This window comes from Pelmatolapia mariae, linkage group LG18 (assembly GCF_036321145.2).
Source record: "Pelmatolapia mariae isolate MD_Pm_ZW linkage group LG18, Pm_UMD_F_2, whole genome shotgun sequence".
NCBI classification, from domain to species: domain Eukaryota; kingdom Metazoa; phylum Chordata; class Actinopteri; order Cichliformes; family Cichlidae; genus Pelmatolapia; species Pelmatolapia mariae.
The window spans coordinates 36,760,373-36,888,603 of record NC_086243.1 but is presented as its reverse complement, the minus strand read 5'-3'; the positions used below and the strand labels follow the sequence as shown (position 1 = coordinate 36,888,603).

General features: G+C 43.6%; 4 protein-coding genes, 2 long non-coding RNA genes and 4 gene segments (V, D, J or C); 5 read left to right on the top strand and 5 right to left on the bottom strand.

Annotated features, from left to right (window-relative positions):
- Positions 1 to 5,880: 5,880 nt before the first annotated feature.
- Positions 5,881 to 14,911, bottom strand: LOC134616410 (armadillo repeat-containing protein 1-like). The gene is made up of 8 exons (XM_063461282.1): positions 12,703 to 14,911; positions 12,260 to 12,604; positions 10,858 to 11,054; positions 10,422 to 10,513; positions 9,948 to 10,137; positions 9,742 to 9,858; positions 9,484 to 9,558; positions 5,881 to 8,800 (listed from the first exon to the last, which is right to left on the bottom strand). The coding sequence occupies exons 3-8, from the start codon at positions 11,017 to 11,019 to the stop codon at positions 8,609 to 8,611; spliced, it is 828 nt and encodes a 275-aa protein (XP_063317352.1). The 5' UTR covers positions 11,020 to 11,054; positions 12,260 to 12,604; positions 12,703 to 14,911; the 3' UTR covers positions 5,881 to 8,608.
- Positions 14,912 to 15,957: 1,046 nt separating this feature from the next.
- LOC134616446 (uncharacterized) lies at positions 15,958 to 18,368 on the top strand. Its single transcript, XR_010573313.1, has 3 exons — positions 15,958 to 16,163; positions 16,316 to 16,994; positions 17,091 to 18,368. It is a non-coding gene; the product is annotated as an uncharacterized LOC134616446 (long non-coding RNA).
- Positions 18,369 to 18,761: 393 nt separating this feature from the next.
- On the bottom strand, positions 18,762 to 20,346 carry LOC135932182 (uncharacterized). The gene is made up of 3 exons (XR_010573312.1): positions 19,957 to 20,346; positions 19,528 to 19,826; positions 18,762 to 19,439 (listed from the first exon to the last, which is right to left on the bottom strand). It is a non-coding gene; the product is annotated as an uncharacterized LOC135932182 (long non-coding RNA).
- Positions 20,347 to 20,568: 222 nt separating this feature from the next.
- LOC134616422 (T cell receptor alpha variable 18-like) lies at positions 20,569 to 21,952 on the top strand. The segment is given in 2 exon segments: positions 20,569 to 21,173; positions 21,264 to 21,952. Coding segments are annotated over 2 exon segments (438 nt in total).
- On the bottom strand, positions 21,757 to 25,059 carry LOC134616404 (zinc finger protein 260-like). The gene is made up of 2 exons (XM_063461274.1): positions 24,621 to 25,059; positions 21,757 to 24,408 (listed from the first exon to the last, which is right to left on the bottom strand). The coding sequence occupies exons 1-2, from the start codon at positions 24,790 to 24,792 to the stop codon at positions 23,660 to 23,662; spliced, it is 921 nt and encodes a 306-aa protein (XP_063317344.1). The 5' UTR covers positions 24,793 to 25,059; the 3' UTR covers positions 21,757 to 23,659.
- Positions 25,060 to 27,841: 2,782 nt separating this feature from the next.
- On the top strand, positions 27,842 to 30,270 carry LOC134616421 (T cell receptor alpha variable 12-1-like). The segment is given in 2 exon segments: positions 27,842 to 29,406; positions 29,497 to 30,270. Coding segments are annotated over 2 exon segments (438 nt in total).
- Positions 30,271 to 39,160: 8,890 nt separating this feature from the next.
- Positions 39,161 to 49,353, bottom strand: LOC134616367 (zinc finger protein 260-like). 3 transcript variants are annotated; one of them, XM_063461217.1, is made up of 4 exons: positions 48,922 to 49,353; positions 47,516 to 47,812; positions 45,337 to 45,618; positions 39,161 to 41,283 (listed from the first exon to the last, which is right to left on the bottom strand). In XM_063461217.1, exons 1-4 carry the CDS (start codon positions 49,091 to 49,093, stop codon positions 40,190 to 40,192), a joined length of 1,845 nt encoding a protein of 614 aa, XP_063317287.1. In that variant the 5' UTR covers positions 49,094 to 49,353; the 3' UTR covers positions 39,161 to 40,189. The 3 variants fall into 3 exon arrangements, with proteins under 3 accessions (XP_063317287.1, XP_063317288.1, XP_063317290.1); XM_063461218.1 differs by having other exon boundaries at positions 47,516 to 47,797; XM_063461220.1 differs by lacking the exon at positions 39,161 to 41,283 and adding an exon at positions 44,798 to 44,898 and having other exon boundaries at positions 48,922 to 49,349.
- A 2,322-nt stretch (positions 49,354 to 51,675) lies between these two features.
- LOC134616425 (T cell receptor alpha variable 38-2/delta variable 8-like) lies at positions 51,676 to 52,563 on the top strand. The segment is given in 2 exon segments: positions 51,676 to 51,733; positions 51,824 to 52,563. Coding segments are annotated over 2 exon segments (435 nt in total).
- An 8,938-nt stretch (positions 52,564 to 61,501) lies between these two features.
- Positions 61,502 to 69,420, bottom strand: LOC134616382 (zinc finger and SCAN domain-containing protein 31-like). The gene is made up of 3 exons (XM_063461242.1): positions 69,170 to 69,420; positions 68,080 to 68,361; positions 61,502 to 64,149 (listed from the first exon to the last, which is right to left on the bottom strand). Exons 1-3 carry the CDS (start codon positions 69,339 to 69,341, stop codon positions 63,311 to 63,313), a joined length of 1,293 nt encoding a protein of 430 aa, XP_063317312.1. The 5' UTR covers positions 69,342 to 69,420; the 3' UTR covers positions 61,502 to 63,310.
- A 3,973-nt stretch (positions 69,421 to 73,393) lies between these two features.
- Positions 73,394 to 75,069, top strand: LOC135932174 (T cell receptor alpha variable 3-like). The segment is given in 3 exon segments: positions 73,394 to 73,448; positions 73,533 to 73,825; positions 74,995 to 75,069. Coding segments are annotated over 3 exon segments (423 nt in total).
- The last annotated feature ends 53,162 nt before the right edge of the window (positions 75,070 to 128,231 follow it).

The following is a 128,231-nucleotide window of genomic DNA, read 5'->3' as shown; positions in this document are numbered from 1 at the left end:
CACAGAGGGGAACCGCTGTCCAAAGCACAGAGGTACAAATCCCCGTACTTTCAGTGCTGACATCCAGTGGGAGGGTCATTAATACAAGCTGAGGAGACTGAGTGATGTCGGGACACACTTCATTTCACTTTTGAGCACAGAGGGGAACTGCTGTCCAAAGCACAGAGGTACAAACCCCCGTACTTTCAGTGCTGACATCCAGTGGGAGGGTCATTAATACAAGCTGAGGAGACTGAGTGATGTCGGGACACACTTCATTTCACTTTCCTTTTGACTCGATCTCTTCTTTGGTTAGAATCAGGCATTAAAGTGAATGTTCAGGACTTCCCCGAGAGATCTGAAACATCTGAAAGCTTCAGGAACTATTTCAAGTTTGTCTCCAGCCCAAAATGTGGAGCTGATTTCTGTGTGTGTGTTGGGAATGCTTTGTGCTCCTGTGATAGATTGAATATGAAGCCATCTTTCTGAAACCATTATGCTCAGAGGCGGGCTGAGGTCTCCAGTTTGAGCCTCATCAGGCGTTTGATGGTTTATTGAGATGCGTTAAACGTCGTGGGGCTGGAGCTCTGTCAGGACTCACTGAATAGATGCAGGACTTCAGCTCTCTGCTTGAGCAACAGTGTGAGAAAAATACTCAGTGAGCCTGAACATCAAATCTGATGAAATCCGAGCGTTCCCGCAGGAGGCCGGCTCTTGTTGGGAAAGCAGCCGTCTGGTTCTCATTAACGGCTCCGAGCTTCACGTAGACTTCCACAAAATTTGATTACACTGAGAAAACATCACTGATGTCTTCATGTGGTACTCAGCACAGTCATTGTTAACTATGTGAGGACGATGAATCATGACACTGTCACAGGAAGCTGCTGCTCAGGTCTCGGCTTGAATGAGTCTTTGATGAGTCAGCGTTTGCTCAGCGTCACAGACTTTCAGGCTGAAGGCTTAAAGTCAACACAGTCCTGTGAATAAAGAAGTCTGTGTGACTGTACGCGCACTCGGAGCTCAAACGCTCAGAGGAGGAAACTGGATGATTACGCCTCCATTAATCTCACATCCTCCCTCTGACCTGTCAATACTGTAGCCCCACCCTGCAGTACTGTGCAAAAGTCTCGCGCCACTCCTCATTTTTTAAAAAGGAGCCAGACACAGCTCTTCATCAGCAGTTGGCTCCTTATACCGACCATTTTCACAGCATCTTTTTTTTTAATTAAGCCATTAATTCTGACCTGAGGTTCAAGCAACGAAAGGTGGTCAGTGTGGCTGTAGCACAGGCGGCAGAGCAGGTATCTGCCAAACAGAAGGTTGGTAGTTCAATTCCTGGGATGTCTGAATCCTCGAATGTCAGAAAAGACTCAAGCACAGATGAAGAAATGCGAATGAGGCATAAAGTGATAAAAACCAGTTCATTTACCAAAACACTTTAAAGAAAAACTTTATCTTCATGGTTTCATTTAACCTAAACGTCCAGCATGTTTCAGCACACAGGCTTTCATCAGGGAGGAAACAGTCCAAGCACACACTGAAGCTTTTCTAGCACCAGCAGCAAACCTCCACCAGTAAACCTCCATCAACAGAGACCACCATCACTAACCTGGACAGACACAAAGGCCCAAAAGAGGACACATTTGCCAGACTCAGTCCAAGTCAGGTAAAGACCTGCAGCAGCAGCAGCCACGCAGAAACGCAGTTTAATCCAACTCCTCACGTAAGATGTTTAGAGGCCTGTCGTTTATAAATCCCCAAACCTTTCTTTTGGTCAGAGGAACAGGATGTCTGCAGTGTGAAAGTGCAGGTAGAGCTTAGCTGTGGGGTAATTAATGCTACCTGTGCGTAGGGCATATTTGTGTTCTGCTCACTGATCCTAAAGCCGTCTTTTTGTTCTGCCCGTTGTGCAGCTGGGACTCTCCAACCTCTAGGAAGGGAACAGGAACTGAAATAAGCACGGTTATGACCAAGATCTGCAGAAGAGCATCTCTGAGCCTTGAAGCAGACGGGCTACAGCAGCAGGAGACCACGTCAGTGTCACTGCTGTCAGTGAGAACAGGAACCCGAGGCTACAGCTCACACAGACTCACAAAACTGGACAACACAAGGTGGGAAAGCTCTTCCTGGTCTGAGGAGCCTCGGATGGCCTGTTTCAGTGTTCAGGCTGCTGCTGCTGATTCGAGCTTCTTCTGAAGCTCGAATTAAACATGACGGTGAGTTCACTGCACTCAGACGGCCTCCGCAGCCACAGATCTCAGTCCTGCAGAGCCGTTTGGGATGTGAGGGAACGGGAGAGTTGCATCAAGGATGCACCAGCTGTGTCATGATGTCGTGATGATGTCATGTCAACATGGACCAAAATCTGTGAGGAACATCTGAGCCATGAAGAATGAAAACAGCTCTGAGCTTCAACCTGATACTAGCAAGGTGTACCTAATAAACTGACCAGTGTATTACTGTAGGGTCTTTACCTTACAATATTAAGCACCTTGAGACAGCAGTTAATGCTAAATAAATCAAACTGAAGTGAGATTGGAGTGCTGCAGTACTGTCATGGCACTTAGACCCCACAGTGTACGAGACACTCGGTGTTTGTTTGACGCTGTGGGCGTCAGGCCCAAAATCTCTGCTGGAAAATAAACCAAAGAACACAGAGTGCTGAGGGTCATTTGCCAGAAATAACATAAATGACATGCACTCATGAAGTTATGGCAAATATTTGTAAATCATTTATAAATACAGCTGACAGTTTCCTGATAAACTTTCACAATAACTGCAGCAGCTGGTCCCGCAGCCAGCGTGTTAGTCTCTCCCTCACAGTGAATGCTGCCCTGCTTCCTGCTCCTTCCTCGGATTATCATTTCCAGAATGTGAGACTCAAAACTAGAGAGTGAGCCCATGAACCCATCAGGAGCTGAGTTTATTGTTTACGATGGGACCGCTGGATAACAGAGCTGCATGTTTATTTGAATGTGCAGGCGAGACTGCAGGAGATACTGTTGTCTGCTGTTCTCAGAGGACGACACGCTCACTGAAGGGAAAGCAAACGCAGTCAGTGCAGCAGCTCTTCTCAGCACGCAGAGGTTTGCACGCTGCTGTTAAAAACAGAGATTTCTAAATCAGTATTTCCACTTCCAGGAAGTGTGAATTCCCACTTCCAGGAAGTGTGAATGCTGTGACACGTTAAACACTTCAGTTGAGTGGAAATATCCCAGAAAAGTCTCTGGGGTCTCTCTGCAGGCTCGTGTCAGTGTGAGCAGTGAGATTATTTTAGGACGGTAAGAGGAGCGTGTTGTGTGCCGCAGGACATTCAGTGCTGACTGAAAAGCCTTAAAATGCATTCAGATTGCTGATGAATGCTTTGGACGAGGTTCAGAAAGAGTCGAGTTCAACGAGCCAAAGACACCAGGACGGCGACCCTCGCCGATCCTCTCGCCTGCTACTGCTGCGTCTGTGCCTCTGAGCTGCGAGCCGTCCACAGCATGAGTGGTTTTTACGATTGTGTAAGTCTGTATGAGCTCATTGTGCTCGTGTTTTTGGACGCAGCACGGCCGGGCCTCGCACCGTGACCGCGCTGTGGAGGAACGGCCTCCTCTGCGTGAACTGCAGTAACCTTTCAGCAGCACGAACAACAGCAGCTTTTCTTTTTCTGCACAGAGCTCAACAAAAGCCTCGTCTCAGCGAGGAGTCAAAGCCGCATTGCGCCGCTCCTCTCTGAGCCCGCTGCAGGCGGCGGCGACGACCTGCAGGCAGAGACGTGTCGACTCGTCTCATTTACCTCTTCTCACGTTTGGATCCTTCTTACATTTGGTGCTTAGCAAACCAACCCCACGCCCCACACCAGTACTGGGCCCACAGTGGGCTCTGCTCCCTCATTCACACTGAGCTGATTTTTCCTGACATTCCCCCCCGGTGTTCATGCCTCCTCCCACACCCTACACAGGGATCTTTGCTTCAGTGAGTCAAGTCAATCACTAATCAGCATGAAAGGAAAAAACCAAAATGCTCACATCCCACCAAACAGGTTAGTCTGATCAGAAAATGGAATCTGGCCCGAAAACATTCACTTCCTTCCTTCCTTTCCTTCTTTCACGGAGGCTTTGGATCAGTCCTTCCTCTGCCTCACATTTCTGACATTGTAATAAAACCTGTTCTGTGTTTCATCATCTCCACAGCAGACGTGCTTCCCTGTTATTGCCCGATTATAAACTATGTGCCAGCAAACATGCCCGTGCGGGCCCACAGATGGCAGGACAAGGCCACATCGATCCCACAGAGGTCCCAGGTGGGTGTGCCCACACAGCCCCACGGCAGCTTTGCTCCTCTGGGTCCTTATTCATGTTTTCTGTGGGAAAGCCCTGCAAGGGCATGTTTTCCAGGTGACTGGCCCACAGCAGGTGTGGAAACAGGAACAGTGAATAACTCAGGCAGACTTTGGTGTTTCTGAATTGCAACCACAGAAAATCACGTTGTGAAATCTGTGAATCCTGAAACGGTGGAGTGGAGAAGATCAGCCCACTCACATCTTCACAGACATATTCAAGCTGGTCGGCCGTCCTCCCAGTGCCACAGAAACCCTCAGTCAGCTCAGGCAATGACCTTCGACCTGTAGCACTTACATCCTTTATAAGGTAGAGACTGATCGAGGATCACATCACCTCAGTTCTTCAATCGGCTCCACCGAGGATGCTTTATCCACCACACTTGAACAGCTAGAGGACGTTTGTCGACTTCAGCTCAGTATTTAACACCACATCTCCCAGCAGCTGGTAAACAGATGGGACCCACTCAGGATGAACCCACCCCTTCAAAACTGGATCCTTGACTTCCTGACAAGCACACCTCAGTTTGTGCAGGACACAGGAACTCCACTTCCTGCCTTTGAGGATGTCCACAAGAAGAGATGTCTACGCCGAGCATGCATCATTCTCAGGGACTCCTCTCATCCTGCCAATAAACTCTTCCAGCTCCTCCCCTCCAGGAGGCGCTACAGGAGCCTTCAGACTAAAACCAGCAGGTTTAGGAAGATCTTCTTCCCCACAGCTGTCACCTTTCCATCCACACCCCCATATCCCTCCCAGTGACCATGATGTCATTCATTCTCAACATTCACCACACGCTCACATTGGTTACTGCTATAGTTTTAGGGCACTGACAGAGTCTCTGTTACACTGCCCACACTGTTATAGTCCAGAGAGCCACGCCCCCACTGATGTAGATTCACAGCACTCTGTAGATGTTTACCTCACACTGTGACATCTGTATATATGTAACACATCCGTATATCCTGTATAACAATATAAACATCTGTATACTTATTTGTACACATCTGTTCATAACTATTCCCACCTTCTATACGACCTTTATGTATATATAATCTGCTCCTGCTGCACTTCTGATTGGATGCCAGTTGTATTACGTTAAACTGTACTTATACATGTGTAATGACAATAGAGTTGACCCCTCCTACTGAGCACCGGGCCTCCTCAGGCAGGGCTGAGTCTGGAGCCCTTAAACGTTCAAAGTTTGGTACAAATCACATCATTAAGTACAGACGCACCACTGACAGTACTGACGGGCAGCATCTGTGTGTGTGCGCCCCGAGGAGAGCGGTGAGGTCGCCGAGAGGACTAGTGGGGCCACAGCGCCATCTGTTGAGAGCCCGACCACGGCCTGCTCTCACGGGAAGCTTCTTTTCAGCCGCCATCAGACTGCTGAACGAAGCAGCGGCCACTCTGGACATCACTACACAATCTTTCAACAAAACGTTTCAGTGCGATCATAATTTACCCGTTTGAATATTTAGCACTGTGTTTATTACATTTGAGGCTTGTGTGTGTTTTTGTGTGAGCAGTGCTGAGTGACAACACAACCAATCTGAAACATCAAACAGCGAGCTCGAGGTTCACCACAGTTTTTATTCAGCAGTCACCATACAGACCGTTTCTACGGCAACGCACATGATGATGAACACATGATGAAGAAAATGCACGAGCGTCAGCTGGTTTCAGGGAAGAAAACATAAAAACATGACGTCAACACAATGTCAAAGAAAAGCTTTTATTTCTGATACATGTGAAACTTCACACTTTGACCTGAGCAGAGGAAACAAGAGCAGAGCGCGCACGGGTGGCGAACAGCGCGCACGGCTGTGCGTTGGGTGTTGTTTTAAAGATGCTTCGGTCACATGACCTGTAATAACAGCTGTAAATAATAAGGCTGCAGAGCCCGGCTTCAACACGAGCTTTGCGTTTAGCGAGGCGGCAGAACCGTGATGTCACACATCAGTCAAGAACCTGGAGGCGGGGCGTCGCCCTCCTCGGGAGGAGGCGGGGCGTCGCCCTCCTCGGGAGGAGGCGGCTTCAGCGGTCCCGTGGTTACCTTCAGAGCGGGACATCCTCAGGAACTTTAACCGACCCGAGGGTTGGAGCTCGACGCTCTGTGGAGGCTCTACGACGGGGCCGTTTTATACGGCGTTTCCATGGAAACGCCAATGACATCATCGATGCGTTTACCCTGCTGTCTTAAATTCAGCCGACGCTGCGTTTGGATTCAACAGGCTACTCTGAATGTGATTGGACCGTGCGTTCTGTGGGTGGAGTCGTGAGCACACCTGGCAGGTACACAATTAACACAGAATGAGAGGACAGCAGAAATCTGTATATGGGGGTCAAAGGTCACTTCCACTGCCAGTCAAAACAGTTAGTTTCACTCTGAAATATCAACACTGAAGCTTCTGATTGGCCGCTCAGGAGACACCACAGCGTGAGCGAGCGTTCAGGGAAAACAGCAAATGATGTCAGACTGTCAAAAGTTCTGCAAATTTCACTCCAATCGAATGTGCTTTTATTTTTTTTAGCTTTAACAAGCTCGTTGGACCTGATGCTCGGAGCGAGCGTTTGAACTGCGGCTCGGGAAAATCGGAACACTGCGGACTCTAAGCTCTCCCAGCCGGCACGTCGTGCCGTCTTCTCACACGTCGTCACAAAACTGGATCGTGCTTCTGTTCCCCGCGTGGTCCACAGATGAACACACACACGCCGTTTATACTCAGCAGCCTCAGATTAAACCATGTTTAATAAAAAAAAGACAGGGTGGTGATTCCCGCCAACCCTTTGGTCTCAGAAGTGAAATAAAAGCAGGTAACATGTCTCCATAAACACGACAGCGGTCGGCAATCAAACCTGGGACCTTTCAGTTTCTCTGATCGGCCTGCAGCTTTTGAACTGACGCTATTAAACGTGACAGCAGCGGGCGCCGTGACAGCAGCGGGCGCCGTGACAGCAGCGGGCGGTGGACGCTTCATGTCTGAGTGCAGAAAAGCTCGTGCATCTCATTACAGCCGGAGCAAGGACCCAGGCACCGTGTCGGACCGCCTCTTTGAATAACTGTAAATGTTCCCGCCCTGATTTGGAGGTGGTCGGGTGTGTGTGTGTGGGGAGCTCTCTCACACCAGCAGTCTGGAATCATCAGGTCACCTCCTGTTCATCAGTTTGAACACATTTAGAAACAAAGTTGAATTATTTTCACATGACTGCTGCTGCTCTCCAGACATTCTTCCACTCCATGTGGACCACAGGTCAAACGTGATTGGTCAGTGGAACTTGCACAACAGTGGAAAGCAGGAACATAAAATCCTGTGGGCTCTCAGTGAAGCTGTGAGCTGTCTGCCCACAGGGACACGAGTCCGGAGTTTTATAGCTGAAGTTAGCCAAGGTATGTGACGGTTCCCGTGGAAACCCCGAGGGCTGACTGATGGAGCAGCAGTTTCATTTGGCCTTTTCATTTTTTGTTACCTGTGCAAACACCCGGAGCTCCAACCTGTGCTTCTAACCCTGCAGGTCAGTAAACGCCTCTGCAGCAGAGCGTTAACCGGCCGGGTGCTCCTCACACTGCAGCAGCCATAATCTGCTCCGTGTCCCCAACACGCGGCACAAAGTTCAAACCCGAGGGGTCTAATCTAAGCTGCTGCGAGTAAACAGCCTGAGCTGTGGGAGCAGACGAGGTTATGTCCTTCCTCACATTAACACATCTGCCACATATGAGCGAAACATGGTGACCGTTCACCTCTGACCCCGACACGCGGCTCACGTTAGGAGCCCGCACTCAGACATTACAGGAAACGCTCCGATCAGCAGAAGCTTTTACCCTCTGATATCGGCCCAGCGCGGCGTTTAACCAGCTCTTCTTCTCTCACTCGTGTTGGTCGATGTTTCTCTGCAGCCCGAAAGGAAGCAGCAGGAAGTTTGTGACCAGAGAAACTGAAAGGCACGGCTCGCCGCCGCCGCTCGTCCTTCCAACACGTCAAACGGCACGAGGGCGAATAAATAATAAACAGTTTAAAGGAGGAGGAGTCTCGTTTGTTCTGACTCGGCGTTTGTTCACTTCCTGTCTGTTAAGACATTTTGGTTTGTAACACAAGGACTGGTTCGCAGAGAGGACGTCGCCACGTGCAGGTCAGACTGAGCGTGGGACCCCGGGAGGAAACAGTTTCCACGGCAACATTTCACACTCTGCGTCGTCTCTCCAGCTGAACATCCTGATTTGGCAGCTGTGAGTTTTTGTTCTGAGACGAGGAGGGAGGTCCGACGGTGGGAGGCGGGGCCGCGCCGGCCCTTCCGCCCGGTCACCAGTAGAAGGAGCGGGACAGGAAGTTGGCGGCGGCTCCGAGCCAACTGCCTCCGTCCTGCCCCGATCCCACTCGGCTCACCGCCTTGTCGGGCTCCTGAGATGGGCTCTCCTCCTCCGGCAGATAGTCCGGCAGGTCCACGTTCTGCTCCACCTCCACAGAGCCGTCCTCCGGGAACGGGATCAGGACCTGCACACACGGACAGGAACGCACACGTTAGACGCGCTGCGATAGGCTGCACACTGTTCTTTAAGCATGACCCCGCCCCTTGGTTTTTGTGTGTCTTCCTGTCAGTGAACTCGTGCCCGTCATTGTGCCACGCTCACAAACACGAGCTACACCCACTCCCTCTGATCCCACTTTGATGGTGTTATCAGCCGGGCGTAGTAAACCCGGCTCACAGAAACTCCCAATAAGCCCCCCTGTGCTCCACCTGTGGGAGGCCCACAGTGGGGCCAAACTGGGTGTTACTGTGTGAGCTGGAAATGTAACGTGAAGTCTTTGATGCAGCAGGCCTGAGTGGGCACTGAGTGGGCACTCCACAGTGGACTCCTAACTTGATTAAAGGTAAACAAAGAACGAAGCCATGGTTTCCATCTAATATAAAACTGTAACGTGATGCATGTTTAACCACGCCCACCGTGAGCAGCCGGCGTTACAGCCGCCCACAGACGGCTGAGCGAGCACATTTCTAACTACCAGGTGTGAGTTTGTCTCTGCTGCCCCCTGCTGGTTACACAGTGTCTCAGCTCTTTAAACTCCACAGCTGACTCCTCCACCTTCTCTTCTGTGCGACGTCACACAGAGCGAACGACGAAGCCGCGAGCATGAGAGCGAGCGTGACGTGCGAACGAGCTGCGAGCCAAACTGACCTCGTCTCCGTTTTCTCCTTTCACCACCTGCAGCGCCTTCATCACCTCGGTGGCGGCGATCGCAGACGCCAGAGCCTGAACACAAAAACACCATCAGTTATTCACACACGAGCAGAACATCGAAACTCACAATTAAGCAGCTGATTCACAGAAAATGACATAAAAACTTCAAAAAAGGAACAAAAGCAGATTTCAGGAGGAAGCTGTGATCACGTGATTATACAGCGAGAACCACGAGGGGGCGTGGTCTGGTCTGACCTCGGCCTTTAGGTCCGAGCGGATGCGGACGATGCACCTCTTCACGGCCATCTGGAAGGTGAAGCTGATCACTCCTTTGATCTTCAGCAGCGCCTCCTCACACATACTCCTCCGACTCTGCAGGGTCACAAAACAAAACGCTCATGACTCCTCCCACCGCCCACGCCACGCCAAGGGAATCATTACTGAGTGAAAGGCGCGCTGACCGAGTCGTCCAGGCCGTCGATGTGGAGGACGACGGTCTTGGCTCTCTTGTTGCTCGAGCCCAGGAAGAACTGGGCTTTACGGCGGCTGCTGACGGGCTCCTCGGCCGGTTCGGAGTCGGCGCTGCCGGACGCCTGCAGGAGCTCGTAGATCTCAGACGCCAGCAGCTTCGTCTCTCCGGGCGTGGTCGACCTGGATGGAAAGAGCAGAGCTGTGGAAACTCGTTTTCCCAGCAGCAGGAGTGTCAGCGCTCTGCTCGCAGCGCTGCGAGTACGAGCGGGTGAACAGGTCGGTCTCTATGTACACGTCACTGATATCGACGAGATAAACTGCCATGATCAGCAGCGACTCACGACATTCCTTCTTCCTTTATTCTCTTTTGAACTTGTTTCTTAGAGCTCACAGCAAACAGGAAGTCAGAGTTTGAACTTTGTTACTGTGCTTGCAGAAACCTGGATCAGCTCCATCAGACTCACTTCTGCATGACGTTCTGGAGGCTCAGCATCATCCCCAGCTCCGCCCTCAGCTTCTCCCGGTTGGCTCGACATTCTGCCAGGTAACGGATCGCCTGCAAGGACACCCGGAAAGAGTCAGAAACTGAAGCAGAGAGACGGCTTCACACAGCTGCCTGCCTCATTCCCACCAAACTCTATTCAAATATCGTCTAATTTAAAATATGAGATCCTGTTGCTGTTCGAGGCGTTTCAGCGCCGACGTCACACTTTGGACTGGAAATAAACCAGCAGCCTCTAACTCGTTCTCATGTATGGGTTCAGACACCTGGAGCAGATCTTTGTACACAACAGGTGTTACATCAAGCTGAGAGCTGATCCGGGTGTCTGAAATCCTCATGTAAGCTCCGCCCTCTCTCTATTAGAGAGTCTATGTGTTTCCACTGGACTGTGAGCTCACCAGCAGGGCGGAGTAGACCACCTGAGGGTTGGGGTGGTCCAGGAACAGGATGAGTCCGGGCAGGCAGCCCTGGTCCTGGACGATGGCCCTGCGGTTCATGGGGTCGGCGGCCAGGTCCCTCAGCTGGTTGACCACGGCCAGCGCGTCCGGCTCGGCGGTCATGGCTGCTGTTGCTCACTCGCCCATAAAAGAAGCAGCTGAGGGGCGAGCAGAGCAGAGTAAGGTATTTCTACATCATTTATTTTCCTCTCACGACCTCTGACCTCTGAGAAACCCCAGACCATGAATATCACGGGAAAAAGAAAACGTGTTTCCTTCACACACATTTCACTGTATTCACATCCTGACAACAGCCGTCTAAGAGCTTTACATCAGAAGGTAAACAGCAGGACCTGGTGACCACAGGGAGATAACGAGGACCGTAGTCAGACAGTTTTTATTAGACCCTGTGTCAGTTTAAGTATTTTTAATTATTACAGAGGGTGTGTGACCGATTCAGGAAGGTCGGCGCAGGTGTTCCACTACAAACACAGAGCTGTATCGTCCGCCGAGCTGTGAGAAACTAGGAATGTTTCACCTGGTCTTCATTTTCACATCTACGTTAACTGGACGCTTTGTCACATCGCGCTCTAGTTTTCAGTTTAGTTGTAGTTAAGCGAGGTAAGCTTGGTGCTGCTGGGGTGTTGGACTCAGCACAGTCACAGCAGCAGGAGGTAAACCTTAGACCCTCGCTCTTGTTTGGAAACAACCCCTCCCGTCTCTCGTTTCCTCTCATCCTCCTCTGCAGCAGGTGATGGCTGTCCTGGTTCTGCAGCAGTGGGTGGAGAGGATGCTCTGCAGAGCAGATGAAGCTCATCTGTGGGAGGACTCGTAGGAGATGCAGCTGGATGTAGGTGTCTGTAATAACCCTTCAAAGCGTTCAGCAGATATTTATGAGAGCACATCTGAGCCTGTAGAGGCTGGAGGGCTGTTTCCTGCTGGTGTCCGGCCTCCAGCTGATAAACTCTCATGTCGGATCTAAAAGCTTCATAAACACAGACACAGGAACATCTTCCTTAGAGGAGCCTCGATGATGATGATGAAGAGAAATGCTTCCTGCTCTATAAACGCTCTGATATATTTGAACCTGACAGCTGTCAGACTGAAGCCCACCTGGATGGACCCCCCTGTCCTACCTCCGTGTATTTCATGTCAGTTGTTAATGTGCTGCCGAACCGACCGGAAACCTCCCCCGTGGCTTCCGTTTCTCCGTTATTGCGTCTTTGATTGTGTTTCTTTCTACAGAAGCCGGAAGAAGCTAAATCAGCTGATTCTCGCGCTAACTTTGGAGCCGGCCTGTGGTCGCGGCTCAGCGCGGGTCTCAGGCGCTGTGTTCGGCTGCCTGAGCCCCGGGAGCACTCACCTCTCTGACGGACACCGAGCGCCGGCTAGTGGCTAACTGGTCCCGTGGGCGGTCCGGTCGGCCTCTCCTCCGTCGGCCTCGCGCGGCGGTGACGATTCCGCACCTCTTCAGGGTTCGCGTGCGCGCGGATTTTCAGTCTCCGGTGCCGTTAACGACTCGATGAAAACACCGTGAACCGAAGCAGCAACGCTTCCTGCTGAACGCCACCCGGCCGTCCACGGCGCAACATCAAAGCCTGCGATTGGCTGAGCCGAGACCACCTGATCGCGCCGACCAATGAGCTGCTTTGTTCCTTCAGCTAATGGCGCCGCGCCCTGAAGGAACCGGAAACTGACGCAGGATCAGCTGGAGACAAAAGCGTCACATTTATCTGAGTTTAAAAAAGTGAATTTAAAACACTTCCATGAGCTCATTTCCTGTTTTCACCTGTAGCACCATCTCACCTGCACATTTCTATCACGTGTTGGAGAAACTGTGGCCACATCGTTTCCGGTGGGCTTAGTTTAGCTTCCTGCTGTGAACACTGGAGGTGCACAGAGCGGCTCCGAGCGTGACGCTCACAGGAGAAAGCCCGGTGCGGCGCAGACTGTGACTCTCGTGGGTGTAACATTCATTTGGTGGCAGTTTCTAACAGAGTAAACATGTTTGCTGGAAGATCTCCGGGACCCGTGCGGGATGAAAATGATAGAAGTGATCGGAGCACCCGGAGCTCCTGTGACTCTGAAGATTACATTTAATCTTTTCAAGTTTTTGTACAAAATAAATCAGCTGATTCTGAGGAGGTCAGCTGGGAACCTCTCAGATTTGACTCACGGACAAACACGTTTTATGAAACCAAACATCAATCACTGTTTACTTAATGACGTCAAACTTCAGGTAGCAGGTAAATGTGGAGCCAGTCCCAGATCTGCAGGTGAGGCTTTAATGTTGTTGCCGTTTTGTCTTCATTGAACCCACAAACCGTCAGACAGCCTCGATCCTTCTGTATTTCCAGAGAAGAAGAGTCATTGCGAGCTTTTACCGCGTGATTCTGGGTGATATGACGCGCACATGAACGCGGACTGCAGAGGTTTTCTCCTGAACCTTTTTTTTAAATCCCTGCATTAATATTTTCTTTGGACTTCGCTTTTTCCCGTAACACACTAAAACAAATGTGTCAGAATTGAGGAAGTGACGAAGCATGTGACTGTGCCAGAGTGCACGTGCAGCGTTCAGTGCTGTCCAGCAGAGGGCAGCAGAGGCCCACCCACGGGTGCCCAACAGCCACTTCTTTGTTTATGTGACTAGAACAAAAACACCCAAACAGGCACCAGGTGACAGCGTCCCTCACTACTGTATCTGCTTCGTCTACATTTTTATTAGGGAGGAAACATATTTTCAAAATTGAAAATACAATCGAGGGCTGTTTTTCCAGCTGCTTCAGTCCAGCGGGTGGTGACAAAGCCAAAGCCTGTAGTGCAAAGATGATGGATGTGAAGCATGAGAGAGCGTGAGGAGGAGCTGCTGTAAAACCCTGAACACAGCACCATCCCCCTGACCTGCACACACTGCTGCTGCTAACGCCCAGAATAAACTGTAAGGTTTGTGTGAGGGTGGAGGGGGCGGTGGTGCAGAAGGAGTCAGATTGAGCTGACTGACCGAGGACAGCTGTGGATGAAGAATGAAGAGCCGGGCGCTGTTCACTGAGCTGAGGGAGGAACAGCTGCCGTGCTGCGAGGCCCACAGTGACAGCAAAGCCACAGTCGCTGCACAAAAAGCTTGTCAGGAAGGAGAAGCACAAACAGCTGGTGCTGAACACGCTGCAGCACACAGCTCTTCATCTGCTCCGTGTTTGGCTCCAGCAGGTCCAAACACATCAAGTCTCCCAGTACAACTCCAGCTTTACTACAAGCACGCCTCCCTTCATGCTGCATGAAAAACACATTTTAGCCGCAGGTCGTCGAGTTTGCAGGATCCCCCGCTGCACCGTGAGGCCTAAACTGTGATTTGTTGAGGTTACAGCAGCTTCATTTACAGATTACTCAAACAAGCCGGCAGCTACGGTTATTTAATGATAATATAAAGAACTCTGCAGACGATAGGAACAACGAATGAGCTCGTGCGCACAGGCAGCCGATCCGAAGCGAAAGAGAAAACCGATGATGGTTCCAATACCGGAGAGATTGTCGAACGGAAGGGCCATAGAAGTTCCGTAGTGTGAAGGTATTTCGGTTATTTCAAGTCTGACAAAAAACAGAGTAGCGCGCACTGTAAATTGTGCCGAAAGCAAGTCTGGAAATACAATAAACTCAATCTCTGACTGAAAGGGCTAATTCATCATTCGGCTTTTGTCAGACTAAAGTAACTGTTAAAACTGTTTGAAAAGCTAAGCTATACAACAAGGAGAGATTGAGAATTTCCTTTTAGTTCTCAGTTTATTTGATATTGACAAAAGTTAGTCAATTTTGTCTGTTCTTCTGTAAAACGAACTAAGATTTATTTTTAGAATTAATATTTTGTTTCTAAGTGGAACTGACAATTTAGTCTGTTTTGTTTGTTCTATTTTGAAACTTAAACGCTTTAGCGGCTGCCTTTTGTGTAGTTTGCAATATTTGCCTTTATTTGTCTGAAACTGAAGTCTCACGTTCCTTAAGTACATCTACCCTGTTGAACTTATTATGGGAAATAAATATTTAAATCAAAACAAGCTGCAGATTATTTCACATTTTACTTGTGAGCAACGGCACATTTAAATCTTACAAATATAGTTATTTGGCTTATATCGTGATATATATCGTTATCGCCTGAAATGAAAAAAACATATCGTGATATGAAAAAATCTTATATCGCCCAGCTCTAGCCCAGGATAAAAACAACCATCTCCGTGGAAACTGTGGTACTGCTGGCCAAAGGGGGTGGGGTGGGGGGGTGGGGTGACTGTGAGATGATTAATGTTATCAGTGTGCACGCCTCACAGGTTGGAGACAAGACAAGAAAAACAGGAAGTGCGAAGTAAGTGGGACGAGGGACAGAGTGGAGATAAAAGTGGAAGGTCTTTGGTGTGTCTGTGGACAGAGGAAAGAGGAGAATGAGGAAGAACAAGGAGCAGGCAGGACTAACGACTGGACAGGTGTACAGCAAACACAGGAAAGGATGTGCAGCAGCTTTAAGGACACAGGTGGAAATGTACTCATGAATGAAGAGAGGCTGCTGAGAAGGTGAAGGAGCATTTAAGGAGCTCATGAATGTAGAAAATAAGAGAGAGGATGGATTGATGGATGGAGGACAGTCAACGAACCAGGAAGTGCAGAGGATTAGGAAGGAGGAAGCAAGGGCAGCTGAGGATGAAGAGTGGAAGTAACTACAGAGGGTTAAAACAACCATGAAGATATGGGAAAGAGCTGCTGTAGGTTAAGGGAGGTGATGGAGAAGTTCAGAGAAGGTGGATCAGAGAAAGCAGATGATTGGCTGCTGAGAGAGGAGATGTGGTCCTGCATGAGGGAGTCAGGAGGAGGACGACATGTATGAGGACAGAGACGGTGATTCTGCAAGGAGCAGAGGAAGTGAAGGTAGATGAGTTTAAATACCTCGGGTCAACCATCCACAGCAGCAGAGATGTACGGTAAGAGCTCCATCCTCCCTCCTCACAGTGATTCAAATGCTGCTAACAGTCTGTGAACCAGGAGGAAGAGGAAGTGAGAGAAGTGAATCTCCAGCTCAAAGAGGAGACAGAGGGCGACATCATCCAGTAGGCGGTGCTCTCCTTCTGCACTGTGTTCAACCATTGTGTCAATAATAAGTGCTGCTGTGAAGAGAACAATTCTCAGACTGAATGTTGAACATCAGCTAGTTTCTCCTGTTGATTTAAACCTTGTTGTACAGATGGAACATTGGCTGTGGATTATTCTTGCTGCTCTTTTCTTTGGTAAGATACAAACATCAACATGTTTCCTCTGCACACGATTCACAACAAGGACAGAAAGAGGAAATTTAATCATTTACACTGTGGAACTTTTCAATAACTTCAATCATGTTTATTGATCCATCTCTTCCTCTGCATGTTCTGTTCTTCCTCAGAGTGTAAAGGAGAAGACAAAGTGATCCAGGAACAAGGAGATGTCATTGCTGCTGAAGGAGACACATTTACACTTTACTGCAACTATGAAACAACTTCTACATTTCCATATTTGTTCTGGTACAAACAGGACGTGAACGACTATCCGAAATATGTTTTACGGCGAGATGCTTCTGGAACAGAAAACGCTCAAGAGTTCCCAAAACACAGATTTGACGCTGAACTCAACAAGACATCAGTTTCTCTGAAGATCCAGAAGCTTCAGCTGTCTGACTCTGCTGTGTACTACTGTGCTGTGAAGCCCACAGTGACAGGAAACACCAAAACTCTGTGCAAAAACCTTTGGAGCAAAGACGACAGAATACTCCACAACATCCACTAGAGGGAGCCACACACTGTTAAACCTCTGATTCTTGTGTCATTGGACTGATGACAAAGACAACAGAGAAATGAAGCAGTAAAGATCAGAGACAGAGACAGAGCTGCTGTGGAAGCACAAAACTATTTGATTGGCTCAGCCATTAAACTGGCCCCGCCCATTGAACCTGAGCTGATCCAATGACATTATTTGTTGGTCATTGTGCTGCAGTGGAAGAACATTGTTCATGTGCTGTCTGTCTGGCTTTAATAACTCCAAAGACATGTTGCTGCACCTCTTTTTGCTTCTATCTCACATTATAGGTGAGTTTAAGAACAGGGATTAAAGTTTAGTTGAAGCTGCTGCATTAAGCAGATATACAGACTGCATTTCACTACTTTTCTTCTTTCTTTTTCCAGGACTAACAGCTGGAGACTCAATCACTCCTCAACAAACTGAAGTCACTAAAACAGAAGGAGAATCTGTCACACTCACATGTAGCTATGAGACAACCTCGAGTGTTGCTTATCTTTACTGGTACAGACATCATTCTGACCTCCAAGCTCCTCAGTTTATACTCTGGAAAATTGGAAAAGGATACCCAGAGGAATATATTCCTGATAATCGATATGAATCAGAAACATCACCAACAACAACTGATCTGACCATAACAGCCCTAACCCTGGCAGACACAGCTCTCTACTACTGTGCTCTACAAACACAGTGATACAAAGTGTAGAAGAGGCTGTACAAAAACCTGAACACAGATATCTGACTACTCTTCAAAGAGGAGGGAAGTGGTATTCAAAGCACAGCTTCATATCAGATGGATTCTGCTAATTCCTGTTTTATCAGAGTCACTGTGGTTACAGCTGCTAATGAAACACTGTGGGAGGATTCACATGAGCAGCAAATCCACATCAACCACAAACCAACTGTAGAAACGTTCAGACAGAAACAAATTAGTGAATACAGTCAAACAGCAAAAGCTTCTGATAAACAAATATTTCCCATTTAGCATATTTTATAACTGACCATCAAAGTAAAACAGGAAACAGAGGGCACAGAACTACACCTAAGAACTAGAATTCAAAAACAGGGGATACCTGTAGGCAATGAATAACATCTATGTTAGATTGTACACATGTGGACACATTGGGAAAAGTTTATCTGTTAGACTGTCCAGCAGAGAGACAATGGAGTGCATGCTGTGCAGTGGAGTGAGGAGTGCTCAGACCTCTACACTGGAGAAAACAAACAGCCACTCCATAAATGCATGACACAACATAGAAGATGACAAGACTCAGGTATACATCTGCACCTAAAGGTCAAAGGTCAAATCACTCTTGAGGATGCCAGTGTTCACATTTTGGACAGAGAAGACAGATGGTTTGAAAGAGGAGTGAAAGAAGCATCTATGTCCACTGTGAACGACCCCCTTTAAATAGGGGGCGGGGCTTATGGCACCAACCGTCTGCCACCTACAGTGTAGTGTGAGATCCTTCCCAGACGCCTCACCCCCACTCACATCTTGTGTCAGGTGATCTCAATAGATCAGATGATAGGATGAGGTCTCAGAATGGTTTCACTGGAACCTCTGGTGGTAATGATTCACACCTTGGCTCGTGATGACAAACATTATTACAGTTTAATAGGTCTGGTACTATTTCCATAACCAAAGTGTGCATTTTCAAATCTCTCAGTACAAAACTCACATTTGTAACACCACTAGTCATTCTTCCAAATCTGATGTCATGATTTCATTGTATTTGCACATATTTTCATTCCACTTAATCATTGTTTCAGAACACATGATCACTGTGATATATTTTGAGAACATTTGCTTTAATCACCCAAACAAAACAGTAAGATCTTTTCTCAACGTAGTACTTTTACCAATCATTTCATTCAGGAGCCAATAATACAAGGTAAGCGTTTCAAATTGTCCTTGGTGATGAATGAGTGTAACTGAACTGTAAAACTTTACACAGCAAATATTACACTTATGTTCAGACATTTAAAAAAAAATTATACACACACACACACACACACACACACACACACACACGAGAAAAAAACAAGTCATTTACATCAGCAAAATTTATTTTTATTCTTATCACTTTCACACAATTAATCAAGCCGGTCGTTAACATTGGGCCATAAATTTTCATCAACATCACAGGGGATGTCTTCGTTGTTCAGGCACCGTGGGAAAAATCTCCTGGCATGACGAATCCAGGCTTGACATTGCTCAGCAGTTATATCACCACAAGCTTCACACATGGCTTGAAGAAGGGAGACATGCTCATGGGGATGGCGATCATACACCTTCCACCTCCACGTAGAGAAGAATTCCTCAATTGGGTTGAGGAAAGGGGAATATGGTGGAAGATAGAGGGTGATGAAGCGAGGATGTGTTTGAAACCATTCCTGAATCAGCTGTGCATGGTGGAAGCTGACATTGTCCCACACAACAACATAGATGATGTCTTCTCCCTGACAGGCCTGCTCCAGCTCATTTAAAAAAACAAAACTATCAGGTGTTCAGTGTTGTATGACCCTAGAACTGGTCTACAGCCTACCACACCATCTTCAGATATAGCTGCACACATTGAGATGTTTCCCCCACGTTGTCCAGGGACTTGGATGGTAGCCCTTTGTCCAATAAGGTTACGTCCTCTGCGTCTAGTTTTTGCCAGATTGAAACCGGCCTCATCAACAAAAATATACTTGTGATGATTCACAGCAGCGTCCAGCTCCATCACCCTCTAAAATGATAATTTAGTTAGCTTTTTTTTTTACAACTAATAGTTGTCAGTACTGTTACAGTAATTGCATGCCAGTTTAGTGTTGTACCTGAATATATTCTGAACGCAGTTGTTTCACCCGGACATTGTTTCACCCGGACATTGTTCCTCTCAAAAGGAACCAAGTAAATTTGTTTCATGGAAACCTGGTGCTTCTTCAAAAGCCGGGCAATCGTTGGAAGGCTAATTGATGGCACATTGGCAAAGGTGTCATTGCTGTTCTCAATAGCCTGTTTGATTTCAGACAGCCGTATGTCATTCCTTGCCCTGACCATTTCCACCACAGCCAACTCCTGCTGGTCAGTCAAAACACGTGGGCGACCACCACCAGGTTGTCTCCTGTTAATTCTGAGGACAATCATATACTGTCAATATTGAAGTATTACAAATTACATTACTGTAAACTGACAATTATATGTTGTTCATCTATACAATAGAGTACTATATTTTAGAAGAGAAGTTGCTATAGCAGACATACCGGTTTTCTTGGCGAAAAGTTCTGATGACAGAGCTGACAGTTGACCTTTAGGCTGTACCAACCTGGCAGCCTCAGCCATGGTAAAGCCTCTGTTAACCACATGGTCAACAATGATGGCCCGGACTTCATTAGAGATGATGGTGCGTTGTCTTCTGCCTACATTTCTCTGAAGACCACCTCTCTGTCGAGGAGCACCACCACCTCTCCGATGAAGGTTTCCTCTCCCTACGAGTCTATCCTGCTCCATATTTGAACAGTGCAAAGTCTCAAACACAGTTCTACTTATATGGTAACTAATTGTGATCATCAGGGGGAAACAATTAGCAATTAGTATTTCTAGATTGAAAGCTCTTGCAGCAATGTGTAACTTACAAATGACCAGACAACAATCAGTCAAGTTGGAAATCCATGGACATAATGAATGATTCACTGATTAAACATTAAGATCAGTTGAATGAAGTGACAGACAAATGTATTAAACTGACTAATAAGGGAAGCAAATCCAAAATTTTATAGTGATAACATTATGAAAGGCAGTAACTGTGAACGAAACATTTATTTAGATGAAACTTATTTTGTGTAGTGTCAAGGATATTTTGTCATTATGTGTGTTGTACTAACACAATTGAAAATATGCTGAAATGTTTGAAAAAGGTGCACTTTTGATGATCTGTTGTGATATAAGTACTAAGAGTTTTGGAAGTGTACCAATTGCTTGTGAAAACTGCGCCAAACCAATAGAAAAAAACTGTAATCATGGATCAATGACCTTCTTAAAGGGCAACTCCCACTGGGCTTTAAATCCCTGGGACTCTCCACCATTTGGATTTAGAACTGAAGAAGCTTCTTGGATGAGATTTGACACGTCTTCAGATAATATAATGAAGTCCAGCTGCCGTCCTTTCAAGCTCCTAAGACTACCATGACCTGGATGACTGAGAACTTACAAACCTACATCCAAGACAAGATCTCCAATGAAAGCAGAGCAGCAGAAAGACGTGCTGAGTGTAAAGCTGTCAGCAGGGGGAATAACACAGGGCTGTGAATGAGTCCTGTCACTGTGATCAGGCTCCTCCTTCTAATCCACCAACTTAGTGTTGATGAAGACTAAACAGAGAGATCACAGCTTCTTTATACTTGCTGTAGCTCACAGTTACTCTACACTGCAGATATGACGCCTCTGTTCATCTCAGTGCTGCTGGCTGCTATGTGCCTCGGTATGAACACAACTCTGTTTCTTTGATATCAATCCAACATTGACATGATTCTTTAACAGCACACTGATACTGTTTGTTGGTGTTTTACAGAATGCAGAGCACAAAAAGACAACGTGCTGCAAGCAAAAGGAGAAGAGACTGCTGCTGCAGGAGGCACAGTAACACTTGGCTGTCTCTATAACAGCAGCATCTCATCAGGTAATTATCTCTTCTGGTACAAACAGGATGGAAACAACAGCCCCAAATTCATCCTGAGTCGTGTTAGTGGGGACCAAGGAAGCACAGCAGACGAGTTCAAGGAGAGATTTTCATCCACACTGGATTCCAGCATCAGATCAGTTCCTCTGAAGATCCAGAAGCTTCAGCTGTCTGACTCTGCTGTGTACTACTGTGCTCTGCAGCCCACAGTGACAGGAAACACCAAAACTCTGTACAAAAACCTTTGGAGCAAAGACAACAGAATACTCCACAACATCCACTAGAGGGAGCCACACACTGTTAAACCTCTGATTCTTGAGTCATTGGACTGATGACAAAGACAACAGAGAAATGAAGCAGTAAAGATCAGAGACAGAGACAGAGCTGCTGTGGAAGCACAAAGGAAACTTTATTTATAAAGATCTTTCACATCGACACGTCAAACAGTTCGTACAGTTTGTTAGTGTCAGCTCTAAAGACTGAAACGTTTAAAAAGATGAGAACACAAAACAAAGCATGCTTGAAACACACACTTCAACATCTGAGTTCAATCCAAAAATCACTGAGGTAGAGGACACAAACCAAAATCTTCCATTAAACGTTCAGGTGCAAACAGACTGATGGAGGTAAAGACGAAAACCTCGAGCGTGATGCAGGCGGAAGATCAGAGCTGCATCTTTGTCATTTTTACACTGTTGCTGCTGATTCTACTGAAGCAGAGACGTCATCAAACATGTTTTCTTCCAGAGTCAAAGAAATCCTCCAAAACAGCTTTGATAGAAAACAGAGTGTTTAAAACCCGAGTATGAAACAGCTGCGAGGTTATCATCTATAATCTGTCTGAGCCTGCAGGGCCCGATCGTCATGGCGATGGTGGAGAGTGCGAACACGAGGCGGCGCTTCAGTCCCTGCTGACCGTGCTCAGTCACAGTCAGGGGGGTGCGCCCTCTCCTTATTCAAATATCATTGAAATATAGAAGGTCACCTCAGCCTGTTTCATTTTCTCATGAAAGTTGGTTTCCTTGGAGATCACCTGGGCAACGTGGAGCGCGCCGCTGCCCGAGGAGGCGGGAGCAGCTCAGCCGCCTCTCATCACTCCAATAAAACTGCAGTTATGCATTCAGTGACACATTATTTAGCTTTAACTGTGTGGTCCATTTCCTCTAAACAAGTTTTCATTTTTACTTCATTAAACTAAAATGTTTTAGCTCCGCTCGAGTTTCTGCAGTTAAGGACGTGTTAAACAGCCCTGCATGAACCCTTCAGATCACCAACTGGATCACACTACTGGAACCCAGTAACATGCATTAAAGCCACCGAGTGTTTAAACATGTCTGTGAAGGTTCTCAGTCATCCAGGTCATCCTAGTCTAAGAAAAGCGTCTGGACTTCTTTAAGTTCCTTGAAGACGTTTCATCCGAGAAGCCCTGTGGGAGTGTCCCCCCAAGAGGGACAATGACCCCCTGATGATCCTCTACCTAATCACCTGAGCCAAGGTGTGAAAGCGGGTGTGGGTCACAATCAGCCAGGGTTTCAGGTGAGCTCATTGTGAAACCTGGCCCCACCCTATCATGTGATTTCCTGAGGTCAGATGGCCCAGGGTGTGAGTGGGCGTTAAGGCATCTGGGAAGGATCTCAAAACTGGATTATAGATGGCAGACAGTTGGTGCCATAAGCCCCGCCCTCTGTTCAAAGATGGTCGCTCACAGTGGACATGGATGGCTTCTTTCACTCCTCTTTCAAACCATCTGTCCTCTCTGTCCAAAATGTGAACATTGGCATCCTCAAAGAGTGACCTTTGACCTTTAGCTGCAGGTGTACAGATGTAGGGCTTAAATCCGTGACTCTCCACCAGTTGCTCTTAGAACTGAAGAAGCTTCTCGGATTAAACGTCTTCAGGACAACTTAAAGACGTCCAAAAGCTTTCCTTTCTAAGCTCCTGAGATTAACGTTTAAACAGCTGCATGTCGAACATCAGTGAAACTTCAGCACAGCTCAGCTGCACACAGTCGCCTTACAGAAGAATAGCTTCACTTCCATCTCTTCATCATTTCATATCACAACTCACCACCTCTCATTCATACTAACAAACGAAGTGTTCCAAGACTCGACATGATATTTTCTAGAAGAAGAAAAGTAAATTAATACATGAGCACCCCTCCCCCAAGTCAAACTGATCATGTGACCAACCTCACACCGAGCGACTCCAACAAACTGCTGCTGGAGTCCAAAAACTGTGTTTGAACCTGAATGCATGCTTGATGGTTTTCCAGCTTGGAAAGTTCCGGACTACGACTTCTCCCCCGTGTGAGTCTTCATGTGGCGTAACATATGATTGCTCCGTGCGAACGTTTTCCCGCAGGTTTTACAGGAATACGGCTTCTCGCCTGTGTGGATCCTCATGTGGACGTACAGATTCCCGCTCTGACTGAAGGTCTTTCCACATGTCAGGCAGGAGTATGACTTCTCCTTAGTGTGGATTATCATGTGGCGCAGCATGGTGCTCTTTTGAGTAAAACTTCTCTGACATATTTTACAGGAATGCGGTTTCTCTCCTGTGTGGATTTTGCGATGCTCTTTGACTTGGCATTTTTTCTTGAAGGCTCTTCCACAAACATCACACTTTAAAGTCTTTTTACCTACATCAGAGTTCTTCTGACGCGCTAACATGCGAGCGTGTGCAGGATTGTTACAGTGAATTCGATATATAATTCTAGTCGGTCCCGAGTCTGCACTCCTGCCTCCTTCCTGATCTCTGCTCTCAGCTCCAGCAGAGCTGTGACAGAGGAGCTGCTCCTCGTCTTCTCCTGGTTCACTGTGGTCTCCTTCCTCAGCAGCAGTCACCATAAAGGTATCAGGCTCCTCCTTCAGTCCCAGCTGCTCTCCCTCCTGACTGCTGCACAGTTCCTCCTGTTCCTCTTTAATCTGTGGAGGTTCTGGTTCCTCCTGGTCCAGACTGGAGCTCCTCTCCTGGTTCCAGAGCTGCTGCTCAGGGAGAACCTCCTCCTCCTCCTTACAGACAGGCTGCTGTGGGACGTCTGGAGGACAGAAACATAAATATAGCTCCTTTTAATCAGTAACGAGGCTCTAACTGGACTGGTTCCTGTGTCCTCTACCCGACACGCCATCAAACAGCAGTTAGCTGGTGTGACAGCGGCTACATGCTGCTCACAGCGGAGGTTAGAACTGTGTCTAACAGGGACTCCGTGATTTAAAGGCAGGTTTTAGATGAAGGAAGACACAGACTCACCTGCTGTGTGCAGCTGTATTTGGGGTTTGCAGGTGATATCCAGCAGTCTGCGCTGACGGTCGATCTCTTCCTCGTACTGGACGATCGTTTTTTCAAACTCCAAGAATATTTGTTCAGCAGCAGCAGTTAGTCGCTCGTTGATAAACTCTCTCAGAGACTGAACTGAAGGCATTGTTACTGCCACAGCTCACACACTCGGCTCACACAACAACACACTGCACAGCTCACAAAAACGGGGCTTCCGCCTCTTCTTTGTATACTTCCGCCTGTGTCACACAGTCAAGTTCCGGCAGAAGAGCGCACTGAGCTTTGTTCCGCCTCTGCAGCTCCTTCGTTGCAAAATCTTTTTCAGACCTGCTCCTGCAGATTTTCGATGCGACGGGTTCTTCATAAGCAAAATACAGAAATACACATAAACAGAGTCATGAAACAATTCTAAAAAAACAGAATTTAAAGTAATAAACATTATTATGTAATAAAATAAATGAAAAATATGTTAACAGTTGAGCAAATCCGACACAAACATGGTTTTGATGGAGTTCATCGGTGTTACCACTATTATTAATCAAACTTAAGATCAACCATGAAATCTATAAAACCTGTTTGATCTGTTTGAGGCCCTGAAGGTCTCCAACATTCAGTGTCGACTTCAGTTTGTCACAGTTTTTCTCATTAAGTTATTGATGAAGAAATGTTTGTAAGTTGAGCCCATGAAATACTATTCTTATATGGAGACTTAGTATAAACTTTTGAATGTCACCTTATAAACAGTCCGCCAAATCTGAACCCGAGTGGTGATCTGTGCCAACCACAAACTGTTCAGTCAACTTAATCTGATTTATATAGCATCAAATCACAACAACATTTGCTTTTATTCACTTTATATTGTAAAGTAAAGACAATAATACAGAGAAAACTCAACAATCAGATGACCCACTGTGAGAAAGCACTTTGGAGACAGTGGGTTTGATGTGAGAGGAGGAAGACAGGACAAAAAAAGCGAAGAAGAAACACTCAGTGCATCATGGGAATGCCCAGGAGAAATATATTATATTAATACATTATCTGGTCTGAGTTTGTGTGAGAGTGATCCCAGTGATGAGGGCTACTCAGACCGTGGCCCAGACTGGTGGTTGGTTCCAGATTTGGAACGTCCAAGCCTCGCTTAAAAGATAATCACACTTATAGATAAGGCAGTCTGATATGGATGAGAACTTATCAACTGAGGGAAATGTACTAAACCAGGGGTCGGCAACCTTCCTGATGATGAGTGCATCGAAAATTTCCTCAGAAGTCAGTGTGCCATATGATTGCATTAGCAATAAATTTAATAACACTCTATATGAACAGTTACACACTATATAGAACAACTTCATAGAATTATATTTGTTTGCAGATGTTGGCAGCTATCAGCGAATAGTTATCAGCTATTTTGGAACAAAAAAAGACTTTTTATCCATAACAGCAAATGAACTGTACAACAGAAAATGCAAATGCTGTTTATGGTCTCCTCACAACAATGATAAGAAGAATAAACTGGGCCAATATGGCATGTTTGTTATTACAGAGTCTCTTGTCTCTGGTCTCCCACTCAGAGACACAGGTCTCCCAGTGTTCAGCATTCAGAGGCTACCTGAGGACACTCATGTGAGAGGAAATCTGCTCACACAGATATGTAGAGCCAAATACTGTCAATAAGGCCTCTGCAATGTTCTGAAGACAGTTAAACTTGTTAGGCAGTGATGTCCAGCAGGTGAAAATGCAGCTCCATGAACACGCACAGCTGTGGATTCCAGCTGCTTCGATGTCGCATTAACTCAGCCAGTTAATGCGAGACAAATCCAGCTGCTCATTAAATCTTTCTGTTTGATCAGAAAAGAAAACATTGGTCCATACACCTGAAAGTCCCAAAAACACATTGTGAATACTGTCTCGAGTCTACGGATGTATCCGTGTATTTCCGTGGTGCTGATGCTGCGCTGAGCGGACAGCTGCTGAAGCTTTTGAAGTGTCTGAATGTGGAAATTTCACCATCGCTTGAAAAAACTGCCAGCTAACAACGTCCCTCTCAGTGGTAGGCTAAGTTATTTTTAGCCAATTACAAGTTGAATCTGGTAGTTGGGGTTGTTAGCTAAGATACCGTCATTAAGAAGCTGCACAACTAATGTGTCTATGCGAGCAAATTTGCGATGTGCACCGCTGGCCCGGCCATTTATCTTTTTAATGCACCTTCTCTGATTAATTCACTGCGTGTCGTGCCCAGGGCTGGACTGGGACAAAACATCGGCATTTTGACTAAAGACCGGCCCCCCAGGTATTAAAGCCATAAAGCCTTTGAATGAAAACAAACGCTGCTGTGACAGTGATGTACAGTCTTGTTACTCAGGGCCTTCAAGTTACACACTATGAAAGGCAGCAACAAGTTTAATATTCAGAAACCTAAAGTATGTATCAGCAGCAGAATGGAGCTAAAAATAAATGTTTGTTTCAGTTCTATGAAGCTTTGAGTATTTTGGATTAGTAGCACTGCTGTGTTTGTTGCATCATATTGCTGTAATTGTTTATATGCTTTATATATTCTGAGGTAAGTTGATCTATAGTGTTACATCATATTCTATAAGGATGTTATGTGTTTGTTTACTTTCTGCCCAGTTTGACCCATTTAGCAGAAGTCAGCCTGTTTAAGGCTCTGATATCTATTCTGTATGACTTAAAGCAGTTATGACATGGTCTGATTTTCTCACCCAATAAAGGAATATTTCATATATCAGTCTACTCTTCATTCTATCAGAAACAGTTTTCACAGCTCGTACATTTTCTTTTTACACATATATGTAAGCATTGAGCCAAATTTAGTAATGCCAACATATTAAAAGAACAATATTTGTCTCTTATATATAATACATCTATATATACACTGTCAAAGATACTTGTCTTTGAGTGAAGATTTAAGGTGAGGAAATATAAATAACTGCAACTTGAATCTTTGACACAGAGTTCAAGCTCACTGCTGTAATATATATATATATATATATATATATATATATATATATATATATATATATATATATATATATATATTACAGCAGTGAGCTTGAACTCTGTGTCAAAGATTCTATGTATTGTCAGATATATATATATATATATATATATATATATATATATATATCTGACAATACATATAATATTGGCCATATTATATTTACATTACCACCGTGAGATGATTTTAGTCTCATGAACAACATTAGCTGATTGTTATTTACTAACTAATCTTAAAACGACTGTTCAGTACAGAAATGAAGGCCAACTATCATGTTTTACAGTCCTGTGGTCTCAGCCTCAGATACTCAACTAATCACAGAGAGCTCATCTAAAAGCAAACAAACAAATGAACAAAACATTTTTCATTTCTGTCACACACAGCTGTATGAAACGTTTCCCGCGGTTAGTATCATGGTTGCTAGGCAACCTGAGCAGCGCGACGAAGGCCAGACTGTCCCATTTCACAAGCCTCTCACTTCCGCACGCGAAGTGCGCGGACTAGGAAGTATGCGGTCGCTGGATTGGGACACAGCCATGACGGGGAAACGAGACACAAGGACTCATACAAGCACACAAACACAGACACACAGAGGGAATCTAATAATCAAAATCTAAACAGAACAACCCAGCACTATAGTATAAACTCAAGACTAACAAAGGCCAGGACTCTGCAGTCTATTTACACCTACAGGCCAGTGGACACTCTTTCAATGATGAGGATGTACACATCCTGGACAGGGAGGAACGCTGGTTTGAGGGCGGAGTCAAGGAGGCCATTTACGTGAAAAGGGAAAGACCATCTCTGAATCGAGGAGGGGGCCTAAGGGTACATCTGTCACCATCTTACAATGCTGTGATTGCAGCCATTCCCCAACTCTCTGTGAATGGTACTCATGGTTATTGATCAGTGGTTGTTGATCAATGGTCATCACAATCTGCATATTAATGATCAAGAAACAGACCTCACAGCCCATTGTGTCAGGGGGCGGGTCTGTGACCCGGCGTTTTTAGTTTATGTGGTATTTTTGATTTCTTATGTTAATGTTTAGTATGCGTAATGTTGTTAGTTTGGTTATAGTTCAGTTATTTTGTATTTTTGATTACTTATGAGATAATGTTAAGTTCTAGTATTATTATTAGTTTGTCGTAGTTGAGTCTGAGTCTGGTTTATGTTTGTTGTGGGTCTCTGTGTTTATGAGTTGTTTCCTGTCTTCTGTGTCGTCTGTCTTGTCTTTAACGTGTGAGTTATGTCCGTGCCTTCGTCCCACTTATCTGTTTCCAGTTACCTCTCCTTGTGTTCCACGCCTCCCCATCTGCCATGTGTTTCATGTCTACATGCTCCATTGTCAAGATCATGTTTCCATTTCTTTGTCTCACCATGTTTCCTGTGTTAAAGACTAACAAGGCTGAAGAGTGGTGCTGAGTTGTTTATCATCACCTGCTGCTGAGTTGGAACATTAATTCTGTTAAACCTGCTTCCTGCAATAGGAGCAAATATCCAATGAAAGCAGAGCAGCAGAAAGACGTGCTGAGTGTAAAGCTGTCAGCAGGGGGAATAACACAGGGCTGTGAATGAGTCCTGTCACTGTGATCAGGCTCCTCCTTCTAATCCACCAACTTAGTGTTGATGAAGACTAAACAGAGAGATCACAGCTTCTTTATACTTGCTGTAGCTCACAGTTACTCTACACTGCAGATATGACGCCTCTGTTCATCTCAGTGCTGCTGGCTGCTATGTGCCTCGGTATGAACACAACTCTGTTTCTTTGATATCAATCCAACATTGACATGATTCTTTAACAGCACACTGATACTGTTTGTTGGTGTTTTACAGAATGCAGAGCACAAAAAGACAACGTGCTGCAAGCAAAAGGAGAAGAGACTGCTGCTGAAGGAGGCACAGTAACACTTGGCTGTCTCTATAACGTCAGCACTACAGTAGCTCCTTCTCTCTTCTGGTACAAACAGGATGGAAACAACAGCCCCAAATTCATCCTGAGTCGTGTTAGTGGGGATGATGGAAACACAGCAGCCGAGTTCAAGGAGAGATTTTCATCCACACTGGATTCCAGCATCAGATCAGTTCCTCTGAAGATCCAGAAGCTTCAGCTGTCTGACTCTGCTGTGTACTACTGTGCTCTGCAGCCCACAGTGACAGGAAACACCAAAACTCTGTACAAAAACCTTTGGAGCAAAGACAACAGAATACTCCACAACATCCACTAGAGGGAGACACACACTGTTAAACCTCTGATTCTTGTGTCATTGGACTGATGACAAAGACAACAGAGAAATGAAGCAGTAAAGATCAGAGACAGAGACAGAGCTGCTGTGGAAGCACAAAACTATTTGATTGGCTCAGCTATTAAACTGGCCCCGCCCACTGAAGTTGAGCTCATCCAATGACATTATTTGTTGGTCATTGTGCTGCAGTGGAAGAACATTGTTCATGTGCTGTCTGTCTGGCTTTAATAACTCCAAAGACATGTTGCTGCACCTCTTTCTGCTTCTATCTCACATTATAGGTGAGTTTAAGAACAGGGATTAAAGTTTAGTTGAAGCTGCTGCATTAAGCAGATATACAGACTGCATTTCACTACTTTTCTTCTTTCTTTTTCCAGGACTAACAGCTGGAGACTTAATCACTCCTCAACAAACTGAAGTCACTGAAACAGAAGGAGAATCTGTCACACTCACATGTAGCTATGAGACAGATGATAGTTATATTTGGCTTTACTGGTACAGACATCATTCAGACCTTCAGGCTCCTCAGTTTATACTCTGGAAAGGAGCCAAAGGAAACTCGGATGAATACATACCCGATAAACGTTACAAAACCCAAACATCAGATACAACAACTACTCTGACCATAACAGTCCTAACCCTGGCAGACACAGCTCTCTACTACTGTGCTCTAGAAACACAGTGATACAAAGTGTAGAAGAGGCTGTACAAAAACCTGAACACATATCTGACTACTCTTCAAAGAGGAGGGAAGTGGTATTCAAAGCACAGCTTCATATCAGATGGATTCTGCTAATTCCTGTTTTATCAGAGTCACTGTGGTTACAGCTGCTAATGAAACACTGTGGGAGGATTCACATGAGCAGCAAATCCACATCAACCACAAACCAACTGTAGGAACGTTCAGACATGAAGAAATTTTATTCCTTATTTAGTGATGATGTGTGTAAAAAAGCATCAGAAATCAAATAAAGTAACTAGTAATAAACTCCCAACATTGTTGGTGCATTAATGATGTTTTACAGCTGAAACTTTTACTTTGGTATTCTCACATTTTCTCCTGCATGGTTTAAACTTTTCCTTATTTTTGTAAGAATCACCTCTTTGTGTGATGTCATACATACAGTTTCTCCTCTGTGTTCTGATTGGACATTTACAGCAGACGTTGTTCCATAAAAATACGGCACAAAAAGAAAAAGCTCGCTCCCCAATAATCTTTTTTCTGGCTTTAGGAACTCTTAGAAGGTCAGAGTCCTGAGATCAGAGAGGACGGGAAGGAACATAGAGGTGCAAAAGCTCAGAGAGATATGAAGGCGCCAAACCATTTAAAGCCTTGTAGGTGAGCAACAGGACCTTAAAATCAGCTTGAACCTGACAAGGCAACCAGTGAAGAGATTTCAGTACTGGTGTAATGGGCTAAAAATTTCACAGTTTTGGTTAAAATACCAGCAGCTGCATTTTGTACCATCTGTAAACCTCTAAAACTTTTCTTCAGTTACCCAGAAAGAAGAGCGTTACAATAATCAATGTAACACAAATGCATGGACAAGAACCTGTGCAGTGTCAAGTGATAAAACTTGTCTGATTCTAGCTTCCTTAGGTGATAACAGGCGGTCCTTGTTGTCTCTTCTACATGAGACTCAAAGGAGAGCACTGTGTCAAACCACACGCCCAAGTTCATTACCTTGTTCCTGCAGTTTATCATGTGATCATCAATTTTCACGGGGAAGTTTTGGGAAAAGTACTGAATTTTTTTTGGTCCAATGACCATCAAATCTGTCTTATCAATATTAAGAAGCAGTAAATTATCAGATATCCAGCTCATAATTGCAGATAGACAAGCTTCTAATTTAGACAGTCAGCACAGTTTCCAGTGGTTAAAGGAACACAAAGCTGCAGGTCGTCAGCGTAATAATGAAAGGTTACATTAAAAGAACGTAGAAGAAGAACACGAGGCAGCAGATACAGAGAAACAGCAATGGGCCGAGTACAGAGCCCTGAGGGACCCCATGGCTCCCTGCACAGGTCTCAGAGAGAACTAACAGACTGAGCTCTCACAGACAGGTAGGATCTCAGCCATGATAAAACATTTGCTGTGACTCCGATAAAATGTTCTAGTCTATCCAATAAAATGCAGTGATCCACAGTGTCAAAGGCAGCACATAGATCTAGCAGTAATAGAACTGAGGTGCGATCATTGTCTGCATTTACCAGCAGATCATTTACCACTTTGATTAAATCTGTTTCTGTGGAGTGATTTGGTCTAAAAGCAGACTGAAATGGCTCAAACAGATTGCTTGTTGACAGATGCTCAGTGAGCTGCTTAAAAACAACTTTTTCAAAGTCCTTAGACAAAAAAGACAAACGTGAGATGAGTCTATAGTTTGCAACCATGTCAACATCCAGTCCAGGCTTTTTCAGTATTACCACAACTGATTTAAAACTGGCAAGAAAAACTCCGGTTGTTAATGAAGTATTTAAAAGAAACAGAATGTAGGGTCCTAAAAGTGACCACAGTTCCTTTATAGCCCAGGCTGGTAGAGGATCCAAAGAACGAGCTGCGTTTACAACCTCAGTGAATCCAGACAGAGTAATAACCTTGAAGTCAGAGAACACTTGATCAACACGGACGGACTAATCAGCTGAGTAGTCTGACCAACTGCCTGAGGAGGGAGCAATCTGATTTCTAAGTGTTTCAGCCCTGTCTCTGAAAAACATAAGAAAGCCATGAGCTGTCAAATTTGAACAGCAGAGAGTTGACTTACTCTGTAAGTTGTGACACCGCGTTGAGTAAAAGTTCTGAGTTATGCTGATGACTCATAGCGAGATTTGAGAAATAATTTGCTTTTGCTGCCGACATTGATGATTGAAAAAAAGACAAAGAGTCTTTCCAAGCCTGGAGAAATATTTCTAATCTGGAACATCACCAGCAATACTCTGCTTTTCTACAATTTCGTCTTAAATTCATCAGTTCCTCATTTATATATATGGCTCCTTTTATGACATTTTAACTTCTTTACATGAGCAACAGAGTCCAGCAGTTTAAGAAGTGCTTTATTAAAGTTCACAGTCAAGGTGTCCACACATGCTTCATGGATAAAAATGGGATCTAGCACATCAGGTAGATGTAAATTGACTCTAAGCAACGCTTCAGGGTTAATGTGACGAGATGACCTGAGGGGCAATTTTCCCTCTCAGAAGCTGCAGATTTAGGAATTAAAATATCAAATAAAATTGCTAAATGGTCTAAAATAGGTAAAACAGAAGTTTCAGTCACAGATACATTCAGTCCAAAACCCAGGACAAGGTCTAGGGCGGGCCTTACGTGTCGGCCCAAGACACAAATTGTGTAAAGTTTAGGGAACCAATTATATACAAGTAATCTTTAACCTAGGTTTTATCCTCACAACACAGATGCATATTAAAGCCACCCGCTATAAGAATCCTCGATCAAACATGTCAAGACGTCTGAGAATTCAGAAATGAACAAGTCATTATATTTAGGTGGACGATAGATGACTATAATTAGAACCATGGGACAGCTTAAAGTCAGGAGCTGGAACTCAAATGAGGTAAAAACACCAGGACTTTGTATCTTTTTGCATTTAAAACAGTCTTTGATGATCGAGGCTACCCCGTCTCCCCTCCCAGACAACCTGGGGGAGCTGAAGAAATTGGCATCTGGGGGGCAAAGTTCCAGCAAAGGTGGCTCTTCACCAGCGCGCAGCCATGTCTCAGTTAGAAACACGACGTCCAGCTTATGAGTCCTGAAAAAGTCCTGAAGCACGAATCTTTTATTTGATAAAACACTTGCATTTAAGAGAGCAAATGTAATCAAATCAAATCAAAATTGATTTCTATAGCACATATTAAAAACAACAAAGCTGACCAAAGTGCTTCACACTCAGGCAGAGCAATAGCTTGAGACAATTAAAACAAAACAGTTAAAAAAAAAAAACAATGTTGGTGACAACACAACAAGCCAGATAATAGTCAACTAGTTTGAATCAAAATCCAAAGTAAATACAGAAGTTTTGAGACGCAATTTAAAAGACTGGATAGACTCGGAGGTACGAATATGAGCAGGGTGTCACGGTTCTGTGTTATTTTGACTCAGCATTTTCAGTTTCTTGTATTTTGGCATTTTTCTGTATTATGGTTTATTTTCTGATTCCTTAGTTGTCCTGTTTAGAACATTATAATCCCAGGTTTCAGTGTTATTATGGTTAAGAGTTTGTTCTTAGGTTTGGTTCAGCGTCTAGTCTGTGCCTGTCATGTTTCCTGTTTTACTTTGTGTCCTAGGTGAATGTATTGACTTTTGCTTCCCTTTGGTCTCGTCATGTTTGATTTCTCCCAGCTGTGCTCTCCTCCTGTGTCTCATTCCCCTCATTATTCCCCAGTGTATTTAAGCCCTTTGTTTCTGTGTGTCAGTGTCGCGTCCTCCCTCATGCTGTGTGATCCCTGGTGTGCCTCTCTGTGGAGTTTTAGGTTTTGTTTTCCCAGTCTAGTTTAGTTCTGCATCATTTCCCTGAGTCTGCTAATAAAGCTGCATTTTTCTGAGTTCATTCCCGTGTGTTGCGAGTCTGCATTTTGGGTCCTCTTCCTGCCTGCATACAGCCAAATCGTGACACAGGGAGGTTATTCCAGAGTCTAGGTGCTGAAGTAGCAAAGGCCCAATCACCTCTGGACTTCAGTCGAGACCTCGGTTGTGGAGGCTCAAGTAGAGGGAGTTACAGTCGTCAGTGTGGACGTGATAAATGTGTGGTTAAGCTTTTCAAGCTCCTTTAAAGGAAGGTACGGCTTTGCTTTAGATATCTGGCACAACTGGTAAAAGCTGTTTTTTACCACAGTGGAGACGTGTTTCTGTAGATTAAAAGAGCTGTCCAGGAACACTCCGAGGTTTCTTACAGTGAGCGAGAGATGGCTAGCAAGAGGACCTAGAGCATCAGCTAACTGGGCCGATGGAGTGTGACTATCAAAGATTATGCTTCAGTCTTATTCTCGTTCAGTGTAAGAAAATTATGTAATAACCAAATTTTAACCTCATGAAGACAGTTGAACAGAGGTTGCAAAGAAGCAGAGACATCTGAATTCAAAGGGGAATAAATTTGGTTATCATCGGCATTCAGTGGAAGCAGATGTTATATATATTTTTTAATTAATCGCAACAGCAGCATTACAAGGAGAAAAGAGCAGGACCGAGCACAGACCCTTGAGGCACACCACTGTAAACAGGGACAGAGGCCGAGGAGTGTTGCCCCATAGCAACAGAGGACGACCTCTCTGAGAGGTAAGATTTAAACCAGGATAAAACCTTAAGGCCTTTAAGGCCAACAACATGTTCCAATCTTGACAGAAGGATGTTGTGGTCAACGGTGTCAAAAGCAGCAGTCAGGTAGTAAAACTAAAACCGCGGAATAGCCTGATTCAACGGTTAAAAGAAGATAAATAGAAACTCTAAGTAATGCTGTCTCAGTACCAGTGATGGGAATAATGGCGTTATAAGTAACGGCATTACTAACTATTCACTATTACTATTTCTATCGTTACATCACCATTACTGTTACTAACAAGAAAATGCAGTGCGGTTGCATTACTAGTTTTCAACAAACAGACGGTTGAAGCTGTGTTCAGGTTACCGCACGTTATATCAGTTGCACGGAAGTAGCTGAAAGTAATCTGGGCGCTACAGCTTTCAGCAGCTGCGCGCTCCCGCGGGCGGCAATCACGATCAGTTTTTGGCACAACACGTGGCGCTAAGGGGGCAAAACAGTCGCATGAGTGCTGCTGTTTGACTGAGGAAGAATAAAGCAGTTGTGGTAAGCCAATCACATGACCACTTAAAGACAAAGCAACAAGGTGATATATACCAGTTTATACATTGTGCTGATAGGCCACGTAAAACCAGAGTCATGATAAACAAGATATACGCGGCGTTTTTTCCTCAATAGTTTCGTCACATTTACTGTCTAAGGACAGCGCAGCGAGCACTCTCTGCTTATGAGCAAAAACCAAAACAAAAAAACAGCCCTTTCATGTTGGTGGAAAAATGCACCATGTTGACCAATCAAAAAATGATATGGCAACATGACATTTGGTTGTTTAGGAAGAGGGGGAAGATTTAGGAGTGACGGCGAGAGAGAGAGAGAGCGCGGAAAAAAGAGAGAGAGTTTTGAGGTGTGAGAGATTTGTGACGTTTAGCCTGTTTGGAGTGTGCAGTTTGTGGTTGTTACAGTAAAAAAATATAACTTCTTCTACTTGGATTTTATGTTTTTTGTCTGATTTTAAATCAATTGTGTTAATACAGTATGTCAAAATGAAAACATAACTGTAAATTCAGACAAGTGAGGTTGTGCTGAAAAGAATGATACCAAACAAGGCAAATAAATAGTTTTTAAAGATGAAATGTAGAGGAAACATCAAAAGTAAATGGCCTGTATTTGTATAGCGCTTTACTAGTCCCTAAGGACCCCAAAGCGCTTTACACATCCAGTCATCCACACATTCACACACACATTCACACACTGCTGATGGCAGCTACATTGTAGCCACAGCTGCCCTGGGGCGCACTGACAGAGGCGAGGCTGCCGGACACTGGCGTCACCGGGCCCTCTGACCACCACCAGTAGGCAACGGGTGAAGTGTCTTGCCCAAGGACACAACGACCGAGACTGTCCAAGCCGGGGCTCGAATTACAATACGAACTCCCAACTCTTGAGCCATGATCGGCCGTAGACAAAAACGACCAATTACACCCAGGACACCAGAGGGTTAGACACGCAATAGTTACTTTTCCTAAAAATTAATTACTTTAAGAATCTTGTAACTCAGTTACCTTTGAAGAAGTAACTAGTAACTATAGTTACCGCTCTAAAAGATCTATCTCCTCTGGTCTTAAAACGTGTTCGTGGGACTACCAACAGCCTTTGATTAGATGATCTCAGGCTGCGAGAGGGAGCGTGGGGTTCTAAGAGATCAGAAATGTAGGCAGGGGCATCACAATTCAAAGCTTTAAAAGTCAGTACCAAGATTTTAAAATGAATTCGGAAATGCACTGGAAGCCAGTGTAATGAACGTAACACTGGTGTAATGTGCTCTCTTTCGTGTCTTAGTTAAAAGCCTTGCAGCAGCATTCTGGACTAACTGGAGACGGTCAAGATTCCTTTTACTCAAAGAAAAAGACTGTTACAGTAATCTAAGCGAGATGAAATAAAAGCATGAATAACCATTTCTAACTCAGATTTAGAGAGCAAAGTTCGCAGTTTGGAGATGTTTCTTAGCTGAAAAAGGCAAATCCTAATTAACTGGCGAGAGTGTTGTTCTAGGAACATGGCAGAATCAAAGCTCACACCAAGGTACCTGAGGCTCAGGTGAACAGATGAGCCAAGAGAACCAAGATGCTGTTTGATTAGAGATATCTGGTTGTCGGGGGCAATAATGTTTCTGACTTCTCAGAGTTCAACTGTAAGTAGTTGTCATCAAGCCACTGTTCAAACATTTAATTAAAGAGGACAGTTTATGGACTTCCATTGGCTTAAAAGAGCAATAGAGCTGAATATCATCAGCATAGAAGTGATCAGACACCTCAGGGAACTGCCTAATTATAAGTCCTAGAGGTAACATGTACAAAAGAAAAAGAATAGGACCCAGAACTGAACCCTGCGGTACCCCACATGTCAGATCCTTAGAATGTGACATAAACCGATTCGCAAAAACACTAAAAGATCTGTTGGAGAGGTACGACCGAAACCACTCCAGAGCAAGACTGGACACACCGACTATGTCCCGGAGCCTGTTAATCAGGATGGTATGGTCAATGGTGTCAAAGGCAGATGTTAAGTCCAACAAAACCATGACTGAGGATGCTCCGGAGTCAGCTGACATCATAATGTCACTAAAGACTTTAAGTAATGCGGTTTCTGTTGAGTGACTTTTACGGAAACCTGACTGAAATTTGTCATAAATTTCATGTTTTTCTAAAAAAGTGGTAAGTTGATCAGCAACTACTTTTTCCAGAATTTTCGATAATAATGGAAGCTTAGAGACAGGCCTATAATTCTTAAGCTGAGTTGGATCCAAACTGCTCTTTTTGAATATCGGCTCAACAGCATGCTTACAGAACCTATGGACCACACCTTCTAAAAGAGAGACATTGCATATCTCTACAATAGAGGGGCCAATGGCAGAGAGACACAAACAAACGGTATTGAAGAACCAATGCTCATACGGACATGATCAACTTTATCCACAAAGAAATTCAGAAACTCATCACTCTCAGATATAGAGGTCACAGGTACTTGGTGGACCACAGGGGAAACAATAGAGTTTATGGAGTCAAACAGTACCTTGGAATTTCTCTTGTTTGATGAGATTAACTGAGAAAAATATCCTGATCTGGCTGTTTTTATGGTTTCATGTAAGGAAACCCAAAGTTCCCTAAGGTGGAGCCTGTGAACTTCGAGTTTACAGTGGCTTGCAAAAGTATTCGGCCCCCTTGAACTTTCCCACATTTTGTCACATTACAGCCACAAACATGAATCAATGTTATTGGAATTCCACGTGAAAGACCAACACAAAGTGGTGTACACGTGAGAAGTGGAACGAAAATCATACATGATTCCAAACATTTTTTACAAATAAATAACTGCAAAGTGGGGTGTGCGTAATTATTCAGCCCCCTGAGTCAATACTTTGTAGAACCACCTTTTGGTGCAGTTACAGCTGCCAGTCTTTTAGGGTATGTCTCTACCAGCTTTGCACATCTAGAGACTGAAATCCTAATAACTTCTAGTTTCAGGTCCTTTTTACACAGTTAAATGAATAATATTACCCTGGAATTTAGTTTAATAGCCCACTATCACCACGCTCTAATTAAAGATGTTTTATGTGCTTACACTAAATGGTTCAGATAAAAAAATAAGTTTTGAAAAGAAAAATGATGATAAAAGAAACAAAGTGATATTTGTTTAAAAGGATGATTGACTGTGTGGAGACGACACAAGTGTCAGATACAGCTGTGAATTCTGTTTGATGAGAGCCTGAGCTGGTTAAAATAAACTGACTGGGTTAGCACAAAAATAATAAACATCTGTCAGTAAGGACATACATGACTTAAAACAAAGCTTAAACTTTGAAATCACTTCATCTCATTTTCTTCTTTTCTGTGTTTTACTTCACATAATTTGCCAAGAATTCAATCACACATGAAGGTTCAGTCAGATATGAATATTTTATAGACATAAATATGATTTAATTACTTCAAATTAATTTATCATGAACTCCGTCTCACATGAACACATCTCTCTTTAATTCAGTTATGTAGGAATACTCTCTCACTTTTTCACTTCAAAACAATAAATCAAACTTTCTCTGAACAAACACTACAGACCTCAGAACGCTCTGTGCTGTTTACATTTATTTTTGTTGCTCCCTCCTCAAACACATCTGGATAATGAGCAGAGTGAACATTTTTATGTGGTTCATAGTGATGCATGTCAGAGTTTACATGGATGAATGATGCGTGAGCACAATGTTTAATAGCAGTCCAGCTTCCTGTGGCTTAGTTCATCAGACTTTGGAACATTTCAGATCTTAAGGGTACGAATGAACTTCAACATAGTTAACATAAAGAAAGTCTGGCTGACTCAAGAAAAGCTAAAATCCCAGTCAGAGAAAACAGTGTCATTACGGTGGATGTGAACTTCTCATTTAAGCTTTGATGATGATATAATGATAAAACATCTATTAAAAAAACCATCAAAAATACTCATAAAAAGCATCACAGCTGAAAGTATCACAAAAGATTAATGCTGAAGTAAGCTGTTAATCTGGTGATTTAGTGCATTGAGCAGTAAAATAAACATTTTAATGTGATCATTATTTTCTCTTTGAGTGTGCGCTCAGCTCTCATTAGAGCTCCGAAACGCAGCGTTTTCCCTGATGGAAAACGCAGCGTTTTCCCTGATGGAAAACGCAGCGTTTTCCCTGATGGAAAACGCAGCGTTTTCACTGATGGAAAACGCAGCGTTTTCACTGATGGAAAACGCAGCGTTTTCAAAACGCAGCGTTTTCAAAACGCAGCGTTTTCAAAACGCAGCGTTTTCAAAACGCAGCGTTTTCAAAATGCAGTGTTTTGAAAACGGTGCTTTCACGCCGCAGTGTGGACAGTGAAAACGGAGACTTTCTAAAGCCGCAGCACCAGTCCATCTCCCTTCTCCCGTCACAAGTTACCATGGTGATGTAGCCAGGTAAAAAAGAACACGTGTGATGTAAACTTCTGACTTTTACAACAACATGGCTTCTCCCTTGTGTGACTTGTTTACATGTGCCCATAAAGTATTACGATGTCTGAAAGCTTCCCCACATGTTTCACAAAGATATGGTTTCTCACCTGTGTGAATTCTTATGTGATCTGTTAAATGAGAGTGCATTCTGAACCATTTCCCACACGTTTTGCATTGATATGGTTTCACACCTGTGTGAGTTCTTGTGTGCGTCACTAAATTACGATTATTTCCAAACCTTTTCCCACATGTTTTACAAGTATATGGCTTCACATCGGAGTGCGTGCTTAGGTGCCTCTTCAAAAAACTACTGCATCTGAACATTTTTCCACACACTGTACAAGCAAACGGTCTCTCACCTGTGTGAATTCTTATGTGATCTGTTAAATGAGAGTGCATTCTGAACCATTTCCCACACGTTTTGCATTGATATGGTTTCACACCTGTGTGAGTTCTTGTGTGCGTCACTAAATTACGATTATTTCCAAACCTTTTCCCACATGTTTTACAAGTATATGGCTTCACATCGGAGTGCGTGCTTAGGTGCTTCTTCAAAAAGCTACTGCATCTGAACATTTTTCCACACACTGTACAAGCAAACGGTCTCTCACCTGTGTGGATTGAATAATGACTCTTCATTAGATAATTAAACTTAAAGGCTTTTCCACAAACATCACATTTTACAGGCGTACTACTTTTATCAAAGTTACACTGACTCTCTGACATAGTGGGATTTTCTGCATTGTTGTGACTTTTGTGTCTTTCTCTACTTGACCTTGAATCTGCGTTCTTGTTTCCTCCCGGATCTTGACTGTCAGCTACAGCAGAGCTGTGAGCAAGGAGCTGCTCCCTGTCTGCTTCTGGTTCACTGTGGTCTGTTTCCTCAGCAGCAGTCACCATAAAGGTATCAGTCTCCTCCTTCAGTCCCAGCTGCTCTCCCTCCTGACTGCTGTACAGTTCCTCCTGTTCCTCTTTAATCTGTGGAGGTTCTGGTTCCTCCTGGTCCACACTGGAGCTCCTCTCCTGGTTCCAGAGCTGCTGCTCAGGGAGAACCTCATTCTCCTCTTCCTTACAAACAGGCTGCTGTGGGATGTCTGGAGGGACATAAGGAGATAAGAAAAAGAAAAATGTGGTAGAAAATCATCTGAGTAAATATTACTAATAAAGTATATTAATAAAGGAGAATGGCCACAAATTCAGGCTGCGAGAGTGAATTGTCCCACTCCAGAATAAAGCTCATCAACAGAGGGACATCAGCAGTAAGGGCAGAGCGAGGTTGAACTACCAGCTGCTGTAGAAAAGCTGTAATAAATATACTGCAATGAGCTGATAAATAACCTGTGAGGTCTCAATGGACCCTAATCTGTAAGATGAGGGTTAAAGAACTGAGAAGTTGAATAATTCACTGAATTAAGTAAAAATGAGTTGCTGACAAATTTTACTAAATGGAAGCAGGTGCAACAAATCAAATGTGAGTTACAGCCGACATTCTCCAGCATGTTTATAATGACATCACATTAAAGGAAATAGAACTTTTGATCTTCTCGATTCATCTCTATAATGTTCATCAGAACTGCTTTGATCCTTTGTTCATTACGTGCTGCTGGCTTTTGGGTGGCTCTCAGCACATTCTAGCTTTAGCTTTAACCACTTTGTCTTTGTTAGCTTCTTTTAAATGACCATAGGTTTTTTTATTAAGAATGTTTTCATGGACATGCCCTAATAGCTGAACTTAGGGAAAGTTGGCATCTTCACTCACAGTGAAAAGCTTCCAAGCTAACAGCATGTTAGCATGTGACAATTTGGCTAGACCACTGTCTATGGCCAACTGCGGCCCGCGGGCCATTTTTAATTGGCCCGCAAGAAATTTTATAAATAGAATAGAATATGGCCCGCACTTCAACTTTTGCTTGAGTGTATTGCACTTCTTCACACGGGCGATCGTGGCTCAAGAGTTGGGAGTTCGCCTTGTAATCGGAAAGTTGCCGGTTCGAGCCCCGGCTTGGACAGTCTCGGTCGTTGTGTCCTTGGGCAAGACACTTCACCCGTTGTCTACTGGTGGTGGTCAGAGGGCCCGGTGGCGCCAGTGTCCGGCAGCCTCGCCTCTGTCAGTGCGCCCCAGGGTGGCTGTGGCTACAATGTAGCTTGCCATCAGCAGTGTGTGAATGGGTGGATGACTGGATGTGTAAAGCGTTTTGGGGTCCTTAGGGACTAGTAAAGCGCTATACAAATACAGGCCATTTACCATTTCTTAGTTTTAACACCAGGGGGAGCTACTGTTGATCAAGGCAGTTGCTCCACCAAAAAGGACAATCACAGAAGAAATTTACCCCAAGTTACTAAACATGGCAGAACCAAAGAAGTGAAAGATAGAAAGTGAGTGCAGAAAATTTCAGAGACAGTGGGAGAGTGAATATTTCTTCAAAGAATTCAAGGGGACGTGTGTCTGTTTGATCTGCACTGAAACTGTGGCAGTTATGAAAGAGTATAATGTACGACGTCATTATTACCCCAAACATCAGGCCTATGCATCCTACACTGGTGCTGAGTGAGAGCAGAAATTAAAGCAAATGCTAGCTCTCCTGCGGGGTCAGCAACAGTATTTTTTTTTCGTGCTCAAATTGTCCAGGAAAAGGCTCCAATAGCAGCTATGAGGTCGCCCAACTCATGGCAAGACAGGGCAAGCCTTTTTCAGATGGAGACCTCATAAAACACGGCCTCGTTAAAGTCACCGAAATAATGTGCCCGGAAACAGTGCAGGACTTCAACAACGTCAGCATGTCCAGAAATACAGTTGTGCGACGCACTGAAGACTCGTCAGCCAACATTAAACTGCAGCTGTCTGATAAAGCTGTGCTTTTGATTTTTACTCCATCGCATGCGATGAGAGCACCGATGCCACAGACACCGCACAGCTGCTAATTTTTTTTTTTGCGGGAAGTGGACGAGAGCACGAGCGCTTTAGGTGAGTAAAAAATATATTCCACAGTACCCGTGTGTTAATAAGCATGCATGTGCAGGTACACATGCTTCAAATATCAATAATGCGCATCAATTCTGTCACTACCCTGCTTTTGCGCACCACTTTCTTATATGCGTTTTTCTTGTTAACACACAGTGTACACACCGCTGTGCACAGCGCACGCACACGCAAAGTCAGCTGATCTCATCTGATGCAGATTTGCTCCTTGATCAGGTGACATTGGTCCGGATTTTTGGCACGAGTGGCGTCGGATCAGCACCGCGGCTGGATGGCCCGATTTACATACCCAGCGCAGCTGATACTCACCAGAATAATTTACTAAAATTATATGGACTCCTGTTATTAAGTCCAGTGCAGTCTGTTAATGTTGATAACGGTTTCAAACAAATGTTAATAGGTGTGTTGCTAAGCCTAATAACTTAAATAACAAGCTTGAAATTTACCCGTCCCATCTTTATTGTTTTTTCTCTGTGCTGTAAATCTTCTGTCTAAGAAGAAATCTGAGGCTGCTGTTCTGAGAATGAGCTCCAAAGCTTTTTCTGCATAAATCAATAAAGATCCATTTATGGAAAGCTGTGATGAAGGCAGTTTTGTCTTTAATTATATTCAACAATATAACATATTTGACCACTTTTAAGTGATTTTTTAACTTTAATACAGTAAAGTTAAGGTTATATACCTAATTTCTAGTAAGTGGCCCCGCCCCTCCTATATTTTTAGTGAAAAAAGTTTGGACACCCCTGGTTTAGGCCTGTTCGATATAACGATATATATCGGATGACGATATAAAAAACGATATAAAAACGTCTCGTTTAATTTTACACTATCGTTTGTTTCGTGGTTTCGCAAAATAAACTGTTTACAGCAATATTTTTTCATTATTTTGATGGTCACTGTAGAGGATATATTAATGTCTTAAAGTTCTCTCTTTCTCTTATATTTAATATAACCACACTACGGACGGACGAGCGCCTGTTTTTATGCGTTGTCGTTAGCAACAACAACGGTAAAACCACCGCGTATCCGCTTGTTTATTTTCCACATAAACCTTTCACAATAAAGTTCAAGATCCTATTGAGACTTTTCAAAATAAACTGAATCATGCGAAAGATGCAGAGAGTTTACGGATGAGAAGCAAAAAAGAGCCGTCAGCAGAGATGGGCAGAAATGCGTTACTGTAATCCAATTACTTTTTTCAGGTAACGAGTAAAGTAAGGGATTACTATGTGGATCATACACAACTGTACTTTTTGTAGGTTTAAGTATTGCTGGTAATCTGTTTCAATAGTAACCAAGGGTGCGAAAGTGATGGAGAATCAACATCAGAGTTCAACAGTGATTCAATATCAGACTAACTTTGTTTCAACATTAACAGATTAACAGGTGTGAAAGTGACATTAAAACAACATCAGAGTTCAACGCTGATTCAATAGAATTGCCTGATATTGATTTAACATTGTTTCAATGGATATTTGCTATCTGTCATGTCCCCTCATGTAAAATCTGTTGTTCTTCTTTAAACAGAAAAGTAAGTACCAGCTGATTAACATTAAAATCTAACATTAAAAATCTTTGAATTCAGAAGGAAACATTTTCTCCGGGAGCAGAAACAACATGTTGACACATGTTAATAGCTGAAGGCTGCTGCAGCATTGATCAAATCATGTTTTTAATATTTGTTCAACTCTCTTCCAAACCCCAGCAGTCCAGTGTTGATTTTAGGGATCTGCAAAAATGAAATAACAGCGTTGTAACGTCTCAGCTGTTTGTTTTTACTCAATAAGCAGCGTGAGCCGTGCATACATGTATACTATTTTTATTAAGAGAGATTAAGCTTGTGTTTCCTTCATGAAGCTTATTAGACATTTTGAAACAGATCAAGTGCTTAAAATACATTTTTAATACATCTTTTTTTTCTTAAAGAAATCTACTACATCATGTGTAATTTCCATTGCAAATATTAATCACAGTTCAGCAGGGATGGCAGTAAAAACTCTGTGTGATGTCATCAAGTACACTGCTGCTCAGCCGTGGAATGATCGCGCTGTTTTCTCGCGTTCTCGGGAAGTCCGGACTCCCGTGTGAACTTACGAAGTCCGGACTGGCAACATGAGTATTGAGAAACGGCCCATGAGTACAATTCATCCATCAGAGTGACACTCACCTGTCCTGTGCAGCTTGATTTGGGGTTTCCAGGTGATATCCAGCAGTCTGCGCTGACGCTCCATCTCTTCCTCGTACTGCACAGGATCATGATGAACTTCAGGCTCCTCCTTCAGTCCCAGCTGCTCTCCCTCCTGACTGCTGCACAGTTCCTCCTGTTCCTCTTTAATCTGTGGAGGTTCTGGTTCCTCCTGGTCCACACTGGAGCTCCTCTCCTGGTCACAGAGCTGCTGCTCAGGGAGAACCTCCTCCTCCTCCTCACAGACCTGCTGCTGTGGGACGTCTGGAGGACAGAAGAAAGAAGTCACAACCACAGAAACATTAACAGGACTTTACAGCATGACTGCGCCTCTCATGTGTGTGAGAGTAAAGCCGTCCAATCAGCTGTAAGTCACTGATCTCAGATCTGCATTTATTCAGATAAAGACAAACATCTGGAAGGTAGAGCCACCTCAGCACAGCAGCAGCACCGCACTGCCACTACAGTTCATAAATTCAATATTAGGTTTCATTGTGCCGAGGCTGCACATTAAACTCTGTGTCACTTCTTTCAGTCACGTCCGTGACTCTGAACAACAACATGGTGGACTTTGTGTTTCTCACACGTGTGTAAACGTGACCACAGGAAGCGTGCACATGCTGTGTACGACTTTAGCTTTTATGAACTGTGACAATCATCACAAAGGGCCCGGGCGCCCACTTTGACGTCACTGATGGAGAAATAAAAAAAGACTTATTGTTATGACATTAACACTGAACTCTTTACAGCTCTGCAGAAGAAGAAAGGAAATCAAGGAAAAACCTCTTCAGTAGAGCTGGGCGATAAAACGATAACGATATGTATTGCGAAATAACTTTTTCTCGATAGAAAAATTAAACTATTGCGATAGACCTCATCTCTCTCTTGCTCTCTTAAAAAAAAAAAAAAAAGAAGAACAGCCAATCCAAATTAAGTAACGCAGAGCCGAACCAATCACAGCCGCAGCGCCACGTCACGTGACTTGTTACGTACAGCACAAGTGCCAAGCCGCGCATGTGTGGTTTGGGAAGCAGCCAGCCGCTGGTAATGGAGGAAATGAGTGTGTTTCGTAGTGATAGGTCGGTCGCGAACGAAATGGCTCTTAGAGCCGGATTTTTGACGTGAACGACGCGAGCCGGCTCCTTATCGCGAGCCGTGGGGTTTTTTCTTTCCTTCTCTCACCCTCTGTCTCGCACTTTTTTTCCGCTTCACTCCGCACGCGAGCCTTGTGCTTTGCGCTGGGCAGATGGGGGAGGGGCGGTAGTTACACTCACAGTAGCACAGGAACAGAGCGGGAGGGAGAGAGAGAGAGCCAGGGACAACAACGTCACATTAGAAAGGTATAGTAATCATCCACAACTATTTTCAGTTGCAGATGATAAAGGATTCAGAAAGTTCAGAAAGCTATACAACAAGGAGAGATTGAAAATTTCCTTTTAGTTCTCAGTTTATTTGATATTGACAAAAGTTAGTCAATTTTGTCTGTTCTTCTGTAAAACAAACTAAGATTTATTTTTAGAATTAATATTTTGTTTCTAAGTGGAATTGACAATTTAGTAGTCTGTTTTGTTTGTTCTATTTTGAAACTTAAACGCTTTAGCGGCTGCCTTTTGTGTAGTTTGCAATATTTGCCTTTATTTATCTGAAAAAGTCTCATGTTCCTTAAGTACATCTACCCTGTTGAACTTATTATGGGAAATAAATATTAAAATCAAGACAAGCTGCTGATTATTTCACATTTTACTTGTGAGCAACGGCACATTTAAATCTTACAAATATAGTTATTTGGCTTATATCGTGATATATATCGTTATCGCCTGAAATGAAAAAAACATATCATGATATGAAAAAATCTTATATCGCCCAGCTCTACTTTTCAGGTCAGATTACTGAGTTTAGGAGGTGCACCTGAACGCACCATCAAACACACGTTTCACCGCCAAACAAAAAGATTTTCAAACGATTCACAGGATTGAGTGATGGATCCACGTCAGAGAAAAGCCTCAAATCCAGGCTGGTTTCAGCGCCTGCTGTTTGAATGGAGCACAGTGCAGTCCTGTCCTCTGTTTGCTCTTTGTTAGCTCACATCTCCAAAAAGTCCTCACAATCATAAATGTCCCGCAGAGCTGTGATTAGGATCCTCCCTCAGAGGGACACTCACCTGTCCTGTGCAGCTTGATTTGGGGTTTCCAGGTGATATCCAGCAGTCTGCGCTGACGCTCCATCTCTTCCTCGTACTGCACAGGATCATGATGAACTTCAGGCTCCTCCTTCAGTCCCAGCTGCTCTCCCTCCTGACTGCTGCACAGTTCCTCCTGTTCCTCTTTAATCTGTGGAGGTTCTGGTTCCTCCTGCTCCACACTGGAGCTCCTCTCCTGGTCACAGAGCTGCTGCTCAGGGAGAACCTCCTCCTCCTCCTCACAGACAGGTTGCTGTGGGACGTCTGGAGGACAGAAAACTAAAATTGAAGCGATGAAAAAGAGAAAATTGAGTAAATATTCACTGCATATTCATACATCATAAGTGTGTATAAGAGCAAAAACTAGAATAAAATGAAGTACTTTTCTGTTAAAGAGGTCAGATAACCTGTGTAAGCTCCCACACTCTCCATGCATGTGTGTGTCTTGGCTCAGTCTAGCACATATATATCTGTCATATACTGGATCACATCACACACAGGTCACTGCTGTATGAGAAGAAGATGCTACACTACATGCAACTGTCATACTCCAAACCTGTAATCACGGAGCCTGAATGATTCTGGGTTCAATATGGAAACAAAGGTCAGTGATCTGTGCAGAAATGATGAATCGATGTTTTACTCTGAATGTCTGACGCCCTGCAGAAAATGATGAATTCACAAAAAGTAAATATGAGTGAAAATTCATCTGAAGCCGTGGAAGCTGAATGAGACGTCAGACCGTCCTCCAGCATGAAACGTTACAGCAGTACGAGGCCTGGATTCACTTTAATGATTAGGGCAGCAGAGCAGACAGGAAAGGGGGAGGGAGCGGGAGCACCCCCAGACAGGAAATGGCCCAGGGTGGAGTCCACCCCGTCCTCCTGCAGGAGCACCCCCAGACAGGAAATGGCCCAGGGTGGAGTCCACCCCGTCCTCCTGCAGGAGCACCCCCAGACAGGAAACGGCCCAGGGTGGAGTCCACCCCGTCCTCCTGCAGGAGCACCTCTGAATCCTCACTTTGTCCTGTGGAAACACCCACAGAGGGGATACGAGTGCCCGGCTCACAGAAGGCAAATCCAGGCCAGAGTGCAGCTCGTCTCCAGCTGACTCGTTTTATAACACGAGCTGTGTGTTTTGGCAAACCCGACTACATCACGCTGGTGTCGCTCGTCCACCAGAGAAGTGACTTTCCTCACCTCTGTGGTCAGACTGGTCAGAGATTAAACTGCTCGAGGCACAAAGAACAGAACCCCTAAAGCCCCTCATGCAGGTTTTTATGTGCTGTGGCCCCCCAGACACTCACTCCAGGCCCGGCTCCAGGATAGGGCCTGGTACAGGTACACAAACCCCTCCAGCACCACAAAAAGCTGCTGATTCACACTCACCTGTCCTGTGCAGCTTGACTTGGGGTTTCCAGGTGATATCCAGCAGTCTGCGCTGACGGTCGATCTCTTCCTCGTACTGGACGATCGTTTTTTCAAACTCCAAGAATATTTGTTCAGCAGCAGCAGTTAGTCGCTCGTTGATAAACTCTCTCAGAGACTGAACTGAAGGCATTGTTACTGCCACAGCTCACACACTCAGCTCACACACTCGGCTCACACAACAACACACTGCACAGCTCACAAAATGGGGCTTCCGCCTCTTCTTTGTATACTTCCGCCTGTGTCACACAGTCAAGTTCCGGCAGAAGAGCGCACTGAGCTTTGTTCCGCCTCTGCAGCTCCTTCGTTGCAAAATCTTTTTCAGACCTGCTCCTGCAGATTTTCGATGCGACGGGTTCTTCATAAGCAAAATACAGAAATACACATAAACAGAGTCATGAAACAATTCTAAAAAAACAGAATTTAAAGTAATAAACATTATTATGTAATAAAATAAATGAAAAATATGTTAACAGTTGAGCAAATCTGACACAAACATGGTTTTGATGGAGTTCATCGGTGTTACCACTATTATTAATCAAACTTAAGATCAACCATGAAATCTATAAAACCTGTTTGATCTGTTTGAGGCCCTGAAGGTCTCCAACATTCAGTGTCGACTTCAGTTTGTCACAGTTTTTCTCATTAAGTTATTGATGAAGAAATGTTTGTAAGTTGAGCCCATGAAATACTATTCTTATATGGAGACTTAGTATAAACTTTTGAATGTCACCTTATAAACAGTCCGCCAAATCTGAACCCGAGTGGTGATCTGTGCCAACCACAAACTGTTCAGTCAACTTAATCTGATTTATATAGCATCAAACAGAGGTGGGAAATATACACAAATTGTGAAATTGCACCTCTATAAAATGCAGCTCAATTAAACTTAGCTCCAAGAATAATTTTCACCGACAATTCTGAGATAAGCTGCATGTTGTTCTTGGATGCGCTTGTAGGACCGGCTTTAAAATAGCATGACAAAAATATCATACACATTAAAATTAGTTGAGATCACAAAGTTAGATGAAGTCAGCTATCTCATCGTAGCGAAAGAGAAGCACCACCTACCGTTCTTTATGCAACTTCAACTGTCGGACAAAGTTGGAAGTTGTTCCATCTCTGTCTGTGATTCTCTTCTTGCAAGTTTTGCATATTGCATTTCGTTTTTTTTGTTGACTACTTCATAGTTTATGTACTTGAAGAAAATAACTCCTTGTAGCATTTTTGAGCGTTTTTTTTTTCTTCTTAAAAAAAATCTGGTTAATTTGATTGGCTGTGCTACAGCTCACGCACACATACATACGGAGTGTGGTTTGAATAAATGAATGAATGAATTGAATTAATGGTGCACACTTTCTATATAATATGCGTGTTAAATTTTAGATTTGGGGTGAAATATCAAGTCTTTTCAAGTAAACCAGTTCAAGTCCAATTCAAGTCCCAGGTCACTGGCGTAAAAGTCCAAGTCAAGTCACAAGTCTTAGAACATTTTTTCAAGTCAAGTCTAAAGTCATAAAATTAATGACTCGAGTCCAAGTCATGTGACTCAAGTCCACACCTCTGGCATCAAATCACAACAACATTTGCTTTTATTTACTTTATATTGTAAAGTAAAGACAATAATACAGAGAAAACTCAACAATCAGATGACCCACTGTGAGAAAGCACTTTGGAGACAGTGGGTTTGATGTGAGAGGAGGAAGACAGGACAAAAAAAGCGAAGAAGAAACACTCAGTGCATCATGGGAATGCCCAGGAGAAATATATTATATTAATACATTATCTGGTCTGAGTTTGTGTGAGAGTGATCCCAGTGATGAGGGCTACTCAGACCGTGGCCCAGACTGGTGGTTGGTTCCAGACTTGGAACGTCCAAGCCTCGCTTAAAAGATAATCACACTTATAGATAAGTTCTCATCCATATCAGACTGCCTTATCAACTGAGGGAAATGTACTAAACCAGGGGTCGGCAACCTTCCTGATGATGAGTGCATCGAAAATTTCCTCAGAAGTCAATGTGCCATATGACTGCATTAGCAATAAATTTAATAACACTCTATATGAACAGTTACACACTATATAGAACAACTTCATAGAATTATATTTGTTCGCAGATGTTGGCAGCTATCAGCAAATAGTTATCAGCTATTTTGGAACAAAAAAAAGACTTTTTATCCATAGTCTGAGTCTGGTTTATGTTTGTTGTGGGTCTCTGTGTTTATGAGTTGTTTCCTGTCTTCTGTGTCGTCTGTCTTGTCTTTAACGTGTGAGTTATGTCCGTGCCTTCGTCCCACTTATCTGTTTCCAGTTACCTCTCCTTGTGTTCCACGCCTCCCCATCTGCCATGTGTTTCATGTCTACATGCTCCATTGTCAAGATCATGTTTCCATTTCTTTGTCTCGCCATGTTTCCTGTGTTAAAGACTAACAAGGCTGAAGAGTGGTGCTGAGTTGTTTATCATCACCTGCTGCTGAGTTGGAACATTAATTCTGTTAAACCTGCTTCCTGCAATAGGAGCAAATATCCAATGAAAGCAGAGCAGCAGAAAGACGTGCTGAGTGTAAAGCTGTCAGCAGGGGGAATAACACAGGGCTGTGAATGAGTCCTGTCACTGTGATCAGGCTCCTCCTTCTAATCCACCAACTTAGTGTTGATGAAGACTAAACAGAGAGATCACAGCTTCTTTATACTTGCTGTAGCTCAGAGTTACTCTACACTGCAGATATGACGCCTCTGTTCATCTCAGTGCTGCTGGCTGCTATGTGCCTCGGTATGAACACAACTCTGTTTCTTTGATATCAATCCAACATTGACATGATTCTTTAACAGCACACTGATACTGTTTGTTGGTGTTTTACAGAATGCAGAGCACAAAAAGACAACGTGCTGCAAGCAAAAGGAGAAGAGACTGCTGCTGCAGGAGGCACAGTAACACTTGGCTGTCTTTATAACAGCAGTACAACTAGTAATAATCTCTTCTGGTACAAACAGGATGGAAACAACAGCCCCAAATTCATCCTGAGTCGTGTTAGTGGGGACCAAGGAAGCACAGCAGCCGAGTTCAAGGAGAGATTTTCATCCACACTGGATTCCAGCATCAGATCAGTTCCTCTGAAGATCCAGAAGCTTCAGCTGTCTGACTCTGCTGTGTACTACTGTGCTCTGCAGCCCACAGTGACAGGAAACACCAAAACTCTGTACAAAAACCTTTGGAGCAAAGACAACAGAATACTCCACAACATCCACTAGAGGGAGACACACACTGTTAAACCTCTGATTCTTGTGTCATTGGACTGATGACAAAGACAACAGAGAAATGAAGCAGTAAAGATCAGAGACAGAGACAGAGCTGCTGTGGAAGCACAAAACTATTTGATTGGCTCAGCTATTAAACTGGCCCCGCCCACTGAAGTTGAGCTCATCCAATGACATTATTTGTTGGTCATTGTGCTGCAGTGGAAGAACATTGTTCATGTGCTGTCTGTCTGGCTTTAATAACTCCAAAGACATGTTGCTGCACCTCTTTTTGCTTCTATCTCACATTATAGGTGAGTTTAAGAACAGGGATTAAAGTTTAGTTGAAGCTGCTGCATTAAGCAGATATACAGACTGCATTTCACTAATTTTCTTCTTTCTTTTTCCAGGACTAACAGCTGGAGACTCAATCACTCCTCAACAAACTGAAGTCACTAAAACAGAAGGAGAATCTGTCACACTCACATGTAGCTATGAGACAGATGCAGATAGACTTAACCTTCACTGGTACAGACATCAATCTGATCTTCAGGCTCCTCAGTTTATACTCTGGAAAGGAGCAAAAGACAACAGTGGTTATGAATATATTCCTGATAAACGTTATAAAACCCAAGCATCAGATCGATCAACTACTCTGACCATAACAGCCCTAACCCTGGCAGACACAGCTCTCTACTACTGTGCTCTACAAACACAGTGATACAAAGTGTAGAAGAGGCTGTACAAAAACCTGAACACAGATATCTGACTACTCTTCAAAGAGGAGGGAAGTGGTATTCAAAGCACAGCTTCATATCAGATGGATTCTGCTAATTCCTGTTTTATCAGAGTCACTGTGGTTACAGCTGCTAATTCAAGGTGAGGTGATATAGGTTAAAATAATAGAAAAAAATCTCCAGAGCCATAGTATCTGCAGTAAAGATCTTTTCATACATTGTACCACAGGCAAAGTTGCCTCCATTTTTATAATTTTTTTAATCAATATTTTGTACATTTGTACATTTCAAGGACTCTGTTTTTGGAGTGTATTTTTATATATCTGTATCTGTATTATACATACACATTAAAAGCGAATCTCTGTCCAAAAAATGCACTTAGTTTACTTTTTACTCACTATGAGGATCATTCATTATTCTCCCGCAGTAATTAAGGTTAGGATGTGTATTTTTTTTAAAAAAAATTCCAATCCATTCTTCTTTGGCAGCACTTCAATAACCTTTATCAGATTTGATGGTTTTGTTACAGACTTTTCAAAATGTTTCACAAATGTGGGGATTAAATTGTGTTAAAATGTACAAAACAGTGATGTCATGTTTTGTGACGAGGACCCAGGCACAGAGAGACTTGATGAATTTAAGAATCTTATGATTTAATAAAGAAATTTGCAGACTTGCACAGAGAGGGTAAAATTATGATGACTAATAATGGAGATGAAGACAACAGACGATGAGGACAGGGAGGAACAGGGGTTTAAATGCACCAAGGAGACAGTCAGAGGGAACTTGGGACAACTGGAGACATTTAAGGATGCAGGGACTGACAGAGACAGGGGAGAAGTCTCATCGTGACGAGTAAAGTTTATCTTGCCTGGCTGGGCAGCTCTCTGGGTGCTCAGCACCCCCAAAGCTCTGATCCTAGAATCGCCCCTGATCCAGATTCTTCCATTTTGCTGCCATCCTCCTCTCCTCCTAGCAGGTCCTGCAGTGCATTGCTAGATGAATGATCGTTTTTTTCTTTCTATCGGGTTTGTTTTTCTTTACTCGAAAAGATCAAATTATTGGTGGGGACAATTCAATAATCGCTGGATATTGGTGGGGACATGTCCCTTCCGTCCATGCCAAATCTACGCTCTTGCTCTCTTTCTTGTTTCTCCATTTCAACCACAAAATTCATTTCACAAGGTCCAAAAGATAAATGTTTAATACAAATGTTTCATGTTGCAGCCCAGTGTCTCTGCTCATGCAAACAAAGTTTCGCATTTACTCACGAACTTTGTGTCATTTTTTCAGTCCATTCTGCGAAGATCCAATCTTCCAAGTCCAATCTTCCAAGTCCAATCTTCCAAGTTTTCCCAGCTTCCAAGTTGACATCCAAGCGAATCAAAATGATTTTTTGACTTAAATGTCACGGCCTTTTAAGTTCCAAACACCAAAAAAGTCAAAGAAAAGGCCGTGGGTGGCAACGGGAGGTTTGTTTTAGAACGCACTTCTGACTTTATTGTTTAAAATTATATGGCGTTTATATCGTGGAAAATTATTAACAAAAATCAACCAAATAACTTCTTACAACTTAAAATTAAACGAAAGTTACCTTAATTTGCTTTAACAACTTCATAAGTGGTCAAAAAATCTTTTTTTAAACCCTCCCGTCATCCCATCTGACATTTGGCAAACAAAAAACATCTTTACCACACCCCTCCAGGGTGCTCTTAACCCCTTGATTAATGGGAGGGTCCATAAGCTAATAAACCAATCACTGCCCAAAAAGAAAATTACTTACGAATTTACATAACAAAAACTAGGTCAGAATATTCTTACAACTTTAAAGAACAAACAAAAATGAATACAAATTGCGATTTATAAACATTCAACAAAAATGGCCACAGCAGAGAGTAAGCAGCACCAGGTTCCTGTGTGTGCACATCTCAGAAGATCTCTCCTGGTCAAAAAACAGCCCAACAATGACTCGACTTCCTCTGCAAACTGAGGAGAGCAAAGGAAAGCAACTCCAGAGCTGCATCCACCTCTTCCCTCTGAGCCCCCCCCCCACAAACATACAAACTCTGAACCACCATCATTGCCTTTTCACTGACTGCCCCACCGCCACTTGCCCACAATCACTATGATTGTGTTGGACACTGCTGTTTATATAATATTGTATAGTACTGTATTGTGTTGTACATAAGACTCTATTTTATTTTTATCTTTTTATCTTTATATTGTTTTTTTTTTTTGGTCCAGTCCACATGGCCTTCCTTGACCTGGAGAAGGCGTTCGACAGAGTACTGCACGATCTTATTTGGCACACCCTACAATCTCATGGAGTCCCAGAAGCTTATGTCGACGGGGTCAAACTACTGTACACAAACGTCACCAGCGTCGTCAGGTGCCCTGTGGGGGTCTCACCGCCCTTCGCCATCAACACCAAGGCTCGCCACTGTCGCCTCTTCTGTTTATAATGCATGGACACCGTGACCGCAGATCTCCAACAACCTCATCCATGGTCACTCTTATACGCTGACGACGTATTCCTTGCAGACCAATCTAGAACTGAGCTGCAACAGCACGCGCAGCAATGGAAGAGGTGCCTGGCCGATCATGGTTTGAGACTTAACATCAAGAAGACTGAGTACATGGAAGCTGACCCCCAAACTGATGGCACCATCAACATCGACGGGGAAGACCCGAAGAAGGCCGACCAATTCAAGTATGTGGGATCGATGATCAGTGGCGACGGGATATCCTTCCGGACGTGTGAGCAAGGGTCAATGCCGCATGGATGAAGTGGCGTCAAGTCACGGGTGTGCTATGCGACCGTCGAATGCCAGACTCAAGGCAAAGATTTACAAGACGGTAGTCTGCCCAGTTGCCCCGTATGGATCGGAGTGTTGGCCAGCCACCGCCAAGCACGAACAGGCCCTGCACACAATGGAAATGCGAATGCTCAGGTGGTGTCTAGGCCTCACGCGTTGGGACCAAGTCATGAATGAAGACGTCAGAAAGCGGCTTGGCATTGCACCAATCACAGAGAAAATGCACGAGGCACGGCTACGGTGGTGCGGACATGTATTACGCTCTGACGACAGCTCAGTGGCTAAAACGGCAATGAGGCTTGAGCCTGGTGGCCAGCGACCCCGTGGCAGGCCGAAGAAACGGTGGATGGATAGAATAAAGGAAGACATGAAGATTGATAGGTTTGTCTAGCACAGACCTATTGCTGGAACGACCAAGACAATTCTACTACAACAGCAAAAACAAGACAAGTCACCAGAGTTCTTTGGGTAATCTCGTGCACAAGGGAGAGAACTGTGACGAGCGCCGTTCCTTCTGCTCGAACCCCAGTCACTCTCAGTTAGCTCCCCCTTAACACTGCTCTTTATTGTGGTTACATGAATATGCATAGGTTCGTTAATATATGACATCTTACACAAGCATACATGTGAACAAAGAGTACCGTCTGTGTGTATGTGTAGGTATGCGTGTGTGTGTGGGGGTCAAGATGTGACCCCGTGAATGACTCCCCTAAATCTGCTGGGCCTGGAAGTCCAGCAGTTCATCTAAACAAAAGGCACCTACAGTGGCTTGCAAAAGTATTCGGCCCCCTTGAACTTTCCCACATTTTGTCACATTACAGCCACAAACATGAATCAATGTTATTGGAATTCCACGTGAAAGACCAATACAAAGTGGTGTACACGTGAGAAGTGGAACAAAAATCATACATGATTCCAAACATTTTTTACAAATAAATAACTGCAAAGTGGGGTGTGCGTAATTATTCAGCCCCCTGAGTCAATACTTTGTAGAACCACCTTTTGCTGCAGTTACAGCTGCCAGTCTTTTAGGGTATGTCTCTACCAGCTTTGCACATCTACAGACTGAAATTCTTGCCCATTCTTCTTTGCAAAACAGCTCCAGCTCAGTCAGATTAGATGGACAGCGTTTGTGAACAGCAGTTTTCAGATCTTGCCACAGATTCTGGATTGGATTTAGATCTGGACTTTGACTGGGCCATTCTAACACATGGATATGTTTTGTTTTAAACCATTCCATTGTTGCCCTGGCTTTATGTTTAGGGTCGTTGTCCTGCTGGAAGGTGAACCTCCGCCCCAGTCTCAAGTCTTTTGCAGACTCCAAGAGGTTTTCTTCCAAGATTGCCCTGTATTTGGCTCCATCCATCTTCCCATCAACTCTGACCAGCTTCCCTGTCCCTGCTGAAGAGAAGCACCCCCAGAGCATGATGCTGCCACCACCATATTTGACAGTGGGGATGGTGTGTTCAGAGTGATGTGCAGTGTTAGTTTTCCGCCACACATAGCGTTTTGCATTTTGGTCTCATCTGACCAGAGCACCTTCTTCCACATGTTTGCTGTGTCCCCCACATGGCTTGTGGCAAACTGCAAACGGGACTTCTTATGGTTTTCTGTTAACAATGGCTTTCTTCTTGCCACTCTTCCATAAAGGCCAACTTTGTGCAGTGCACGACTAATAGTTGTCCTATGGACAGATTCCCCCACCTGAGCTGTAGATCTCTGCAGCTCGTCCAGAGTCACCATGGGCCTCTTGGCTGCATTTCTGATCAGCGCTCTCCTTGTTCGGCCTGTGAGTTTAGGTGGACGGCCTTGTCTTGGTAGGTTTACAGTTGTGCCATACTCCTTCCATTTCTGAATGATGGCTTGAACAGTGCTCCGTGGGATGTTCAAGGCTTGGGAAATCTTTTTGTAGCCTAAGCCTGCTTTAAATTTCTCAATAACTTTATCCCTGACCTGTCTGGTGTGTTCTTTGGACTTCATGGTGTTGTTGCTCCCAGTATTCTCTTAGACAACCTCTGAGGCCGTCACAGAGCAGCTGTATTTGTACTGACATTAGATTACACACAGGTGCACTCTTTTTAGTCATTAGCACTCATCAGGCAACGTCTATGGGCAACTGACTGCACTCAGACCAAAGGGGGCTGAATAATTACGCACACCCCACTTTGCAGTTATTTATTTGTAGAAGAAAATGTTTGGAATCATGTATTATTTTTGTTCCACTTCTCACGTGTACACCACTTTGTATTGGTCTTTCAAGTGGAATTCCAATAACATTGATTCATGTTTGTGGCTGTAAATGGTAAATGGACTGATTCTTATATAGCGCTTTTCTACTCTCCCGGAGTACTCAAAGCGCTGCATACAACATGCCTCATTCACCCATTCACACCCACTCATGCAAGCACTTCTAAACGCAAGTGCAAACTATAACTACATTCACACACATTCATACTCCGATGAATGCATCGGAGGGCAATTTGGGGTTAGTATCTTGCCCAAGGACACTTGACATGCAGACTGGGGAAGCCTAGGATCGAACCACCAACCTTCCGATCAGTAGCTGCTCTGCTCTACCACCTGAGCCACAGCCACCCCTTTTCCACATTAATGTGACAAAATGTGGAAAAGTTCAAGGATGCCGAATACTTTTGCAAGCCACTGTATTTCTAAGCATAAATGACAATCCACCAATATAAACCTAACAAAGATCGTCAATGCCATCCCTGAAGACGCCCTTGATCGTGCCAAATGGAGACGGATTTGCCGCAAAGCAGACCTGCATGTGGGATAAACGCTAGAAAGAAGATCTTTATATTGTTTTACGCTGAGGGCCATGGGAGCATTGCAGTTTCAAATTCCTGTGCATGACTGTACATATGATCTTTGATAGTAAACCTGACTTTGATATTGTGAACAAAATATTAATAAATCCTGTTTGTTTTGACATAAAAACTTCTAGTTTCAGGTCCTTTTTAACACAGTTAAATAAATTTCAGGGTAATATTATTCAGTTTAATAGCCCACTATCACCACGCTCTAATAAAAGATGTTTTATGTGCTTACACTAAATGGTTCAGATGAAACAATAAGTTTTGAAAAGAAAAATGATGATAAAAGAAACAAAGTGATATTTGTTTAAAAGGATGATTGACTGTGTGGAGACGACACAAGTGTCAAATACAGCTGTGAATTGTGTTTGATGAGCCTGAGCTGGTTAAAATAAACTGACTGGGTTAGCACAAGAATAATAAACATCTGTCAGTAAGGACGGCTCGTCACTGCCTCCTCACTCTTTATTACACTTTCACCGATCACCACCTTTCATACTGTCATATAGTTTGACTACTTTTCCTGCTGCTCCACAAACATTTTGTAGGACTGCACCCGTTCAGAGTCATGTATCCACGTATGCTTTATTTCACAAACTCCAGATTCTCACACAAATGTCTTTGTTTATAAGTTAAAGTCTAATGAAGGAAATCTGTGAGCAGTTTAATGTTCACTCACAGCAACATTCTTACTCAACTCCATAAAATTCACAACTTCATTTTCCTGAATTTGTCACATGTTGAGGTTAAATTTCTATAAAGATCTAAATGATGGGATGGTGTTTCCATCTCTTAAATATGCTTCTCTGAAGAATTATATTCATAGATATTAATATCATTAAATATATTATTTATTTGTTGCTTTGTAGCTGTGTTTGTTCACGTTTCCTTTGTTGTTGTGTGTCACTGGAAACACAGAGCAGAGAGGAGGAGGAGAGATTCAGGGAGGAGCTGAGCTGTTACTGAACTATAGAAGAGAGAAAAACCTCCACATTCAACAGAGTTCAACACAAAACAAACTTTATGTTCCTCAACATGCTGTCATTACATCACTGTGTGTTTCCTCTGATTCTTCTCACTCTCACAGGTATGCTCACCTACACAGGAAACTATGTTCAATTCAAATGATTCATTCATGTCAATTATTTATGGAAAAACGTTTCTCTGTTCCTTCAGGTGTCACATGTGATCAACTCACTCCATCCAAAGATGAAGACTCCAGTTTAGAGGGCAGCACAGTTACTCTGACCTGCACGTACACCAAAGGTGCTGCTGATTATTTCTTCTGGTATCGACAACATCCAGGAAAAGCACCAGAGCTGCTGATCTGTCATTTGGAGTCAGGAGAAATACTAACACCTCCCAGCAGCTCCAGACTCTCTGTTGGAGTCAGAAAGGAAGAAACAAAAATGGATCTTCAGATCTCCTCTGCTGCAGTGACAGACTCTGCTGTGTACTACTGTGCTGTGAGGCCCACAGTGACAGGAAACACCAAAACTCTGTACAAAAACCTTTGGAGCAAAGACAACAGAATACTCCACAACATCCACTAGAGGGAGCCACACACTGTTAAACCTCTGATTCTTGTGTCATTGGACTGATGACAAAGACAACAGAGAAATGAAGCAGTAAAGATCAGAGACAGAGACAGAGCTGCTGTGGAAGCACAAAACTATTTGATTGGCTGATCCAATTAGTCCTATCACTTCTCTCTAAAGTCTAAAAGAAAAGTTGATGCAAACATAAAAATCATAGAACCATTTAATGAAATGATATTCAATGATACTGTGCTCTGTGCTCCAGGCCTGGTGCCATAACAGTAGGATTGTAGACAGTAACTGCTCACCGGACTTACAGGCCATTCCAATTAGGTGTAGGTCCTTCTGTCTACCTTGCGAGCTAACTGCAGCCATACTTACCATTGTTTACATCACCCCTGATGCTGAGGTTAGCTCAACACTCAATCACCTCCAACTTATTATCAGCAAACAGCAGCGAGAACACTCTGAGGGCGTCCATGTTGTTGTTGGGGACTTTAATGAGGCATGTTTGAAATCTGTACTCCCCAAATTCCACCAACATGTTAAATGTCCTACCAGGGGACAGGACACTGGACCATGCTTGCAGAGCGACACCCCTCTCCCACCTGGGTGTCATGGTCCTGGCTCAGTGACTCAGTGTTTTATGTTGTTTATTATTAATAGTCTTTTTTTTTGTCTTATTTTGAATCTCTAGTCTTTGGTTTCTGTCTCTGTGTTCCATGTCAGATATATCCCCTTGTCAACTCCGTGTCTCTGTGTTGTTTCCTGTTTTACTTCTGTGTCCTACATCACTGCTCTGCTTTGGGTCCATTGTCTCGTTATGTGTTCTAATCTTTGTGAGGAGAGAAACTGGAGAGAAGCTGCAGATGTTGGTCAGGACGTGCCGTTCTCTCTGTGTGGATACAATCCAACAGGAAAGGATTGAAAGAGCTGAAATCCAAATCTTCTTGACTTTATAATCCTACATGTCAAAAATGTTCAGGGAAAAAGACAAAACTTTCACTGTACTGGCCTTGGTTGCTCCTCTGGTGTAACTTGCTCTGATTTCTACCTGTGGGCTCCGCGGGCCAAATCTTCTAATCATTCCAAGAACCAGAGGAAGTAGCAGCCCCAAAAGTTCCTGGGTGCCTTCTTTTATACTTCTTTGCCATTTTGCCTCCCCCACTCTCTCCTCTGGACACGACAGCTTCTGAGATCACATCTGGTCTCATCCATTGTGACATCCAACCATTGCTGCTGACGTCTATCGACCGATGTCCAGCTTATCATCCTCTCTGAGTTTATTACACACATGACTTAAAACAAAGCTCAAACTTAGAAAAGAAGAAAATGAGATGAAGTGATTTCAATGTTTTACTTCACATAATTTGCCAAGAATTCAATCACACATGAAGGTTCAGTCAGATATGAATATTTTATGGACATAAATATGATTTAATTACTTCAAATTAATTTATCATGAACTCTGTCTCACATGAACACATCTCTTTAATAAATAAATAAATAAATAAATAAATAAAATTTTATTTATATAGCACCTTTCAAGACAGAATCACAAAGTGCTGCACATAAGATTAAAAGTCATAAAAAGATTTAAAAAGAGAAAATAAAACAGGCAAATAATTAACCAAAAGCAGTTTTAAAAAGGTAAGTTTTGAGTTGTTTTTTAAAAACAGCTACTGAGTCCACAGTTCTTAATGCTTGGGGGAGAGAGTTCCACAGTCTCAGGGCCACATTGGCAAAAGCTCTGTCACCCTTAGTCCTCCTCTTAGTATTTTTTATAGCAAGTAAGCCCAGATCAGATGACCTCAAAGACCTGCTAGGGACATAGGGCTGTAGCAGATCAAAGATGTAGGCAGGTGCCAGTCCGTGCACAGCTCTGTAGGTCAAGACCAGGATCTTAAAATCAACTCTAAATTTAACAGGAAGCCAGTGTAACTGAGATAACAATGGTGTCACATGCGAGTACTTGGAGGATTTTGTCAAAAGCCTCGCTGCAGCGTTTTGCACAACCTGCAGACGATCCAGAGAACCTTTGCTAAGACACATAAACAGCGAATTACAATAATCCAACCGTGACGAAATAAATGCATGTATAGCAATCTCCAGTTCAGAGCGAGATAAAATCGGGCTTAGCCTAGCCACATTTCTTAAATGATAAAAACAAGACCGAACCAGAGAATTGACATGCCCATCCAATGTGAGACTCGAGTCAAAGGTGACACCTAGATTCCTGATAGAGGATTTAACATAGAGTGAGAGAGAACCAAGGGCTTTCACTATCTGGGGTAGAAATCTATCAGGGGCGCATACGAGGACTTCGGTTTTGCCCTCGTTGAGTTGGAGGAAATTTGCAGCCATCCAACGTTTGATCGAATCTAAGCAATCATTCAGCCGCTGAAGCTTAGACAAATCCTCAGGCATAAAAGAAACGTACAACTGAATATCATCAGCATAACAATGATAAGAAATATCCTCAAAAGAGCCCATTATATGCTGGAGGGGGAGAAGATAGATTAAAAACAATAAAGGCCCCAAAACTGACCCTTGAGGGACACCATAAGCAGGGGAGGTAGAGGATGACCTAAAATTGGAAACTGCCACAGAAAAGGATCGGTGATGGAGATAAGAGGAGAACCAGTCTAAAGCAGTTCCAGATACACTGGAATTGTATCTGGAACTGAATTCCTACATAATTCAGTTATGTAGGAATACTCTCTCACTTTTTCACTTCAAAACAATAAATCAAACTTTCTCTGAACAAACACTACAGACCTCAGAACGCTCTGTGCTGTTTACATTTATTTTTGTTGCTCCCTCCTCAAACACATCTGGATAATGAGCAGAGTGAACATTTTTATGTGGTTCATAGTGATGCATGTCAGAGTTTACATGGATGAATGATGCTTGGATCTGTGAGCACAATGCTGTACAGCAGTCCAGCTTCCTGTGGCTTAGTTCATCAGACTTTGGAAGAAGATTTCAGATCTTAAGGGTACGAATGAACTTCAATATTGCCAGACTTTCTTTATGTTAACTGACTCAAGAAAAAACGGAAAAACAGTGAAAACGGAGACTTTCTAAAACGATGAGCCGCAGCACCAGTCCATCTCTCTTCTCCCGTCACAAGTTACCATGGTGATGTAGCCAGGTAAAAAAAGAACGTGTGTGATGTAAACTTCTGACTTTTACAACAACATGGCTTCTCCCTTGTGTGACTTGTTTACATGTGCCCATAAAGTATTACGATGTCTGAAAGCTTCCCCACATGTTTCACAAAGATATGGTTTCTCACCTGTGTGAATTCTTATGTGATCTGTTAAATGAGAGTGCATTCTGAACCATTTCCCACACGTTTTGCATTGATATGGTTTCACACCTGTGTGAGTTCTTGTGTGCGTCACTAAATTACGATTATTTCCAAACCTTTTCCCACATGTTTTACAAGTATATGGCTTCACATCGGAGTGCGTGCTTAGGTGCTTCTTCAAAAAGCTACTGCATCTGAACATTTTTCCACACACTGTACAAGCAAACGGTCTCTCACCTGTGTGGATTGAATAATGACTCTTCATTAGATAATTAAACTTAAAGGCTTTTCCACAAACATCACATTTTACAGGCGTACTACTTTTATCAAAGTTACACTGACTCTCTGACATAGTGGGATTTTCTGCATTGTTGTGACTTTTGTGTCTTTCTCTACTTGACCTTGAATCTGCGTTCTTGTTTCCTCCCAGATCTTGACTGTCAGCTACAGCAGAGCTGTGAGCAAGGAGCTGCTCCCTGCCTGCTTCTGGTTCACTGTGGTCTCCTTCCTCAGCAGCAGTCACCATAAAGGTATCAGTCTCCTCCTTCAGTCCCAGCTGCTCTCCCTCCTGACTGCTGCACAGTTCCTCCTCTTCCTCTTTAATCTGTGGAGATTCTGGTTCCTCCTGGTCCACACTGGAGCTCCTCTCCTGGTTCCAGAGCTGCTGCTCAGGGAGAACCTCATTCTCCTCCTTACAGACCTGCTGCTGTGGGATGTCTGGAGGGACATAAGGAGATAAGAAAAAGAAAAATGTGGTAGAAAATCATCTGAGTAAATATTACTAATAAAGTATATTAATAAAGGAGAATGGCCACAAATTCAGGCTGCGAGAGTGAATTGTCCCACTCCAGAATAAAGCTCATCAACAGAGGGACATCAGCAGTAAGGGCAGAGCGAGGTTGAACTACCAGCTGCTGTAGAAAAGCTGTAATAAATATACTGCAATGAGCTGATAAATAACCTGTGAGGTCTCAATGGACCCTAATCTGTAAGATGAGGGTTAAAGAACTGAGAAGTTGAATAATTCACTGAATTAAGTAAAAATGAGTTGCTGACAAATTTTACTAAATGGAAGCAGGTGCAACAAATCAAATGTGAGTTACAGCCGACATTCTCCAGCATGTTTATAATGACATCACATTAAAGGAAATAGAACTTTTGATCTTCTCGATTCATCTCTATAATGTTCATCAGAACTGCTTTGATCCTTTGTTCATTACGTGCTGCTGGTTTTTGGGTGGCTCTCAGCACATTCTAGCTTTAGCTTTAACCACTTTGTCTTTGTTAGCTTCTTTAAAATGACCATAGGTTTTTTTATTAAGAATGTTTTCATGGACATGCCCTAATAGCTGAACTTAGGGAAAGTTGGCATCTTCACTCACAGTGAAAAGCTTCCAAGCTAACAGCATGTTAGCATGTGACAATTTGGCTAAACCACTGTCTATGGCCAACTGCGGCCCGCGGGCCATTTTTAATTGGCCCGCAAGAAATTTTATAAATAGAATAGAATATGGCCCGCACTTCAACTTTTGCTTGAGTGTATTGCACTTCTTAGTTTTAACACCAGGGGGCGTTACTGTTGATCAAGGCAGTTGCTCCACCAAAAAGGACAATCACAGAAGAAATTTACCCCAAGTTACTAAACATGGCAGAACCAAAGAAGTGAAAGATAGAAAGTGAATGCAGAAAATTTCAGAGACAGTGGGAGAGTGAATATTTCTTCAAAGAATTCAAGGGGAAGTGTGTCTGTTTGATCTGCACTGAAACTGTGGCAGTTATGAAAGAGTATAATGCACGACGTCATTATGACCCCAAACATCAGGCCTATGCATCCTGCACTGGTGCTGAGCGAGAGCAGAGATTAAAGCAAATGCTAGCTCTCCTGCAGGGTCAGCAACAGTATTTATTTCGTGCTCAAATTGTCCAGGAAAAGGCTCCAATAGCAGCTATGAGGTCGCCCAACTCATGGCAAGACAGGGCAAGCCTTTTTCGATATAACGATATATATCGGATGACGATATAAAAACGTCTCGTTTCATTTTATGCTATCATTTGTTTCGTGGTGTCGCAAAATAAACTGTTTACAGCAATATTTTCTCATTATTTTGATGGTCACTGTAGTGGATATATTAATGTCTTAAAGTTCTCTCTTTCTCTTATATTTAATATAACCACACTACGGACGGACGAGTGACTGTTTTTATGCGTTATCGTTAGCAACAACGACGGTAAAACCGTTGCGTGTCCGCTTGTTTATTTTCCACATAAACCTTTCACAATAAAGCTCAAGATCCTGTTGAGACTTTTCAAAATAAACTGAATCACGTGAAAGAGTATGCAGAGAGTTTATGGATGAGAAGCAAAAAAGAGCTGTCAGGTGCTAAAAAATAAACCTTAGACTCAAACGTTAGAACAGGCTTTTCCCCGCAGCACGCCGTGTAATAAATACTCACAAAGAAAACGGCGGCCGTTACAACTTATGTCTAAAAGTGTATCGTTTCATGCATCGGTTACAACACTCGACTCCAGGTACACGACGCGCAGCTGGAAACACTTCACGCAAGTCGAGCTGCCCGAGATTCACAGAATTTACAGAAAATGTTAAATGTTTGTGATTTATATCGTTATTGGACGATAGAGGTCTTATATCGGGATATGAGATTTTGGTCATATCGCACAAATTTCTTTGTTATTGATACAGAGACGTCTGTAATTTTTTAAATTACATTATGCCAGATAGAGCAGGGCGATATGACCAAAAATATTTATCACGATATACATCTGAAAATTTGTGATAACGATATAATTGACACTAGACAAAATACTTTACAATTATTAAGTATTTTCACTTAAACAAGCAGCTGTTTTTTATGTGCATTAAAGTTATATAAAAATTTAACAGTGCAAATGCAAATTCCTCGCTGACAGTTTAACCAAAAGGCATTTCCGGTGGAAACTGGCCGACATGTCCTCAGCATAACCATGTATAATATCCACAAAACTTAAAAAGAGGTTATACACACACAATACGGTAATATTATGTTGAAGCACAGTACGTATCACTCCGCGAGGCTCCTGCCTACGATAGCCGTAATGCTTCGACAATCCATCAAGCGGTGCGGCTTCGTAGCTTAGCAAAGTCGTACTGAAACATTTGACAGATTTTCGAGCGCCGTGTACCACATAAAATCGTTTCGAGGTCAGTAAACACAACCAGAGTTCATACATAAGGCACACGGGATTATAAGGGGCACTGTCGATTTTCAGAAAAATCAAAGGATTGATTTTAAGTGTGCCGTATTTTCCAAAAAACACGGTAATAACGACGGCCCGCTAGCATGCTCTACCAAAAATAGTGCTTTGTTGTGTATCTGACGGACGAAAGCTAAACCAGTTCCACACCACTGAAGTTGCAGCATTTTTACAAACCAGTTCTGGTTCATCCGTTTCATTCAACGATCCGCTTTCTCTCTTCTCATTCTGCGTCGCCGCCATGTGCGTATGTAAACAAAGGCACTGCGCATGCGTGTTTTACCCATATTCTATAACCATATTTCATTTTCCTATCGTTGCCCAAAATTACACCGGTATTACCGTGAACGGTATGATATAGCCCAGCTCTACTGCCAGATGCTTCATATTATAGAAATGTTATTATGGACATGACAAATTGTAAGATAATGTCCAGCATATAATCGGTTTCCTGTTTGTGGATCATACACGATTGTACTTTTTGCAGGTTTAAGTATTGATGGTAATCTGTTTCAATAGTAACCAAGGGTGCGAAAGTGATGGAGAATCAACATCAGAGTTCAACAGTGATTCAATATCAGACTAACTTTGTTTCAACATTAACAGATTAACAGGTGTGAAAGTGACATTAAAACAACATCAGAGTTCAACAGTGATTCAATAGAATTGCCTGATATTGATTTAACATTGTTTCAATGGATATTTGCTATCTGTCATGTCCCCTCATGTAAAATGTGCTGTTCTTCTTTAAACAGAAAAGTAAGCACCAGCTGATTAACATTAAAATCTAACATTAAAAATCTTTGAATTCAGAAGGAAACATTTTCTCCGGGAGCAGAAACAACATGTTGACACATGTTAATAGCTGAAGGCTGCTGCAGCATTGATCAAATCATGTTTTTAATATTTGTTCAACTCTCTTCCAAACCCCAGCAGTCCAGTGTTGATTTTAGGGATCTGCAAAAATGAAATAACAGCGTTCTAACGTCTCAGCTGTTTGTTTTTACTCAATAAGCAGCGTGAGCCGTGCATACATGTATACTATTTTTATCAACAGAGATTAAGCTTGTGTTTCCTTCATGAAGCTTATTAGACATTATGAAACAGATCAAGTGCTTAAAATACATTTTTAATACATCTTTTTTTTCTTAAAGAAATCTACTACATCATGTGTAATTTCCATTGCAAATATTAATCACAGTTCAGCAGGGATGGCAGTAAAAACTCTGTGTGATGTCATCAAGTACACTGCTGCTCAGCTGTGGAATGATCGCGCTGTTTTCTCGCGTTCTCGGGAAGTCCGGACTCCCGTGTGAACTTACGAAGTCCGGACTGGCAACATGAGTATTGAGAAACGGCCCATGAGTACAATTCATCCGTCAGAGTGACACTCACCTGTCCTGTGCAGCTGTATTTGGGGTTTCCAGGTGATATCCAGCAGTCTGCGCTGACGCTCCATCTCTTCCTCGTACTGCACAGGATCATGATGAACTTCAGGCTCCTCCTTCAGTCCCAGCTGCTCTCCCTCCTGACTGCTGCACAGTTCCTCCTGTTCCTCTTTAATCTGTGGAGGTTCTGGTTCCTCCTGCTCCACACTGGAGCTCCTCTCCTGGTTCCAGAGCTGCTGCTCAGGGAGAACCTCCTCCTCCTCCTCACAGACCTGCTGCTGTGGGACGTCTGGAGGACAGAAGAAAGAAGTCACAACCACAGAAACATTAACAGGACTTTACAGCATGACTGCGCCGCTCATGTGTGTGAGAGTAAAGCCGTCCAATCAGCTGTAAGTCACTGATCTCAGATCTGCATTTATTCAGATAAAGACAAACATCTGGAAGGTAGAGCCACCTCAGCACAGCAGCAGCACCGCACTGCCACTACAGTTCATAAATTCAATATTAGGTTTCATTGTGCCGAGGCTGCACATTAAACTCTGTGTCACTTCTTTCAGTCACGTCCGTGACTCTGAACAACAACATGGTGGACTTTGTGTTTCTCACACGTGTGTAAACGTGACCACAGGAAGCGTGCACATGCTGTGTACGACTTTAGCTTTTATGAACTGTGACAATCATCACAAAGGGCCCGGGCGCCCACTTTGACGTCACTGATGGAGAAATAAAAAAAGACTTATTGTTATGACATTAACACTGAACTCTTTACAGCTCTGCAGAAGAAGAAAGGAAATCAAGGAAAAACCTTTTCAGGCCAGATTACTGAGTTTAGGAGGTGCACCTGAACGCACCATCAAACACACGTTTCACCGCCAAACAAAAAGATTTTCAAACGATTCACAGGATTGAGTGATGGATCCAGGTCAGAGAAAAGCCTCAAATCCAGGCTGGTTTCAGCGCCTGCTGTTTGAATGGAGCACAGTGCAGTCCTGTCCTCTGTTTGCTCTTTGTTAGCTCACATCTCCAAAAAGTCCTCACAATCATAAATGTCCCGCAGAGCTGTGATTAGGATCCTCCCTCAGAGTAACACTCACCTGTCCTGTGCAGCTTGATTTGGGGTTTCCAGGTGATATCCAGCAGTCTGCGCTGACGGTCGATCTCTTCCTCGTACTGGACGATCGTTTTTTCAAACTCCAAGAATATTTGTTCAGCAGCAGCAGTTAGTCGCTCGTTGATAAACTCTCTCAGAGACTGAACTGAAGGCATTGTTACTGCCACAGCTCACACACTCAGCTCACACACTCAGCTCACACAACAACACACGCGGGTCAGTAGCGGTAATGGCGCCTTTCCTTTGTTTACTTCCGCCTGTGTCACGTGGTGAGGCTCCGGCAGAGCACGAGTGTTGCCTTTAGTTCCTCTTTAAAGTGTCAGTTTGTTGCAGTAAATGAATAAATGATTGTGAGCAGCAAGGCTGCAGTGAGAAGAGAAAACAGATCCATGAATGAATTAAACTCCATGCAGGCTGTGGAATAAAAACAAAGGAAATTATTTTCACTGTTTAGCTTTCAGTGCTGACTTTCAGACAGACGAGCTGTCATCAGGATTCAACAGGACACATGAGAACAAAAGCAGCTCCTCCTCCTCCTGACTGCAGAAACCTGTCTGACTCCAGCTGTGAACATCAGACCACTCACAGCTAACTCCCAGTGAACATCACTTCCAACATTTCTCCTCTGGAAACATGGAAAAACTGGCTGTGATTTGGATCTTTGCAGCTCTCGTAGGTACGTATGTTTCTGACAGGAACAGCTGAAATTCAAAGACATGTTTACAGCGTTACAGATCCAGTTTGGATTTTCTTTGAGCTCACTGTGTTTTTCCAATGATGGACATGTGACTGTGGAACAGAGCTGTAAATATAACATGTTGTTTCATCAGCAGGTAACAGCTTGGAAGATGATATTACTGCCAGCAGTGCTGAAGTGTTTTCATCAGAGGGCCGTACAGTTACTGTGTCCTGTAACTATTCAATTAAAGCTGATAATCTCCAGTGGTATCGACAGGATCCTGGATCAGCTCCTCAGTTCCTTCTCCTCATCACTGATACGAGTGAGCCGAGTGTGGTGAAAGCAACCCCCCCAAACCCTCGACTGACTGCTGCACTGAACAAGGAGAGAAATCGAGTCAATCTGGAGATCTCCTCTGCTGCAGTGACAGACTCTGCTGTGTACTACTGTGCTCTGCAGCCCACAGTGACAGGAAACACCAAAACTCTGTACAAAAACCTTTGGAGCAAAGACAACAGAATACTCCACAACATCCACTAGAGGGAGCCACACACTGTTAAACCTCTGATTCTTGTGTCATTGGACTGATGACAAAGACAACAGAGAAATGAAGCAGTAAAGATCAGAGACAGAGACAGAGCTGCTGTGGAAGCACAAAACTATTTGATTGGCTCAGCTATTAAACTGGCCCCGCCCACTGAAGTTGAGCTCATCCAATGACATTATTTGTTGGTCATTGTGCTGCAGTGGAAGAACATTGTTCATGTGCTGTCTGTCTGGCTTTAATAACTCCAAAGACATGTTGCTGCACCTCTTTTTGCTTCTATCTCACATTATAGGTGAGTTTAAGAACAGGGATTAAAGTTTAGTTGAAGCTGCTGCATTAAGCAGATATACAGACTGCATTTCACTACTTTTCTTCTTTCTTTTTCCAGGACTAACAGCTGGAGACTCAATCACTCCTCAACAAACTGAAGTCACTGCAACAGAAGGAGAATCTGTCAAACTCACATGTAGCTATCAGACAGGTTACAGTGTTGCTGTGCTTCACTGGTACAAACATCATTCTGACCTTCAGGCTCCTCAGTTTATACTCTGGAAAAGAGGAAAGGGGGGCACATCTGAGTATATTCCTGATAAACGATATGGATCCCAAACATCTCCTACAACAACTACTCTGACCATAACAGCCCTAACCCTGGCAGACACAGCTCTCTACTACTGTGCTCTAGAAACACAGTGATACAAAGTGTAGAAGAGGCTGTACAAAAACCTGAACACAGATATCTGACTACTCTTCAAAGAGGAGGGAAGTGGTATTCAAAGCACAGCTTCATATCAGATGGATTCTGCTAATTCCTGTTTTATCAGAGTCACTGTGGTTACAGCTGCTAATGAAACACTGTGGGAGGATTCACATGAGCAGCAAATCACAAACCAACTGTAGGAACGTTCAGACACAATAAAAACTGTCAAACATCAAAAGCTGCTCATTTACACTATTTTATATTTAGTGGATGAGGACATGCAAAAATGCAGCAGAAGCAAAATAAACAGAGTAACAGAGGTTTATCTCTTTAAGTTAAAATCTCTCACATGAAGCTAAAAGTCCAACCAGGAAGACCATCTCATGCTTATTCCATTTATTCTCTTTGAACTCATCACATCAGATGATGATGCTCTCCTTCATCATTGTCCTGCTCTGGTACTTTGTGATGTTCCCCCTCTGGCAGGTCCAGACTCTCGTCTGTGCTCTGAACAACATTTCAGAGTGCCTGGCCTTCTTGAGGTCTCTGAGCAGGATCCTGGACGCTGCATCATCTGGTAACTCTATTGTGCTTCTGAGGACTTTATGTGTCAGAGTGACAGAATGGTGGTTTCTGTTTTACTGGACTTGTGTGCTAACCACAGTATAGGTGGATGTTTGACTCTGTAATTGCATCATCAGGTCTGCAGCAGTATGTTCTGGACACTCTGGTGAAGAGAGGAGCTGAGCTGTCATCTGATCACCATCTGGGGGTGAGTTGAGTCAGGTGGTGGGGGAGAATGCTGGACAGGCCTGGCGTATCAAAGTGGTTCAGGTGATCTTCAACTCCCACCTCCAGCAGAGCTTTGGCAGCAGTCTGAGTGAGGCTGGGGACTCATTGCTGATGAGGCTGTGCAGAGCTTTGGCTGCAAGCTGGTTGGTGCTTGTAGTGTTGGTGACCTCCTAACCAGATCTCATTAACTCCTCATGTTTTGGGGAATGAAAGGTCCAGCTGAAACATCCACTCTTTGTCAGATTGTTGTCTTCATTCTGGTGGAAATTCAGCTCTTAATTTATGACTTATGAGTTTGTGCTTGTAGCTTCTGTTACCTCACCATGTTCTCTTGTGTCTGCTCATAGCTCTGTGGACTTGAGTTACCTGAAACCTGAAGGATTCTCTCATTGTCTGCTGTTTGGAAAGGACTTACTTGTAACAGAGCTGGAAAACTCACCTGGAAAACTCACCTGCCCATCCACTCTCCACCCACTCAGCCTTCTGAAACCTTCACTTACCTCCCTGACATAGAAACACTTTATGTGTGAAACACAAGAAAGGACTCTAGTAAATACTATATACGCAATTCTGACTGCACTGATACTCAGCAGTCGTTCTCTCGGGCAGTTCTCTGGTGTCTCCCTGCTCTGTCCCTCTGCAGGAAACCTACTTACCTCCCCCCCTGTCTTTGAACCTTCTCAAAATAAAAGCATGTAAAGCTTTAGCCTCATGTGGGCTGCTTTAGAGTCGATGCATTCCTGTAATCATGACACTGAGAGGTTGCTCCAGTGATTTAAGTCATGTATTAATCGTAGTGGAGAGAAATTAATATGAATATTTCCTGTGTGAAGATGATGGTGTGATATCAGGGCTGCCACATGAAGGGGCAAAGTGAACAAGTTTATGAATACCTCAGAAAAAAAAAGCTTCAATGAGTATAAATGATCTTCTGATATTAACAATATCCTGGAACACCAACATGCACGCTCAGTCATCCAGGTAAGCAAATCCTAAAAAGTTGATTCTGTTCATCTGGATGTTTTCAGTGGGAGAAACGTTTCATCATCATCAGGTGACTTCTTCAGTCTCAGCTGACCTTTGCACAATGACTGAAACCAGCACCACTGAATGAACAATGGGCTGTGAGGTCAGTTTATGATCATTAATATGCAAATTGTCACAACCATTGATCAACATCCACTGATCAATGGTCATGAGTACCATTCTCTGTTAATCATACTAAGCTGCTGTGGAAGCACAAAACTATTTGATTGGCTGAGATGAAATTACAAAAAAATATTAGAGCTGAAATATGAGCTCCACCTGAAAGTGAAAATGCTGCTACTAGTGTGTAAAGCAGGAGGAAGTGAGAGAAGTTCAAATCCAGATCAGAGAGGAGGAGGAGAGATTCAGGGAGGAGCTGAGCTGTTACTGAACTAGAAGAGAGAGAAACCTCCACATTCAACAGAGTTCAGCACACAAACCATAAACTTTACCTTCATTCAACATGTTGTCTTTGGACTATTATGCACTTTCTTTACTGATTCTCACCATTCTAACAGGTACGTTACAATCTGTGTGTTTAAAGAAATACATTTGAATTGTGAGGATTTATAAAAGTATCAAATATGTTTCTGTTCCTTTAGGTGTCAGCTGTGAAGATCTCACTCCAACCAACAAAGAAGTGTTCAGTGTAGAAGGCAGCACTGCTACTCTGTCCTATAGATACTCCAAAAAGGCAACTGGAAGTGACGAGTTTTACTGGTATCGACAATATCCTGGAAAACCACCAGAGTTCCTGATCTATCATTTGGGATCAGGAAGTGTAATGAAACAAGAAATCTCTGGAATGTCTGTTCAAGTTGTGGATGATCAAAAACAAATCGATCTCAACATCTCCTCTGCTGCAGTGACAGACTCTGCTGTGTACTACTGTGCTGTGAGGCCCACAGTGACAGGAAACACCAAAACTCTGTACAAAAACCTTTGGAGCAAAGACAACAGAATACTCCACAACATCCACTAGAGGGAGCCACACACTGTTAAACCTCTTTGGTTTGTTTCATTCAGTTAATAAAATGTCTTTTGCATAAAATCAGAAGCTATAATTCACTTCGTAAAGGAGAGATTTCTCACATAAATGAATCATCCACCGTTTTTGTCCTCTCTCTTCACTGCAGTTTCTTTGAAACTGTCTCTTCATGATCAGATGTGCAGATCACAGCCTGATGGTAGCAGACCTGTTAGTGACTTTTAATCTTCATCCATCATTTTGTGTTTCTCAGATATGTTTTTCTTACACATATTTCATGAATGTTGCTTCTTAGACAGGTGTTTAGTTATATTTATATTATCAGAGTCAGAATCGCGTTTATTGGCCATGTTTATGCACAGACACATACAAGGAATTTGGTTCCGGTAGGTGGTGACTCTCAAGCACAGCAATGTAAATCTCAACAATGTAAGCAACACAATTCACCCACCCACACACACACGCGCGCGTATGGATATATACAGCTACACAAACATACACAAAGCTGTGTAAACCAACCATAAATAACCAATCTAAACTTATGTACATAGAATACAGGATGAAGAAATGAAATGAGGTGGAATGAATACTACAGAATGTACATAAGGTGCAGCTGCAGTCTGGCAGTGGGAGCAGTGTGACAGGTCAACTGTTTAGGAGGGAGATGGCGAGGGGAAAGAAACTGTTCCTGTGTCGGGTGGTCCTGGTCTGCAGGCTTCTGTAGCGTCTGCCAGAAGGCAGCAGATCAAAAAGTCTGTGTCCAGGGTGTGAGGGGTCTGTGATGATTTTCCCTGCCCGTTTCCTGGTTCTTCAGAGGTACAGGTCCTGGATGGAGGACAGGGGGCGCCGATGATCCTTTCTGCTGCCCGTACAGTCCGCTGCAGTCTGCTCCTGTCCTGTTTAGTGGCTGCACCATACCAGACTGTGATGGAGGAGCACAGGACAGACTCAATGACTGCAGTGTAGAACTGGATCAGCAGCTGCTGTGGAAGACTGTACTTCCCCAGTTGTCTCAGGAAGTACATCCTCTGCTGGGTCTTTTTGAGGATGGAGTTGATGTTGGTCTCCCACTTCAGGTCCTGGGAGATGGTGGTACCCAGGAACTTGAAGATCTCCACAGTCGACACCGGGCTGTCGGGGAGCAGTGTTGAGGGATGTCTCCTGAAGTCCACTGTCATCTCTACAGTTTTAAGAGTGTTCAGCTCCAGATTGTGCTGACTGCACCAGAGTACCAGCCGCTCAACTTCCTGCCGGTATGCAGACTCATCACCATCCTGAATGAGGCCAATGACAGTGGTGTCATCTGCAAACTTTAGGAGTTTTACAGCCGAGTTCTTGGAGGTGCAGTCATTAGTGTAGAGGGAGAACAGTAGTGGTGAGAGGACACATCCTTGAGGGGCACCAATACTGAGGGACCGAGTTTCAGAGGTGATCTCCCCCAGCCTCACTTGCTGCTTCCTGTCTGTCAGGAAGCTGGTGATCCACTGACAGGTAGCTGGTGACACGCTGAGCTGGGAGAGTTTGGAAGAGAGAAGTTCAGGCACGATGGTGTTAACACTAGATTTACTATCCTGCGCAAATTTGCGTAACTTCCCTAAACCCAACACCCCCTAGAATTACTGGCTTTTTTATTTTCTGGTGCAAGTCCCGAGGTGTTAAGCACCCCTGCTGAGATTTTCACAGGTCGTCAGCTTGTTTCTCCTCCAGCTTTTGTTGTGCAAACCACCCATTGTCCTTGAGGCCTGGCACATTTGCATTTGCCCACTCAGAGTTGCTCAGATCCAAGGCAGGCCAAACCTCTGTGTTACAACTTTCAGAAATGCCTGGTAGAAATGCTTCAACTTACTCATGAGATTTTGACCACATTTTTTGCGGAAGTCACAACTATACTGAATGCACGACCGTTGTTGCCAGCTGCAAGAAATGCTTTCGTTTAAAAGTTTGAAACACTTTGAAATAAAACAGACTTGTGTACCCATATATTGTGAATGTCTGTCTTTTGTATGTAGGTTGTAAGACAGAGGTTTGGCCTGCCTTGGATCTAAGTAAACAAATGCCAATGTTGCACAAACACACACACACACACACACACACACACACACACACACACACACACACACACACACACACACACACACACACACACACACACACACACACAGCAAATCTGCATTTATTTGTCCCACAAGTGGAAAATCTGCATTGTCATTGCAAAAAAGTGGACAGAGCACAGTATAGAAAGTGCACTATACAAACAATCTGGAAACATAAATATGGACACGTGTATTCAAAAATATTGGTGTATGTATACACACACACACATATCTATCTATCTATCTATCTATCTATCTATCTATCTATCTATCTATCTATCTATCTACGTGTGTGTGTGTGTGTGTGTGTGTGTGTGTATATATATACATACACACACACACACACACACACACACACACACATATATATATGATATAGATGTGTCTGTGTGTATAACTAGACTTTATGCATATTATATAACGTGTGGCTATATAAATATATGTACAACTCTATGTATATATGTTTATGGCCAGGCATCCAATGTAGTGACAAGGATTGACAAGATCTAATATTGCATATGAGAAATATTGCACATAGAAACTACCATGGTGTATAGTACGCTGCAGGTAAGGAAGGAAAGTAGCCTTGCAGGGAAGGAAAGAATGGTCCAAGTCAGGCCAAACGACGGCACTGTGTGGGTTGAGGAGGACATTGGAATGCCCAGTGCAGAAGCAAATCGTTCGTGCTTCACTGCGCAAGCTGGACCCACAGAGTCTGCTAAGGTTTGTCACTGCCATATTAGATATGATATTTATATAAACCCATTTAGAGTGAGGTTCATGTAAATTTACCATTTTCTATTTGTTTATCTTCCGACAGCGTAAAGTTACAAGTGTGCTCCAAAGCTTCCTTTGCCTGTTAGACGTGGGAATGCTGCAGACCATCAGAGAGTGCACGGTACATCAAGCCCGCATAACAGAGCCGGACTGGAATTTGGCAGTTCATGAACTTATGGCATCCATTTCAATCCTGTTTGTAAGAGCAATCATGTGTCCTGTTGGTGCCATTGTGGATTGCTGGTCAGAAAGTTTTCTGGTGCCACTAATCAAAGAGACAATGCCCCGAGATAGATTCATTTCAATTATGCAACACCTTCGATTTGATGACAGGGACACGCGGGCAGAACGGGTGAAAACAGACAAATTTGCAGCGATCTCTGACATCTGGACACGCTTCAACGAGAACTGTGCTAAGAGTTTCACTCCAGGGGAACACATGACCATAGATGAACAGCTGTTCCCTACCAAGGTTCGTTGTCCATTCACCCAGTATATTGCAACCAAGCCAGACAAATTTGGGATCAAGTTCTGGATGGCCACGGATTTGGACACCAAATATGTCTGCAGTGCATCTCCTTACTTGGGAAAAGACCCCAGTCGTCAGAAGGGAGAGAGGCTGGCAGAGAACGTGGTCATGAAACAGATGGAGCCGTTTTTGGATGATGGGAGAAATGTCACAACGGACAATTTCTTTACTTCACTGTCACTGTCGCACAGACTGCTGCAGCGCAAAACAACATTACTGGGCATGGTGAATAAAGTCCGGCGTGAACTTCCTCAACTTGCAAAAGATACTGCAAAGCGAGAGGTATTCTCCACTTCAGTGCTTAGAAGTGGCAGTGTCTCCTTGACAGTTTATGCACCTAAAAAAAACAAGACTGTGTGTGTTCTAAGTTCCATGCACCAAGACGTGATGATCGGTGACGGCAGAAAGAGGAAACCCAACACGATCACAGACTACAACCACATGAAGGTATGTGAATGTGTGTACAATTTTACACCAGTGCTACAATGTTTTCTGATGTGTGCTATACAGGCCTATAGAAAAAAACATATACTCATGACTCTCTCGCTCTGCTTTTACAGTGTGGTGTAGACGTGTTGGACCAAATGGCACGGATGTATTCTGTAAGATCAGCAACACGCAGGTGGCCAGTAGCGGTTTTCTACAATATGCTGGACCTGGCGGCAGTGAATGCCTACATTTTGTACAAGGCATGTACAGGGTGGACAGGCAAAAGAAAATTGTTTCTGCGTCTTCTAGCTCAGCAACTTCGTAGCCGATTCATGCAGCACAAGGAAATCTTAGCACAGAGGCAGGCTGCTGCAGCTGCTGTGCCAGGGACTGTAAAGACAACGCAGTGCCAGGTGCAAGAGAGCTGCAACAGGAATCGCAGCAGATTTACCTGTGCAACATGTAAGAAATTCACCTGTGCCAAATGCAGGGATGATGGACACTGGGTCTGCAAACGCTGTAAAGTTTGAAACACTTTGAAATAAAACAGACTTGTGTACCCATATATTGTGAATGCGTGTCTTTTGCATGTAGGTTGTAACACAGAGGTTTGGCCTGCCTTGGATCTGAGTAAACAAATGCCAATGTTGCGCACACACACACACACACACACACACACACACACACACACACACACAGCAAATCTGCATTTATTTGTCCCACAAGTGGAAAATCTGCATTGTCATTGCAAAAAAGTGGACAGAGCAAGGTATAGAAAGTGCACTATACAAACATTTTATATATATATATATACATACATATATATATATATATATATGTACGTGTGTGTGTGTGTGTGTGTATAACTAGACTTTATGCATATTATATAAGGTGTGGCTATATAAATATATGTACAACTCTGTGTATATATGTTTATGGACAGGCATGCAGGCAGGTAAGGAAGGAAAGTAGCCTTGCAGGGAAGGAAAAACTTGAATCTCTCATGGTTAGGGGTTGAGGGAGGGTGTGTTTGCACAACAAAAGCAGGAGAACAATGGAGCTGAAGACCTGTGAAAATCTCAGCGGGGTGCCAAGAGGTGTTAAGGTCGGGGGGAATTTACGCAAATTTGCGCAGGCCAGTAAATCTAGTAGTAGGGACTTGCACCAGGGAAAAAAGGCTCAGTAATTCTAGTGTTAAAAGCTGAACTAAAGTCCACAAACAGGACCCTGGCACAAGTTCCCGGGCGGTCGAGGTGTTGCAGGATGTAATGCAGCCCCATGTTCACTGCATCATCCACCGACCTGTTTGCCCTGTAGGCAAACTGCAGAGGGTCCAGCTGGTGGCCTGTAATGTCCTTCAGATGGGCTAACACCAGTCGTTCGAAGGATTTCATGACCACAGACGTCAAGGTGACAGGTCTGTAATCATTCAGTCCTGTGATGGTGGGTTTCTTGGGAACAGGGATGATGGTGGAGCGTTTGAAGCAGGAGGGAACTTCACACAGCTCCAGGGATCTGTTGAAGATGCGGGTAAAGATGGGAGCCAGCTGCACAGGTTTTGAGGCAGGAGGGTGAAACACACTCTGGGGGCTTTCCTGGGCTTCTGTTTCTGAAACAATCAGCTCACATCCCGAGTGCGTATTCTGAGTTTCAGGGAGGAGGAAAGGGGGGTGAGAGGTGTGATGGAGGTCGTTGAGTCTGGATTGGGGAGGGGGACGTGGGAGGTGTGAGAGGTGTGTTGGGGGTCAGTGTCTGAAACAATGGCTATGGGGAGGGGATGGTGCGAGTCTGTCCGTCTCAAACCTGCAGTAGAAAGTGTTTAACTCGTTGGCCAGGTCTTTGTTTGCTTCAGTGTGTGGGGGGCGTCTGTAGCTGGTGATTTCCTGCAGGCCCCTCCACACTGACGCAGGGTCGTTGGCTGAGAGCCGTTCTTCCAGCTTCTGGGAGTCGATCCTTTTAGCTGCTTTGATCTCCTTGGTCAGTGTGTTCCTGGCTTGCTTGTACAGGGCCCTGTCACCACTTCTGTAGGCGTCCTCCTTGGCCTTACGAAGATGTTGGAGTTTAGGAGTGAACCATGGTTTATTGTTGTTGTATGTGCAAAAGGTCTTTGTTGGCTCACAGACATCTTCACAAAAACTGATGTATGATGTCACAGTGTCCGTCAGCTCATCCAGGTTCTCAGATGCAGCTTCAAAAACAGTCCAATCAGTGCAGTCAAAACAGTCCTGCAGTTCCTGCTTTGCTGCGTTAGTCCACTTCTTCACAGTTTTGACTACAGGCTTGGCACGTTTGAGTTGTTGCCTATAAACTGGAATAAGATGGACCAGGCAGTGATCAGAATGTCCCAAAGCTGCCCGGGGCACAGAGCGATAGGCATCTTTTAGAGTGGTGTAACAGTGATCCAGTATGATATTGTCCCTGGTGGGGCAGTCTATATGCTGTCTGTATTTAGGACGTTCATGGTTTAGGTTTGCTCTGTTAAAATCCCCAAGGACAATTGTAAAGGAATCCGGGAATTTCCTTTCCTTTCCCTAAAATGGTTTGCAGTTGATGAAAAAAGTTTCCAGGTTTGGGCTGCAGTGTTTCTGTAACACTGTGACATCAGTACACCAACCTTCATTAATGTAGAAGCAGACTCCACCACCCTTTGTTTACCCTGAGAGCTCCGTTTCACGGTCCGCCCGGTGAAGTTGGGAGCCCGGCAGATTTAACACAGCGTCTGGGACTCGCTCACTGAGCCAGGTTTCAGTGAAGCAGAGGGCAGAAGAGCGTGCAAAGTCCTTGTTAGTCCGGTTTAAAAGCAGTAATTCGTCAACTTTGTTTGGAAGAGAGCGGAGATTCGCGAGGTGAATGGAGGGGGGTGTTGTAGCCGACGTAGTTTCACCAGCGCAGCAGCGCGAGTCCCCCGTCTGCGTCTCCTCCAGGAGCCACAGAGAGCTGCTGCGCCTCCGATTAAAATCTCTGAAAAACTTTCCGTTTATGAAAAATGGATATGAACTATTTTGAGACGACTGCCTGATGTTTAGCAGTTGATCTCTGGAGAAAGTGATGTGGTCTGAGTGACCAAAAGCACAGAAAATAAACATAAACAAGAAAAGTGCGAGAGAGCGCAGTACCGAGGCTGCCGTCTGCTGCGCCATATTTAGCACAGCTCAAGAAAATACAGTGAGAAAGGAAAACAGCTTTATTGGGCAAAAATACAAAATACAGCGGTATGGTTTCTCTCATGTGTACATGCTGAAGCTGAACCCCCAGCAGAGATGATCACTGCCACCTGTGTCTGTCCTGGGTCTCTCCACTTTTTGTCTACTTCATTTAGAAAACAACATTTGTGAAATGAATCACTTCCTGATCATCGTTCAGAAATCTGAAAATGCTTTTGTTTTTCTAAAAAGGTCAATTTTTTTAAACTGGATATCAAAAGCCGACATGAACACAAAGTAATTGTCATGTGAGACTGTAGCAGGCAGGAAGTGGACCTAAATGCAGGACTCAACATGAAAACTCTGAACAAAACCCTGAAAAACAAGAACTACAACACTAGGAAATTAGGAAATGTGGAACTAAAACTGAAACCAGAAACACGGGGAGACTTACACATGACACAACAAAGGGCAAAAGAAAACACAGGACTTAAATATACAAGGGAGTAATGAGGGAAACAGGAGGGAAACACAGCTGCGACTAATAAGACATAACGAGACACAGGGAAGCAAAACTAGATACACTGACATAGCACATGGGAAACACTGAACCAGGAACACAAGACACAACACAAGGAACAGTAACTACAAAAGACAAAACCATGAAAAGTCCTTTTTTTGTTGGGGCAATCATTGTGCTCAGTTTTATCATGTGAAACTGGTAGTATTGTAATTTCAGACCATGCCAATGTGGTGCTGATCTCTCTCTTAAAGGTTTGGTAAACAGAGCAAATTTTTTAAGGTTCAATACAACTATTTTAAAGGATCATGCATTTGTATCCTACTTTAACACTGAGTTTAGATATTTTTTGTCCGTCAACCTGCATTCAACAAATGACTCCGCCCTATTGTGGGAAACTATTAAAGCTACACGAGAGGGATTCTAATTCTTAATTTTTCAGACAAAGATTTTATGAACATGGAAGCAAAGCCAGAAAATACTTGGCACATGGCACCAAAAAAGATCAGAAACACAAGTTATCACAGCTATTTGTGATGCTCAGAACGATCACGTATATGATAGTCAAATCATCAATAACACCTTCAAAGAATTTTCCTGCAGACATTATGTCTGAACAACCAGTTGATGCACTGGAATTAATGGAGGATTTCTTTTCCCAGCTTGAGCTGCCTACCACACCAGCAGAACAACAGAAAAAGCTTTTAGAGTGGATTTGCTTATTTTACACTTTAAATAAATTCAGTCTTGATGATAATTTCATTAAGTGGGTAAAAATTTTGTATGATAGTCCTCAGGCGTCCATTTTGACTAATGGACTGAAATCACATAGTGTTCCATTGTTTAGAGCAGGGGTGGGCAACTCCAGGCCTTGAGTGCCGGTGCAGGTTTTAAATGTGTCCTTGATCCAACACAGCTGATTCAAATGGCTAAATGACCTCCTCAACATGTCCTGAAGTTCTCCAGAGGCCTGGTAACAAACTAATCATGTGATTCAGGTGTGCTGACCCAGGGTGAGATCTAAAACCTGTAGGACACCAGCCCTCGAGGCCTGGAGTTGCCCACCCCTGGTTTAGAGGAACGAGGTAAGGCTGCTCCCGTCACCTCTTTTGTTTGCCACTAAACCGTTAGCCGAGGCTATAAGGATGGCACCTGATGAAAATGTAGTCAATTTTTTTTTAGTTAATTTAAGTCGGAGGCTATGCTACTGCCTTCCTTTCTCTCTCTGGAAAGATGTCTGGAGTTAAGCGACATTAATCTCAGTCTGTAATCGTACCAAAGCAATACAGTTAAAAATCATACACAGAATGCATATATGCACATGCTGCAGACATCAATACAATCCTACCCTTTCACCCATGTGCCTCAAATGCAAGACAGAAATTAGTACCCTAACTCACTGCTTTTGGTCATGTTTGAAACTGCAAGCATATTGTTCTCATGTGTAATGTGAAATGGAGAAGATTTTGGGTTGTGCATTAGAATTGAACCCTGTGTCTCTCATACTGGGCCTCCACAGCCGGCGTTTAATATCCAAGAATAATAGCAGGTTGTTTTGTATTCTCACCTATGTGTGGTAGAAGGAAAAAGACCAACTATCAAAGGCTGGCAAAGAGTAGTGTTGGATCTAGTGCCACTGGAATATCTTACATGTGTACTAAACTCAAAAACAGACCAATTCTTCAAGGAGTGGAATTATGTGGAACCTGATGTCTCTGATATTATGCTACAAGGATTCAACCTGCATATTACTACTGGGACCACAGGTATTGTTGTCAGGGTTGGTTGAAGGATGACACAAATGCAGAACCTTCTGAATGGAAAAAGTGTGTTTATTACAAAAAGCTATGAAAGAGTGCCAACAATCCACAGTGTGTTCCCAATTCCCAGGCCGGGATTCCTCTCCTTGATATGTGGTGAAGTTTTGTCCTCCTTGCTGCCTGTGCACACAGTGTGCTGCTCCCTCCACACAGTTTCACATTTGACCTAGAAACGAGAGGCGCCACATTTAGTACAGTCCAATCCACCATCTGACAAAAACGCTTAAACCATTCCACAGGAGACAACAGAAACCACAATCACATGAGCTGAACCACTAAATGTGTTCCTAGTGTAACAATCCCACGCCAACTGCCGCTCCACTGCTCTCTTAAGTAGGGCTGCTTGATTAGACAGATCGGCAACAGGTGAGTGATTAATCCCAGGTGTGGCTGGCAGCAAAACCAACATACCATCATACACACACACACACAACACACACTCACTCCAACTCATATACAGGGAAGCGAGGGACCAGGAGCAGATCACACCAACAACCAACCATAAGCACTCCAGAAGACAAATGAAACTAATAAATATTCATCAAACCCCAAAATAACAGGTGATCCCAGGCTCACAGACCCATGACAACTGTACTGTAGTGTTTTTATTTAGATGGATCTGAGCTGGTGTTTGGTTTTGTGTTTAGTTTTTGGTTTGTTTGTTTGTATTGCTGTGAACTGTACACAATATTATGTTATGTAATTATGGATTGTTTGTGAAAATGAAAAAACTAATAAACATCTTGTTTAAAAAAAGCAAAGAACATAAACAAAACTTAAACACGGAGTCACCGACTTCTCAGCCTCCTGTAAAAAGAAAAGTACTGAATGTGAGCAGGCCTGGGGTCTGTTCTTCGTACCTCGCTTACTACATCCAAGATCAAATCATCGCGCTAACTTTGAGCTCGCTAATCCGGTTCTCCGAACACACCTGTTGTTGACGATTAGTATAGCTGGATGAAGTAATGTGAGATCACTGGGTGGCTTAAAAGGGGCTACGCATCGATAGTAGAAACATTGATCGGCAACCCTGTGATTGGTCGGCGAAGTTGTCGTAGGAGCGCGCTCAGTATTTCACGGCAGCAGAGCAAGAACTCTTGATTGAAGGATTTCAGGAGTTTCAGAGTTTAATTAAAACGCAAGGGAACACTGCAAAGGCTGCAAAAGCAAGGAGAGAGGGCTGGCAGAAAGTTGCTGACAAATTAAACTCGTAAGTAATCTATTATATTATATTACATGATATCATATTATATTATATCATATTATATTATATTACATTATATCCTCTTTCACATTAGAGCCACAACAGGACCCACTAGAACATGGGAACAAGTAAAAGTGAAATATAAGAATATTCTACAGAATGGTAATATTTATCACTTATATTGCTTTTAGTCTCTTGAAAAGAGACCCTGAAATAATCTGTTTGTTTGTTTATAACAGCAACCAAGAAAAGGGCAGAGCAAATAAAGACAGGTGGTGGTCCTGCACCCCCTCGTCACACCCCGGCAGAGGAGCTGGCCCTAGGGTTGAATGCCACCAGACCCATTGTTGAGGGCATCCCTGGGGGCAGCTCTTCCTTAGACCAGCAGCCGGGGTGCAGTAGCAGCAGCACCTTCATAACTGGTAAATGAGCTCATAATTCTATTTGTACAATGTAAAATATTTGGTTGTTGCCTTAATTAAAATGCTTTTTGTACGGTGTAATTTATTGGCATTGTGGGTTTTTTTGTGTGTAGTTTCACATAACACTCCATCACTTTTACCTGTTCCTGAAACGTGCCACTCGCAAAGAAACGCAAGGCAATGCACACAGTTTGTGCAGTTGTTAATGCCCGACTACGGTGAGTGGAACTCTTAACATAGGGATCCAACAAGTTGGTTAAGTAAATAATACCCTCACGGGAAAATCGATATCTCTCTATGAGCACACTGTCGCGCTGAGCTAAAGGATCCTGTCTATCCCGCAATATACGCTGAATTCTGAAAACTCTCCTTATCAATCTTGCACCTTCCGCAATGGGTTGCTCGCGTACAAACGGACAGGACATGGCTGCGACAGACTTCCCAAATCCACCTTCGCTTTTATAGCCGTGGTCTCTCATCTTGATTACACGTAGTAATTTACTATTACTACTCTAAAATATGAATTACATCTGACATAATCAAATACATGTAATAGAATGATTAATAGTACATTTCCCTTTTTTTCGGAAATGACCTGTATGTATCTGTATGAGATCAATAAAAGCATCAAATGCTGCATTATCTTTGGTTACATTGATAATATTTATTTATGGTAAAACAGTGGAGAAATATCACTGTTGCTTTCGTATAACTGCAGCGGACATACCTGAGTGGCCGCGATCTAATCCTGTTTACATAAAGTAAACCTGCTCCCGAGCAGGTTTATGCTTACGGATCTGTTGCTATGACAGCAAGTCCCGGATGAGCTTCGGAGAACCGAACGATCCAAGATCACGCGAAATCGTCAACATTCAAATCCGGCTAACTTACTTAGCGAGGTACGAAGAACGGGCCCCTGGTCATCAGTTATCAATACATGAACTCATGTTGCTGCCTGATTCCCAATAACCAATTGTCATGATCTGAGCAGCCAGGAACACACAGGCACAAATGTAATCTTCAAAAAAATGGGTTTTATTATACCCCAAAAAGGACAAGATGATTACAAAAATTCAAAATAACAAAAATAAACTTTTTTTAAGAACCAAGTGGGCCCATAAAAGAGGTTAACTTAACAGAACGCTACTCAAAAGTCACTTAACAAAAACATAACTCAACAAACTGACCTGCCCAAATGAGAAACATCTCTAAATATATAGCAAATGAACAAACCATTATATACACCAAAGGTGAAAACTAAATAGATAACAGCTAACCATCATTCAAGAAGAACCCCATTCCCCCTACATGATCACAATAGATGGTCCAATCCACTTTATTGGCTTCTGCATTTAAACCAGCTCCACCCTCAGCCTCCTCTTTCAGCCAAACCAGGAAGGACTGGAGCAGAGGTCAGGTGACTCAGAAAGAGCAGAAATGTAATTAATATAACATATACCTATATAAAATAACAAACAATGCAAAGCAAAGTCTATGCCACCATTTGGGCTTTAGCTTAGTGCTGTCATGCATTACAGGTAAACTCAAAATATCAAATTAGTTAACTTATGATCACAGAAGCTTTAGAGCATAATGTAAACATAAGACAAAAAGATCAAATGAATAATACCTATGTATCTCAATTGTGTGGTTGCATGCAGCCATCACACCAATAATCATGCACATATATACAATATTTGATATCATTATTACACTCAGCATTAACCTTTACAAGCACCTTAAATTTCATTAATTATTCAAATCAAAACAAGTGCTACAGAATGTATATGATTTATTGAAATTACTATTATAACTATGATAATAAGAATATTCTAGTCTCTGTATTCATAAGTGAAATATGCCAGTATGTATGCACAGCACATATGTCCCTGTATATTTCTGGTGAAATATGAGTGTTTGCATTAAAGCATTTATATATCTGACAATATAAAGCTACACTTTAAAGTCAATAATGACAACAATAACATCCATTGTGGTTTAATTATTGTCTCTGCTGAAAGCATCAAAGTGTCTCTGTGGGGCCTCCAAACATAACAAGCTTCTCATTTTTCTCCATCCAGCCTGAGACTGATCTTCTGCTTTTTCCCACTTTTAGATCGTCTCTTTTGGTCCACACAAAAACAAACAACACTAACAATGAAAAACCAACATTTTTTTTATATTTCAGTTGAGTTTGGTGTTGAGAGTCTAATCTCACAAATGTATTTTTCATAAGAGTTACTGAGGATGCCTGAAATCAGAACCACAATCACAGACCCGGCTCCGGGGACTCGGGGTCCGTGAGCAGCGTGGACAGTTATTGTTGTTGTTATTGTTGTTGTTATTGTTATTATTATTATTATTATTATTATTATTACTATTATTTGGTGTGTATATTCTGCACTGCTTCTGTTCTGTCCACATTTTGTATGTAGGCAGCTGTGCATGTGTCTGTCGCTGTTTTCTGTGGCCAAGTTACAGGCACCTTCAGGCCTGGTGGGTGTGGCCCTGCTAGGGGACTGGCCACACCCCAAGTCCTTGCCACCCACCTGGTGCTGATCAGGGCTCGTCGGGGGAGCTATTTAGGAGAGCGATGGAGCTTCCACTGACGTGGGATTATTGCGTTAGACTTCACGTCAGTCTTCTAGTTTAGTTGAAAAGTCAGTGAGTGTACGCCTGCTGGGGAAAAGTGTTTAACAGCTGCCTCTATTGTTTCCTTCAGGAGGAGTGTGGGACGAGAGAGAGCAGTAAGCATGGCGAGTGCAGAAGACACAGGAGCAGAGAGCACTTAACGGGGACTTTTTATGGAAGAAGACACGACACAGGAGTAAAGGGAGAGCACGGGGACTTATTGCCTTTTTTGGACTGTAAATAAACGCACCGCTTGCAGTGAAGAGTCCTGCGTTCTGGGTCCTCCTTTCCCCACATCCCCACGGTTGTCCAGCGTCAACCGTGACAACCTCAGTGAAGAGTTTATGGGTATGGGCAAATGGAAGAAAGCAGTCTTACATATTTGTTTATTATGTGCGCTGAAGGACATGTCCTGGTCAAAAATGACTCCAAGGCAAGGTTATTATCGTTAACGAAAACTAACGAAATAACGAATAAAAAACATTTTCATTAACGGAAATAAAAATAAAAACGAGACTTTGCAAAAAAAAGGAAAACTAACTAAAACTGAAATGACCGTTCACAAAACTAACTAAAATTAACTGAATTTATAGAGAAAATGTGTTTAGTTTAGTTGATGTGTATGTGTCATACGTTAGTCTAGGGTGAGAATGAAGTGTAGTTTCCAGGTTATGTTCTTGCTGTGCCTCATTATGCCAGCAGGTGGCAAGTACCTCAGTCGGGTCGTCTGTGCTGCCGCTCCGGCCACGCGTAGCATCATGTTAGCAAAAGTCGGGAGAAAGCGCCAGAGTCCAATTTGGGATTACTTCGAATATGACTGTGTTTTAGATAAAAGCAAGTGTCTTGTAGTGGAACGAGATAAAATATGTGGTACATTTTTAAAGGGGAAAAATCCCACAAACCTTAAAGTGCACTTGAAAAGCTCGCACAAGAAGGCTAACCTAGCTTACCTTGAGAAGGTAAGGGAGCACGCCCAAGCCTCATCCCCAGAAACAGAAGCTAACCCCAGGCAAGGCAGCGTGATGCATGCTGAGAAAACCCCACAAAAAACATTAATGCAGTGCTTCCAACGGCGACCCGATGGCTGCTGGTTGGTCAATTCGCAGGAACATCACAAGCGAGAGGAAGCGTTGGTGAATATGTTTATTGAGACTGGGATATCTACACAACTGTGTGAGTCGATTACCTTCAAAAAGTTTAGCAATTCACTTGAACCAAAATTCCGAACACCTGGCGCTGCAAGAGTTGTCTCATTGGGGCCAAGATGGATATAGCAAAGCAGAAACTGAAAGAACTAATAAAAGAAGCGAGGAAGCTAACACTGTGTGTAGATGGCTGGAGCAAAAGGGGATTAACAGCATCTTTCATGGGTGTGTCAGCTTGCTTTTACCACCCACCTGGAGGCCAGGTCCACCATGCTTTGCTTAACCTGCACCGACTGGAGCACCCACATACCGGGGAGGCCATCGCCCGCTGCATTGATCAGACAGTAGAAGAGTGGGCTGTAGGGAAAGAGAAGGTGCTGCTCGTTGTAACCGATAACGGGGCCAACATCGTCAAGGCCGTACGGCTTCTTCAGAATCGCAGGCGAACTGATGATACCAACGGTTCTCAGGATGAGCAAGAGCTGCTGGAGAGGGCCAAGATGAAATGTGGATGGAGTCTGAGTCGGAGGAGTCAGACACGGAGTGTGAGGAACGTGGAGATTTTGGTGAGTGATTTTATAGGAGCAAACACATTGTCAATTTTTTTTCTTTTTACTCATGTAAACCGTTGCATTAATCAACAGCATTTGCAGCTATAATGTTAATTTCCTAGTAAATTTTCTGATGCATGTGAGTATATGGATGAAATCTACTTCGTCTCATTTACTGTAGCTATATTGCAGACAGCATATATGTTGCAGAAAGGCTGGAAATGGAAACTAGCTGTAGCTGGTAAAGGTTCACTATGTTTTTGTAAACGAAAGTTCCCCAACTTTTTTTATTTAAACTAAATAATTGCAATGCTGTTTATGCTTTATTCACATAAAAGGCTACCCACATCATTTGACTCACAGTAAAAGCTTTAATCAGTGCTTCTGCTGTGATCCTACTCATGGCTATGGGGATAACACTATTAAGAAGTAAAATGTATTGAAACAGGTCTGCTTACTTAAGAGACCTGCAGCACAGAGCTAATGTCCATAGTTTACGGAATAGTTTTTATTAAATCAAATACATACCTCAAGTGGAAATATAACAACATTTTTAGACTATTGCTTCTATGTTTATAATGTTTACATGTTTTATAACTGTCTGTTTTGTTTTTTAAGACCTTGAGCTGCAAGAATATGGGGAGAGCAGCAAGTTCCACAGAATGCCGTGCCTAGCGCACACTCTCCAGCTCACAATCAAAGATGCCATGAAACACCCGACTGCTGATTCAGTCATAACTAAAGCAAGAAAACTGGTACATGCTGTAAGAAAATCATCAGTGGCAAATGAAGAAATGATCAAAAGGTGTGGCAAAACTCTGATCCGGGATTGTACCACTCGTTGGAACAGTACTTTTGACATGTTGAGACGACTGCTAGAAACCAGAGCTGAACTAAACCAACTGCTTGAGCAGCTGGAGATGGATACACTTCTCACAAGTGATTGGGCCAAGCTGGAGAACCTTGTCAAGCTGTTTGAACCCTTTGCCATTCATACAGACCAGCTTCAGAGTGACAGCCAGTCACTCTCACAAGTAGTGCCATGTCTGCTCAACCTTGAGGCACATCTGCTGACGAGTCCTTTTAGGAATCCTTTAGCTCAAGTGCTTCTGAAGTCTTTAAGAGAACGGTTTACTGGTATTGTTAATCCTGATTCCACACAGTTTGATGCTACACCAGCAGGTGCCATCATCCTCATCTCAGGATGATGTTAACACTGCAGAGCCCACTGAAACTGTAACAGGGGTCCCTCCTAATGTCCTTCAGAAATACCGCTTCCTTGCATCTCGTATAGAGCTCAACTTGTCATGTGTAAATCAAGATGGTCTGTTTACTGAGATGGAGAAGTACATCACTGAGGTCAAACAGGGTGTGTTTAATGAAACACCGCTGCATTTCTGGAAAGCAAGACAGGCTGTCTATCCAAAACTTGCCCCAGTAGCTTTAGATCTTGTTAGTGCCCCTGCTTCACAAGCATTTGTGGAACGCATCTTTTCTGTGTGTGGACTCCTGTCATCTGGGCTGAGAAACAAAAAATTGTTCCTTGACTGATGTACCTTGATGTACCTCTCCTTTTTCACCCACATGCACACTTGCAGTTCAGTTCAGTGCTTTTTTTCTTATGTTTTACTAATGTATAACTAAACACTTAAAAGTTACTCATGATGGCTTGGCTTTTGTGTTGTGTTATTGTATTGCTAGTCAGTTGCATTGTTTTATCACAGCTGTAATATCAGCATTGAATGTTGGGCTTCCTAATGTTTAAATTAAATTTCATCCAAGTTACTTTAGAGTTGGCTAAGCTCTGTTTATCTACACTACCTGCTTTTCAGATGCTGTTGTAAATGTGTCTACTAAATATTAAAGCCATATATCTTTTATAGTTGCCTGGTATCAATGTTTGTTCATCTGCCCTAAATTAATATTTTTAAAAAAAGAACCCATAGGTTCCCCATAGGTGAGAATGTGGGTTGTCTGTCTCTATGTGTTAGCCCTGTGACAGACTGGTGACCTGTCCAGGGTGCACCAGGGTATGGTAGCTGGAATAGCAACCTGTCCAAGGATAAGTGGAAGAGGATGGATGGAAATGATGAAACTGGGATTTTGTTACACTTAATTATTTCCATTTTTTTTTTAACAGTCTTGCCCCTGGTATGTAGCTCATATTGCAAACAAGACTAAAACTATAACTAATAAAAACAAAACTGAAACGAAGGATTTTCAAAAAATAAAAACTAAACTAAACTACCAAAGAAATGGTAAAAACTAATTAAAACTGATATAGAATTGAAAATCTGAAGTCAAAACTAAATAAAAATAAAAACTAATGAAAATTGCAAAACTATTAAAACCTTGCTCCAAGGTTCCTCACAGCATTACTGGAGGCCAAGGTAATGCCATCCAGAGTAAGAATCTGGTTAGATACCATATTTCTAAGATTTTCAGGGCCGAGTACAATAACCTCAGTTTGATCTGAATTAAGAAGCAGAAAGTTAGCGGCCATCCAGGTCTTTATGTCTTTAAGACATTCCTGCAGTTTAACTCATTGGTGTGTGTTACCTGGCTTCATGGACAGATAGAGCTGCGTGTCATCTGCATAGCAGTGAAAATTTATGCTATGTCTTCTAATGATGCTGCCTAAGGGAAGCATGTATAATGTAAATAGAATTGGTCCTAGCACTGAACCCTGTGGAACTCCATAATTAACCTCAGTGGGTGAAGAGGACTCTCCATTTAGATGTACAAATTGGAGTCTATTAGATAGATATGATACAAACCACTGCAGTGCAGTACCTGTAATACCTACAGCATGTTCTAATCGCTCTAATAGGATATTATGGTCGACAGTATGGAACGCTGCACTGAGGTCTAGCAGGACAAGCACAGAGATGAGTCCACTGTCAGAGGCCATAAGAAGATCATTTGTAACCTTCACTAAAGCTGTTTCTGTGCTGTGATGAGCTCTGAAACCTGACTGAAACTCTTCAAATAAGCCATTCCTCTGCAGATGATCTGTTAGCTTATTGTACTCGGCCCTGATTCATTAATGTCCTTCACCAACTGTAGGAACGTTCAGACACAATAAAAACTGTCAAACATCAAAAGCTGCTCATTTACACTATTTTATATTTAGTGGATGAGGACATGCAAAAATGCAGCAGAAGCAAAATAAACAGAGTAACAGAGGTTTATCTCTTTAAGTTAAAATCTCTCACATGAAGCTAAAAGTCCAACCAGGAAGACCATCTAATGCTTATTCCATTTATTTTCTTTGAACTCATCACATCAGATGATGATGCTCTCCTTCATCGTTGTCCTGCTCTGGTACTTTGTGATGTTCTCCTCTGGCAGGTCCAGGATTTTGGTCCATGCTTATGTCTGAAATAAAAAATCTTCAGATGAACAAAAACATTATTTTCCACAGTGTCAACAAATTTAATTTGTACTGAAACCCACAGTCTAACTCAGTAAGTCCATGGAAACATTGGGATGGTGGAGTTGGCATTCACTAATAAAATTATAGCTGATTATTATTTGAACCACTAAGATCGTCCAGCCAGAAGCTTTTAGTACAGCTGAGGTCTTCATTAAAGCACAGAGGAGATCGGGCTGTTGCAGTCGCAGCACCCAGGCTTTGGAATAACTTACCACTCTCCAAAAGTTGATTCTGTTCATCTGGACGTAGCGTTTTGTGGGAGAAACGTTTCGTCATCATCCAGGTGACTTCTTCAGTCTCAGCTGACTGCAGGTTTCAATCTTATAAACAGTACATTTGCATAATGACTGAAACCAGCCCACTGAAGGAACAATGGGCTGGGAGGTCAGTTCCTTAATCTTAATTATGCAAATTCTCATGACCATTGATCAACAACCACTGACCAATAACCACGAGTCCCATTCACAGAGAGTTGGGGAATTGCTGCAATCACAGCATTGTAAGATGGTGACAGATGTACCCTTAGGCCCCCTCCTCGAATCAGAGATGGTCTTTCCCTTTTCCCTTTCCCTCCTTGACTCCGCGCTCAAACCAGCGTTCCTCCCTGTCCAGGATGTGTACATCCTCATTATAGAAAGAGTGTCCACTGGCCTGTAGGTGTAGATAGACTGGAGAGTCCTGGCCTGACGAGGTCAGTTTGTGTTGGGGGACCCGATCCTTGGGGTGGACCAATTTTTGCCGCACTTTTTCACCATCTTGTCTGAGGCTTGGTCCTCTCTGGCACAGCTGGATGCTGGCAGAGCCCGTGGGCACGTCACTGCAACCCCCTCTGGCCTCTGCTCCATGGCTGCTGGGTGACCTCTCGTTTGGGGCTCTCCTCAGCTCTTCACAGGAGGGTGGCACGGTTGCCCCCCTGGTGGTCCTCCTTGGGTCCTTGTATTCTGGGGCCTCTGGATGTCTGGGGCCTGGATCTCCTCCATACCTGCTTCATGCCCTTGGGGACGGGGTTATGGCTCCCCACACTCCCTAGCAGATCATTACATGGAGAAACCTTTTGAATACAAGCGTGCTGATCCACACAGGTGTGCACATGGGTGTTCACACAGGTGTACACACAGGTGTTCACAGACACAAACTACATCTTTCTTGGCTGCTACCTCAAAGCACAGTGTGCTCTGTTGATCTTGCGCGCTGCACAATAACATGTAATATTTAGTATCTACTGTTAGCTACTGTTAGCTAGTTTATTGTGATGGTGTTGTATTTATTATGTTGCTCTTTCTTGTTTGTTTTCTCTTCTGTTTTTTTTTTATCTCCATACAGGTGATCCAGGTGTTTTGGTTGTTTTTCTTTTTCTCTCTTTCCCCCTTTCTCACCATCTCGTCTCCCCTCTATTTTTCTTTCTCTCCCTCTCTTTCTTTCATTCCTTCTCCCTGTCCTATCCCCCAGTCATGTCTGTCCCGTCTGTAACGACTGAAAATCAAATAAAATAAACACATAATTATAATAAAGGTCAATCAAATGGACCAATATGGCCACGATGATCCACTTGGTAAAGTAAATCCGCTTGGCATCTTTCTTGGCCTTCAGACAACAATTCTGATAGCTTAAGATCCAAACGGGACAGGTGGGCAAAAAAAAAGAAAAAAAAGATGAATGGATCTTCAGATCTGCTCTGCTGCAGTGACAGACTCTGCTGTGAGGCCCACAGTGACAGCAAACCCACAGAGGCTCCACTAGAGGGCGACATCATCCAGTAGGCGGTGCTCTCCTTCTGCACTGTGTTCAACCATTGTGTCAATAATAAGTGCTGCTGTGAAGAGAACAATTCTCAGACTGAATGGTGAACATCAGCTAGTTTCTCCTGTTGATTTAAACCTTGTTGTACAGATGGAACATTGGCTGTGGATTATTCTTGCTGCTCTTTTCTTTGGTAAGATACAAACATCAACATGTTTCCTCTGCACACGATTCACAACAAGGACAGAAAGAGGAGATTTCATCATTTTACACTGTGGAACTTTTCAATAACTTCAATCATGTTTATTGATCCATCTCTTCCTCTGCATGTTCTGTTCTTCCTCAGAGTGTAAAGGAGAAGACAAAGTGATCCAGGAACAAGGAGATGTCATTGCTGCTGAAGGAGACACAGTTACACTTGGATGTCAGTATGAGAGCAGTGGAACAAATAATTATCTCTTCTGGTACAAACAGGATGGAAACAACAGCCCCAAATTCATCCTGAGTCGCTTTAGCAGGGATGATGGAGACACAGCAGACGAGTTCAAGGAGAGATTTTCATCCACACTGGATTCCAGCATCAGATCAGTTCCTCTGAAGATCCAGAAGCTTCAGCTGTCTGACTCTGCTGTGTACTACTGTGCTCTGCAGCCCACAGTGACAGGAAACACCAAAACTCTGTACAAAAACCTTTGGAGCAAAGACAACAGAATACTCCACAACATCCACTAGAGGGAGACACACACTGTTAAACCTCTGATTCTTGTGTCATTGGACTGATGACAAAGACAACAGAGAAATGAAGCAGTAAAGATCAGAGACAGAGACAGAGCTGCTGTGGAAGCACAAAACTATTTGATTGGCTCAGCTATTAAACTGGCCCCGCCCACTGAACCTGAGCTCATCCAATGACATTATTTGTTGGTCATTGTGCTGCAGTGGAAGAACATTGTTCATGTGCTGTCTGTCTGGCTTTAATAACTCCAAAGACATGTTGCTGCACCTCTTTTTGCTTCTATCTCACATTATAGGTGAGTTTAAGAACAGGGATTAAAGTTTAGTTGAAGCTGCTGCATTAAGCAGATATACAGACTGCATTTCACTACTTTTCTTCTTTCTTTTTCCAGGACTAACAGCTGGAGACTCAATCACTCCTCAACAAACTGAAGTCACTGAAACAGAAGGAGAATCTGTCACACTCACATGTAGCTATCAGACAAGTTATAGTTACCCACAGCTTCACTGGTACAGACATCATTCTGACCTTCAGGCTCCTCAGTTTATACTCTGGAAAGGTGGAAAACAGAACACAGCTGAATATATTCCTGATAATCAATATAAATCAAAAACATCACCTACATCAACTAATCTGACCATAACAGCCCTAACCCTGGCAGACACAGCTCTCTACTACTGTGCTCTAGAAACACAGTGATACAAAGTGTAGAAGAGGCTGTACAAAAACCTGAACACAGATATCTGACTACTCTTCAAAGAGGAGGGAAGTGGTATTCAAAGCACAGCTTCATATCAGATGGATTCTGCTAATTCCTGTTTGATCAGAGTCACTGTGGTTACAGCTGCTAATGAAACACTGTGGGAGGATTCACATGAGCAGCAAATCCACATCAACCACAAACCAACTGTAGAAACGTTCAGACACATGAAGACATTTTATTCCTTATTCAGTGATGATGTGTGTAAAAAAGCATCAGAAGTCAAATAAAGTAACTAGTAATAAACTCCCAACATTGTTGGTGCATTAATGATGTTTTACAGCTGAAACTTTTACTTTGGTATTCTCACATTTTCTCCTGCATGGTTTAAACTTTTCCTTCATTGTATTTGAATCACCTGTTTGTGTGATTTCTCGATGATGTCATAGGTACAGTTTCTCCTCTGTGTTCTGATTGGACATTTAAAGCAGTGCCATCATTGATGGTATCAGATCCATTTCACACGTTGTTGAAGTTCAGTCTGAAGTCACTTTAAGTCTCAAAGCTTCACTTTAACCTGCAAAGACCAACAATGTTTCACTTCTTAGTGATTCTTCTCCCCACACTGCACCTCTACACCGGATATCAGGACTCCACACTCTCCAAATTCCCAGTGTTAAAATTCAGTCATGAAACATTTTGGCAGATACAAGAAGATTCTTCTACTGTTTTCTCTTCTTCAGTTTTTCTTTTTTTTCCCCCCTGTCCCTTTTGGATCTTAAGCCATCAGAATTGTTGTCTTAAGGCCAAGAGAGATGCCAAGCGGATTTACTTTACCAAGTGGATCATCATGGCCTTGCCATATTGGTCCATTTGATTGACCTTTATTATAATTATGTATTTATTTTATTTTTGGTTGTTACAGTCGGGACAGACATGACTGGGGGATAGGACAGGGAGAAAGAATGAAAGAAAGAGGGAGAGAAAGGAAAATAGAGGGGAGACGAGATGGTGAGAAAGGGGGGAAGAAAGAAAAAGAAAACAAACAAAACACCTGGATCACCTGTATGGAGAAATAAAAACAGAAGAGAAAACAAACAAACAAAAAACAGCAACATAATAAATACAGCACCATCACAATAAACTAGCTAGCAGTAGATAACAGTAGATACTAAATATTAAATGTTATTGTGCAGCACGCAAGATAGACAGCACACAATGTGCTTTGAGGTAGCAGCCAAGAAAGGTGCAGTTTGTGTCTGTGAACACCCGTGTGTACACCTGTGTGGATCAGCACGCTTGTATTCCAAAGGTTTCTCCATGTAACGATCTGCTAGGGAGTGTGGGGAGCCATAGCCCCGTCCCCCAGGGCATGAAGCAGGTATGGAGGAGATCCAGGCCCCAGACATCCAGAGGCCCCAGAGTACGAGGACCCAAGGAGGACCACCAAAGGGGGGGAACCGTGCCACCCTCCTGGGAAGAGCTGAGTAGAGCCCCAAACGAGAGGTCACCCAGCAGCCACAGAGCAGAGGCCAGAAGGGGTTGCAGTGACGTGCCCGCGGGCTCTGCCGGCAGCCAGCTGCGCCAGAGAGGACCGAGCTTCAGGCCCAGAGGCCAGAGGCCTGAGGACACCCCACCCCCCGGAAGGGGCCCAGCCGGGCCACAGGCGCCAGGCCCCGCCAATCGGCCACCAGGAGTGAGCCGGTACATACATGAGTGCCCAGCCCCAGTCGACAAGAACCAACGTCTGAGGGCATCAGCCACCGGCAGGGAGTGTGGTGAGGGGAGATAGGCCTCCGTACTTTGGAGGGCCTGAGATGTTCCCAGAGAGGTCGAGTCTAAGACCCAACCTCTTCTTCAGTTTTTAAAGATGAACATCATGATCCACACTGACACGCATTCATATTCTTTGGTTCACTGGATTAAAACTGAGCCTCTGCTCTTTATTTATCCTGTGCTTATTTCTCGACTCACAGTTCAGACTGTTAAACCTGCTTCCTGCAATAGGAGCAAATCTCCAATGAAAGCAGAGCAGCAGAAAGACGTGCTGAGTGTAAAGCTGTCAGCAGGGGGAATAACACAGGGCTGTGAATGAGTCCTGTCACTGTGATCAGGCTCCTCCTTCTAATCCACCAACTTAGTGTTGATGAAGACTAAACAGAGAGATCACAGCTTCTTTATACTTGCTGTAGCTCACAGTTACTCTACACTGCAGATATGACGCCTCTGTTCATCTCAGTGCTGCTGGCTGCTATGTGCCTCGGTATGAACACAACTCTGTTTCTTTGATATCAATCCAACATTGACATGATTCTTTAACAGCACACTGATACTGTTTGTTGGTGTTTTACAGAATGCAGAGCACAAAAAGACAACGTGCTGCAAGCAAAAGGAGAAGAGACTGCTGCTGCAGGAGGCACAGTAACACTTCACTGTCTCTATAACACCAGCAGTACAAATATTAATCTGTTCTGGTACAAACAGGATGGAAACAACAGCCCCAAATTCATCCTGATCCGGTTTAATGGGGACCAAGGAGACACAGCAGATGAGTTCAAGGAGAGATTTTCATCCACACTGGATTCCAGCATCAGATCAGTTCCTCTGAAGATCCAGAAGCTTCAGGTGTCTGACTCTGCTGTGTACTACTGTGCTCTGCAGCCCACAGTGACAGGAAACACCAAAACTCTGTACAAAAGCCTTTGGAGCAAAGACAACAGAATACTCCACAACATCCACTAGAGGGAGCCACACACTGTTAAACCTCTGATTCTTGTGTCATTGGACTGATGACAAAGACAACAGAGAAATGAAGCAGTAAAGATCAGAGACAGAGACAGAGCTGCTGTGGAAGCACAAAACTATTTGATTGGCTGAGCTATTAAACTGGCCCCGCCCACTGAACATGAGCTCATCCAATGACATTATTTGTTGGTCACTGTGCTGCAGTGGAAGAACATTGTTCATGTGCTGTCTGTCTGGCTTTAATAACTCCAAAGACATGTTGCTGCACCTCTTTTTGCTTCTATCTCACATTATAGGTGAGTTTAAGAACAGGGATTAAAGTTTAGTTGAAGCTGCTGCATTAAGCAGATATACAGACTGCATTTCACTACTTTTCTTCTTTCTTTTTCCAGGACTAACAGCTGGAGACTCAATCACTCCTCAACAAACTGAAGTCACTGAAACAGAAGGAAAATCTGTCACACTCAGATGTAGCTATCAGACAGATGCAAGTTATCCTTGGCTTTATTGGTATTAGCAGAGTGGTGAGAGCTTGATGATCCGTTCTGAGGGTAAATCGGTATCCCCATACATACGTCCTCCATCTATCAACCGCCCATACGCAGGCGAGGACCTCTTTCTCTATGGTCAAATATTTCCTCTCAGTTGGAGACAGGGTCCCAGTACCAAAAGCAGAACCATGAAGTTAAGCCTCAGAAGGAACGAAGAGCAGCCATGTCCTTTGGTGCAGGAGCTTCAGAGATGGCAGTCAGGTGGTCTGGGCTAGGGCGCAAGCCCTCCTTGGAAATGACACGTGCCAGGAACGGAATATTCGTCTGCCTGAATGAACTTTTACCAGAATTGATCTGCAGACCAACATGCTTCAGACGCTGGAGAACAGCCTGTAGGTGTTCATCGTGTTCTTCTTTGGAATGTCCATACAGTATAATGTCCAAGCAGTTCTGCACTCCTGGTAGATCTTTCAGAACTGTGTGCATCATCTTCTGCAAGGCAGAAGGTGCTGAAGCAAGTCCAAACGCAACTCTGGTGAACTGAACGAGTCCCTCATGCGTTATAAAAGCTGTAAGACTGGGACTGTCAGGGTGAAGAGACAGTTGATGATAAGCTGAGCCTAAATCAATCTGGCTGTCGTGTGTAGCACCAGCCAGTTTTGTGAGGAAGTGGACGACGGTCAGTTATTACACTTTTATTAGGTTCACGTAGATCCACACAAAGTCTCAAGTCCCCTTTATGTTTGCTTGCCACCACTAAAGGACTCACCCATTCGGATGTGTCCACTGGTTCAATGATGCCTGCTTGGAGTAGACGTTTCAGTTCGGCTGACAGCTCTTCACGTATGCTGAGTGGTAGATGCCTTTTTGGCGTACAGGTTTTACTGCATTGCTAACCTGAACTTTGTCCATGAACCCTTTAACACATCCAAGATGGTGGGCAGAAGCAGAATCGATGTTGTTCACCATGCATGTTTGTTTATTTGCTGGAGTTTCTTTTGCCAGGTCCTCTTTTTTGTATGTAACTTTTCCATCTATTATGTTAATCTTCAGTGCTTTCAGGTCAAGCCCCAACTAAGGTGATCCATCCTTAACTATGTCAAATAATCCTGGCACATTTTGTCATCGTGTGCAACTCTCACTGTAGCCAGTAGGCAGCCAATGACATGCAGGGCACCTTTTGCATAGGTGACTAGTTTAACTTTGGGTTCAGTCAGAGCACAAGGTGCAAAATGTTCTTTGTAGGTGGTTTCTGGAAGTTTAGATGCTGAAGCCCCAGTGTCTACAATGAACTCCAGGACCTGAGCGTCTCCCTGTGGTGTTTCAGTGTCCATTTGGCAGGTGATTTTATCACAGACTGCAGCCACCAGTTTATGATCATTAACACATAATACTGCTAACTCAGGGACGACAACTTCTCTCACTACAGCAACAGCTGATTTACATACTCTGGCAAAATGTCCTTTTTTATTGCATTTATCACATTTCACTTTTGCTGCAGGACAGTTTTTATCATTAGACAGGTGCTTATCAGATCCACATCTGAAACCATGATGCTGTTGCTCTTTATCACTTGCTTTTTTATGCCAACCTTGAGGTGTAGGTCCACGAGGCTGAGCTAATCGCGCTCCTCTCTTTCCCCAAAAACATGAACTCATTACCTTGATGGTTTGTACTGAGCGGTCTAGACTGTGTGTGCAGTAGAGAGCAGCGTAGCATTGTGAACAGCAGCCTCCACTTGACATGCATTGGTAACAGCTTTGTCCAGTGTAAGGTCCTCATCCAGCAGTAATTTATCTTAAACAGCAATGAGATTAGCATTAGCAACAAGCTGATCCTGAATCATTTCAGTCTCCATTGCTCCAAAACTACACGGAGCAGCTAAAGCTCTGAGAGCAGCAACATACTGGGTCAGGGTTTCCTCAGCGCGCTGAATTCGCTGTCTGAATGAGTGTCTGCATGCCACTTTAGGAACAAAGTGTTTTTCAAGTGCAGCCATGGCTTCAGCGAACGTGGTACCTTGATTTGGCAGCGTGTAGAACAGCCATTGTCCCCCTGGTTCCAAGCAATGTAGGAAAAAGGCGTGTTTCCTGGCGTCCGGCCATGCGTCTCCGGTAGCATTTATCACAAGCATATAGTTGTCGAAGAATTTCCGCCACGTTACAAACAGTATAGGTGGCTCACCAGGATGGTGCAGGAAAGGCGGCAGGCTCTGTCCTGATGCGCACATCCTCATCGCTAATTTGTTGTATTTGTGTATAACACTGGAGACAGTGGCTCGTTTTAGGCACACTTTAATGTTAGCGAAAACTGCTCACATCACACTCTTCCACTTCTTCTCTCTCCTTCTCTTTTTCCTGTTTCACAGCGGCACCTCTGGCCTGAAGGAGTAATAGCAACCATAGAAGCACAAAACATTCAGATTAAGTCTACATAAGCTTGTAAACACGACAGATGGGGATACAAACTTTAATCGAATTTTTTGATTCCAGTTATATTCAGCCTGAATCTGAAGCAAAAGGAAAATAAAAAAACATAGCTCTATTTCCTGTTGCCTCCACTGTAGAGGGCGACTTTGGCTCTAAACAGGAAAATGAATACAGTCAAAGGTTAAAGTGGATTCAGCAGGTGGGGGAACCTAAAAGTGGTTGTAATGGCTCAGTGTGGGGAAAAGAATCAAACTCACAATCATTTCAGTTGAGAGCTCCAGTAGATTTTCTTAGTTTACAGGCTGTGATCAGCTGACCTGCTGCTCTCTGTGGACGTACACAACTGAATTCAACCAGATGTGAGCAGATGTTTCAGTTCAGAGTAAACTGTTTATGCTGTCTTTATATTAGACACTATGAAGTTGGTATGAAGGTGGAATTCAGTGAATGAATCTCAGCATCATCAGCTAAACTTCATATGAATCTGTGCTAAACTTGATGTAAGCTAACTGTGACCATGAACCCACAGCCACTGTGCAGCAGTCACACACTGTTCTTTACTTTAAACCAATCACAGTGCAGCAAACTAACCTGTTTATCCTGCACTAACCTGCAGAGAAATAAATAAATAAAAACAAAAGTAACAAACATGTAAGGAATAGAAAGTACAGGTATTTGTTTAAAAATGTAGGGAGTAAATGGAAAAAACAGTCAGAAAAAAACTACTCAAATAAAGTAACAAAGTATTTGTAATTGGTTACTTCCCACCTCTGCTCACAGCGACAGCACAAAACACAGAGACGCTCCACTAGAGGGCGACATCATCCAGTAGGCGGTGCTCTCCTTCTGCACTGTGTTCAACCATTGTGTCAATAATAAGTGCTGCTGTGAAGAGAACAATTCTCAGACTGAATGTTGAACATCAGCTAGTTTCTCCTGTTGATTTAAAGCTTGTTGTACAGATGGAACATTGGCTGTGGATTATTCTTGCTGCTCTTTTCTTTGGTAAGATACAAACATCAACATGTTTCCTCTGCACACGATTCACAACAAGGACAGAAAGAGGAGATTTCATCATTTTACACTGTGGAACTTTTCAATAACTTCAATCATGTTTATTGATCCATCTCTTCCTCTGCATGTTCTGTTCTTCCTCAGAGTGTAAAGGAGAAGACAAAGTGATCCAGGAACAAGGAGATGTCATTGCTGCTGAAGGAGACACAGTTACACTTGGATGTAGATTTGAGACCATCTCCACAAATCCTACACTGATCTGGTACAAACAAGAAGTGAACAGTTACCCAAAGTATATGCTGAAATGTGTCTTAACATCAACAGTTAAAGCCGAGGAATTCAACAACGACAGATTTGATGCTAAAATCAACAAGGAAGAAAAGTCAGTTCCTCTGAAGATCCAGAAGCTTCAGCTGTCTGACTCTGCTGTGTACTACTGTGCTCTGCAGCCCACAGTGACAGGAAACACCAAAACTCTGTACAAAAACCTTTGGAGCAAAGACAACAGAATACTCCACAACATCCACTAGAGGGAGCCACACACTGTTAAACCTCTGTGATTTGTTTGGTTGCATAAAAACAGAAGCTATAATTCCTTAAAGGAGAGATTGCTCATTTAAATGAATCATCCGCCATCGTTGTGCTCTCTCTCTCTCTCTCACTGCAGTTCCTTTAAAACAGTCTTTTCATGATCAGATGTGCAGATCACAGCTTGATGTTAGCAGACCTGTTAGTGGCACTTTAAACATCAAAGCACGACTTTTAATCTTCATTTCATATTTTTTTACTTCCCAGATGTTTTATTCCTACAGATGTTTCATGAATATGAGAACATAGTCTTCTAATTCTCTGGTCCGTCCGGTCCTTCTACAGTGGTGCTGAAACCCAGTCAGAGTATGTCTGACCCTCAGGCCGCGCCACCCGTGCAGCCACTCCAAATCCTTTCCCAGATGCTGGCTCAGATGGCGACCTGTGATCAGGCGGCTGCACAGCAGGAGCAGATGGAGCAGTTGCAGGACCATGAGGACCGGCTGACACAGGTCCTGGAGCAGCTGGTTGGGCCACTGTATCATGGCCCCCGGTCCGCTGATGGCAAGTGTGCGTGGTGGCTGCTGCCGCTGCTGTTGGGTGAGGCCCAGACGGTGGCTCTCAGCACGCCACCAGCATAGTGGGGCAGCTTTGTGGACGTCTGCCAAGCCATACTAAACTGCCTGGGTCTCTCCCCAGAGGATAACAGCAGGCACTTCTGGGCCACCTGGATGACGATCCCTTCCGATCCCTGGAAAGCAAATCCACTGGGTTAGTGGGCTGAGGAACCAGGCCCGTTCCACCGGGATGGGCGTGGGGAGCCACCACTATCAATCAATCAATCAAGGCTTTATTCGTCACATGCAGGTTGCCCTGCAGTGAAATAAGACCCCCCCCGACCTTACATACACAGACATACATTACATGGGGATACAAGTCGGAGATTGGTAGCATTGGAAAAAAACATTGAAATCTACATTACAATGGGAAAGTACAAGAGGAAAAAAAGAGACCCCTTCTCATGCTGTGCTTCCATGGTAGGACAGCATGAGAACAGGAAACAAAAAAACTCCTCTGCACAAAAAAGCACATAAATGTCCACAGCACAACATCGTGAAGACATAACAAGCCACACGGTAGGGTGATGGGCGAGGAGTAATCTGAAGCGAACCCAGCAGCCGCCTCGCACAGCGCTATCTTATCCAGCGCGGCACGTAGACCCGCCGTGTTCCCCCACAGGAAACAAGCATCGAAGGCGTTTAGTAAGGGAGGGGGATCAGTGTCTGTTTATCAGTGTAAATGTATGTGTGTGCGTGTCCATAGTTCAGCGGAGACCGTGTCCTTCGCCCTGCCAGGCTAAGTAAACAGTCTACCAGCCAACCCAGGTGGCCTTGCATGGAATGGGGAGGAACAGTGTCAACATAGTCGTTATCAGGGATTGTTTTGTTCGGCTCCAGCCTTGAGCCTGCAGCTGGCACCTGAGGGGTAGCCGCATTAAGATGACAACTCATGAGAATTTCGAGCTGTTATTGCTTTAGCACACCGACACTGGTCTCTCCATCTCCCGCTGTATAGCCGCCAGTTTCTCCATGATGTTGTTTACCTTCAATTCTGTGGTCTTGTCAATCCTTTGCTCACAGAGCAGATTCTGAGACCTCACGACCGCAGCCAACTGATCCGTGATGTATTCCAGCTTCCGCCCATAGTTGTTGATTTGAGCTGATTCTTCCCTGATGTGACCCAGTATCTGCTCAGAGATGTTATTCTGAGTATTCACTGCAGCCGCAATAGCCTCCAAGCTCTTGACCATGTCCCCGTCTGTGAGCCCTTTCTGAGAAGCCGCGCCTCGTCCCGTCAATTCAATCTCAGCGGGCAGCTTTGTGGGGGTTTTAGCAGCCGGTTCCGCTGTCTTAATTCTCCGATAAGCCAGGGCCAAGCCAGCTCCGATCAGCAAGAACCCTGCTATCATGGTTCCGAATAGGTAGATATCTTCAGCGTCCTCGATCGACAGTCCCGCCAGGCACACGATCCTCCATTTCTGCCACCCGTCCATCGTGTATCCAGCAGGGAAAGTCCCTCCAGGGCACTCAGGCTTTCCCGAGCCCAAGCTTCTCGTTGAGAAGAGGGTGTCAACAGCATTCAGAGACCAGTTGATCAAATCCATAGTTCTCTTTAGGTTTTAGACACAGACTATGAGAGAGTGTTCCAGGGAAGTACAGAAAAAACGAGACTAGACAAGGACATAAGAAGCTAAGCAGGGAAGATAAGGGAGAGGAGAGGAGAGAAGTGCGACCACCTTCGCTGAGAGCCAAACGAGTTGCCTGGACTTTGGTGTCTGGACCGGGGCCTGTCGACCGGCCGGTTGGCTTGCTCTCCTCATCCCCTCAGCCCTGGCTGTCAGATAATCCTCCGCAATGGGTAACAGCCGCCTCTACAGACGCAGGCTGGTGGCAGCGTACACACCGCACTGTGTCCCCAGGCAGCCCCTCCACAAATCGCTCCAGCACAACCTTCTCCAGCAGGCAGGCCTCCCCCTCCGATGGCCCGGAGGCTTTATATGGTTTCTCCTGTATGTACATACTGAAGTGGAGCCCATGACAGAGAGGATCGCTTTCCTGTGTCTATCCTTGTCCTGGGCCCTGAGCCTGGTTCTGCCGGAGGTTTCTTCCTGTTAAAAGGGAGTTTTTCTTTCCCGTTGTTGACAAAGCGCTTGCTTGTAGGTGCTTAGCTGACTGTTGTGGTTTTCTCTGGATCATTGTAAGGTCTTGACCTCACAGTATAAAGCGCCTTGAGGGAACTGTTGTTGTGATTTGGTGCTATATCAGTAAAACTGAACTGAATCATGACCAGCTGACAATGAACCTGCTAAATGTTCCTGTCATTGTATTCTCATTTCTTCACAGTGATTACCTGAATGTAACTCAAACCTGATTCAGTTCACAGATGTAACAGAGTCACTAATGCACAGTGTTAGCTCGGTGACAGACTGGTAACCAGTGCAGGGTGAGGGGGAACTCTGGGCCTCTCGGCCTCTGACAGCTGCCACAGTCTCCAGCCTGAAATGATAAGCTGAAGAACATGGATGGATGGAATATACACACATCAGTTATTAACAGATTATATACAGCTGAGTCACGTTATTATTAAGATAACAAGCTATTCCAGCCGTACACTTGTAAAAATCAATGTTGGTATTGTTTTGTATATTGTTTTATGGCATCATGGAGGGACTGTCAGCGTCTCTGCTCAGAGCATCAAAGTCTCTCTGTGGGGCCTCCAAACACAACAAGCTTCTCATTTTTCTCCATCCAACCTGAGACTGATGTTCTGCTTTTTTCTCTTTCAGATCGTCTCTTGGATGAGTGAAAAAACCAAACATATCATTTTATTTCTTTCAGATGTGCACTGGTGACGAGAATCTAGTCCCAAAAAGTATTTTTCATAATAGTTACTTAGAGTGCCAGAAGTCTGAACAGCAGACCTTACGGTGCAGAGGTCATGGGTCAAAACTTCCAGATCAGAGAGCACATGTTATGTTTGGAGTGACCCACCTCATGGATACTGATGATGTCAGCAGGAAGATTATCAGTTATTTCACCACAGCAACAAAGAACAACATCATCATTTATTGTTTCAGTTTAATATTCAAGGTTCAGGTTCAAGGTTCAAGGTTCTTTATTTGTCACATGCATAGTTATACAAGTATAACACACAGTGAAATGTATCCTGACACGCTCCTCGACATGTGCAAAAAGGGGGGGGGGGGGGGGGTAGAGGAATAACATTATATATATATGTAGTATATACATTGGGTGAATGTGCAGTAGTAGCAGCAAGCAGGTGAATTCTGTACATTAATAAGAATAGACATCTGACTATTTTACAGAATAGACAATATAAACATATTTAAAGTTAAAGGAATTTGAAATGTACATTGTGCCTGGGTTTAGAGTGTCTGGAAGAGAGTCCTGTATCAGTCAGTTATAGATGATGTGAGAGGGCGGGTGTGTGTGTGTGTGTGTGTGGGGGGGGGGGGGGGGGGTATCTGCGCTGCTTCAGTATCTGCGCTGCTCTAGTCCGGCATCTCCTGGTGTAGGTGTCCTGAAGCGGGGGGAGAGCAATCCTGCAGCAGCGTTCTGCTGTACGGATCACTCTCTGGAGAGCTTTTTGGTCCTTCACACAGCTGTTCCCAAACCACGATGTCATGTTCTGTGTGAGGATGCTCTCCACAGCGCCTGTATAGAAGATCCTGAGGATCTTTGGAGAGACCCTGAACTTCCTCAGTTGTCGTAGGTGATACAGGCGCTGCCTAGCCTTTTTGGTCTGGACCTGAATGTGGGCAGCCCATGTCAGGTCTGAGGATATGTGGACACCAAGATACTTAAAGGACTGCACCCTCTCCACTGGAGCTCCATTGATGATAATGGGCTTGTAGTCTCTGTGCTGACTCCTTCTGAAGTCCACCACCAGCTCCTTGGTCTTGCCGACGTTCAGCTGGAGGTGGTTGTCCTGGCACCACGATGCCAGATTCTTCACTTCGTCCATGTAGGCCGCCTCATCGTTGTTGGAGATGGCACCCAACACCACTGTGTTGTCAGCAAACTTCACAATGGTGTTGGAGCCGTGGGTGGCCACACAGTCTGAAGTGTAGAGGGAGTAGAGCAGTGGCGAGAGGACACACCCCTGTGGTGCTCCTGTGTTGATGGTGATGCTGTCGGAGACACACCTACCCACCCTCACCACCTGAGTTCTGCCAGTGAGGAAGTCCAACACCCACGCACACAGACGGCTGTTGAGTCCCAGATCCCTGAGCTTTGTGAACAGTCTGCAGGGCACTATTGTGTTAAACGCTGAACTGTAATCAACAAACAGCATTCTCACATAGTTACCCTGTTTCTTGTCCACGTGGCTGAGGGTGGTGTGCAGGACGTGGGCGATGGCGTCCTCAGTGGATCTGTTGGGTCGGTAGGTGAACTGGAGCGGATCTGTGGTGTCTGGGATGGAGGAGGAGATGATGTTCTTCAGCAGCCTCTCAAACACCTTCATTACTACCGAGGTCAGCGCAACTGGCCGGTAATCGTTCAGGGATGAGGGTTTGCTGTTCTTGGGAACAGGGATGATGGTGGATCTTTTGAAGCATGTGGGGACCACAGACTTCGCCAGGGACTCGTTGAAGATGTAAGTGAACACACCTGCTAGCTGGTCAGCACAGCAGCGCAGCAGACGGCCGGTGATGCCGTCTGGCCCCGCCGCTTTCCTTGTGTTCACTCTCCTCAATGCCGCTCGGACGTCATGCTCTGCGAAGCTGGTCACCGGTCTCTCGCTGATGACGCCACTGTCCTCGGTAGTCAGGCGGTAGATGGCATTAGCCGCCTGGCTAACCTCGAAACGGGCGTAGAACTGGTTCAGCTCATTGGTGAATGCAGAGTCGGCGTTGATCGGCGCAGTGTCCCTGGGTTTGTAGTCCGTAATGGTGCGTAGTCCGTGCCACATACTCCGTGTGTCACCCTGGTGGAAGCGGGACTCCACACGCTCCCGGTACCGGCGTTTGGCATCTCTCACCGCGCGCCGCACGCCGTATGAGGCTGCTTTGTAGGCGCTCATATCGCCAGTGGCGAGACCCGCGTTGTAGGTGGCGGTCCTGGCATTTACTGCAGTGTGGATCTATCTGTCCATCCACGGTATTCAGTGTCTAATATTACCAGAAACCAAGTGTGCGAGCCACTTCACTCACTTCACTCACTGTAACAGTCACAGTTATGTGGTTTCTCTGTAAGACAACTTAGGGTTAATGATGTCATAAGCATGCGCCACTGCTCTCTGTGGAGTATGAGAGCACCGTGCTTGCATGTGAGTGTATGGACTTGGACGGACCTTATGTCTTTACCTCTTTAACTAATGGCAATGGTACAGGTTGTAGGAACACTGTGCTTCATGTATGATAAGCAGCAGCCGTACGTTGTGGCAAAGTGGATGTCCGCCATGTTTTGCGGTAACGGACCAGGGTGATCGGGATGTGCACTGTGAGAGGATCAAAGGGTCGCGGCAGTGCGTTTCCATGGCAACGAGTAGAACCAATCCAGTGTGTTTTGGGAATGTGGTGGTGCCTCTTTGCTGTGGCACCATTGGATAAGCGTGGACCTGCGTTTCCTGAGTGTGGGATCAATGCAGCTTCGCCATAGTTTCTGAATGTGCATTTTATGTGCTTCATGTAGTTTACTGTTGTAACATGACTATTTTTCAAGTTTTCTGTTCTGTTCTGTTCATGTTGGTAATGTTTTCATGTTTTGGTAATTTGTTCATGCTGACTGTTACAGTTTTTGTAAACAAAAAAGAAAAGAAAAGGAGAATTTTAACCTGCAATTGTCCTGTCCTAATTTTATTTTCGTTATGCAACATTTGTCTGGGCATTCCTCGCTGCACTGTACAGCATACACCACGTTGTTAAGTCTGTGTTTTGGAGTTTTGTCTTTCGGGTGAACCAGTTTCTGTCGGAGTGTGTTGCTGGGTCTGCCCAGACCTCTACATTGGAGAAACCAAACAGCCACTTCACAAGCGCATGGCACAACATAGAAGAGCCACCTCCACGGGACAAGACTCAGCAGTCCATCTGCATCTTAAGGATAAAGGTCACTCTTTCGAGGATGCCAATGTTCACATTTTGGACAGAGAGGATAGATGGTTTGAAAGAGGAGTGAAAGAGGCCATCTATGTCCACTGTGAGCGACCATCTTTGAACAGAGGCGGTGGTTTACGACACCAACTGTCTGCCATCTATAATCCAGTTTTGAGTTCCCTCCCCAGACGCCTTAATGCCCACTCACATCCTGGGCCATCTGACCTCAGGAATTCACACGACAAGGTGGGGCCAGGTTTAACAATGAGCTCACCCGAAACCCTGGCTGATTAGGTCCCACACCCGCTTTCACACCTTGGCTCATGTGATTAGAGGATCACCAGGGGGTCCTTTGTCCCTCTTTGGGGGGATTCTCCCACTGGGTTTAAATCTGGGACTCTCGGCCATTTGACCTTAGAACTGAAGAAGCTTCTCGGATGAGAGGTGAAACGTCTTCAAGCAACTTTAAGAAATCCAGACGCTTTTCTTTGCTAACTCCTTTGACTACGATGACCTGGATGACTGAGAACCTTCACAGACAAAAATGTACCATGTCAACCAATCAAAAAAATGAAATGGCAACATGGCATCTAGTTGTTAAGAAACGGGGGGAAGTTTTAGCAGTGACGGCGGTGTTTGAGATGTGAGAGATTTGCGACGTTTAGCACAAATCTTGTGTAGTTAGTGTGTAGTTAGTGTGTAGTGTAGTCAATAGTTTTGTTGTGTGTGTCAGAACAATGAGGCGACTGCTGAATGTTACAGGTGTTACAGCAGTGATACATCTCCTGATGTCAGGCCTGCAGGTATCAGGCTGTTGTTCTCCTTTATTTCATAGTGGACAGAAATTATTTTTTGGAGTGGCACAAATAATTTGTGTGGCATCAGATTTGATGCAGAACAGCTGATTGTTCTGTAAATAGTTTGAAATGTTTATTTAAAAAAACGCCTTGGCTGCATTTTTTGATAAACAGCTGCAAAAAACTTTGTTGTTTGCAAAACTCAGTTACTTTTTTGAAGAAGTAACTATATAATTAATTGCCCAACATTGGTCATTATATACTGTATTTGCAGACAGAGTTACAGGACTCTCTCCCAGACCACAGACTCATAATACAAGTCAGAGCTTTATAAAAAAAAAGAAAAGAAAGAAAATTGGAGTTCAAGTTATTTTTACTTCCAATAGTGTTAACATACTACACAGGTCATGAACAAGATTTTTTAAATTTTCATTGTAAGTGGGCTAAAGCAGTTAATTAAAAGTAGTCTAACATAAATGTAAATGCTGTAATTTGATTATTTTAATAAACCATGTAACTTGGATGGATTGGATGCTGGCGTGACCACAGGGCACACGTCTGCTGTTGCTCACAGTGGTCCAAGGGACGCTCAGGGAGTTTGTGTGTTCGCTCAGACACATGAAAAATTAGAGGGAACATTGATATCAAACATCCTTGAAAGAGTAGTTGTCAAACAGCTAACAGATCATCTGCAGAGGAATGGCTTATTTGAAGAGTTTCAGTCAGGTTTCAGAGCTCATCACAGCACAGAAACAGCTTTAGTGAAGGTTACAAATGATCTTCTTATGGCCTCTGACAGTGGACTCATCTCTGTGCTTGTCCTGCTAGACCTTAGTGCAGCGTTTGATACTGTTGACCATAATATCCTATTAGAGCGATTGGAACATGCTGTAGGTACTACAGGTACTGTACTGCAGTGGTTTGTATCATATCTATCTAATAGACTCCAATTTGTACATGTAAATGGAGAGTCCTCTTCACACACTGAGGTCAATTATGGTGTTCCACAGGGTTCAGTGCTAGGACCAATTCTGTTTACATTATACATGCTTCCCCTAGGCAGCATCATTAGAAGACATAGCATAAATTTTCACTGCTATGCAGATGACACGCAGCTCTATCTGTCCATGAAGCCAGGTAACACACACCAATGAGTTAAACTGCAGGAATGTCATAAAGACATAAAGACCTGGATGGCCGCTAACTTTCTGCTTCTTAATTCAGATCAAACTGAGGTTATTGTACTCGGCCCTGAAAATCTTAGAAATATGGTATCTAACCAGATTCTTACTCTGGATGGCATTACCTTGGCCTCCAGTAACACTGTGAGGAACCTTGGAGTCATTTTTGACCAGGACATGTCCTTCAATGCACATATTAAACAAATATGTAAGACTGCTTTCTTCCATTTGTGCAACATCTCTAAAATTAGAAATATCCTGTCTCAGAGTGATGCTGAAAAACTAGTTCATGCATTTATTACTTCCAGGCTGGACTATTGTAATTCATTATTATCAGGAAGTCCTAAAAACTCCCTGAAAAGTCTTCAGTTAATCCAAAATGCTGCAGCAAGAGTCCTGACAGGGACTAGAAAGAGAGAGCAGATTTCTCCTGTATTGGCTTCCCTTCATTGGCTTCCTGTTAAATCCAGAATTCAAAATCCTGCTCCTCACATACAAGGTCTTAAATAATCAGGCCCCATCTTATCTTAATGACCTTGTAGTACCATATCACCCTATTAGAGCACTTCGCTCTCGCTCTGCAGGCTTACTTGCTGTCCCTAGAGTATTTAAAAGTAGAATGGGAGGCAGAGCCTTCAGTTTTCAGGCCCCTCTTCTGTGGAACCAGCTTCCAGTTTGGATTCGGGAGACAGACACTATCTCTACTTTTAAGATTAGGCTTCAAACTTTCCTTTTTGCTAAAGCATATAGTTAGGGCTGGACCAGGTGACCCTGAATCCTCCCTTAGTTATGCTGCAATAGACGTAGGCTGCTGGGGATTCCCATGATGCATTGCGTTTTTCCTTTCCAGTCACCTTTCTCACTCACTATGTGTTAATAGACCTCTCTGCATCGAATCATGTCTGTTATTAATCTCTGTCTCTCTTCCACAGCATGTCTTTATCCTGTTTTCTTCTCTCACCCCAACCAATCACAGCAGATGGCCCCGCCCCTCCCTGAGCCTGGTTCTGCCGGAGGTTTCTTCCTGTTAAAAGGGAGTTTTTCCTTCCCACTGTCGCCAAAGTGCTTGCTCATAGGGGGTCATATGATTGTTGGGTTTTTCTCTGTATTTATTATTGTGCTATCTACTGTACAATATAAAACGCCTTGAGGCGACTGTTGTTGTGATTTGGCGCTATATAAATAAAATTGAATTGAATTGAATTGAAAAGCATTTAAATAAACTGCAAAGTAACTTAAAGTAAATGATTTATTTCCTGTTGGATCACACACCATCAAACTGACCAAAGAGCCACAAAGTAAAACAGATGTTGTGTCCAAAAGTGTCAGTTGTAACTGGGACTGCTGCTGCACCACAACAATCCTGCATGTCGTGTCCACAGACATGACGTCTCTCAGGTTTGTGTTTTAAGATCCAATCAAATAAGATGATGCTTCATTTGAACAAACAGTTGTGAACAAAAATCCTTCCCAACATACACAAACTATTCTGAGATGTTTCTTGAATTCAGGACTTCTTACACATTTTTCTCCAAATGTCTCAAGTTTCATACTTTTTAACTGTGTGAGTATCACCGACTCTCTGACTCTCTGTCACACGGCTCCCTTAAATCATTTTGGTTATAAAGTGTGTTAACCACAGGAGGAGGAGTGACTGAGAGCAGAGAGGAGGAGGAGAGATTCAGGGAGGAGCTGAGCTGTTACTGAACTATAGAAGAGAGAAAAACCTCCACATTCAACAGAGTTCAACACAAAACAAACTTTATGTTCCTCAACATGCTGTCATTACATCACTGTGTGTTTCCTCTGATTCTTCTCACAGGTATGCTCACCTACACAGGAAACTATGTTCAATTCAAATGATTCATTCATGTCAATTATTTATTGAAAAACCTTCTCTGTTCCTTCAGGTGTCACATGTGATCAACTCACTTCAGTCAAAGATGAAGAGTCCAGTTTAGAGGGCAGCACAGTTACTCTGTCCTACAAATACACCAAAGGTGCTGCTGATTATTTCTTCTGGTATCGACAACATCCAGGAAAAACACCACAGCTGCTGATCTCTCATTTGGAGTCAGGAAAAATAGTAACACCTCCCAGCAGCTCCAGACTCTCTGTTGGAGTCAGAAAGGAAGAAACAAAAATGGATCTTCAGATCTCCTCTGCTGCAGTGACAGACTCTGCTGTGTACTACTGTGCTGTGAGGCCCACGGTGACAGGAAACACCAAAACTCTGTACAAAAACCTTTGGAGCAAACACAACAGAATACTCCACAATATCCACTAGAGGGAGCCACACACTGTTAAACCTCTGATTCTTGTGTCATTGGACTGATGACAAAGACAACAGAGAAATGAAGCAGTAAAGATCAGAGACAGAGACAGAGCTGCTGTGGAAGAACATTGTTCATGTGCTGTCTGTCTGGCTTTAATAACTCCAAAGACATGTTGCTGCACCTCTTTTTGCTTCTATCTCACATTATAGGTGAGTTTAAGAACAGGGATTAAAGTTTAGTTGAAGCTGCTGCATTAAGCAGATATACAGACTGCATTTCACTACTTTTCTTCTTTCTTTTTCCAGGACTAACAGCTGGAGACTCAATCACTCCTCAACAAACTGAAGTCACTAAAACAGAAGGAGAATCTGTCACACTCACATGTAGCTATGAGACAAGTTACAGTGATATCTACCTTCACTGGTACAGACATCATTCTGACCTTCAGGCTCCTCAGTTTATACTGTGGAAAGGAGCAAAAGACAACAGTGGTTATGAATATATTCCTGATAAACGTTATAAAACCCAAACATCTTCTACATCAACTAATCTGACCATAACAGCCCTAACCCTGGCAGACACAGCTCTCTACTACTGTGCTCTAGAAACACAGTGATACAAAGTGTAGAAGAGGCTGTACAAAAACCTGAACACAGATATCTGACTACTCTTCAAAGAGGAGGGAAGTGGTATTCAAAGCACAGCTTCATATCAGATGGATTCTGCTAATTCCTGTTTTATCAGAGTCACTGTGGTTACAGCTGCTAATGAAACACTGTGGGAGGATTCACATGAGCAGCAAATCCACATCAACCACAAACCAACTGTAGGAACGTTCAGACACAATAAAAACTGTCAAACATCAAAAGCTGCTCATTTACACTATTTTATATTTAGTGGATGAGGACATGCAAAAATGCAGCAGAAGCAAAATAAACAGAGTAACAGAGGTTTATCTCTTTAAGTTAAAATCTCTCACATGAAGCTAAAAGTCCAACCAGGAAGACCATCTCATGCTTATTCCATTTATTCTCCTTGAACTCATCACATCAGATGATGATGCTCTCCTTCATCATTGTCCTGCTCTCATGTTTAAGTGTTTCCCCTCTCAGTGTCAGATGGATGCAGCCCTCCTCCACCTTTCATCAGGACCAGAGTCTGTGGGTCCTTCCACTGAGGTCATCAGCAGTCCTGCTCCACATCACATCCATCCAGATGTTCAGCATGGTTCTTCAGCCCTGCTCCACCACCACAAGAGTCCAGACTCCCTCTGATCTAAACACTGAGGACTCCTCACATGTTTCTGCAGCAGCAGGGAGAGTTTCCAGTGAGCAGCTTCATGTCCTCACAGCAGTCCAGACTTCAAACTTTTGGACATTTCAAACTTCAGTCGTTTGATGGTTTTCCAACAGAGTTCTTAAAGTATGACCACACAGCAGATTCAGAAGAACACTGAACGTGCTGTCGACACAGGCCGACACCGAGGACCCGCTGGTGCAGTCTTTGCAGGTGAAGGATGGATAAACCAGTCTGCACAGATCAGACCGAAAGATTCCAACAAGCAAATCCATCCATGAGGGGTTCTTTCCTTCGATCTAAGGGCCGAGATTTTTACTTTGTGTCACGGCTATTTATCAAAAATCAAAATCTGTGGAGTTCATCCATGGTAAGGAAAAAAATGTCATCACAGCTCCTTCTGCCTCTCATTTACTGGTAAAAAAAAAAAACACTCAACAAAGCAAAACATTGACCTGGTCCACAGCAGAGCTAGACTCTCGTTAAACCCAAAATAAATCCAAAAATACCCTGAGCAACATGAAGGAAGAACTAACAGGAACAAAACTTTGATCTAAAACAAATCCAAGCAAAAAACAAACATAACTAAACTCAACATTTATAAAACAACACTTTTCATGTGTTTGCTTTGCTGAGTTTGACTTCTCATGTGGATTTTTACGTGACTCAATACAAGTCTGCAAACTTGGAACATTTTCCTGCAGATTTTACAGTCATAGGACTTTTCATCTGCCTGCATTCTCATGTTTTTCACATTATTATTAGACATAAACTTTTCCCCACACATTTTACAAGGATATGGCTTCTCTCCTGTGTATGTTCTCATGTCCTGCCACATATTACTATGTGAATGTTTTCCCTCACATTTTACAGTCATGCAGATGCTCACCTGTGTGTGTTCTCATGTGCTGCAACAAATTACAGCTACATGTGAACCTTTTCCCACACATTTTGCAGTGATATGGCTTCTCTCCAGTGTGAGCTCTTGTTCTGATAGTCAAAGAAGAACGACAGTTCAGAGTACCCAGCCTTCTTAGAGTCACTGGGTGGGGTGCTTGATGGTGCTTCATCTGGTGACTCTGTTGTCCTACTGGGAGACTTTAATCCTCATGTGGACAACAAAAAAAGAGTTGGCGGTCTGTGATTGGGAGAAACAGCCTGCCTGATTTGATTTGGTGTTTTGTTATTGGACTTTGCTCACAGCAAACACCACTCTGGACCTGGTCATCACCCATGGGCTGTCCACCAGTGTGTCCTCTGTTGTTGACTTGACTGTCTCTGACCACTACTGTGTGTTTTTTAACATCACCGGTTTTATTCAGCGGGAGACCTCGGTGCGAACTGTGAGGAGGCGCTATCTGACCTCTGAAGTGGCTGCAAATTTTACCAGGGTTTTAGACGAATGCTCCCCTGTGATTCTACCTGCACCCTGTGATTTTATTTTTAATCATTTTAACCTCAAACTGAAGAAAAGCCTTGACTCCGTTGCTCCACTCACCACCAAAAAGATTAACGTAAAACGTGTATCACCCTGGAGAAACGAAGAAGTCAAAAAACTCAAAAGAAATTGCAGGGCAGCAGAAAGGAGATGGAGGAAAAATAAAAATGAAATCAACCATCAAATACTTTGCAAGCAACTTAAAATTTACAATAATACACTAAGGAATTCAAGAAATTCATACTTCGCCAAAATAATCAGTAATAACAAAAATAATCCCAAGGTCCTCTTCTCCACCATAGATCACTTATTTAACCCTGATTTTAACAGCTCCCAAAGAACCCCCACAGACTCACTCTGCGAGCAGTTTGCAGACCACTTCAGGGGAAAAATCAGCTCCATCAGATGTGATATTTTATCTTCTCGTGATATGATTTTAAACACATCTGAGGGCTCGACTGTACCTGAGGAGACACTGGACAGCTTTGTCCTGGTTAATGCTGAGAACCTTAAGAAAGTTTTCTCCACAGTGAGACCCACCACATGTCTTTTAGATCCAATCCCCTCTCCACTTTTTAAAACACTTTATGGATTTTTTGAAGCTGAGCTTTTATACATGATGAATTGCTCTCTTCAGTTGGGTGTCTTCCCTGCTGACTTTAAAACGGCGGTGGTGAGGCCCCTTCTGAAGAAGAGCAATTTGGATTGCAATGATTTTAATAACTACAGACCTGTATCCAACTTACCATTTTTAAGTAAAATTTTAGAAAAACTTGTTTTTACTCAGATTAATGATTTTCTGAATGATAAACAGATCCTAGAAATATTTCAGTCTGGATTTAGGGTGAACCACAGCACAGAGACCGCTCTCCTAAAGGTTTTAAATGATCTTAGATGTAACTGGGACTCCCAAAAGCTCACAGTCCTGGTGCTACTGGATCTAAGCGCAGCTTTTGATACAGTAGACCACGCTATACTTTTAAACAGACTGAAACACATGGTGGGCCTCTCTGGTGCTGTACACAACTGGTTCACTTCCTATCTCTCAGACAGAACTTTTATGGTGTGTATGGATACATGCTCCTCTAAGATCCATAAAATGACATGTGGTGTGCCTCAAGGGTCGGTTTTAGGCCCTGTACTTTTTAATTTGTATATGCTCCCTCTTGGCGGTGTCATCAGGAGGCATGGAGTGAACTTCCACAGTTACGCTGATGACACTCAGCTGTACATCTCCGTGTCTCCTGATGACACCAGACCAATGGATGCCCTTTTTAACTGTATTCTAGATATAAAATCTTGGATGGCAGAAAACTTCTTACAGCTTAACCAGGACAAAACTGAAGTTTTAATCTTCGGTCCTGAGGCTCAGAGAGAGAAACTCTTGTCTAAATTACAGGCATATTCACTATGTCCTTCACTACAAGTGAAAAACCTGGGTGTTATTCTTGACTCTGAGCTTGGTTTTATCCCACATATTAAACATGTAACCAAAATTGGATTTTATCATCTAAAAAATATAGCCAGAGTCCGCCCTATTCTCTCTCGGGCCAACACGGAGATGCTGATGCATGCTTTTATTACCAGTCGCATTGATTATTGTAATGCCCTGCTCTCTGGTCTCCCCAAAAAGAATATTTCACCTTTGCAATTTTTGCAAAACTCTGCAGCTCGTGTGCTGACGAAGACCAGAGGGCGGGCCCACATTACACCGGTTTTACAATCGCTGCATTGGCTCCCCGTGTGTTTCAGGATCGATTTTAAAGTTCTTTTATTGGTTTTTAAATGTCTTAATGGTCTTGGGCCTTCTTATCTTTCAGATCTGCTTTTACCATATGAACCCTCACGGACCCTGAGGTCCTCTAGTACTGGCCTTTTGATTGTCCCTAAAGTCAGGACACATACTCACGGAGAGGCAGCTTTTCAGTGGTATGGTCCTCGACTGTGGAACAGCCTGCCGGAGGAGCTCAGGGCCGCAGAGAACGTTCATGTTTTTAAAAACAGGGTCAAGACCCACCTTTTTAATTTAGCTTTTAACTAACGCTTATTTATTTTATGCTTATTTATTCTATCCTGTTATTCTATTTATATTATTAATTTAGTTTTACCTCATATCTATTGATTGTATTCTTATTCATTTTTTATCTTCTTACTCTGTTTATACTTATATTTATATTGTATCCCACTCTTATTTATTTTATCTTTTTATCCTGTTTATATTCTTATTAGGTTATATCTCCAGTGTTTCCTCGGAGGGGGCTCTCTGCACCGGGGCTGTGATCGACCGTGGCTGCTGGGGCTCTGTGGATCCTCTCAGCCTGGCTGGGGGGCTTCTTTGCCGCCCTCCTGCTGTGTGCCCAGCCTGCAGACGGCTCCCTGTGATAGTGTTTCCTCACTTGGCTAATGCGTACCCAGCCCAATTTTACTCTTTAAGTGTGTGTGTGTGTATATGTGTGTGTGTGTGGGGGGGGGGGGGGGGGGGGGGATGTGTGTATCCATGACCGTTTCTGTTAATGAGAGTGCGGGGAATGAGTGGGAGGGTGGGGTGGGCTGCTTTTAACCATGTAAAGCACTTTGTGCTACAGTTTGTTTTGTATGAAAAGTGCTTTATAAATAAAGATTGATGTTATAATTTAAAGATGTGCACAAATGCACATGGCACCAGGACACCCTTGAATCCCACTGACACGTCTTCTGTAGAAGAAGCAGATTCTCTGAATGAGGGGGACGACTCATCTATCAGTAGGGATGAGATCAGTGAGGCAATTAAACAACTTCTTGGTGGCCAGGCCCCTGGGATGGATGAGGTTCCTGAAGGGCCTCAGTGTTGTAGAGTTGTCATGGTTGATCTGCATCTACCATGTTACATGGAGATCTGGGGCAGCGCCTCTGACAGGTAGACTGGGATGGTGGTTTCATCTTTGATCCATGTTTCAGAAATGGCAATAATGGTTTTGTCAACTGATTGAAAGATTCCTTTATATTATTGAAACTAGCATACAGCCTTCTGCTATTAAAATGGATTATTGATCATTTATTTTCTGTGTTGATGGTGTGACTAAACTGTTCATCAGTGAAGTAGCAGCAGTTGTTGCTGATGTAGTAGAAGAACCTTTTTTCTGGGTCTATATCTTTGTCCAAGTCCAGAACATTATGGTCTGTGTGCTGAAATGTTCTCAGTCCCAGTTTATCATAAACAGAAGCTTGAAGAACCTCGCGGGCTTCGTGCAGCTCATCCAACAAGCCCATAAATCCCCTGAGTTGGTGGAAAGGCAGACACAGCTGGGAGAAATTAGAGTAACTAGACAGGGGAGAAGTAAAACTGAACACACTGACATCAGACTGGGACTATCAAAATACAACAGAAAACACGAAACAAATCACAAAGACACAGACTTGACATTGAGAGACAGACTGAAAGAATAAAACACATGAACCCAGAGACGACAGAGACTTAAAGAAGAATTAACATCAAACTAAACTCATGACCAGAACCAAACTGAAACATCGATTTATAACACTCATTAAAACAGGATAGCTAAAGAATCAGACATAAATCATGATACAGAAAAACACCAAAACATAAGAAACAGACAATGCTGGGTCAAAATGACCCAGAACCGTGACAGTAAGATGAACATCAGTATTTGTCCAGGTCCTAAATGTTTCTGATGACCAACACTTTGGCTTGTTCTGGTGTTCCATTGAGTTTAATGAATCCTTTACAGTTTGTGCTCCATGTATTTAGAATTTGTTCCTGTTTCTTAGTAACGTGTTTTCCTGGTGAGTCAGCGTTTTGTTTTGTCAGATGTTCATTCATGAAGACATCGCATACTTTCAGTTTCTTTCCTTGTTTGATCAGTTTTCTGTTACCAAATCTCACAATGATGGCTGCTTTGTTGTTGTCATTGTTTTTTTCCTGTCCTGTTTGGTTTAGCCGTCAGAATTGTTGCCTGAAGGCCAACAAAGATACCCAACGGATTTACTTTACCAAGTGGATCACACGGCTTTGCCATATTGGTCCATTTGATCGACTTTTGTTGTTATTATTATTGAATTTATTTTATTTTTATTTTCAGTTGTTACAGACGGGACAGACATGGCTGTGGGAGAGGAAAGGGAGAAAGAAAGATGAAGGAACAGAAAAACAGAGGGGAAGAGTGACAGTGAGAAAGGGCACTTAAAAAAAACAATCTCCCGGATCAGTGAGAGAAAAATAAGAGAAAACGAGCGATAAAAGAGAGCAGCATAATAAACACAACACCGTCACATGAATCCAGCTGAGTGTAAATAACAGTAAATGTTGTGCAGCACGCAGGACAGACAGCGTGCAATGTGCTGCCCTCTGGGACCCACTAAGGCAAGTGGGCCCAGGTCCATCCAGACCAGGGTCCACGGCAGCAGCACCACTTCCTCAGCAAGCCCCACAGGACCTGGGGCAGCCCCACCCGACTCCACCGCAGAGTTAACTGTTCCCACCCCATCATTCAATCATCTCCCAGACTACACAAGACAACAGACACCCAGGTTAAGTTTATTCTCCACCTCTCCTGTGTCTCACCCCACCTGCAGAGGGAACTTCTGCAAGGATGAAACATTTTTTGTCATTGTCATTTTTTGGGGTGAAGGGTGGCAAGCCTCAATGTTGTTATAGTCCAGTTCAGCACCCTAGTTTGTCAGGTTCGGATGGTTACCCTACCGGTCGACCTGCCTGTGTGTGTATATGTGCGTGTTTTCCTCTCTTTTGCTCTGTTTCCCTCCGTGGCGGTTGTGTACGGAGGTTGAATGGGGTGGCTGTAGCTCAGGTGGCAGAGCAGATCAGCCACTAACCAGAAGGTCGGTGGTTTGATCCCAGGCTGCTCCAGTCTGCATGCCAAATATCCTTGGGCAAGATACTAACCCCATGTTGCTCTCCGATGCTTCCATCGGAGTGTGAATGTGTGTCAATGTTAGATACTAAGCACTTAAGAACTTAGAAGTGCCTGTGTGAATGGGTGTGATTGGGTGAATGAATTAGTTGTGTAAAGCGCTTTGAGTGCTCAGACAGAGTAGAAAAGCGCTATATAAGAACCAGTCCATTTACCATTTACCAACGGGAGACCTCTGACCGGAGCTGCCTCACCTGCAATCGATTCATCGCCAGCTGCTGCCAATCATCCACCATCTTAGGCAGGACTATTTAATGGTGTGGCTGAGCAACAGACAGCGCTGGAGTATTGCACTTTGCCTATAACTGAGACGGAGGAGATTCACGAGCACAAGGAGACACTTGGAAGAGGAACGGATCTGAAGACACAACTAAGCACTATTTGCACATTTGAACTATTGTCAACCCTTGTTTCACTGTAAATAAATGCACTGCTTGCATCCAGAGCTCTGCGCCTGGGTCCACTCTATCTCTCTACAGTGACAAAGATGTGCCAATTAACCCAGTATCTATGGCTTTTAAAGATTTCCTATCAGTCCCCAGTCAATTCCCACTAAAGACTCCATTATATTTAACACTTTCTTTCATTTATCTATTATTTTCTGAATATGTACAGTCCATGTCACCTTTCATCAAACCACAACCCCAAATTATTTTACCCTTTCCAACTCTTGTCCATAATTTGATCTTGATTTCATCTCCAACTCTTTTCCGTGTAAAAAACATTATTTTAGTCTCATTAACGTAGAATTTAAACCCCCATTGATACGACCACTGCTCCACCTCTGTAATTGCTCCCTGTACCTTCTTTACCATTAATTCCACATTTCTTCTTCTTCTTGTCCACATTGCAAAAATCTGCAAAGAGCGAGAACCCCATCCCACCCTCTATGTTCTTAAACACATCATTTATCAGCAATGAAAACAATAATGGGCTAACTATGCTGCCTTGTGGCGTTCCATTTTTTATTGACAAACTTCCCGAAATATCCGTTATTTTCTACATAGTACACTCGTCTGTCATTTCTCATTCTCTCCATTATTCTGCAGATGTTGGATGTTAAAGCTATTGGTCTGTAGTTTCCTGGTTTTGTATCATCCTTCCCTGGTTTATGTATCGGTATAATCACTGCCTCCTTCCAGCTTTGTGGAAACGTCCCTCCCTCACAAACTCTACTATGTAACTCTAATAAAACATCTTTAGTCGATTCTGTCAGGTGACTTATCGTTGGATATCAAACCTGATCTTTCCCTGGTGCTGAAAGGTTGGATTACCTAAGTCAGCGCTTCAGTTCTGTCTTTGTAAACAGCATATTCAATGAATCATTTGTGCCGTCTACTTGCTGCAGTATCCCCCTATTCTCTGCAGTTGTGATTTCTCTTCCCTTTGACCTTCACTAAGTGTTCACTTGAGATTTGAATTTGAACAAAAGTTTTTCCATCATATCTTCTCTTCATCTTTCACTGCTATAACTAAATGCAGACACAGATTCTCTTTATCTCTCACAGGCTGTCAGTGATCTTCAGTCTGTTTCTGACTTTGTTTCTGCTCACAGTCAGAGGGAGCTGACATATTTACCATGAACACAGATCATGAAGTTACAGAGTTATTCTGTCTGTTCTGACTTAAAGTTGTTGATGATCAAAGATGAATGGATCTTCAGATGTGCTCTGCTGCAGTGACAGACTCTGCTGTGAGGCCCACAGTGTCTGTACAAAATACAGAGACGCTCCACTAGAGGGCGACATCATCCAGTAGGCGGTGCTCTCCTTCTGCACTGTGTTCAACCATTGTGTCAATAATAAGTGCTGCTGTGAAGAGAACAATTCTCAGACTGAATGTTGAACATCAGCTAGTTTCTCCTGTTGATTTAAACCTTGTTGTACAGATGGAACATTGGCTGTGGATTATTCTTGCTGCTCTTTTCTTTGGTAAGATACAAACATCAACATGTTTCCTCTGCACACGATTCACAACAAGGACAGAAAGAGGAGATTTCATCATTTTACACTGTGGAACTTTTCAATAACTTCAATCATGTTTATTGATCCATCTCTTCCTCTGCATGTTCTGTTCTTCCTCAGAGTGTAAAGGAGCAGACAAAGTGATCCAGGAACAAGGAGATGTCATTGCTGCTGAAGGAGACACAGTTACACTTGGATGTAGATATGAGACCAGTGACTCAGGCCCTACACTGATCTGGTACAAACAAGAAGTGAACAGTTACCCAAAGTATATGCTGCACTGTCTCTCAACAACAACAGTTAAAGCTGAAGAGTTCAATGTGGACAGATTTAATTCTAAAATCAACGAGACATCAGTTCCTCTGAAGATCCAGAAGCTTCAGGTGTCTGACTCTGCTGTGTACTACTGTGCTCTGCAGCCCACAGTGACAGGAAACACCAAAACTCTGTACAAAAACCTTTGGAGCAAAGACGACAGAATACTCCACAACATCCACTAGAGGGAGCCACACACTGTTAAACCTCTCTAGTTTGTTTCATTCAGTTTCATTTGGCAACAGTGGGAAGGAAAAACTCCCTTTTTTACATGAAGAAACCTCCAGCAGAACCAGGCTCATCTGCGTGACCAGTTTGGGTCATGGGAGGAAGACAGGACAGAGAAACACTGTGGAGGAGAGCCAGAGATTAATAATAACTAATGATTCAATGCAGAAAGGTGTATAAACACATAGTGGGTGAAGAAGAGTGCATCATGGGTATCCTCCAGCAGCCTACAGCTATTGTAGAGTTGTTGTTTATGAGGGGAGTAGATGAAGAGGAAATTATGGATGTAGTTACACCCTTTAACTCCAAGAAATCAACTGACTGTGATGGCACTGATATGCATTTAATTAAAGATATTTTTGGATGTATTTTGGATGTATTGTGAAACCATTTACCTACATTTGTAATCTGTCATTACAAAGTGGTTTATTTCCTGATAAGATGAAAATTGCAACGGTAGTTCCAATATATAAAGCTGGAGACAAACATCTTCTCACAAACTATCGGCCCATCTCTTTGCTACCACAGTTCTCTAAGATACTGGAAAAAATATTTTACAATAGATTATATGACTTTATCAAAAAAAACAAACAAAACAATGTAATATATGAACAGCAGTATGGATTTAGACCCAAAAGGACCACAACGCATGCCTCAATGGAGTTTATAGATACAGTAATGACTGCTATTGAAAACAAAGAATATGCTGTTGGAGTTTTCTTTAGATTTAAAGAAAGCATTCGATACAGCTGATCACAACCTTTTACTTAACAAACTATGTACATATGGGGTCAGAGGGGTGGCATTAATATGGGTAACAGTTACCTTAAAAACCGTAAATAATTTACCCAAATAAATGTCATAAAGTCAGAACCGAAACCCGTTGTGTGTGGGGTTCCCCAAGGATCAGTTTTGGGGCCGCTGCTTTTCATATTGTATATTACAGTTTTTCTCAAATGCTAAAACACAAAAGCCAATCCTCTAAACCAAATGACCAGTTGTCTAAACACATTTACTAAATCTAGCCATCATTTACCAATATCATAAACACATGTCACATGAAGACACAATTCACAGAACACAGTCCTCCGTTGTCATAAATCTAACCACATTTTGCTTTGCTAAAACACAAGTTGCAAAAGAACTCTCCTCATATTCTCAAATGAAAGCTCATGTGATGCAACATGCTTGCCACAGTCAGCAATATTTGAACACAATGAACACACCTGGCGTCATTCATTAGACACAACGACTCAAAATTGAAGACACTTGTTGCTAATGCTGTGACCACATGTATAAAAGCAATTCCAGAGTGCACAGTTTGTTGAAGATTCCAAACAAACACAATGGATGAAGGCAGAGTCAGGGGAAGAGGAATTCGATGCAGAGGAGGGAGAAGAGCTGGTCCTGGAAGAAGAGGAGCAGGCCAACGAGGAAGAGGAGTTCAAATGAGAGGAGGAAGAGGAGCAGGTCAACGAGGAAGAGGAGGAGGCCAACATGGGAGAGGAGAAGGTCCAGGAGGGAGAGCAAGACATCCTCCCACCATCATTATGGACGAGATGCGAGCAACAGTCATTGACCATGTCATTGTCCATGGCATGACAATGGCTGAAGCAGGACTAAGAGTCCATCCAAACCTGAGTAGGTTCACCGTGGCCACCATTATCAGGGCATTCAGACAACACAACAGGTATTGTACTCTATTGCTTTCTTTGTCACAATACAGTTTTACAGACCTGTGGAAGTAGTCTATTGGTTTCAAATCAGTTGTGACTGTATTGTAACACATGTCAATTGACAACATATGTTTCTTTCTTTAGAGTTGAAAGAATGCCACATAGAGGTGGGAGGGTTGCCATATTTACAGCGGCACAAGAAACCCTCATTGTGGATATGGTTCATGTGAAGAACCTCATCAGACTCCGGGAGATCAGAGACAAAGTCATTGCCAATAATGTCAACTTTGAGAGCATTGACAATGTCAGCTTGGCCACAATAGACCGAGTTCTCCGGCGCCAAAAGACGAGGATGAAACAGGTCTATAGGGTTCCCTTTGAGCGCAACTCAAAGACCTACGTTACGAGTATGTGCAAGTAAGTATACAGGTCCTTCTCAAAAAATTAGCATATTGTGATAAAGTTCATTATTTCCTGTAATGTACTGATAAACATCAGACTTTCATATATATTTAGATTCATTACACACAACTGAAGTAGTTCAAGCCTTTCATTGTTTTAATATTGATGATTTTGGCATACATAACTCATGAAAACCCAAAATTCCTATCTCAAAAAATTAGCATATTTCATCCGACCAATAAAAGAAAAGTGTTTTTAATACAAAAAAAGTCAGCCTTCAAATAATTATGTTCAGTTATGCACTCAGTACTTGGTCGGGAATCCTTTTGCAGAAATGACTGCTTCAATGCGGCATGGCATGGAGGCAATCAGCCTGTGGCACTGCTGAGGTGTTATGGAGGCCCAGGATGCTTCGATAGCGGCCTTAAGCTCATCCAGAGTGTTGGGTCTTGCGTCTCTCAACTTTCTCTTCACAATATCCCACAGATTCTCTATGGGGTTCAGGTCAGGAGAGTTGGCAGGCCAATTGAGCACAGTAATACCATGGTCAGTAAACCATTTACCAGTGGTTTTGGCACTGTGAGCAGGTGCCAGGTCGTGCTGAAAAATGAAATCTTCATCTCCATAAAGCTTTTCAGCAGATAGAAGCATGAAGTGCTCCAAAATCTCCTGATAGCTAGCTGCATTGACCCTGCCCTTGAAAAAACACAGTGGACCAACACCGGCAGCTGACATGGCACCCCAGACCATCACTGACTGTGGGTACTTGACACTGGACTTCAGGCATTTTGGCATTTCCCTCTCCCCAGTCTTCCTCCAGACTCTGGCACCTTGATTTCCGAATGACATGCAAAAGTTGCTTTCATCCGAAAAAAGTACTTTGGACCACTGAGCAACAGTCCAGTGCTGCTTCTCTGTAGCCCAGGTCAGGCGCTTCTGCCGCTGTTTCTGGTTCAAAAGTGGCTTGACCTGGGGAATGCGGCACCTGTAGCCCATTTCCTGCACACGCCTGTACACGGTGGCTCTGGATGTTTCTACTCCAGACTCAGTCCACTGCTTCCGCAGGTCCCCCAAGGTCTGGAATCGGTCCTTCTCCACAATCTTCCTCAGGGTCCGGTCACCTCTTCTCGTTGTGCAGCGTTTTCTGCCACACTTTTTCCTTCCCACAGACTTCCCACTGGGGTGCCTTGATACAGCACTCTGGGAACAGCCTATTCGTTCAGAAATTTCTTTCTGTGTCTTACCCTCTTGCTTGAGGGTGTCAATGATGGCCTTCTGGACAGCAGTCAGGTCGGCAGTCTTACCCATGATTGCGGTTTTGAGTAATGATCCAGGCTGGGAGTTTTTAAAAGCCTCAGGAATCTTTTGCAGGTGTTTAGAGTTAATTCGTTGATTCAGATGGTTAGGTTAATAGCTCGTTTAGAGAACCTTCTCATGATATGCTAATTTTTTGAGATAGGCATTTTGGGTTTTCATGAGTTATGTATGCCAAAATCATCAATATTAAAACAATGAAAGACTTAAACTACTTCAGTTGTGTGTAATGAATCTAAAATATATGACAGTCTAATGTTTATCAGTACATTACAGGAAATAATAAACTTTATCACAATATGCTAATTTTTTGAGAAGGACCTGTACATCCATGTTCACAGTATATTTAGTGGACATACTGTGTTGCTCAGTGGCCTACATTACTTCTGGACAATACTGTGCTACCTGATTGACTGTTGTTCTGAACACCTGTGCACTTTCACATTTTCACAGAGGATATTACAGTTGGATGCGATGGCCAGACCTCATGAGTACCTCTTCCTGGATGAGGCTGGCTTCAACCTGCAGAAACGAAGGCAAAGAGGCCGTAACATCATTGGCCAAAGAGCCATCACTGAGGTCCCTGGCCAACGGGGGGGGGGGTAATATTACTCTTTGTGCGGCCATGGGTTTGGAGGGGCTTGTCCACCAGCATGCTGTCCTTGGGTCTTACAACACCCAACGTCTCCTCACCTTCCTAGAGGAGCTAAAAGACATCCTCCTGGACCGCCAACAACACCATCCTGGGCCCGCACATCACATTTATGTGATCATTTGGGACAATGTCCGCTTCCACAGA

Excerpts from the sequence above, each read along its gene's own strand:
- LOC134616367 (XM_063461217.1), bottom strand. The coding sequence starts at position 49,093 with ATGCCTTCAGTTCAGTCTCTGAGAGAGTTTATCAACGAGCGACTAACT. Across the intron at positions 47,813-48,921 it reads AGTCAAGCTGCACAGGACAG|TTTTCTGTCCTCCAGACGTC; the intron begins GTGAGTGTGAAT and ends CTTCAATTTTAG. Across the intron at positions 41,284-45,336 it reads AATCAAGCTGCACAGGACAG|ACATCCCACAGCAGCCTGTT; the intron begins GTGAGTGTCACT and ends ATGTCCCTCCAG.
- LOC134616410 (XM_063461282.1), bottom strand. The coding sequence starts at position 11,019 with ATGACCGCCGAGCCGGACGCGCTGGCCGTGGTCAACCAGCTGAGGGAC. Across the intron at positions 9,859-9,947 it reads TCGACGGCCTGGACGACTCG|AGTCGGAGGAGTATGTGTGA; the intron begins GTCAGCGCGCCT and ends GTGACCCTGCAG. Across the intron at positions 9,559-9,741 it reads GCTCGGACCTAAAGGCCGAG|GCTCTGGCGTCTGCGATCGC; the intron begins GTCAGACCAGAC and ends TTTTGTGTTCAG.
- LOC134616404 (XM_063461274.1), bottom strand. The coding sequence starts at position 24,792 with ATGCCTTCAGTTCAGTCTCTGAGAGAGTTTATCAACGAGCGACTAACT. Across the intron at positions 24,409-24,620 it reads AATACAGCTGCACACAGCAG|ACGTCCCACAGCAGCCTGTC; the intron begins GTGAGTCTGTGT and ends TCTGTCCTCCAG.
- LOC134616382 (XM_063461242.1), bottom strand. The coding sequence starts at position 69,341 with ATGCCTTCAGTTCAGTCTCTGAGAGAGTTTATCAACGAGCGACTAACT. Across the intron at positions 68,362-69,169 it reads AATCAAGCTGCACAGGACAG|ACGTCCCACAGCAGCAGGTC; the intron begins GTGAGTGTTACT and ends TCTGTCCTCCAG. Across the intron at positions 64,150-68,079 it reads AATACAGCTGCACAGGACAG|ACATCCCACAGCAGCAGGTC; the intron begins GTGAGTGTCACT and ends ATGTCCCTCCAG.